Source organism: Ictalurus punctatus, chromosome 8, assembly GCF_001660625.3.
Source record: "Ictalurus punctatus breed USDA103 chromosome 8, Coco_2.0, whole genome shotgun sequence".
NCBI lineage: Eukaryota > Metazoa > Chordata > Actinopteri > Siluriformes > Ictaluridae > Ictalurus > Ictalurus punctatus.
Genome location: NC_030423.2, coordinates 4,630,525 through 4,760,000, shown reverse-complemented (window position 1 = coordinate 4,760,000; position 129,476 = coordinate 4,630,525). Strand labels below are relative to the sequence as shown.

Here is a 129,476-nt window from a genome sequence, read left to right as displayed (position 1 = left end):
ATTTCATGTATTGATACATTTTTTATTTTATTTTTTAAAATCTTTTGTCATTCGCACACGTAGCCTTCTAGCTCCACAGCCTTTGGACTGTGGATAGTTCTATGAGAGATAAAAGTAGTAGACACAGTGTGTTTATTTTTTGTCTATATTGCTCATTTCATTCAGTGCTTTAACGTCTATAAATCCTGCAGAGATGTTACGTATGAGATTTGTAATGTAAATCACGCTGGATTTTACTTACTATTGTTATAAAACTTAAAGGCAGTCATTTTTCCTGGATTAAAAGACTGCATTCTACTGCAGACAATCTAAATGGAGAAACATAATTTTAAAAATGATTGTCAACTTAACAACTTGTGCTCATAATTATGGTAATTTAGTACATAACACTTAAATTCCTTTTAAATAATGTGAAAATAAAGTGCGTTTGTGTGCGTCATATTTTTGTTTAGATGTGTAATACACATGGCCGTACCATGTATAGTAACATTTGTGTCAGGAATGGATGGGACCCCGATTTAACATAACCAGCAACGTTTCTGTCACGAATGGATGTGAACCAGATTTAACATAACTATATATATTTTATGACCTACCACAGAGAGTTTCATATTCTATGTGAAAAGAAGGACCATGTGTGCAACGTGTGTGGGGGCGGAAAAACACATGGTCGTACCAGTTATGAGAACATATGTGTCTGGAATGCATGGGAACCCGTTTTAACATGACTATACATATTTTTATGACCTACCACAGAGAGTTTCATATTCTATGTGAAAAGAAAAAACATGAGTGTGCAACTTGTATGGGGTGGGAAAACATATGGCCGTAGTATGTATGGTCACGATTTGGATGTGAACCAGATTTAACATAACTATATATATTATTATGACCTACCACAGAGTGTTAGAAAGAACATGTGTGCAACGTGTGTGGGGCGGAAAAACACATGGCCGCACCATGTATGGTCACGAATGGATGTGATCCAGATTTAACATAACTATTCATATTTTTATGATCATGACCTTTGATCTAGATATAGAGAGTTAGAATGTGTATCTTTTTGACCTTTGACCTATACCTGTCAAAACTACGGTTACAATATATACAAACTATCTCTCTCTTCCGGTCTTCAGTCTGTAAATTGAAAGTCAATACAACTGGATTATGCAGCAAGACAATGATTCAAAGCATAGGAGTAAGACTTGAGTAAGAAAAACTGCTGGGTTAAATCTAGTCGAATTCATTTCATATCTGTAGCCCATTGCTGACATGTTGGTTTAATTTGACACCACACTGTAATGGTTGGTTTATGTTGTAGATCAAAATTGCTGGCTGGTTGTTGGTTGCTATAACTACCAAAAATTGGTTTATTATGACCCAGCCACTGATCATCTTAATCTGAAATTGTGGAAAACAGTGGATCTGTAGTCTATCCCAGGAACACTGATCAAAAGTGTTCCTGCTGCATTGGATGCCAGTTGATCACAGGAAACTACACACATACACACACTTATTCTACCTACAGTCCCCTATGAAAGTATTAGAATAGCAAGGTCAATTCTTTTGTTTTTGCTATACACTGAAGACATTTGGATTAGAGATAAAAAAAGATGAATATGACATTATAGATCAAGATTTCAGCTTCCCTTTCCTGATATTTACACCTAGATGTATTAAAGAACGTAGAACATGGCACCCTTTCTTTTAACCCACCCACTTTTGAAGAGATGTTCAAAAAATATTGGAACATGTGAATGGCAGGTGAAGGATGTAATGTTATTTAATTGCGAATCTGTTTTTAGAGGATTTAAACCTAACATGGTGAACAAATTATATTATAGAATTCAGGCAATTTTACTGGGGTTATCTCATACAGTGTAGCAAGTAATAATCTGGAAAGACCTTTGTAATATCACCGTCTAAAACTGGATTTAAAGAGAAGCAAATTAGTAAATAAATCACATGTAAATGAATCATATGTAAATGAGTCATATGAAAATGTATCACTTGAATATGAATCACATGAAAATGAATCACATGTAAAGGAATCATACGTAAATGAATCACATGCAAATGTATCACTTGAATATGAATCTCATGAATATGAATCACATGTAAATGAATCATACGTAAATGAATCACATGTAAATGAACCATATGAAAATAAATAAATAAATAAAAGACAAAGGCCAGTAGTAGGTAATTTACTACTTTAACCAGCACTGTCTCTGTGCTATGATGTGGTTTAAATCCTGACCGATACATTTCATGAATGTTATTCCTATGTAAGTACAAGCATAACTGCTGTGCTACAACCTTTTCTAAGATCTTGGAGGTGAAGGGGAGATTTGATATAGGTCTATAGCTGGACAGTTGACAGGGGTCAAGGTCAGGTTTTTTAATCAGGTGTTTGATAACCGCTAGTTTATATGATTTTGGTACATAGCCAGTGCTAAGGGAAGAATTGATTATATTTAGAAGAGGTTCAATTACTCCAGGACAAATCTGTTTAAAGAAGCATGTAGGTAAAGTATCTAGTGTGCAAATTGATGATTTCGCTGAAGAGATTAATGTAGCTAGTTCGGTCTCTCAAAGGAGAGTAAAACATTCTAATCGTTGATCTGATATTGCTATATTATCATCTACAGGGTTATTTATAAAACTGTCTTTATAAAACTGTTTTAATTTAATAGCCTGAATTTCACATCTAATATTTGCAACTTTACCAATGAAAAAATTTATGAAATCTTCGCTGCTATATAATGATTGTGTGCCTGTTTCTGTAGTGGTTTTATTCCTAGTTAATTTTGCTGCCATGTTGAATAAAAAGCTAGAATTGTTTTTGTTTTCTTCTCTTAAGGTGGAGAGATAGACTTTTCTAGCAGCACTAAGAGATTTTCTATAGTTCAGTAGGCTCTCCTTCCATGCTGTTTAAAATACTACCAATTTAGTTTGAAGACATTTCCATCCCAATCGCCGAGTGGTCTGTTTTAAGGTACACGTTTGATCGTTATACCAGGATGCTAGCTTTTTCTCTCTAATTATCTATCTTTTGAGTAGAGCCACTTAATCTAGAGTGTAGTGGAGTGTTGACTCTAAGCATTCAGTCACCTGATCGAGTTCTATCGGATCAGACGGTGATCCAAATCTAATTGATGTCTCTGGGAGGTTATTGATGAAGCTCGGTGCAGTATCTGACGTGAATGTACATTTTACGTGTTAGTGTGGTGAGGTGCAAATACTATGATCAATATGCAAATTAAACGAGATGAGATAATGGTCTGAGACAACTTCAGACTGCGGAAGTGTTACTATATTTTCTATATTTAATCCGTATGTTAGTATCAGGTCAAGAGTGTGATCACCATTATGAGTAGGTCCTATTACACTTTCATGAACCCCTACTGAATCTAAGATGGACACAACCGCTCTTCTCAGAGGGTCTTCCAGGTTATCAAAATGAATATTAAAATCACCTACGATTAAAGCTTTATCTACAGCAACAGCCAGGTTTGAGATAAAATCTGCAAATTCACTTTGAATTCAGTATATGGCCCTGGGGGTCTGTAAATAATAATTAGCAGAATCGACTTATTTTTTATGGCTACATAAGTTATACTGGTATAAAGAACTTCAAAAGAGCTGAATTTATGACTTAGTTTTTGTGTGATGCCTAGATTATGACTATAGATGAGTGCAAAATCTCCTACCAGTTAGAGGAGGCTGATGTATATAACTGACTTCATAAGTGACTGACTTCATTTAGTGCCATGTACTCGTTTGGTTTAATCCAAGTTTCCGTTAAACAGATTATATTAAAGTCTTGATCATTAATGATTTCGTTAACATTAAGAGCCTTAGACATAAGAGATCTAATATTTAATAGTCCTAACTTCAGATCAAAGGTGCTGGCTGTGCATTCAGTATGATCTAATTTTATGTTAGTTAGGTTACTAAAACAAACTTTCTGAAATTTTCGATGTATTTGTTTAGCCCGTGGAACAGACACAGTCTCTATAGAATATACTACAAGTGCTGAATTATTATTTGAACATTGATTATGATAAATGTTGTTGGTGTTGGAAGTTGTACTTATGGCAGGCAGTCACATGCTGTGTAGTGTCTTGGAGATATTGTCTGACAGGAATTCCGCTCCGAGGCTGCTGGAGTGCAGGCCATCAACAGGGAACATCCCAAAACAGATTCCAGTTATTAACAAAGAGCTGTTTGTTGCACCATGATATTAACAACTCACTCAAGGCAAAAAGTCTACTGAAGCTTTCAACTCCACGTCTGTATGTGGGGAGAGGTCCAGAGACGATGATATTCGTCACAGGCGATCTGCTTCGTACAGTCTCGATCAGGCTGCTGAAGTCCCTCTTCAGGATTTCCGTCTGCCACAGCCCGATGTGTTCACTCCTGCGTGCAGCACAACAGCTCCGATGCTCTCGTCTTTCTTCGGGAACGTGGGTACCTGCGCAGCGACATCAAGAACACGAGCACCAGAGAAACAGTGTGTGCGCACTTTACCTTTAGATGAGGCGACGCGGACGTTCCAAACTATGGAGTCTCCGATGATCAAGGCGTTCAGTTTGGTCTCACGGAGAGAGGCGAAGCGGTACCTGGTGGAGCTCTCGAAGATTGGGGGTGGCGGAGGGGGAAAGGTCCTCGCTTGGGATCTGGCTGCTGGTGCACTGGTGTGATGGAGACCTGGGTGCACGGTTCCTTCACAGAGAAACACATGGCATAGAGGGGCTGAGCGTGGTAGTACCACGTTGCGTGCTTACTTTGGATTTGTATGCGATAACATAAGATGATTCCAGTGTGGTTCTTCGCTCATGCAGCTGGGCCTGTTTGTTGAGTAGGTCTTGGATCTGTTTCTCCACGGCCTTCAATTCCAACAGCAGCATGTACAGCTCGAGTGAGTCCTTATCTGCACTCAAAGGTGAAGAAACAACTGACATATTCGCCTTTAAAACAGCGGTAGATGAGAGAGATGTGAAATGTAAAACAAGGCTAGCGCTAAGGTGATGCAGGCGGGCTACAAGCTAGTCATGGATGTTTGTAAGATCTGATGAAAACTTAACAACAGCGCAACATTACGATTGTTTTTTTATCTAAAATAGTATCGGTGATATATGAAACATTATAAAAGTAAAGATTATATTGTTAAAGTATAGAAATTTTGAAAAAATAGCGTCAACTCGAGGGACACTGCTCACTGCAACACTGCTCCATTAGAGATCTCTATCCACCTTTTTCCTGGTGGTGCTGTTGTAAAAATGATTATGGGTATAACTTCCTGTGGAAGTAGTAGCACAGCGTTGATTGGCTTTCTCTAATGGCAGTAGGTCTTGTTTATGTTGTGATTTGTGTGTGGTCAAAACTATTACTTTTCGTTGCTTCAGATGGGAATATCATTACGAAGCTCAGGAACAACATGCTGTTCATGGCTGCACTTACAATCAGGTGAAACTTAATTTGTGGTTTAAAGAAAAGTGCTATATGCACAAAGCTAAAGTTAAGGCAGACTGTTCCTGTGAGTGACTGTACAGCCATGCCTGTCTTGCTTGGCCTGACTGCATTCTCTACCTTTATTAAAAAAAAACAAGAAGTCTTTCTTACTCTTTATTAATTCACCTCCCTAGGGCTGTAGCTATAAAACACTAGTAGAGCTCAGGGGTGTATTCCAGAAAGCAAGGTTAACTTAGCATTATAATAACCATGAACTCTATGTTAATTAACCCAGACAATGATTACTCTGGGTTTTCCAGTGCCAGAACACATGTGAGGAGTAAGTTTAATCATCTCCTAACTCCTACCTCAGAGTTAATGTGCATGCATGGTGAGTGTATAAAGACATCGTCAATGGATCACCGATTTCAGGAGTCACCATGGAAACCCAGGGTGAGAAAAGGTGAGCTGCATACTTTAGCAAAGCAGAAATAGAGGATTTAATGCATGCTTATGAGGAATATAAACCACTTCTAACAAAAAAAAGTAACACTGCTGCATCTGTCAGAGAGTTGGCTTGAAAAAAGTAATGGATCGAGTACATCCATCCATCCATCCATCTTCTATACCGCTATATCCTTCACTTCAGGGTCATGGGGAAACCTGGAGCCTATCCCAGGGAGCAGATCGAGTACATGCGTGAGTTTATAAGTTGGAAATGGAACATTGATCCTATTCGACCTGTGCCGTAACATTTAATAGATATACCTTTACTTGTAGCCCTGGAATGTGAGGGAAGAATGCAAGGATGAGATGTGAGAAGAGAGGAATCGAAGCAAGTCAAATGGAATATCCTCAGTCTCTAAAGCGTCCCTTCAAAGCGATGTCAATTAATTATGACCATGCTCAGCTTTATTACCTCACTGCACTTTAGGGATGCTTATTTTTTTTATGTGCTTTCATGTTGTTGGAGCTTTGGTAATAACATTCTTAATAAAGCAAAATGTACTTAATAGTATGTGAAATTTCTGGGTTATTCCTCAATGAATTAATGAACAACACATATTTAATTCAATACATGAATTAGGACCGAGGAAGCTTCCAAAGGATCTAGGAGCGAGGATACAGAGTTGTATAGAAGTGTTTCTTGTCGAAAAACCTGATGTACAAATAAATTCCATTCCTCCTTTACATCTGCCACAATCTCAAACAAAAAGTCCTTTGATGATGTGATGGAATTTTGTGTGATATATAATTAAATAATAATAATATGCTTACAATGAATATTGTAATTAATTGATCCTTGCATGTTTGGATATGCAAAGCTGCACAAAAGATGCAATCGTTTATGTATTGTTCATTAATTCATTGTTGAATAATCCAGACATTTCACATGCTGTCTAGTGCATTTTGCTCAGATGCAGAGATAAGGCAAGGCAAAAATAAGAAACAAACTACAAACAAGTTTAAAACCAGGCTAGCAAACACAGAAAACAGGCTTGGAAATGTCAAGTGTACAGACACAATACAGAGCGTATACTTTACAAACTATGAGTGAGTGAAAGTCTCTTTTAAAGGGTGAGTGTGAGAGTATGTGATTAGCAACAGGTAAGTCTTGTTAAAAGTCCAGTGACTGAGAATTTTGTGCTACAGTTACATTTATATAAGCGTTTTCTAGACACACAAAGCACTTTACAAAGTATGTGGGGGGGGGGGGGGGGGGGGGGGGGGTGTCTCCTTAACCACCACTATTGTGTAGCATCCACCAGGATGATGCAATGGCAGCCATAGTGCGCCAGAACACCCACCACACACCAGCTATTAGAGGAGAGAAGAGGAGAGTGATGTAGCCAATTCAGAGATGGGGATTATTAGGGGGCCATTACAGAGAAGAGCCAATGGGAGAATTTCACAGGGAAACCCCTACTCTTTTACGATAAGTGTCCTGGGATCTTTAATGACCACAGAGAGTCAGGACTTCGGTTAAACATCTCATCCGAAAGATCTCATGGTTTAGGATGACCTGACACAGTTTCAGGAGACCACTGGTTGTATTTACAAGATTCTCATGACTAAAAGTTACTCCTAACTGGCCGATCTAGGGAAAACTGTTTTAAAAAAATGGGCACATTAGTCAGAAAATTAAGACTCCAGATTTTTGTTTTTCACTCTTAAATGAATGCATTTTATCATTAAAAGCCAGACCTAAGCCTACAAATTTGTAGTCGCTAAGATCTGATCAATCTGAAAAATAAATGGCTGCTTGTTTAATAGCACAATCAAAGTTATGTGATTGATATACGTTAAAAGACAGAAAGCTTTACAAAACGTATTTTATGGGGACTGCATATTTCAATGATTGTGGAATTGAATGGGCAGTCACTTCACCTATTAAATATACAGTACTGGGGCAGCTGGTATAAATGTGCAAGCAGGGCAAAACCTCCTGTGTTTCGAAGATAAAAAGACAGATCTAAATAGCTTTCATTTTTGTCATCCACACCAGTCTTAAAGTGGATTATTTGGCATTATTGGACATTTTTGTGGAACCGAGCACAACAGCACTACAAATACACAGAATGATATGAAGACATGAAGCTGGGGCTGATTACACAGTCCAGATTGTTAGTGACAGTCAATTTAGGTGATCATACAGGGTGACCCACTCCCAAGATTTTCTGTTTGTTGGAGAAATATTTCTATATGAAATGTAAATATATATTTATTTAATACTTTTATTTAATATTTATATTTGGACCGCTTTGCTGATGCATCGTCACGCATCATCAGCAGTGACTGAGAAGGCACATGTGAAATACAGTAGCATGTGTTATGAACATGAACGAGGTGGATTATTTACTCTATCATCATTTTTCCCCAAAAAAATGCCTTTGGCAGAGAAACTAAAAGTAGATGGACTAAGCACACATTGGCCAATGAAAGTATAAATTATACAGATGGACAGATGACAAAATGGTCCTTCATGACACCTTGTGATATAATGCTTTTCTCAGGACTAATAGTTTATTTGTCAAGCTATTGATAGATACTGTAAATAATCTTCCAATCTAATATCATGACCAGCTGCCAGTTTATAGTACTGGCAGATCAGTTTATAGAACTCTATTTGCTTATGCAGCAAAACATTCTTTAAAATATCATCCACAAGTAGTCAATTACATGAAACAATAAATGGCTATGCTCACAAATTTTATATACATGAACAATTAGATGATAGTTTTCATTATTCCTGAAATACTCCATTATACGAAACTATCAAAACTAAATACGCGCTGGTGGAATTAAGCCTTCCTGGGCACCAAATTCCAGGATACCTCCATATTTTAGCTGTGTAATCTGAAGTTCACTGTTCCATATCAGCTCTTTTCATGCAGTGCAAAGCAATCAAATTACATTTAATTGTGAATGTGTAGGTACAGTCATGTAATAATATCTGGATATGATTATTGACTTTGGAAGCTGAGGAGAATTGTACACAGTAAATATTACAATTTGTAGAAACAAAATACAAAAAGCATTTATATAGAAAGTTAGACAAAATCTTAAATAATCTATTTATGTTTATTAATCTTAAAGTAGCTGCAGTTCAGGACCAAGTCTTTATCCCTTTTGCAGGGCTACCCTCATAATCAGGTATTTGCTGTCATTAGGTCTAGTGCAGATTGTCAAGCAAATCCTGAATGACCATCACAAGATCCTGAAATGTGGGCCGTTCATCTGGTTTCTGAAATGAGAAAGAAAGGCTTGTATCAGTCACCAACTCCTTTGATTTTTATAGATCATCAACCAGGATAACTTCATTGTTTCAAGACAGTCCAGTCTGTACCTCATGCCAACATTTGGTCATTATGGAGTAGATTCTGTCATTGGCCATCTGAGGACGATACAGTCTATAGCCAGCAGTCACTTCATGCACTATCTCATTATTATTCAGACGTTCATATGGCATTCTACCTAGAGTGTAGACTTCCCACATTAAAATACCTGTGGAAAGTATTAATGAATTAATTGTTGTTTTTAAATAATAATTATATATATATATATATATATATATATATATATATATATATATATATATATATATATATATATATATATATATATATATATATATATATATAAACCCCTATTTATTCAAATGTATGTTGAAAGTGTGACACATACTAACCAAATGCCCAGATATCTGACTTGCTGCTGAATTTGTGGTAATTGAGTACTTCAGGAGGTGACCAGCGTACAGGGAACTGAGAGCCAAAAGAGCTAGTATATTCATCATTAAGGACATACCTATAGTAAGAGACAGAACAGTCTTATCAGGTGAAGCTGAAAGCACTATGAAAAGTTGATAGTAAAAGGTGAATTATTATTATTATATTTTAAAATCATTATATATATATATATATATATATATATATATATATATATATATATATATATATATATATATATATATATATATATATATATATATATATATATATTTTTTTTTTTTACCGTGACAGTCCAAAATCAGTCACTTTCACAGTTCCATTTCCATCCACTAAACAATTTCTGGCAGCCTAAAAGACAAATCTACAATTAACAATTTCCACACCATAGTTCACATTTAAATATTTTGGTTTTTCTTATGTTGTGGTGTTTTTTGTGGTAAAACGCACAAGGTCTCTGTGAATGTACTGTTGGGATTCTAGGTAGGCCATTCCTTCGCTCACATCTTTGCACATCTCAAGGAGCTGAACAGCAGTGGGCTGTCGCAGGGACTCCCGTAGATAGGTCAGCAGGCATCCATTCGGAAGAAACTCGGTTACTATGTAAATGGGTCTTTGTTTTGTGCATACACCATACAGCTGAACTAGATTTTCATGATGAAGTTTCCTAATTTCATAAAGAACAGGTATTAATTGTTGTGTTTTATGCACACACACACACACACACACACACACACACTCAGCAAGGACTTTATTAAGAACACCTGTACACCTAATCTCAGGCAATCAGGTGACTGCAGTGCAATGCATAAAATCATGCAGATACGGGCCAGCAGGTTCAGGTGATGTTCACATCAGCCTTCAGAATGTGGAAAAATGTGATCTTAATGATTTTGACCATGGCATGATTGCTGGGCTGGTTTGAGTATTTATATATGCAATCATGTTAACATGGACCAGAATATCAAAAGAATGTTTCCAACATCTTGTGGAATCTATGCCACAAAGAATTGAGGCTGTTCTGTGAGCAACGGCAAGCCCTACCCAGTATAGTGTTCCTAATAAAGTGCTCAATGAGTGTTCATTCTACTAATAAAATATGTAACAATTTCAATTCACTCACATCATGACTTTAGCTTCTTCGATGAAATCATCCTCTGACATAGAACCCTCTTTGATCATTTTGATGGCTACATCATGCCGACCCTGCCACTTTCCATACTTAACGACTCCAAATTGTCCATTACCTAATTCTTTAATGAAAGTGAGTTGGCGGGGATCGATCTCCCAGACTCCTAAAGGAGATGAAAGAAACTCTTTCGTAACCTCTTTTTACATTTACAAGAATTTAAACATTTAATAAAAGATTTTTTAAAAATCACACACAAAAAAGAACTGAATGGTTAAGATTTACAGTGCCCTCCACTAATATTGGCACCCACTGTAAATATGAGCAAAGAAGGCTGTGAAAATTGTCTTTATTGTTTAACCTTCTGATCTTTTGTTTTGTGTTTGCAATTGTTTGATATCCATGAGTGCATGGTATTATTGTGAATATTTTTTAACAAAAGATCAAAAGGTTAAACAATAAAGACAAATTTTCACAGCCTTCTTTGCTCATATTTACCAAGGTTGCCAATATTAGTAGAGGGCACTGTATCAGCTGATTTGTGATAGCTGAGAAAAGGCTATTCCAGATAAAATGCAAACTCACCATAACCCAGACCTGCGATGGATGGAGCACTCTGAGCTCGATTTGACACAACGTATTTTAGTCTGCTCACCAGTCCTGAAGCCACAGCAGGAATTAAACAACTGTTCATAAATGAGTCATTTAAGAAACTGCTTTTGTGTATGAGTAGCATGATCAGGGGTTTTACCTGCAGCATTGTGCTGATGGTAATTGATGAGGTCTGGAATATTACTGAAATAATGCTTCTCTGCCAGGTAAAACTGTCCTTGTTGAGTAGTTAATATGTTGTAGTGTCGGCAAGAGCCAACCATTTCTCTGAAGAGAGACCAGAATGACATATGTAATGAGAATATTTTGAGCTGATTTATTTTAACAACCCTTGTTAAAGTTAGTATAAATTCTTTTATTACTATAAATTCCTTCATAAATTCTAATGACAGTTTCCTAGTTCACTAATATTTGGTGTACCTAAATGATCAAACTTGTCTGGTTAAAAAGTGTGTAAAATTATGCGCACTATTCTAGTATAAGCAATAGCAATAAACATAGCAAATGACATGGATAATCACAATTGCATGTTTTTGTGAAAAATTAATTTTATATTAAAACAGGAAATGGGGTTTAGTGTTAAAATGAATTTTTTAAATGTGAATCAGAATGCTCAGACATGGATCTTTATTAGCTCTAGGTAAATTTGCTTCTAAGAAAGGGCTGACATGAAATCAGAGTTTTGGGGAATTTTCTGAGGTTATTCATTCATTTCAACTTTAAAACACGCAACAGGTAACTTTTAATTTGGGTAGTCAGTTTTTTAGTGCTTCATTTCATGAGTATTTGTTTGTTTATTGTATTCAGAATGGAAATTTGGCTATATATAAACCTATATTTACATGTGAAACTTTAAATAAATCTGACCAGTTAAATCTGATGTATTCACGTTCTAAAACGAATAAAAAAACTAACTTTAAATATTTACTTTCCTGGTTATGGCCTTGAGCTCATTATAAAACACAGATTATACTTTAATAACTATCTTTCTATTTGCAGAAATTTTGCACAAAAGGACATTTAACTCAGCTTTCACTGAAATGTATTTTTTCTCCTCTCCATTTTGGACAGCTTTTTTAGGGGCCAAGCCTCGAAGGGGGTGCAGCCCCTATTGGATCTGTTAGTTTTCTTCACCCCTTCGGGGCCTGACCCCTATTGTTTTTGTTAGTTTTCCTATTATTATTATTATTATTAGGGATCAAGCCCCAACCCCTATTGTTTTCGTTATTGTTTCGCTAGTACCACCAACTGTCCAAATTTGTACTCACGTTTATGTTAATAACTTTTGAACCATGAATACTAGAAACGAAATTCTTTTTTCCCACCAATTCCTTGGCTGAAGACAATTCGAATTTTGATAAACCAGACCATTTTCAAATGGCACTTCAGTGAATTTGATAGTCCAAAATGGACATGAGGGTATATCTCCATAATACTTTAGCAAATCTAGTAAAACACTTTAGTGGTCATGAGATATGGAAAAAGCACATTTTTGCTTATAACTTCTAAACAGTTTGTCTTAAAATCATCAAATTGGTCTCATTAGATTCAGTGGGGTATACCGAGTCGAAGGATATGAAAAATTCCTATGTCGGCCATTTTGAATTTAGTTGTAACTGCTGTATTTTATGAACGCCTTGGCGTATTAATATGGAACTTGGGAAGTGTCTTTGGAAGCATGCTCTGAAAGGCCTAAAAAAGTTTTGGGACAAAACTGTGGCCAAAAATTATAATGGTATTTCTAAAAATACTAATAGCTATTGACTCTGTTTGTCATGTCATGAGTCTGGTCTTTAGAGATTCCGTGTTTCATGCCAAGAGCAATGATACCAGATACAGTATCTCACAAAAGTGAGTACACCCCTTACATTTTTGTAAATATTTGATTATATCTTTTCATGTGACAACAGTGAAGAAATGACACTTTGTTACATTGTAAAGTAGTGAGTGTACAGCTTGGGTAACAGTGTAAATTTGCTGTCCCCTCAAAATAACTCAACACACAGCCATTAATGTCTAAACCTCTGGCAACAAAAGTGAGTACACCCCTAAGTGAAAATGTACAAATTGGCCCCAAAGTGACAATATTTTGTGTGGCCACCATTATTTTCAAACACTGCCTTAACCCCCTTGGGCACCATCTGAACCAAATAAGTTTATCTTGGTCTCATAATCCATCTCCTTAGTCTGCTTGTCTTCATCAAACTGTTTGCAGTATTTCTTGTGCATCATCTGTAGAAGAGGCTTCCTTCTGGGACGACAGCCATGCAGACCAATTTGATGCAGTGGGCGGTGTATGGTCTGAGCACTGACAGGATGACCCCCCACCCCTTCAACCTCTGCAGCAATGCTGGCAGCACTCATACGTCTATTCATTGAGGGAACCACAAATGCCATCATGTACTGTGACATACTGAAGCAGAGCATGATAAGTATGCAGTATTCCAGCATGATAATGACCCCAAACACACTTCCAAGACGACCACTGGACTGGCCAAGCATGTCTCCAGACCTAAACCCTATTGAGCATCTGTGGGGCATCCTCAAATAGAAGGTGGAGGAGCACAATGTCTCTAATAACCACCAGCTCCGTGATGTTGTAATGGAGTAGTGGAAGAGGACTCCAGGGGCAACCTGTGAAGATCTGGTGAACTCTATACCCAAGGGGGTTAAGGCAGTGCTTGAAAATAATGGTGGCCACACAAAATATTGTTACTTTGGGCCCAATTTGGACATTTTCACTTAGGGGTGTACTCACTTTTGTTGCCAGCGGTTTAGACATTAATGGCTGTGTGTTGAGTTATTTTGAGGGGATGGCAAATTTACACAGTTACACAAGCTGTACACTCACTACTTTACATTGTAGCAAAGTGTCATTCCTTCAATGTTGTCACATGAAAAGATATAATCAAATATATACAAAAATATGAGGGGTGTACTCACTTTTGTGAGATACTGTATGTCAGGATTGAGCAAACTTCCTGTCTGCCATTTTTAAATGTTTTGAAAAGCTACTTTTTCAAACTCCTCTTAGATTGTTTGTCTGATTTGCACAAAAATTGGCCTGCATCATCTAGACCCATTCCCGACAAAAAAAGTTATTTACAGAATTTTGATAAACCATACCCTTTTTGAATGGTGCTTCAATTAATTTGACAAAGAACGCACAAAATTGAACTTGAGGCTGTATCTCCGCAACACTTTGAGGGATTGTGACAAAACTTGGTATGTGTCTTCAGCATTAGGCCTTGACGTTACCTGCAGTGTTTCGGTGCACTGCTCCTTACTGGTCAGGAGATAGAAAAATGGCTATTTTGGCTCATAACTCTTGAAGGCTTTCCTGCATGATAACCATCATGCTCAGATGCTACCTGAGCTGTTTCAGAACAGTGCCACATACTGGACAAATTGTAAGTAGCAGCTGTTTTTAGATATTTTTAAATTAATTTTTTTTTATGATTGAAAGTTTACATTTTCTAACTTCTCATATACTCTTCATCAGACTCTAATGTCTGATGTCAAAGCTTCTTCTGCTGCTCATAGTGCCGATAATTGACTTGACCCCTGGATGGCTGCTTGCAGCTAGCTATATTTATTATTATTCTGCTTCCACTCTAGGGTCTATGGCAGCCCATTGAACCACTTGCAGGAAAGTTATGAAATTTGGCGCACAGATAGGTGTTAATTTTCTGTAGCATCATGGATCTGAATATTTATGACTAACATAAATGATAGGTTTATATGAATCCACTCATTCTAATAACTTATCCTTTCTATATCAACTTATTCACAGGGACTTGTATGGTAGACACGCCAAATAATCTAAGCCTAATATTAAATTGATTAAAATGTGTTGTTCTTTAACAAAGAAAACTGTATTATCGTTGATATGGATCTAGTTCCTCTTATTACTTATGGCAACTATATAAAGACGTTGCTTCACCAGCCTCTCTGTTTTTCTCGCTTGAAGTTAATGAGACAAAAAAAAATTATCAAAAGCTTGTCATGTTACAAAGAAACTAGAAAGCGCAAATTAATCTGTCACGAAGAAATGAGTCTTGCAGATGTAATATTAAATGCAACTTTAAACCGTTAAAAAGCACAATATTTCATTCATTAATAATTTCAAAATTGTGACTGAAGACCTATAGTCACAATTAATAAATTAGAATAAAAATTATAACTCACACGTTTATCTCTGCTAAGAATAAATATGTTCCTTTAGTCTCCCATCTCTCAAATTTGTGTTAAATGAACATTTCTTTTTTCAACATATTTGTAGGTCTCTATACCAGATTAATATATATATATTTTTTTTTAAATGTGAGATGTGAGCCCACAAATGCTTTTCAGTGGTGTCTATGGAATGCAGGCAAGCAGCACACTATATGTCTGGTATGAATTGTAGATATTGCTGATCTGTTGTGAAAATGGTGATTAGCAGGTTCTATGGACTATTTCAAAATTATTTTCTGCAAGTTTGCACAGGCCGAACAAAATCTGGCCTCTGGTGTAAGGCGACCTGACAGTCTGACACTTCATTCAGTGGCTGCCTTAGAAAAATGACAATCTTTATTCCAAGTTTCTGTACATTTACGTGTATAATTATGTGAATTCCAGTTTTTATATTAACTTTTTCATATTTTGTACATCATGCTCACCCAAGAGTCTTGGTGAAAACGGAGACAGTATATTTTCCAGTGTATTTTCCTGAGTCACGCACCAGAAAGCCACCATCTTTATTCTGTATGTAAAAGAATGTTATAAAACCTTTAGTAAAATGTCTAACAATAGCATAATTGTACAATAAGAGTTCTATTTCACCCCTCCTAAGCACAAGAGAAGTGCTTGACACCGGGATATGCTATCATACACATGAGCACCATGCTAAGACCATTTCCAAAGTCATTAAATGAGGGTGTCATAGTTGTGGAATCAGGGTTGTGGTCAAGCATGAGTGGTAGACTGAGAGGAGGCAGGTTGAACCGACAGGTAATGTGTGATTCTCACCTGTATGCGATTACTGCAAGGTTACTTATACAGTATGTGCTTTGTTTGTCTTGCAGTAACTTATTAAGCTAGAGAGATAGAAAGCTGGAGATAGCGCAGTGCCCACGCCATATGCACCTTCTATGCAATGTAATTTCTTGTTGAGAAATAGGTCTGAGAGTACTCCTGAGATAGGTCTGAGAAAAGTTCTCCCCTTTTGCGGCTAAATTTTTCATGCCTTGCAGACACAAGACCAGCCAGTTAATCTGTGTAGTACAATTCAGTTCAATTTTATTTGTATAGCACTTTTAACAATGTACATTGTCCCAAAGCAGCTTTACAGAAATATATAAACTCAGGATATAAAATGTAGATGTATGAATTTATTCCAAATGAGCAAGCCAGAGGTGATGGTGACAAGGAAAAATTCCAGACTCAAAATGGAACACATCCTCATCTGGGTGACAACAGATGTGCAATTATAAATAAATCCCTTCTATAACTGTGTACTACATGGTCTCTGCAAATGTGTAACCAGGAAATTCATTACAGTTTTCACATGATGTCCGTTTTGTTGAACTTATCCTCTTTCCACTGATGGAGACATGAGTGCAAAACTGTTTGTGGCAATTGCAGTCATAAAGCTATCATTGCAATAGTAGTCCTAAGCCATCATATTGTGAATTGTGGTCCAAAGCCATCTTCATGGTTTTTAGGTACATAACTTCATAGCTATCATTGTCGCAGAGATGTCTATCCAGATGTCACAACACTCGCCAGATACAAATGGCTATATCCCAGCTCCTATTGAAGGCTGTAGGAGGTGAGTCATCAACCTGCTGGTGAACCCCAGGCTCAGTTGACAAAGATGCAATCTCAGTGAATGGAACTCTGACCCAGAGTGATGTTCAGGTGTATAAATCACCGGGGAGGCACAAAGTCAAAGCTTTTGGAAGCTCCTCAAGTGAGCAGACACAGATGTAACTCCTTTGTTAACGCAGAGTCAACTCGTTATCGAATGTGATTCTCACTAGCGGAGTTGAATGGCCCTCTGGTACAAGACGCATGACCAGCGTTATGTCCTACTGCATGTATTTCCAACTCTTTTGCTTATTCTGTCCTACTCATGGACCACACAAAAATGACCAGGGAGACCATGGTTTCCACGGTTACACTTGTAAGTGGGTTAAACGCCCTGGTGATATTCTCCCTGGGTGGACATATTGTCACAGATGAACCGGGAGGTGTGGTATCCCTGTAGCTCTGGCCCCCTAGGCGCAGTGAACAGTTTGATGATGTAGCATTCCTAGAATCCATAGTAAACTAGCTTTATACATCAAGTGGGAAGTTATCCTGCAATGTTTTTTTTTGGTATGGTAATGCAATTTCAAAGGAGCAAGATGCCTCCACCATCTATGTTCCCCCAAAAGCCCTCTGAGGGCTGAGTGTGAGGAAAGACACTCCCACCAACAACCCCCACAGCTTCTACTATCACACACATTTACCGTCTCCAACATCCCCCATACTGGGAGAATGAGGTTAAGAGAGTTGAGGAGGATTCACCAGAGTAAGATGGTGGGACCTGATGGCATCTGTCCCAGAGTCTTAAGAACCTGTGCTAATCAAGTGAGTGCTGTAGGTCAGTATCTTCAGTCTTGGAGAGAGTGCCAGTGTTCTGGAAAATATCATGTCTGGTCCTAGTATCAAAGAAAGGGTGTCCCACCATTCTTAATGACTACAGACTAGTAGCACTGACATCTCACATTACAAAGATCATGGAGAGGTTAGTCTTGTCATTTTTCCAATGGGTGATGAAGAAATGCCTATACCTGCGTCCCATGTATATAATAATGCTGGCTTGGTGTCTTAAGAGATTAATTGTTATGATATATGCTGCTTTAGCACATCCTGGTAGGGAATGAATGAATGAGGAATGAATAGAAAAATGTGGTGTTTTATGCTGTCATGTGAGGTAGTAAAGGGAGAACATAATCGGGAATGCCAAACCAAAATGACGTGTTTTTCACAAGCCTCTGTCTTCAAGTCCAAGTCAAGTCGCAAGTCTTTTTTTTGTGACTTAAGTGTGACTCAAGTCGCAGACTCGAGTTTCCATCTCTGCCTTCAGCTGTAGCTGATTCCACCTTGGTTCAACAGGGAGTGCTACATGAGGTCATTTGTGCCAACTGCCATAAGAGCACTGACTTTTTGCCCATGTCAGCACATCATTATGGGAAAGCATAATGTTACAAACACATAAATATAAACATTTTAACAATATATTTCATAGGCTCCTACATATAATATATAATTATACAATATACATTTAAAAGTAGGCAAAACATGTCTAACAGAACAAAGTGTTTTTTTTTTTTTTATAGCTTAATTTTACAAATAGTAAATCGATCCTCAGTGAGGAAACAAAATATCCATCTTCAACTAATGTTAACTAATATTAACTAACGTATTAACTTACGTAAAGTTTTGATTCACGGGAGCAAGAGACACAGTACTCCCTCTAAGGATGTAGGGCCCTAGCCAAATGCCTACCTTGCCTGCCCTGTAGATATGCCTCTGCATGAAAGGGAGGGAGAATTGCACATTTTAATGATAAGCTTGCCCTGCATGTGGTGGTAGAGGGAAAACTCTGGAGTGACCTTATGACTGAACCCTGGGTTCCTGCTTAAAGTCTAAAGTCATCCAAGCCTGTGTACCAGGCAACTGACATTGCAGCAACCTGTGAAGGGCAAAAGATTCACTTATGTATCTAGTCTTATGGTACTATGTGACCACATGGCAGCTGTTCCTTTGTCAGACAAATTATACATCTGACAAGCTATGAAGTCATTTGCTGCTCCCTTGTCTGAGCAAGTTTGGCCCACTGCGTCACAGAAGTCATCACTATGGCCAATGTACAGCATGGATGCTCAGCTTCAATCACAAAATTAATCACCATGGCCTATGTATATCTTCTACTGTGAAAGGCCTTCTATTAGGAGAGGAGTACCACTCTTCCTAAGACTATGAGGAGTTCCACTCCAGGAGATCTGTAATGAAGCTACCTCAATATCAATGTATATCTTCTCTAGTCTCAGTAAGGTCCAACAATGAGTTCACTATAAAATTGTACTGTTTACATTCAAAGCCATTTAGAATCTGGCTCCCTCCTACCTCTCAGATCTTCTTCATCCTTATACCCCCACTTGTTCTCTATGATCCTCCTCAGCGTCTCTATTTCACTGTTCCAGCTTTTAAGCTCAGCACTATGGGGGCCAGAGCTTTCATTTGCTCTGCACCCAAGCTCTGGAACTCACTCCCACTGCATATTATTCAGCTGGAATATTTTTTGCGTCATCGGTTTTATTTTGTGTATCTATTTTCACTATGCTTTTCTTACTGTATGTTGTCTTTCAAGGTGACCTTGAGTGTATTATTAATAACCGTATAATTAGTGGACAACCTGCTCTACCACCAGAGCCACAGCCACCCCATGATAACACAGTATGATAGGTATTTATAGCAAACTCTATGTCACTGTCATTTCATGACTTTTTTCAGCATGGTGCACGCACAAGAGCAGATCCAGGTAGTATTAAGCACAACCCCAGGTGTTCACAGATCACATTTTGAAACCTCAGGCTTTCAACAGTCGTTAAGGCTAGCCTGGCCCCATACTCACCTCAGTCTTAAGTAAATTTTCTGCTTGACTGCGGTTCACGTTTTTGCAATACCATCTATATACAGACAAAAAAAATATGTATTATACATTCAGTTGTGGCATCGGATAGCATCTATCAAGACTATCATTAAATGAATGAATGAATATCATTAAAACAGTGAACACAAACTGACAGAAGCATGATCTTCTGCACATGCTAGACTGTTGATGTACACTATGAATTTATAATAATGTTTACATAGCAATAGTTTTTAGTAAATATCACAAGAAGCATACTCACTCAAACTTCTCCAATCCATTTAAGGCCTCAACAACATAGTTACTTGGAATATATCCCTCATTGCTGCAAAAGACATTGTAAAAATTCAAACTAATCACAACATCTAAGAGACAGAATTTTTTCAGACACAAAAACTGGGCTATTTGTGCCATGTCTATTTTAACCTATGGACTTCATGCTATTATAGCATATGTTTGACAAGCAATGATATTCATTTGTTGGTCACTGTTCCATTTTGTCATCCCAGCCTTACCCATGTTTATCTCTGGCTCTAAACCAGTTGGCGTCACATATTTCCAAAATTGTGTATTCATCATCCTTTTTCAACTCCAGGTCTTGGGGTGCCATGGGAGTGTACTCATATTCAGCAATGACTGTCATACCCACTGAGAAGCCATGCTGCTTTGGTGGCTCTCGGTGCGAAGCTGTCATTGACTTTTCCGGAGGCAACTAAGGAAGTAGATATCTTTGATCAGGAAATATAATAATAGTATCGGATCCTGTGACATGGTGACAGAATGATAACTAACTGACCTCTTCAGGTGTAGGTGGAAGAGGTTTTCTAGATTTACGCCGAGATCCTGTGGAAAATCCTTCAAAGGAGATGGATATTAACATGGTTATTAGAATAGCATTTTACAGTTATTCCATACAAATTTCTTAATACTTTATCTCAATAAATATGTTTAGAAGGTGGCATTCAATAATGCCATTGAAGGTAAACTTCTTTCTTTTTCCTTTACAGACCTCCATTTCTCATTTCCAGCACCTTACAGCCCATAGCCTGCTTGACTTCCTGCTGGCAACACTTCCACAGGCCATCCTCCCAAAAACAGGGGTGGTATTTTTGCATTAGGTCTTTGTTGAACCGCACCACTTTAACAGATATGTTATAGGATATTAACATAATGTCTTCACATAATGAATTCAGAGATCTGCAAGACTTGAAAAAAACTGTATCCCATATATGAAGAAGAAACTGACCATTCTTAAGTTTATGAATCCACTGCTTTCGTATATCATCTGTTTTGGCAAATATGTAGAGTGGTCCCTCATCATAGACTATCTGAGATTAAAAAAAGAGACAACTTGCTTGATTTATGAGTTGAGAATCAAAAGTTCATATTGTTTGTAGATGAAAGTTTCACAAACATTATTCTATCTTTAGGTCCTTAAACACCTTCTCAAACATTTGACATATTCTATTCTCTACTCTTATCAGTAATAATTATTTAAATAGGAAAGGAAATAGTAGTGCTTTACGTAAATTTTAATATCACTTAAACATCTACATAATCCTTACATGATTTAGGTGCTTAAATTATTAAGTTGATATCCTTCATGCTCATTATAAGATAGTCACGTTATTCTATCCTCTTCTGGGGACTCAACACTGATTGCCCAATTTATTTGCCCCAAATAGCATACAGTCATGGGACAAAGAAAGTTCACCCTCCTTCAATTCTCTGTTTTTATTTATGAAGGTAAAATAACAATTGTGTTGTCCTCAATAACTTCTATAAACAGATAAATAACTTAACGTGACAACAAAAAAAAAAAAATTCAATATGTAGCCCACTCATCCATCCATTTTCTGTACCACTTATCCTACACGGAGTTGTGGGGAGCCTGGAGCCTATCCCAGGGTAAGTTGGGGGATCAAACCATCACAGGGCAAAATCACACACACACACACACACACACACACACAATGGACAATTTGGAAATGCCAATCAGCCTACAACACATGTCTTTGGGGAGGAAACCGGAGTACCCGCAGGAAACCCCTGAGGCACAGGGAGAACATGTAAACTGTTTACACACAGTGTGGTGGTGGGAATCAAACCTCTAAACCTGACAGTGTGAGGCAATCGTGCTAACCACTAAGCCACCGTGCCCCCCTCAATATGTAGTCATTTTCCCCAAAAAGTAAACCAACATTCAGAAACCAGGTGGGAAAAATAGTACATCTTATCATATCTTGTAGAACCACCTTTAGAAACTTGAAGTAATTGTTTTTTTTTTGTAGGTGTTTATCAGTCTCGTACATTGTTTTGGAGAAATTTAGGTCCACTCTTCTTTATAACATTACTTCAGTTCATTGATGTTTGAGGGCATTCATTTATGCACAGTTCTCATGTTCAGTTCTCTCTTGCTACAGCATCTCAGGGGTTGAGGTCTGGATTTTGACTTGGCCATTCCAACACCTTAATTTATTTCCTTCTTTAGCCACTTAGAAGTCAATTTGCTGGCGTGCTTGAGATCATTGTCCTGTTGCATGACCAAATTTTGGGCCAGCTTAAGCTGCTGCCTCACATTTATCTCAAGAATAGTCTTGTGTAAAGTGGAGTTCATTGTTGTCTGACTGAAAAAGTTTGACATTTCAAAGCTTGGACTGAATTTACTGGGATGCCCACTCATGGGAAGATTGAGAACGGTCTTGAAGGCTCTCCATTTGTAAACAATCCTTCTCAGTGTAGAATGCTGAATTTCAAATTGTTTGTTGATGGCCTTATAACCCTTCCCAGATTGATGCGCAGCGACAATTGCTTCTCTGAGGTCCTTTGTTCTTGGCATGATGTAGACACACACCTGAGTGCTCCAAAACCCAAAACTGGCAAAAGTTTTGCTTTTATAGACATAGTCACACTTCTTGATGATTAATTAATCTTGTGCATTTCATTAGTTACACCTGGCTGCTAATTATTTAACACTATTAGGAACACCTGTACACCTACTTATTAATGCAATTATCTAATCAGCAAATCGTGTCGCAGTAGTGCAGTGCATAAAATCATGCTGATACGGGCCAGCAGCTTTGGTTAATGTTCCCATAAAACAAAAATGAGGAAAAGTGTGATTGCCATGATTTTAACAGTGGCATGATTGTTGGTGCCAGAAGGGCTGGTTTGACTATTTTTATAACTGCTGGGATTTTCACACACAACAGCCTCTAGAGTTTATTGTAGATGGAAACACTTAGTTGATGAGTAGGGTCAACAGAGAATGGCCAGACTGGTTTGAGCTGACAGAATGGCTACAGTAACTCAGATAACCACTCCGTACAATTATGCTGAGCAGAAGAACCTCTCAGAATGCACAAGATGCACAAGATAAGGCAGATTGGCTACAATAGCAGAAGACCAGATGGGGTTCCACCTCTGTCAGCCGAGAACAGAAAGCTGAGGCTTTAGTGGCGCACAGGCTCACCAAAAATGGACAGTTGAAGACTGGAAAAACATAGCCTGGTCTGATGATTTTCAGTTTCTGCTGAGGCACACATATGGTACTGTAAGAATTTGGCACAGACAGCATGGATATATGTATCCAATCTGCAATGTGTCCAGGCTGGTTGAGGTGGTGTAATGGTGTGGGGAATGTTTTCTTGGCACCCGTTGGGCCTGTTAATGCCGATCAATCATCATTGAATATCATATCCTATTTGAGTATTGTTGCTGACCATGTTGCTGACCCTTCATGGCTACAATATACCCATCGTCCAATGGCTAATTCCAGCTTGATAATGCACCATGATACAAAGCAAAAGACATCTCAAACTTGACTGATGAGCTTCTATGCTTTGGATCATGAAGAGATCCATTCTTGCTCCAAACTTTGGCCTTTCCATCGCTTTTGGTAGAGGTTAATCTTGGTTCCAGAACATTTGCAAAATCCAATCTGGCCTTCTGTTCCTTACTGCTCATGAGTGGTTTGTATCTTGTGGTATGGACTGTATATTTCTGCACTTGAAGTGTTCTTCAAATGGTGATACCTTCATCCCTGCCCTGTGAAGGTTGTTTGTGATGTAATTATCTGTTGTTTTGGAGTTTTTCCTTCACAGCTCTCAATGCCTGTCATGCTGTTCCATGTCTGGTTGTTAGTACGCCAGTGGTTTCTTTCTTTTCCCGGACATTTCAAATTGTTTTACTGGCTATGTCTAATGCTTGTGCAATAGCTCTGATAAATGTCTGCTCTTTTCTCAGATTCAAAATAGCTTGTTTTTCTCCAATAGACAGCTCTCTGGACTTTAAAGAACGTTTACCCTTTTTAACAACAAATGCAGTCTTCACAGGCAAAACCTAGGTCTCAAAACAACACTAGATTCAGAGCTATTCATTCTTTTAAACACTCATTTTAACAGGGCACACCTGGGAGGCAGGAAACACCTATAAGTCACATTTTCGGATGTTTTTTATCACTGGATAAAAAAACAATTGGGTTCAAACAAAAGGTGCCATGTTCTTAATTGTTTAAAAAATCTAGATATAAATATCAGGAAATGAAAGCTGAAATTCTGATCTATCGTCTCGCATTCATCTTTTGATCTCAAACCCAAATGTCTTTTTTTTGGTAGCCAAAACAATAGAATTGGCCTTGCCGTTACAATACTTTTGGAAGGAGACTGGATAACAATAGTATTTATTACCAAATACTACTTTGTATGGTCACTTTTTTGGTTCTGGAATGTATGAGCATGTGTACAAACCAGGTGATTCTCACCACCCCTGGTCGTGAGGAAGGGTCACAATAAACGGTATTTTCTCTATATTATATTCATCATATCAAGTGGACAGGCTAGTTATAAAGTTTGACTGCTGCTTTTGATTTAGAGAGAAAAGTAAAGCATCATGTCTGTTATGAGAAAGTCCATCACATTAGTTGAAAACCAGTTAGGATAGTTTCAGAGACAGTGGTGCTCTGTGCATCAGTGTAAGAATCTGACAGGCCTGGCTATTTTCTCATTATGCCTTTACAAAGAAGGTGATTGTCCCTTTTCTTTGAAGGGTAGGACTTAGGTTATACAGCTGCCATGCTTACAGTTGTAGTTACTGTTACATGCTGTCCCATTCATATTTCAAGAAATGACCTGTGCTTGGATCTTTTTTTGTATTGGATGTTTGCAAGTTTTTCAGACAGATTATAGTATCTTTGTTATTTTGTCTGAGCAATGTATTTTGTCATGAGATCTTTTAAATATCCATTTAGCTAATGTTTTAACCAAGGCTGACAAATAGCAGCCCCTCTTCCAAATCTTGATTATGTAGCATAAATCTTCAAAGCACCACAAAAATATTCAATTACACAATAAAATCTTATTTATTTTAGTTGATCACTAGACGGTAAGCTGTTCTTTGACTATGATTATAACACTTATGCTTACTCAAATCACATTAACAGACAATGATATATTGCAGTTTCCCCCCAGAACATATCTGGATTTTTACTGAAACTTTCAGGATTGCATATAGTATTGGGGCTTTTCAACAGGTAAAAAGGGTGGCACATGCTTTTTGTGTACAATTTAAAGAAACTATATTATACTGTAGTTCAAGGAGCACCAACTAAGGAATTCACCAACCTAGTTCTCTATCTGACACAATATTAATCATAGGATTATCAAGCATCTGTGAAATGAATTCATTATACTGACAAACATCATTACAATCACAAAACTTATTCCAAGGCACTGTGTCTCCTCACCTGAAATGGGAAAATTCGTTCAGGAGGAGCGTTGTCTTCTGGTATCACAATCTCGACACATTTAATCTTTTCAAGGTCAACAAATCCCTTTAATCCTTTCTTTTTCTGTATTCAGAAGGATTAACTAAAGTTAGTAATAAAGTAATCGCAATAAAGTAATTAGACTGCACTGGGGTTTGATCATTACATAAAAAATATACAGATCTCTCCACTCGAATATAAATTATTCCAGTAAACATTTAAAATATTAAAATACATTTCTTACCCCTTTTTCAAAGTCATAGTCGTAGTATGCAATCTTTTCCTGTGTGAGTACAAACAATCTCTCTTTGAAGTTTAAGGGCGAAGTTTTCTTCTTCTGCTGAGAGCGCTTTATGAAGATCTCCTCCAGTATGTTATCTGACATTGTTCATTCAGATATGACGTTATCCTAAAAACAGATATATGCTATTAAACAAAGGAATTAATTAAATAAACCTATTTTGAGACTGGCTTCAGGAAAACCAACACACACACAGACTTGCATCTCTATACCTACATACTTTCTCACACACTCACATTCTCAGTGACTGAATACTAACTGTGCACATAGCACCATGTAACATGGACCACATGGATGGGTCCTTCAACACTAAAAATTTTCAAGAACAAATCATAATAATGAACTGCATTATTTTATGCATTATGCTCCTACCACATGATTGAATGACTGCAAAATTCAACTTACAATTCAGTTTTATTTGTATAGAGCTTTTAACAATGGACATAGAAGCATATCTAGAAGCAGCTTTATAGAAATATATAAATTCCACACAACTAAATAAATGAGCAGGTGTTCCTATTAAAGTGGACAGTGTGTGTATGTGAACAGTGGTGTATATTTTATTTTTCTTACTCAGTTCAGTTGCGTCAATATTTTGCTGTACTATCACACCTTCAATAAGGAATGATTCAGCACCACTGTTATTGGTTTGTTCTAGTTCAATGTGATGGACTAACTTTCAATGCCTGTGTTTACTTTGAATTTGAATGAAATGGTTCTACTTTTTAAGTTGTTGCATTGCTGGCCATAAGCAGAGCACGTGTCTCTTTTGTATTGATGACTACCTCTACAATTGCTAGTTTGTGATAGTTGCTGAGACTACAAATTCAGGTCAAAATTTTGGCATGTTGTTTTTGTGTCTTTGCACAGATGTATGATGTATGCTATTGATGTTTGTGGCAGGTTTCTGTTGCACAGACAGAGTTTTGGTATTCCCCTCCATAAGCTCATAGATCTGTCATGTGGCTATAGCTTTGGCTAGTTTGGGGTCCCATAACAGAATCTTTCTTTGATATTGTTCATTGTTGATTCCACACACAAGTCTGTCTTGAATAAGTTCCTGTTGGAAAAGACTAAAATTATAGCTTTTAACTTTCATTCGTATATAACTGAAATAAGATTCAATAGGCTCACCTGGTTTCACTGAACTTGTATTAAATTAAATTCTTTCTTAGTTATGTAGCACTTTTAACTACTTTTAACACTGTTAAAAATGGATATTGTCACTGGTCATGACTCAACTATCAGAAATACATTAGGCAAATATGATGTCCATGGAAGAGTGGTGAGGCAAAACCACTGTTAACCCAAAAGAACATTAAGACTCATTTGAATTTTGCCAAAAACACACCTTGATGATCCTCAAACCTTGTGGGAGAATGTTCTGTGGAATGATGAGTTGGTGAACTGTTAGGTATGATGTTCTTTTTGTGGAATTCTATGTTTGGTTTATGCCAGATGTAATGGGACCCCTGTCTTTCTATGGCTTAGCATGGTGGTGGCAGTGTGATGGTGTGGGGATACTGTGCTGCTTCTGGGCCTAGGCAACTTGTAATAATTGAGGGAAACATGAATTCTGCTCTCTACCAGAAAATCCTAAAGGAGAATGTCTGGTCTTTAGTCCATAAGTTAAAACTCAAGCGCAACTGGATTATGCAACAAGACAATGATCCAAAGCATAGGAGTAAATCCTAGATCTAGAAGTAAGTGAAAGACTGACCTCCAGTTAACAGAAGCATTTGGTTGCAGTTGTAGCTGCTAAAGGTTGCACAAACAGATTTTAACTTTTAAGAGACAGTTAGTTTTGTCACATGGGTGATAGGGTTTGGATAACTTTTTTTTTTCTTTAATAAAAAGCTAAATAAATACAAATTGTATTGTGTGTTTACTCAACTTGTCTTTGCTTTATGTTGCATTTCATTTGAAGATCTGTACTGTAGTGAACTGTATATTGTAGTGGTGTTTGAAAGTTTGTGAACCTTTATATATTTCTGTATAAATATGACCTAAAACATCATCAGACTTTCACACAAGACCTCAAAGTAGATAAATTAAACAAATGAGACAAAAATATTATACTTAGTAATTTATTTATTGAGGAAAATGATCCAATATTACATGTCTGTGATATATCCGTCTTGCTGCATGACACACTTACTCTTATATATCATGGCCCAGATACAGCCACCACCATGATACAACCACCACCACGATTTGAAATGGCCTTGTATTTCCTCAATTTGTACACAATCTGTCTGACTGTGGATTGGTGGAGTCCAAACTCTTTAGAGATGGTTTTGTAATCTTTTCCAGTCTGATAAGCATCATCAACTCCTTTGTTCCTGTCATGATACTTCCACAAACTTGTGTTGTGAAGATCAAACTTTGATAGATCGCTGTTTTTTAAATATAGCAGGGTGCTCACTCATACCTATTGATTGAAAATCAGTCCTATTGATTGAAAACACATGACTCTAATTTCACCTTCAAATTAACTCCTAATCCTAGAGGTTAACATAATGTTGCCACTCACAGATATGAAACAGTGTTTAACTGGGTTCTCTTTGTCTACTTTTAGGACTTGACTCTAAATCTGTAAGTAATCAGCCTTTCTTTAATTTTGCCCAAGTTGAAAGTTGGACCTTCACAGTGTTTGGTTATGTTATTAATGGAAATCACAATAAACAAATAATTTGTTTATAGCACAATAAACAGATAGTTTGCTGGTGTAGCATGTTACATACTCATCATCAGTAGTAAACATGATATTGTGATAATTCCTAACCTTGTTTATTTTAAGTATGTAAATTATGTAATGTGTACTTATGTATCTATCCTCTCTCAGACATTAGACAAAGCCAGCCTGTACATCTATATTCATAGAAATTAATGTGTGTCTTTTTATGTTAATATAAATATTTACACATGTTAAGAAATGTGTCATATATATATATATATATATATATATATATATATATATATATATATATATATATATATATATGAATGACTAAGGGAATTTGGCCTATGTGTTGCCTCATATTTATACCCCTCTGAAACAGGAAGTCATGGTTGAACAATTTCCTGTTCCTAGTCAACCTAGGTGTACAAACTAAAATTCTAAATATTAATGGGAATATACTTCAAATATATTTTTCTCATATGAATTCATATGAGAGCCAATAACATTTGCATATCTATATTATTTAAAAAAAAAAAAAACAACAACAAAAAAACAACAACCTTTGTTGTGTTTGCAATTGTTTGATATCCATGAGAGCAGAGTATTTGGGGATTTTTTTAAATCAAAAGATTAAAAAAAAAAAAAAAAAATTCACAGCCTTCTTTGCTTAGGAGAGCACATTCAGCCACAGGCTCATGCCGCTTCAGATGTTCTGTTGTGCAGACAGCCATCAGACTGTACAACACCTAACCACCCCCTCCCTTGACCTTACTGTAATACACTACATATATGCTGCTACATTGCTGTACTATGGGTAACATATTGTATTATTTTCACTGCTTACACATCACTGCTTCATAGTTATTGTTCTATGTCTACACTGATTATACCATACAGCTGCAATATGTATATAGTATTGTGTACACTGTACATTGTTGTGTGTGTGTGTATATATATATATACACATGTGTATATATATATATACACATGTGTATATATATATATATATATATATATATATATATATATATATATATATATATATATATATATATATATATACACACACACATATACATACATATACATATATATATATATATATATATACACACAAATATATATATATATATATACACATATATATATATATATATATATATATACACACACACACACACATTTATTTATTAGTTTGCACTTACGTCTGTACATATTTATACATCTTGTATATATTCATATATTCTTTATATAGCCCTGTATTGTTCTCCTTACTATCTTTTTTTTCTTCACCTGTCTTGCTGCTGCTGTGACATCCTAATTTCTCCATCTGGGGATTAATAAAGTATTAACTTATTTTACCTAATGTTTTCATTGAGAGTAAATGGAGAACTTTCAAGACTGTTACCACAAGGAGTGGACATCTGATAAAGTTGGTGTCTCAATTCTGTAGGTCTCAATTCTGTGTCACGATGTACTGGAACAGAAATGTTTTCTGTTCTTGGAATGTGTTGTTTTGAGCATTCCTAATCACCCCGCTTTTTGCCCTCACTCTCTCGGTTCTTCTTCTATTATTATCTGGTAGACTAGACATCTTTAGTTCTTATATCACTCGGACCTATGTAATAGATGTTTTGATTTTATCTGTGACCTGCTTCAATTGACATTCATCATTCTTTATCAATATTTCTGTGTGTATATATACTATGCTTTCTGTATCATTAAACTAAGCCGCTTTCGCTGAACAATAATGTCGGTGTGACTTTTTCCTGGGCCCAGACGAGAGGAAATCAGCCAGAGCAGGGTTCAAATTTTGGTTATGACTGGTATCGTACAAGAACTTAACAAAATCACAGTAGATTTCCCATCAAGGTCAGATGGCTTGATTATCAGAGAAATTGTAAAGAAGCCAAGAGTTACAGCTAGGCTTCAATTAGGATATTAAATTTTGATTAATTCTTTTCTATAAGAAAAAAAAAAATTAACATGCGTGGCTTTAATGAAAGGGCAGTCAGGAGAAAGCCTCCTCTCTCCAGAAAGAACATTCAAGCACAGCTTAGGTGTACAATGTTACATCAAAAGAAACCTCAACATTTCTTTAACATTGTGCTTTGGACAGATTAGACAAACATGGTTCGTTACAGTATACTACGCAGTATCATATTTGGTGAAAAACTTGTCATATCACCACAAACACCTCTTGCCCAATGTCAAGCATGGTGGTGTTTTGGTGATGGGTTGGGTGTATTTTGCAACCATAGGTCCATGGCACATTAAACTTATTCAGATGACCATGAACTCTTTGTTATACCAAAGCATTCTGGAAGCAAATGTGAGGGCATCTGTCCAGCAGCTAAAGCTTATCTGAAACTGGGTAATGCAATTTACTATCACATTACCCATATTATTATTGGTGTTGTTGTTATTATAAGGCAGTATACCTGAATGAATGATAACAGGAAAAAAAAATTCTGGGATGGTCACGTCTAGTCCTCAGGTTGTGGGCCATTGCATCCTAACCAAGCAGACTGTCCAGAATCTCCAGAAAGAACCATATTAGACAATTAGTTGATTTGGCATTAATAAGAAGATCCACTAAGGCCCTTCCAAACTTTTCCCAGATCTGGAACAACACTTCTAGATGCAGAGGCCACTCTCCTGGTGCACAAATCTGCTGTACCTTTATGTCATCCCAGCATCTGAGTGGCTCCTAAAGAGGCTAACCATGGGTAGACCCACCTGAGGTTTTTTTTTTGTTGAAATGAGAGTGTGCCATCTGACTTTGTGCCTCCCTAATGATTGATGTACAGTATCTGACTTTCAGGACATTGTCTGAACTAATATATGTTACTGCCTCAGAACCAGTATGAAGCATGTGAGGGCTGGATAGGCAACCGTCGTTTGATGTGCCCCACATTGAGCCAAGATGGCAACATGGTAGCATGCAGTGACCACTTTGGGTCCAGAATAGGTGCTGCGTGTATATTACGTGTAGTCCATACTAATTAGGATACTTTAATAGTGAACATGTCTACCATCGCTACCTTTTTAAACTTTTGCTGATCATTAGAAACCAAATCTCAGGAGAAATAAACAATGGACTGCCGGTGGAGCTATGAAAACTCAGGCTGTACTGCAAACCAGGATCCGGAAACGTGGCCTGATGTTACCTGTTGCGAAGGAGGATACCGGAAATGGTATGTCAGGAAGGAGAAGCGTGGTAAGTAAGAGGGCATGCAAGCTAGTCTAAAGACTAACTCTAGCTGCCTGGCTAAACCAGCCATTCTCCTCTCCAATGTTAGTTTCCTTGACAATAACCTGGACTTCCTCAGACAACAGCTGACTACCCAGTATGAACTCGGGGACTACTGTGTTTTTGTTTATACAGAATCGTGGTTCAAAGACAGCATTCCGGATGCAGCCATTCAGCTAGCTGGGATAACCACACATCACGAAAACAGAATAGCAGCACTGTCTGATAAGACTCACAGTGGTGGTCTGTGTGTTTTCATCAACAATGAATGGTGCAGGAATGCTATTGTGGTCTTTAGCTACTGTTTGTTGCTGGTGGATTTTATAACTGTAAAGTGCTGGCCATACTACCTGCCCAGAGTTCACTACTATGCTCATAGTCATGGTATGCATTCCACCTTGCACTAACACAAGGGAAGCGCTAAATGAAGTCTGCAGGGCTGGTCTGCAGATGATGTCTTCTGATTTTTAAAAAAATTTTTTGGAGAATGGTGTAGGAGGAGTTTGAAAAAGTAGGTTTTCACAACATTTCAAAGTATGTTATATATAACAGGAAGTTTGCACGATCATGGCATAATTGGTATCAATGTTCTCGGCATTAACAAAGGAATCCATGTGACCATTCTCAGGACAGTGGTCAAAAGGAATCAATTGCAATTATCATTTTTAAACAATAGCATTATAATATAATTTGTCCTAAAACTTAGTACATTCAGGGCATGGTGCCGATGATACAGACTGATTTTTGTAAATGACATGCCAAGTCATTCATAAAATACAGCATTTTATGACTAAATTCAAAATGGCCAACATCCAAAATGGCGGACATAGGAATTTCATATCGTTCAACTCGGTATACCCCAGAGAATCTAATGAGATCATGATTTTATGATAAAGTTTCAGAAGTTATAAGCAAAAATATGTTTTTTCTATCTCATGAACACTAGGTGGCACTGTTCTGAAACTGAACAGGCACACTCAAGTCATGATGCCTATGACATAATAAATTTGGTACAAACATGTTAAAGCATTACAGAGATATAGCCTCACGCCCATTTTGGCATGCTTGACATCAAGTTCGTTTGTGGGTTATTCAAAAACAGTTGTACTAATCAACTTGAATTCCATAACTTTATGTCTGCATGGTCTGAAGATGGTGTGATTCAGTTTTGGTGAAAATCGGACAAATGGTCTAGGAGGAGTTAGAAAAAGTAGGTTTTTCAGAAAATTCAAAATGGCAGAAAATCAAGACACTGAACACCAAGTTGCTCCCGATGGCAAGTTAGCGCCTTGCATGGCAGCTCTGCTACCATTGACGTGTGTGTGTGTGTGTGTGTGTGTGTGTGTGTGAGTGAATTAGACACAGTGTAAAGCTCTTTGGATAAAAGTGCTATATAAAGTGCACCATTTAACATTTACCAAAATTTCACAACTTTTTTACCATGCGGTTCTATGGGCTGCCATAGACTTCCATGGAGGAATAATAATAATAATAATAGGAAAACTAACAAAAACAATAGGAGCCATCGCCAATTGTGGGCTTGTCGACTAATAATAATTAAATAAAACAAAGTCATCAACTAAAAGCAATCCTAAAGAAATAAGTTTTAAGATGAGATTTAAATACGCTAAAAGTCTGGGCTTCTCTAAGATCAGATGGTAGTGAGTTCCACAGTTTTGGAGCATAACAAGAAAATTCCCTATCACCCATAGTACGTAAATGAGTCTGAGGGACAGTTAAGAGACCAGAATTGGAGGAGTAGAAATGGAGTGTAATGAGTTTTTCAGCCAAATACTGGGGAGGAGCCAAACCATGCAAAGCCTTGTACTGTATGTAAGCATATGTAAGCCAGTGTAAGGATTCCATAATAGGAGTGATGTGTTCACTTGTCCTGGACCTAGTAAGGATTCTAGCTGCTGAATTCTGTACATACAGTAGTTTATTTATTGCAGACTTAGAAACCCCACCACAGAGCACATTGTGATAATCACTGCGAGAAAAGATAAGTGTTGATCAGCTTTTCAGACACAGAGAAAGTTAACATAGGGTGCAATCTTGCACTATTTCTGAGATGAAAGAAAGATGTTTTAACAGTATTCTGGATCAATATTCTGGAACATGTGGATCAAGAGACAAACTTGCATCAAATATAACTCCTAGATTTATTATAATGTTTGAAACTCCAAAGCAGAGGCATCCACAGTAGTGAACCTTCCCAGAAGTGGCCGACCTTCCAAAATTCCTCCAAGAGCACAGCAACTACTCATCCAACAAATCACAAAAGAGCCAAGGACTTCAAAGGACCTACAGGCATCAACAAAAGGTCACTGTTCATGACTGCACTATCAGAAAGACACTGGGCAAAAATGGCATCCATGGAAAAGTGGTGAGGTGAAAACCTAAATCAGAAGAACATTAAGGCTTGTCTGAATTTTGCCAAAACACAACTTGATCATCCTCAAACCTTTTGGGAGAATGTTCTGTGGTTTGATGAGTCAAAATTGGAACTGTTTGGAAGACAGGGTTCCCGTTACATCTGGTGTAAACCAAACACAGAATTCCACAAAAAGAAGATCACACCTACGATCAAGCATGGTGGTGAAAGTGTGATGGTGTGGGGATGCTTTACTGCTTCAGGGCCTGGGCTACTTGAAATAATTTAGGGAAACATGAATTCTGCTTGCTACCAGAAAATACCAGAAAAGGAGGATGTCTTCAGTCTGTAAACTCAAGCACACCTAGATTATGCAGCAAGATAATGATCCAAAGCATAGGATTAAAGGTACATTTACATATACAGTTTTATTGCTGCAAGTCACCAGTCGCTGTACTATGAAGTCACCCGTAGGCATTCCTACTACTGTTTGCCATAGTAACATGAGTGGCACAACTAGCAGTCCACTTTTGAAAACAAAGTTTTCTTGCTTAAACATTCTGGAGTGAGAGTGATCTTATATAAAACTGACCAGTGTATATATGCATCATATCCTACGAGATGAAGGAGAAGCAGCGTGTGCTCTTTGCCATCGCAGCCATCTGTCTGCAGCAAAAGCACAAGGACAAGCTTAGCATAGCTTAGCTTAACTTATGGCCTTAGCGGGTTTAAAGCAAAAAAATAATTAAACCACACTCACTTTTTGTTGCAATCGAGCAAAATCCCAGTGTAGCTCATATCTCAGTAAGTGAGCATCACCATCAGGATGTAATTGACTATATACTCAATGGTGACCAGGAACAGGACCACAGCTCTTCAGCTGCAGTCTCCATGTTTCCTGGGTGAAGTGTCCAGCTTGGTGCTGCTCGATTCATTATTATAATTATTTTTTTATTTTTATATTTGCTTTACACCCAGATGCTAAGCTAAGCTTAGCTAATTGGCTATTGCCACAATGGTGCCGCTTCGGCTAGTGAGCACAGGTGACCACGGATCACGTGCACTCTACTGTCTTCACTCCCATTAGTAGTCCCTGCACCAAGTCGCTCCAAATTTGCCTAAAGTTAATTTTTTTTTTTTTTAACTTGGACATGCCCATATCTAGTTGCCAATGGACGTTGCTGCTCATCTCACCGGAAGTTGCCAGCTCTCATTGAAAATTAATGGTCTCCAGTCGCTTTGTCGCTGTATGTGTGAATGTAACTTTAGTCCTAGTCCTAGTCCTAGAAGTAAGTGAAAGACTGATCTCTAGTTAGCTGAAGCATTTGGTTCCACTTACAGTGGCACAAACAAAAGTTTAAGGGGGTCAATTAGTTTTTCATATTGGTCATAGATGTTGGATAACTTTTTTTTGCTTAAATAATTTTTTATTTTTTAAATGTATTGTGTGTTTACTCAGGTTGCCTTTGTTTTATTTTATATTTTGTTTGAAGATCTAAAACTATTTAGTATGAGATATACACGAAAACAGAAGGAATCAGAAATACTTTTTCACAGCACTGTAACCTACTGGCACTGTGTAATTTTATGTTTTTGGAAACACTGAATGTTGAGAACATATTCTGTCCACCAAGTAATGAATTTGGGTCTCAGATAAAACAGTATACAGTATATAACCCCAATTCCAAAAAACAGTATGGAAACAGTATGGAAAGTACAAAAAAACAAACAAAAAGAGTCATTTGAAAATTCAATTCACCCTGTACTATATTGAAAATGCATTACTGACACATTATTTGATGTTTTACGTTGTGAATTTAATATATTTTTGAAAATATACACTCATTTGAAATCTGATGACTGCAACACACATGTTTGTTTAAACAGATTTGTCCAGGAGTAATTGAACCACTTCTAAATATAATCAATTCTTCCCTAAGCACTGGCTATGTACCTAAATCACTTAAATTAGCAGTTATTAAACCCTTGATTAAAAAACCTGATCTTGACCCGTCTCAATTGTCCAACTATAGACCAATATCAAATCTCCCCTTCATCTCTAAGATTTTAGAAAAGGTTGTAGCAAAGCAGTTATGCTCGTACTTAGATAGGAATAACATTCATGAAATGTATCAGTCAGGATTTAGACCTCATCATAGCACAGAGACAGCGTTAGTTAAAGTACTAAATGACCTTCTACTGACCTACGATCAGGGTTGTGTCTCGCTGCTTGTGTTACTCGACCTTAGTGCAGCTTTTGATACTATAGATCACACTATTCTACTTGATAGTTTAGAAAATGTTGTTATTATTAAGGGAACAGTCCTCTCCTGGCTCAGGTCTTATCTGACCGATCGTTATCAGTTCGTAGATGTAAATGGTGATTTCTCCATGCGTACTGAGGTTACTTTTGGAGTTCCACAGTGTTCTGTTTTAGGCCCACTGCTCTTTACTTTATATATGCTACCCCTAGGTCAAATTATTCGTAAACATGGAATTAGCTTCCACTGTTATGCTGATGATACACAGTTGTATGTTTCAGCGAAGCCAGAGGACAGACAGAAGCTTAGTAAAGTTGAGGATTGTGTAAAGGACATTAGACATTGGATGTTAATTAACTTCCTTCTACTTAATTCTGATAAAACAGAAATACTTTTATTAGGCCCACGTGTAGCTAGAAGTAATCTTTCTTATCACATGGTTACTCTGGATGGTCTTTCTGTTTCATCATGTACAGCAGTTAAATACCTTGGAGTGATTATTGACTCCAGCCTATCATTTGATGCTCATGTAGATAATATTACTAGGATAGCCTTCTTTCATCTCAGAAATATTTCTAAAATAAGAAACATATTGTCACTACATGATGCGGAAATACTAGTTCATGCATTCGTCACCTCTAGATTAGATTACTGTAATGCCTTACTGTCTGGATGTTCCAGAAGGAATATAAATAAGCTCCAGTTAGTCCAGAATGCAGCTGCTAGAGTCCTAACTAGAACTAGAAGATACGACCATATCACACCGATATTATCAATACTGCATTGGCTCCCAGTAAAATCTCGCATTAATTATAAAATACTTTTATTAACCTATAAAGCACTAAATGGTCTCGCGCCACAATATCTAAGCGAACTTTTGGGTTTCTATGATCCGCCACGCCTACTTAGGTCAAAAGATGCAGGCTATTTGACGGTACCTCGAATAGTGAAGGCTACAGCAGGGGGAAGAGCTTTCTCTTATAGAGCCCCACAGTTATGGAACAGTCTTCCTATTAGTGTTCGGGACTCAGACACAGTCTCAGTGTTTAAGTCTAAGCTTAAAACGTATTTGTTTACTCAAGCCTACCCTGACTAGATTCTGTTCTACTACTTCGCAGTCATAATTATCTTTTTTCTCCCTCTCTCCTTTCGCCGAGCCCCACACGAATTTATGGAGATACTAGAGATCCAGATCCTTTCTGCCTCTGGATGGAGCTCAAATCTTCTTTAATTCCAGACTGCTGGGACTACGGCTGCTCCTAACGCCATACAGACTTCATATAAATCCATCCTGAACTTTTTCACACTAACTGTTGTTACCCAGATGAGGATGGGTTCCCTTCTGAGTCGGGTTCCTCTCAAGGTTTCTTCCTCTTAAAACATCTTAGGGAGTTTTTCCTTGCCACCGTCGCCACTCAGTGGCTTGCTCAGTTGGGATAAATTCGCACCTTTAATATCGGTATACCATGTTGATATTTCTGTAAAGCTGCTTTGAGACAATGTCTATTGTAAAAAGCGCTATACAAATAAAATTGAATTGAATTGAATTGAATTGAACACACTCCAAAAATTTTTTGGAAAAGTCGACTGTTACCACCGTGTAACATCACCTTTTCTTTTAATAACACTTATTAAGCGTTTGGGTGCTGAAGACACCAGTTAGCTAAGTTTAGCAAGTGGAATTTCCCCCCATTCATCTGTCAGCTGCAAAACTGTATGGGGCCTTCGTTGCCTTTTTTTTTGGCTTCATAATGGCACACATTCTCAATCAGAGACAGGCCAGGACTGCAGGCAGGCCATGCTAGCACCTGCACTCTCTGCTTACATGAACTGGGCACTGACACACCCCAGACCATGACAGACTCTGGCTTTTGGACCTGACGCTGATAACAGCTTGGATGGATGGTCCTTTTCCTCTTTGGCCCGGAGAACACGACAGTGGTTTTGTCCAAAAACTATTTGAAATGTTGACTCGTCGATTCCATTGTGCTACTGTCCATCTCAGATGAGACTGAGCCCAGAAAAGTCGGCAGCGCTTCTGGACAGTGTTGATGTACGGCTTCTGTTTTGCATAGTAAAGCCTAATCTTGCATCTGTGGATGCAGCGGCGAATGGTGTTGTCTGAAAAAGGTTTACCAAAGTATTCCCGAGCTCATGTCAGGATATCCATTACAGACTCATGAGTGTTTTTTTATACAGACTTCTGAGGGATCACGCTCATTTAGAAGTGGTTTTCAGCCTTGCCCTTTAAGCACAGAGATTTGACCGGATTCCTTGAATCTTTTAATTATATTGTGCAATGTAGAAGGTGAACTGCCCCAAATCCTCCTGATTTGTCTTTGGGGAATGTTGTTCTCAAAGTGTTGGATTATTCACTGACGCATCGGTTGACAGATTGGCAAGCCTCGACCCATCCTTGCTCTTGAAGGACTAGGCCTTTTTTGGAGGCTCCTTATACACTATGATTAGACGATTGTCTCACCTGTTTCACATCACCTTCTTATTTCAACTTGTCACATCACTATTAGTCCTAAATTGCCCATGTACCCACTTTTTTGGAACGTGTTGCATGCATCAATTTCAATACAAACGTTTATATTCAAAAAACGATACAGTTGGTTAGGTTAAACATCAAATACCTTGACTTTATATGTTTTTTGTTTAAATACAAGTTAAAGTACATTTACAAATCACTCCTCTTTGTTTTTATTAACATTTTCCATACTGTCCCAACTTTTTCAGAATTGGGGTTGTACTAATAATCTACAATGTTCCACACATGACCTTAGGGTAATAAACTATAAAAATAAAAAACCTGATAAGTCAAATTTAAATGCATAATCAAATTATCATACATCCATAGCATATTCCATCTTTGGGGGTGGGGGGAGGGGGCATTCTAATCAGCCATTGTTAACACACTAAACCATTTATCTGTTCTGTAAGAGATACAGTACATGAAAATGGTCAAGGAAGTCAGATGGTAGTTATGCACTTACTACATTAAAGTAACTTATTTCCAAGAAACATAAAAGTTTAATTAAATCTTACAAATATTACTTTGTGTCTGGACTATATTTATTGCAGCTATTAAGTCACATTTTTTCTTTTCTTTCTGCTGTGTATAGTATCCTTTTGCAAGGTTTCATGAGCTTAAACATGTAGCTATGTACTTGATGTCCTGATATTAGCAACAACAATCAAGGAAAATATAAAGATATATCATTAAATGAAGTAGTTAATGGTTATTTAGATATAGCGGGAGATTTAGTCAAAAGATATTTGCATACATGCTCTATGGGTATATCTTACTGTTGCCTTAAATAAATCCTCACTACACTTAGCATATTGTGCTGCACATTTAAATTAGCAAGGGACAGTGAATGTAATATAAAAGCTTGTTGTCTGTTTGTATTAAGGCAAGGTATAATGAAAACAAGGCCAAAGAAATACAGAGGAAATCATTCGGCCATTAGTGAAGGCATTAAAAAGCTCTTTTTTGAGTACTATGTCACAGCATATACATGTTTTTAAGATATAAGGAAACAAGCTGATGAAAATCTTACAGTAAATATATTAGACTGGGTATTTTAAAAAAGCAAACGACTTGGTCTAAGAAAACTATAGTTTGAACTTTTTTTTAGATGTCAAACAAAACTAAGTCCCACCTGAATTTTACTTCCTATATCAATAGAACCCCAGAATGCCTACCTTATCTCTCCAATATGATTTTCTCCAATATGTCTTGTGAACAGTTTTTTAGAGACAATCTTGGTGGTGGCACATATGTTTAACTTCTCTATTCCTCCTATACAGAAAGTGTCTATGTGCACAACAGTTGACTAAACCCCACCCTTTCACAGGACTTCTTTACCAGTTCCTCTTTTGCTTCCTGCTAATTTTCATATCACCAGTTGTTTTGCTCTTCAGCAGACATTCTTATAGTCTATCTATAACTGTAGACAACTGTAAAGCAATTGTAAGCTTAAAATCCATATTACACTAGTATTATTGAAATAAATTATGAAAAGGAATGATTTGTATTTAGATACGTGGCATTTTAATGACTACATAAGACTTATTTATATATTTATATAAATATATAAATTTTTAATTTATATATATATATATATATATATATATATAAATTTTTAATTTATATATATATATATATATATATATATATATATATATATATATATATATATATATATATATATATATATATATATATATAAAAAGGTCAGGGGTTCGGAAGGTCGGGAGTTCAAGCCCCAGTGCTGCCACTGTTGGGCCCTTGAGCAAGGCCCTTAACTCTCTCTGCCCCTGGAGCAGAGAGGGTTAAGGGCCTTGCTCAAGGGCCCAACAGTGGCAGTGCTATATATATATATATATATATATATATATATATATATATATATATATATATATATATATATATATATAGAGAGAGAGAGAGAGAGAGAGAGAGAGAGAGAGAGAGAGAGAGAGAGAGAGAGAGAGAGATAGAGGATGTCACGAGAACAAAAGTCGGTACCAGCATTCTTAAAATGTGAAGGTACATGTTTTTCTGCATTTTCGTTGGGACCGATTGCAACGAAGGTACCAAGGTTGCGATTCTTCCGGACCTGAAGGGGGCAGCAAAAACGTGCAAGTGTTTTAGTCGGTCCACAAGTGGTGAAGAAGAAGAAGAACGCCTACAAAAACTACAGAAGATTAGCTTAGCTTAACAAGTTTAGCTCCACCCTGACTCATTGAGAGGAAAAGAGAGGAAAGCTAGTATCGGTTTCCGGTGTGCAACCGATGCTATCGTTCATTTCATACAAAGCGAGGAAACACCTGCAATTTGGTGAAACACCTGAAAGACGGTTCTATATTATGTTTGTTTTAGGCAGCTGCATTATAGCCGTGAAACCAGCTAACATTATGCTCCATGTAATGTTAGCGATAGCCAGCTATTTGTTAACGCCAACACATTGCAGTGTTATAAACTACCTCCTAATGGGCCACCATGCATCGCCATTCAGCCCCGTGTCCTGTCAGCTAAATGTAGCCTAATGTCACTAATAATTATTCAAATGTTCATGCTTTTACTAAATCTTTTTGGTCTGCCACTATATCAGTGAATTTAAACTAATGCTTGCAGTCAGAGTATAATGTGTGTGTGTGTGTGTGTGTGTGTGTTTAGGAGTGCACGTCCACACATTATTAGACAGTGTTTTATAACTAAAATACACCCCCCCCCCCCCTTTTGCCAGTATCCGAACAAGAAAAATGTTTGTATGACATTAAAGAAAGCAGCATATTACATAAGAGACCACTTTTCAGACAAAAAACAAATCACATTGAAGGCTGTTGGGTTTTGCTGCAAAAATAAGAAGCAAGTGCGACAGTCAAAATCTCCAGAAGAACTGTGGCTGGTTCTGCAAGATGCTCAATAAAACATATCAGCTAATTTCCTAATAAAACTGCACAATTTGTACCAGAGACTACTATTCTTATTTTTTTGTCACACCAAATATTGATGTTGTTTCATTTACTAATGTTTACTGCTCTTTACAGTATTTTTTGTTTATATAGAAACATTTAATTTCATTATTTTGAAGGAATATTTGTTCTACAGCATTTCCTTGCATTTGCCTAAGACTTTTGTCATTCATATATTCATTATATATATATATATATATATATATATATATATATATATATATATATATATATATATATACATACACATACATACATACACACACACACACACACACACCTATCAAATTACACAAAATTGACATTTTGTAGTAATTTTCACAATGTAAATTAACAGAAAAACAGATCAGTCACATGGAGAACAGAAGTACACCCCTACATTTATCACACCTTCAAATACATATAATTTGAATTAGGTGTTGAAGATTGGGTGTCAGTGATTAGAACCTGCTTAGGGAGTGCAGGTAGAACCAGTCTTATTTATACCCCTCTCAAATGTAGTGTCTGGTGTTCCCTTTGTTATGGAGGTGTCATCATGCTAAGATTTAAAGGAGTTCTATAAGGCCTTCAGAAAAAGGTTGTGGATGCCTATGGGTCTGGCAAGGGATTTAAAAAGATTTCCAAATTATTTGAAATACATCATTCCACTGTAACTAAAATAAGCTACAAATGGCGCAGATTTCAAACAACTGCCAATTTGTCCAGAACTGGCTGTCCCAGCAAATTCAGCCCGAGAGCAGGCCGTCTGATGCAAAAGAAGGATCACAGGATCTGCTAGTAATTCTTGAAACTGTTGGTGTGAAATTGCATGCTTCTACAATCACAAAGAGATTTGGCACAAATTTGACCTGTATGGGAGGCGTGCCAGGAAAAAGCCTTTGCAAGACTACAGTTTGCCAATGAGCATATAGGCAAAGACCAGGCCTTTTGGAATAATGTGCTCTGGACAGACGAATCAAAGATAGAGTTGTTTGGTCACAGTAACAGCAGACATGTCTGGCATAGACCAAAGACAACTTTTCAGGGGAAGCACCTCATACCAACTGTGAAGCATGGTGGTGGAAATGTTATAGTTTTTGGTTGCTTCGCTGCCTCAGAGACTGGACAGCTTGCATTCATTGACTCAACCATGAATTCTGCATCACATCAAAGAGTGCTTGATGATTTCAAATGTGAGGTCATCTGAAAGTTGACCTTTAACAGGATAATGATCCTAAGCAAACTAGCAAATCCACCAATTAATGGCTCAAAAAAAAGAAATGGAGATTTATGGAATGGTCTAGTCAAAGACCAGATTTGAATCCCATTGAAATATTGTGAGGGATTTGAAACGGGCAGTACATGCAAGAAAACCCTCAAACATCTTGTAACTGAAAGAATATTGCATGGAAGAGTGGTCACAAATTCTAGCAAGCCTGGTGGACAATTATGCAAAATGACTACAAGATGTTAATTTTGGCTAAAGGGTGCCAATACTAGCTTCTGAGACCAAGGGTATACTTAATTTTTCCACAAAATAATATAATATCAATTGATATTTCTTTTGAATAAGTGATTGAAAAGGCTATTTTTCTGTGTGGTTTTGTTCCAGTATATCAACTTCATTAATAGGCACTGTTGCAAAGATGATCAAATGTTTGCTTTCCAAATATGTCAAAAAAGCAAACAATTTCCATGGGGTATACTTATTATTTCACATGACTGTATACACAGTACGATTCCAGTATCAGTAGGGAATTGGTTCCAAGCTCCTCAGCGGATGCCTAAAACCACAGATAATAGAGAACACTATATACCTATGATAAAGTTTAGCAATGGCACAAATGTGATTTTTCAGTTTCAGGGATAGTATATTCACTCTTACCATACATCTTAGCAATCTGGGCATATGATTATTTTACTTTCACTATTAAACTAAGAATTTTCACCTTTTACTTAATGGAAGCGCTTTACAACCTGTCTACAACCTGGCGCATCCGATTTGGCAGTATTACTACTCTTGCACTTTTGGGCCATCATTAAGCAAAATACTTGACTACAATCATTGTGATACCATGAGAATTGATCTGATGACTGAGATGGATACTAATTGACTAATGGCTAGGTAGCATATACAGCACGGACATGCTGGGCAAAGGGATGATTAATGTCCTGGGCAGGACCGCATTCACGTAAACTGTGGTGAAGGACTTATTGCCTGTGTTAACAGTGTCTTTTTCCTTTATTTTACATACATGTAAATGTAATATCTGTGGGACACAAATGGCACCTGAACTGTGTAATCATCCTTCTATCTGTCAGCAAAGCATTTAGCTCTTGACTTTAGGTTTCGTTTGTTCACAATTAAATCTGAACTTAAATCTGAAATAACCTTGAATTTATTGATTTAATTAGAGATACACCGATACTAAATTTCTCAGCCGATATCGATAACCGACTGTTCAGAGTGATACCGATAGTTCTGCCTTTTATGCCTTCTTTCAAATTAATAATAATTAATTCCACAATTCTGAAAGAAATGCAAATAAAAATAAACAGAAAACACATTACTCTAATTAACATTAACACATTAACTAAATTCTGAAGATTAAAGTAAAATTTCTTAACTTCCTGTTAGTCTCACATTCACTCACCACAAACAAAAGCATTTCTACTTCATCACTGAACAAAATGGTAATATATAGGCCTAATACAAGCTTTTTATTATTAGATTAACTCATTAACATTAACTGCATATGAAATATACTACTCTACAAATATTTTTCTGTGCAATACATACACCTTTTTTTCGTCAACTCATCTTCATTTAAATCTTTCAACGGTGTACTGGACCTTTAATGCAGTGTGAGCAGCACAGGGGAAAAAAAAAATTAGACTCGATGCCGAAACTCCCGTTCCACTGCTGCTCACTTCCGGTGTAAAATGTTAGCGGTGCAGAGATTACAGAGCTTACAAACTGCAGTTTCGTCGTCATTCCACACAAGAGACATCATCTTTGCACACAGCATGAAATCGATGTGTTTTCCCGCCCTCTTTTGATTGACAGGATATAATCGGCCCTGATCATGGTCTGTTTTTAAACTATCGGCCAATAGTCGATAGCGTGAAAAATTAACATAATCCAAATCCAGCTCAGTCTAGAGTCTTTATATTTAAATTCATAGGCTTATATGTTTTTTGAGTTACTCAGGTTTACTTAAACCAATTCAAAACATGTGGACAGTCAAATAGGTTAAAACTCAATATAACAGCTTTGATAATGGAGGACTGTGATTTCCACAATTTTAGCAAAGTTATAAAAACCATGGTAACCTTGCTCACTATTTACCTACGGCCCTGTGATTTGATCACAAGTCAATAGCCAAGTAACTGTTCACACTTGGAGTTTGCATGCATTTAGAATGTGTGCACATTGACCAATTGTGAACACATTTTGTGACAAAAAAGCAATCAAATGTCACTCCAAATCCAGTCCCGAAAATATTAATCCAATATCAAACCTTGAAAGAAGTGTATATTTAGCTGTTGGGCATTCAGACTGGTCAATGAACTTTGTCAATGGCAGACAATGCAGCATTTGTACAGCTTCTACTTGGCTAGTCATAGGCCATGAGCTTTCAACAGCCACATAAAAATGTAGCTCTTAAAAGAAAGGGAAGGAAGTAAAGGCTGAAAAAAGTGTGAGTGCTTCACACATACAGCTGTCACAAACTTGATCAGAGTGCATCGTTTTAAGGTATTGAAACTTTATGCTGTATTTTATTTTTGTATGAATCTCTCAAATTTAGGAGATATCGCTCATTGAACTATAAAGAAGGCAACTCATTTTGAATAGTCTGTACCTACAAAGTGAATTTTTAAGACTGGCCCAAATACACTGATAACAGTTGTTTTATTGTAGCTACTTTGTACATTTTTTATCAGATATATTTATTGCAATATTCCTCAAAATTTCAAGTGGTATACTGTTTATACCCTGAGTTCCAATGGTATACTGTTTCCTAAACTGTGCTGAATGATGGCAAACATGTACAATGCCAAACTCAAATATTAAAGTATTTTGTGGACAATTTTCAAAAGCAATAGCAAACTGTATTTTGTGGATGCATAAACTGTGACATAATGCAAATAAAAATGCAAATCATGTATCACCATTTGCATTTTGATTTACATGAACGTACAGTGTCTGCCAAAATTTAAATGGAAATGCAAATTCCATTTGCAATGGCATTTCCCATGTTTTACGAGTTATGACCCGGTCATATTGAAATAGCAATAGCAATTACCCAGTTTGCTATTTCACTTCCCCGGGGTCATGTATGGAGCCTGCCAAAATTCAAATGGAATCCCAAATCCCTTTGCATTTGCAATTCCGATGCCTTGACCTGAAAAGTGCCACAGCACGTTTCAAAAGCAAACAGGGTAATTGCCATTTCAATTTGACAGGGTCATACCTCGTAAGACATGGAAAATGCAATTGCAAATGGACTGTGCATGTTACATTACACTGTATGTTCGTGTAAACGAAAATAAAATTGGTAATACACGATTTAACAAGAACTATAACAAGAAAACGCATAAGAAAGGAAACCACCTTGTGTGCACATTCGCAGCTTTATCTGTTTGGCAGCACATCTGTGGGAAGCTCAGATATATCAGATAAAGAGATTTTGTTGCTCTGCACCAAGGTCAGACAGCAGCAGAGCATATGAGCGAAGCAGAGAGGTGTGACACTCCACCCAAATATTCAATTAAATTCAATTCATTCGTTTTAGTTGTATAGCGCTTTTAACAATGGATATTGTCCCAAAGCAGTTCTACAGAAATATATAAAAAGTCAGGATATTTCTATTTAAATTGATAAATGTATCCCCAATGAGCAAGCTAGAGGCGATGGTGGCAAGGATAGACTCCATGAGATGATATAAAGAAGAAACCTTGAGAGGAACCAGCTACTTTCCCCTAAGGTAAAAATGGATAAAATCGATGCACATCATTTATAGGTCAGTGTACGTTGCGTCATTCGTTCTTGATTTCAAAATTGAAAAACAAAATACAAATGATGACGCGTTCATTGGCGATTTGTTTTGATATTGTAAGTTAAATTAACTATGTTTAAAACCAATTTTTGCCCAAAAATGGAAAATATGTCAAATATGCCTCATATATACACTTTCTTCCCATCTTATTGAGTTGGAGTTACTTTGTTTTGTGCATGTTCGCATAAACCGAGTGTAATTTAACTAACTGGAAAACGTACAGAATCCATCAGTGGTTTTGTCAAACATGTTGCTTTGCTCCAAGAAGTTCCTTGCATGCTTTTCAAAGACAGCAAGAAGGTTACAGTAAGGGAGGATGGACATGTCCACCGGGAAAATTAGCCAGGTTTTTCACCACGATAAAGTTAGTTTTCACTAACTTTCCCCATTCACTTTCCCCTGCCCTTGTTCTATAGAGGATACAATGAGGCACCAAACTGGACAAAAGTGAAGCGAATGGGGAGAGAAAACGACAGGCGAAAGCGCGCGAGAGAGGCCGAGTGAGTCCGAAAGTGCGCGAGAGAGCCCGAGTGTGTCCGCGAGAGAGGCCGTGTGAATCCGAAAGTGCGCGAGAGAGGCCGAGTGAATCCGAAAGTGCGCGAGAGTGGCCGAGTGTGCGCGCGAGAGACCCCGAGCGTATCCGACCGCGAGAGAGCGTGAAAATGCACGAGAAAGTCTGCGTGAGTGCGCGAGAGGAATTGATGACAAGAACACTCATAACCATTCATTACAGCAACTGAAGAGGAAAAAGAACAATGAAACAAAAAGAAAAAGCCAGATAGAAACAAAAAAAAATGAAAAAGGTGGTACATCAATAATAATTGAACCATCTAAATTAAATTGCAGCATATGATGTGTTTTATACACGTATAAACACTAACACAGAGGACCAAAGTACTCGAACCGAAATAATTAAATTATTAATTCATTCAATAAACCAATAATTAAATGTGCCATTTTATTTAGATATGATTAAGTTAAATCAAATACACCAGTGTTTATATTTATGCATTTATTTTGTAATATTCCATGAAAACACAACATTTATTGTTTATAATATTTCACAAAATCCAGTTTCACAACGTACTACTGCAGTTAAATCATAATCAAATCATTTTTCCATAATAAAAAGTATGTTTTCCCCGAAATTCGTTTTTTCATAACAGTAGGCTGAATTTCCGAATGATGCCTATTTGTATTTCCGAAGCACGATTTCCCCAAGGAGTTTTTTCATTATAATAATAAAAATTATAATAATAATAGAGGACATTTAACAAACACCAATCAACAGCTTTTGCAGTGCATCAAAATTATGCAATTTAATATAAAATACCTCTTATATATATTGAAAATGACAGGATAATCCCATTGTAAGGAACACCTCACATATGCAGGGTCAATTGCGGCCATATGTTTAAATTCTCTCGGTCTCTCGCGCGCACTTTCGGACACACTCGGCCTCTGTCTCTCTCGCGCGCGCGCGCGCGCACACACACACGCGCGCACACACACACACACGCGCGCACACACACACACACACACACACTCGGCCTCTCTCGCGTAATCTCGCAATTTCCTCATTCGCTTCACTTTTGTCTATTTTGGCGCCTTACACAGATCTCAATACCACCCGGGGCGGACTTTACCATTAGGCACAGGTCGACAATTGCCTTGGGGACCCGAGCTACCAAAGGACCCCAAAACGCTGCATAAACTTATGGCTAAGAAAGTTTTTTTTTCTTTACTTTTTTATAATTATTTATGTGTTTTCTAAACCCCCGGTACCCAGTACACTGAACTATTCCACAATTTTACTGCGCATCTGCGGAAATGATTCAGGAAGAAAGTAGCCAACTCATGCAAACGTCGGTGACGTCACGTGTAGTGAGTGTACAGACAGAGCAAAAATGTAGTAAAGCAGCGGTGCTGAAAAAAAAGGAGAAAGCGGGAGGAAAGCAAAGTAGTTTTTATTATTATTATTATTATTATTATTAGAGCCTGTGAAGTGTTTTAAATGAACAGATTTTGCCTTTGGCGTGAAGACGTGTGGTAGTTCTGCAGGCTCTAGCATTACAGCCACAGGACAGGTAGCAGGGTTCATTCTTTCTTTCCATCCCTCTCTTACACATACACTTAGACTTGCTCTTTCAAATCCCCCCCAACACACACACACACACACACACACACATATGTATACACCCCTCTTCTCCTCCTCATTCCCTCTGCTGACCTGCTCCCAAATGAAGCAGTAGGTGAGTTTAATGTCACATGGTGATAGTGGGCCATTCAGATGTGGATTCATGTTCAGAGCTACTTCAAATAAATATGTTTAAATATTACCACAATTTAGGAAAAGGAAGAATATTTGAATAATCTGCTTCTTACTGTACCATACAGAGACTTATTGTTTGCGCTTGGTTAGCGGTCATAGTGAGAGACTTATTTATTAATATAGACCTAATACCAAAATTACTTTCATAATATTAGGAAGTAAAATATTATTATTATATTATTACAGTAGGAGTCTATTTGGGGGTTAAAATGACTAGATGTGGATTCACATTAGTGTAATAAAGTTTCAGTCCTGATTGAGATGTACAGCTGAGTGGTGCAGCTCTCCTACACTGCACCCAGATGATGCCCCTGACTAGCTCACATGCTGTCCTGAATGTTTTATATTCTTTGCCACACTGTTCTCCTGCTTTCCTATTTTACAAATATGACTTGATATCTGTTCAGTGCTACTTCAAATAAATATGTTTAAATAGCATTTATGTTTCTGCTATATTTTTATTCTAGTAACTGGTGTTAAAAAAGGGTCTAACCATCAATGAGCCGGTGTGATATGATATGGCGTACTCTGGACCAGGTGTGGTGGTTCAATCTGGGCCAGAAAGTCCAGGGCCACTTTTTAGTCCCAGTCCACCCCTGATTATTGCTATTAATGCTAAATAACATATGCTGAAATTTTAAATATCGATGTTAAAATACTGAAATGAGGGCCCCATTCCTATGTTTTACCTAGGGCCCCCAAATCACTAAATCCACCCCTGATACCACCATTAGTTTTAATATTCAATTATTATTATTATATACAGACATAAAACATTTACTCAAAAATGCCAATGCGTATTAGAGCTGTACATTTACACCTGAGAATGTTCTGATGTGGTATCACAGCACAAGTTGTTTAAGGGACACACTGGCAATTCCACCCACTGAGTTAAAATGTTAAAAGACCCGGTTCTTGCTAGCTAAAGACAGTGAGCAGACTGAATCCGCCTTGTTGGAATGCGCAATTGCTTTCAGCCAATAAAAACGCTTTAAAAAAATACTGCAATTTTCTGTCATTATTTTGTAATTCGTTGGGGAAGTCTACAGTCTACTTCTCAACACACAGCTCAAGTCAGATTGCTTTTAACCAATACACAACTCAAAAATTAAATGATTAATGTTGTCTTTGCACATGTTCTGATTGAGTGGGCAAGACAGACGTTTGGGTGGGCTTAGACCACCCCTGCCTATACCTAGATCCGGCCCGGAATATCGATGTTGTCCACACATTAATTAAAATGACATAACTAATACAGAAGTCAATTAAAAACACACAGAAGTTCATTACATGCTTTTCAAAGGCAGCAAGAGAGTTACAGTATTGGAGAATGACATGTCCACCGGGAAAATTTGCCAGGTTTTTCACGAAATAAAGTTAGTTTCAGGTTCGATATTCGCTGGATTTTCACTTCTATAGAGGTGACAGTCTTATACAGATATCAATAACACCATTAGTTTTTAATAATATTCAATTATTATATACAGACATAAAACATTTACTCAAAATGCCAAAGCATACATTACAGCTGCATATTTACACCTGAGAATGTTCTGACACAGTGTCACAGCACAAGGTGCCTACAGGACCATCGGGCAATTCCATCCACTGAGTTAAAACAGAGATGTTGTCCACGCATTAATTAAAAATGACTAGATACAAAACATACAAAAGTAATTTAAAAAAGCACATTTTTACATTCTAAAAGCTGTAGCAGGCTCACAATGAGATGCCAGGTTGCCTTTGTTTTATGTTTTATTTCGTTTAAAGATCTAAAACTATTTAGTAAAAGATTTAACAGAAGAAATCAGATCAAATAGTTTTTCACAGCATTGTACAACTTCAGATACCTGTCCATGATCACAGGGGTTTTGTGCCACATACCTTTTTACATTCATTCTGCTATCAATTCAGATATTTGTCAATGATTGCAGGGGTTTAATGCTTTAAAAATACTATTCAGTTATGAAATGCTTGTTTTACTTAAGTAAGCTACCTTAAGGCTTACTGACTTTACAGAAATTCTGCATCGTTTCCACTGCTGTTGCCCCATTATAAACAAACAAAAACTCAAATATAGCTGCAAGCAGTGATGACGGGCCCAAGCACCACGGTGCCATTGCCACTCATTGGGTGTATGAAAACCATGCATAGTGAAGCAAGTGCTGTAGAGTAAACATACAAATATACATACATACATACATACATACATACATACATACATACATACACACACACACACACATATATATATATATATATATATATAAATAAAGTATATACCCAAATATACAAAGAAAAAAAAGGATTCAAGTTTGATGCATTACCAAGGCAACACTATTTCAGATATAAAAAAATCCCTTAACAATTTACATCAGCCGTGTCTTGACATTATTCTGACCAAGTCTGAGTCGATTCGGGTAAAATAAGAGGATTATTGCAAAGTCAGCTGTAAGTCACACACTTCCTGCTGCCAGTTGGTGGCGCTATGACTGTGACTCACAGTAGTCACATCCATGTGATCAGCCCCTGTGACCAAACATACAGCTCAAGGTTCATCTAAAATCACTCATTGTGTGCAGAAGATATGACACACTACCTATTTCCCTTTTTCGTCATAAATGTATTGCCTCGTCATTGCGAAACCGTTTGAGATATCAGAAAACCCTTCGCAATTTTGCATCTTTAATGTCTTGGCATAATGTTGACCAAGTTTGGTGACAATCACATTAATCTTTTAGGAGGAGTGTTTAGAAGTTCACCGCATGCACTTTTCACAAAATTCAAAATGGCCGACTTCCCCGGTCCTAATGGCCGACTACTCTGATGTGTGTTCATGAGTTTTTGAGCGTGTTAAGGGCCCCAAAAGCCCAAGAAACCTTGAAAAAACAAATAAATCAATCAAAATAAAAAATAATAATCCTTAGGAAAACAACAGGGCCGTGCACACTTTCATTGCTTACGCCCTAATTATCCACGCTTTCATACGCAACTATATTTGCGCAGAAAGAGCAAAATTGACAGTTTGAAGAACTGGCCATAGTTATACTCTTACTCAAGTTAACTTTTAATCACAGAAATGTACTTTTAATTTGCTACATTCTGTGGTGTTGTTTGGTTATATGACATAAGGTTTGAATGCGTACCACTCACTTTTTTTTTTTTTTTTTTTTTTTTTTTTTTAAGTGTGTTCAGTCCTGGAAGATAATAGCCGAAGAGGGGAAGAAGTGAGTGTGTCGACGGGGGCAGGACGGACGGACACTCACTCTCTCACACACTCTCTCTCTCTCTCTGGTGTGTGAGATTTTGTGTTGAAAATGACAAGTTGTGTGTTATTGTTCCCATCACAGGACTGCGATCTGATGCTTCATCTTGAAACCAGGTTTTATATCATATAAACTGAACAGACACACTTTCAAGGACTGTAATTTACAGTTCTCCATGTAGTCTGAGATTCCGGATTTCTCTTAATTTTAATCAGATCCAAAGTAACTTGCTACTTGAGTGGTCTTCTCATTGAATACCTTATAACGCTTACTCAAGTCATTATTACTTTTACTGTTACTTGAGTAAGTTTTATAAGTAGTTTTACTTGCACTTGAGTAAAATTTTGGCTACTCTACCCACCTTTGCTTATTTCTGATGATGTGGGCAGCCATGTTGATTTGACATCACTCTGTAAACAGGGAAGGAATGCAGATATGAGAAGAATACCCCAAGTTGACTTGTCAGTTGTGGTGGTATTTGATGTCACGAAAGACATGGTCCCTATTTACTCTGTCAAGAAAGAAAGGTTCACCAAGTTATGCAAAAGTAGTAACAGCTATAAAATAGTGCAAATTACGTTTCATTTAATACCCTTTATTTATAAGAACCACTGTTTGCACTATTTGCTATAGATGGTACTGTTACTATTTTTCAAAAGTCCATTCTAAAAAGTAAACTTTATACATAAACTGTGTAATTTTTCAAATGCGTTATGTAAAAAAAAAAAAAAAAAATCATAATCATAATCAACAATCGTTCATAAAGTTGAAAAAAAAATCAAGATTTTTTTTTTTTTTGCAATATCGTCCTAGATGGAACATGACCTGATAACCTAATTGGTTCCAACAATCCCAAAAGAACCACTAACAAGGCCATAGCCAACAATCCCAGTATCCCCAAATGGCCTGCTGGCAAGGGCTGTGATGTCGAACACATACTGTGGCAGAAGGATGTCTGGAAGTTTATGGAAGATTGTGTCTTGTGGCTACATGCAGGTGTTGTTCACTCCATTCATACCTGAACTTGGAGCTGTCAACTTACTATCCAGTCACCTGAGATGACTTAATATCATGTCTGAAGTGTCTTACACAGCTTACAGTTGAAACTAAATAAGGCTATTTAATAATAATAATAATAATAATAATAAAGATGCAAGCATCGATTAACAGGGCCAAGCTCCAAAGGTGCATAAAGTGCAGTGCTGAGTCTGAAGAACACGAAGAGGAACAATAGAATGTACATGAATGAATAAAAGATAGGTTCAGAAGCATAGCCAAGAATAAGATTAAACAGAAATTGAACAGAACAGAGGCAATTATTTGCATGCCAAGAGGTTGAAAGGTTAGTTCAATGCTGAACCACAAAAGAAAGGAATCAAATGACATTACACACACTTTTAAGAAGTTGCACCACACAAAAATTGAACCCAAGCCCTTTAGAATTGGTTCTTGTCATTTTCCACAGTGCATCACACAAAGACTACACATTTGTTTTGATGCTGAGGAGAGCTTCCAAGCTGAGAATGAGCACACAATAAAAAAAACCTTATATCTCTAGAACAATAGGTGGTGCTGAGTTCAAATTTCTCAGATACCTAAAGAACATGCATTGAATGATCACTAATTTTGTGCCGATGTGTCAAACACTTTAAGGGCAGGCGGTTCGTCTGATCCTGGCAAAAATGGTATCCACGGATTCACCATGACCCAATGAATCAGAAGAAATCATAATTTTCAAACCAACTATTCAAAAGGTTCTAATAAAAAATAATAATTTTTCAAATCTCATGATCCGTAGGTTGGCACTGTTCTAAAAAATCAATACAGACCCTAAGACCATGCTGCTGATGAAGGGTACCAAGTTTCACTACGATTGATCAAAGTATGGCTGAGATACAGCCTCTGATCCAATTTTGGGGCAACATTTTAAAATTTCTGACATCATAACTTTTGAACAAAATTCTGTTCAGTTATTTTTGTACAGCTCGGTCCATTGATCATTTGAGTCAATTTTGGTAAGAATGGGACAAAATTTCAACAAGGAGTAGTCAAAAAACTGAATAGTGTACATTTCAATATGGTGACTACTATAATGGGTGGAGTCTTAATGTAAGGTATGGAATGTAACCATAAGAGTTGTCTGATGAACTAAATTTATTTTCTCTAGGACAACGTGTTCAACAATTATAACCATTTGAAGTGAAATTTTGAACTAGGGGTGGCGCTATAGAGTTGGTCATAGAGAGCCCATAATTGGTACAGATACTAGTAATGGTCATATCTATGAGTGTGCCAAATTTCATCATTTTCCTACTTACGGTTCTTAGGGCTGCCATAGACTCCCAGTGGGGAAGAACAGCAGGAAAACTAACGGATACAATAGGTGCTCCTTCGGGGCTCAGCCCCTAATAATAATAATAATAATAATAAGTATAAGTATAAACAGGAGTATATGGGATACATTAGGGTTCTAAATAAAACTCGACTTTAAATACAGAAAACACATGAATAAACATGTAACAATAAATTGATGTAAGCAATTATGTTCTCAATAAACATATTTCCATTATAAAGCATTGTAATGCTTAAATTTGTGCTATATCCAGACTTCTGCCCTGGAGTTGGTTACACATTATAAATTTTAAGGGAGGTTTCATGTTTTCCTTCTTCCCTTACTTGCACCTCTAGCAGTCAAAGAGACAGAAGCCTCCTGTACAATATGTTCATACTTATCTATTTCTAAATCAAGATTCTTCTAAATATTATGTTACACAATAATCAGGCACTTTGAGAGAATGAAAATGTTTTCTTTGACTGTTTAATGACCGTTATTTCACAAGGGGTATGGGAACAGATGAGGTCTGTTCTGGTCACAGGTTCCAGTTAGTCTGTTATGGTGTCTGAGAAGGAGTCTCTTGTCTTCTGAGTGTGTTCAAGTCTATTGAGGATGAATTGGCTTGTGTCAATGAAACGTTCAACACAATTGAGAAAACATACTTCTGTCCTTGAGTCAAGCTTCGGACCAGGCTTATCCATGCATTTCTCCTATACAGAAAAAACACAAGTATAAAACCACAGATTATAAATACTCACATTGAATTGAGACAGGACAAAATTACAGCATGTTCAAAAACTGATGATGTGCGCATGCACAGTGGTCACATCGCAGGACATGCAATGTCAAGTAAGACAAATTAACTCAAACATCTTATGCTACGTTTTGACGCTTGATACAAAAGGAAAACTGGTTCTCAGTATATCTGTCATAATTTACTCCGATTTAAGGGTTCTTGGATAGAAAGTGTTTTTTTTTTTTTTTATACTCGATTTTAAAAAACATGGTGTTTGTTGTTAGGGAGTGACATGCAGGCGCTGCGTGCGCACAGCAAAATAAGCGAGGAACAGGAGAAAAGCACAGAAAAGGAAGATTTGCTTGCAAAAGGAAATGAAATGTGATTTGTATGGAAAAATTTCAGCTACAGAAAGGATGATTTTGACCAAAACAGGTACTTTGTCGGGAATGCCTTGCGATTTTTTTTTTTTTTACAACACGAGGTAACAACTAATTTGTTTGATCACTTAAAACAGCACCACAAAGCTCTGTATGACAAGTGCAAACCAGATCTGAATGCCATCCAAAGCACAAAAAGAAAAATATTTTGGATGCCTTTGCCAGTGTTATGCCATATGAGAGGTTCCAAGCGGCGGAGAGAAATCATTGATGCAATAACTTTTCACCTCGCAAAAGACATTAGTACCTCTTAACACCAAAGAGGGTTTTAAAAACATAATCCGGTCGCTTGACAAGCGGTATGTAAAACGATCATGCAACTATTTTTCTCAAGTTGCCATCCCAGAGTTGGTGTACAGCTGCACTTTTTTTTTTCCTTCATATTTTGGAGAGAAAAAAAAAAAAAGAACAAAAGTTTCCTACTTTGCTATTTTCAAAAGACATTTGTAATTGTTGAATAAAATTTTTAAATGACCTACTCGGTCACTCATGTTAATTCCCTAATGTGATGAAGTGAGCCAAATGAGCCACCTTATTTTAGGATAAACAACATGCATTGTTAATATCATGACATATTAGATCAGCCTGGATTTATAGAAGAGTATTATATGAATTCACTGGTATGATGAGTCAACCAGCATATTAACCTACCCAAAAAAGTCAAAAAGTTAAAAATAAATAAATAAATAAATAAATAAATAAAAAGGCATTTTTCAGCTGTTTAAATTTTTTTTTTTAAATTGTATGTTATATGCAGATCCCTACAAAATCAAACCAATCATTCTAGAGTGATCAATTCTTTCCGAACAGAGCTATTCAAATCATCTGATGAAAATTCCTGTATTTTTTCACATCATATTATATATATCCCAGAAAAATAAGCGATCACAATGTCAGTTTTTTTAATATTGTGCAGCCCTATTAGCTTTCACTGTTATGCTGATGACACACAGACATATGCTCAGCAAAGCAGATGAGAGATACCACCTTAATAATGTTGAGGAACATGTAAAAGACATTAGACACTGGATGACACCATTCTTGACGCTCATGAAAATATTATGGGTTGCAGTGACGAACCCAACTATTTTACGAAACAGGATCTGTAACATTGTGGCGATATTTGACACTGCAAAAACAGCACTTTACACTCTTAAACAATTAGCACTGCAGTTTTATGCTATGATTGAATAATAGAAAAAAAATTATATTTTATTTGGACACAAATAAGCATTTACAAGCTATCAGCAGGAATATTTACTAATGACATTCATTATTAGGGGGCCAAGCACCAAAGGTGTGTAGGCATTGTATGTTTTCGTCTTATTATTATTATTAGCAGGCCAAACACCAAAGGTGCAGATCAATCCTATAGTGAGTATGTTTTCTTGTTGTTGTTATTATACATCCAACTGGATTTTATGGCAGGCAAATTTATGTTTCATATGCATTCTATGAAATCTGGCACAGTGATAAAAGATAGTCTCAGGTACCTTAACAAAAAGCCCTCTAGTGTCACCAACAGGGTAAATTTAGACATGCATTTACAATAGCGCTGCAGACCAGACCAGTTTTAGGACAAGTTTTATACAATCCCCTCCGAAACTATTGGAATGGCAAGGCCAATTAATTTATCTGTGCTTTAAACTAAATACATTCAGATGAATGTGAGACGAGAGTTTAGGATTTCAGATTTTATTCCCTGGTATATACATCTAGATGTGTTAAACAACATAAATTATAGAACCTTTTGTATCGGACCACCCAATTTTTAGCCGAGTGAAAGTATAGGAAGAGAAGTCTTGAAGTAAATAACACTTACCTGTGACTCACTACCATCACCAAATTGTTGGTTTCTTCTAATGTGATGCTTTTCCAGGCTTTTACCGCACCCTCTTTCAGTTGTTGTTTGTTTCGGGGGGGGGGGTTTTCTCCCTTCAGTCTCCTCTTCTGGAAGTGAAACGCTTGCTCAAATGGGTCTGGTGATTGACTTGGCCGCTTCCACTACCACTAAGTCCTTTGTTGAGTTGGCAGTGTGTGTTGGATCATTGTTTTGTTGCATGTTAAAGTTCCTCCAGATTAATTTGGATGCACATCTCTGAACTGCCAGACAAAATATTCCTGTAAACTTCTGAATTCATTCTGCTGCTAGCATCATGAGTTACGTAATCAATAAAGATTAGTAAGCCTGCTCCAGAAGCAGACATGCAAGCACAAGCCATAACATTACCTCCACCATGCTTCACAGATGAGTTGTATTTATTGGGTCATGAACAGATCCTTTCTTTCTCCACATGTTGGCCTTTCCATCACTTTGGTAGAGGTTAATCTTGGTTCTAGAATGTTTGTGGCTCGTCTCTGTATTTCTTTGCGAATTCCAATTCTTACTGATGATGAGTGGTTTGCATATTGTGGTATATGGCCTCTATATTTATGCTCTCAAAGTCTTCTTCGAACGGTGGATTGTGATATGCTCACCGCTACCCTGTGGAGATTGTTGGTGATGTCATATACTGTTGTTTTTGGGCTTTTTATCACAATGCTCACAATTTTTCTGTCCTAAGTTGTTGTTTTCCTTGACTGACCCATTCAGACCAATGTTCAATGCCTCTGATTGATTTTAACTCTCTTTTCAGCTTCACAATGTCTTGCTTTCTCCCATAGACATGATCTTCATGGTGGATTATTCATTTTAACAGCAGATGCAGTCTTCACAGGTGAAACTGAAGGCTAAAACCAAGAGTAGATGTTCAGAGCTATTTATTGTTAAAACAAATCAATCTAATAGGACAAACATGGTTAACAAGAAACACCTGTCAGTCACATGTTCCACTATTTTTGCTTGTCTACAAATTGGGTGGCCTGATACAAAATGTGCTGTGTTCTATATTGTTTAACACATCTACATAGAAGTACCAAGAAATAAAAGTTGAAATTCTAAACTCTTCTCATATTTATTTTTTATTTCAAATCTAAATATCTTCAGTCTACAATGGGGGGAAAAAAACAACAAACAAAAAAACCCCACATTTCGTACAAAGTGCTTGAAGAGCTTGAAGTACTTGATTTTGGCATTTTGAAATTCAAGTACTAGAAAACCTTGAAAACAGCCATTTTTTATCTAGTGGTGCTTATAAAGTGCTTGAATTATAAAAAAAAAAAGCACATAAATACAAAATCGCTAAATACCTTAAAGTGTTTATTTTCGAAAGAACACAAATAGATTCTTTTCACATTCTGTCACTTCTATCTCTCCAAGTGAACATTTTACATGTAAATATAGACAAAAAAATCACAGAACAGCTGTTGTCTTTAATTTATGTGTATGGTGATTTTGTCAGGCAATGTCACAGTTACAAAAAAAAACAAAACCAAAACCCCCCCCAGGATTTCAGCAGCGCAGAGCAGCAGCTTGTAAATGGCTTTAAATGACTACTGGTTAACATGTAGTCTTAATTGGCCGAGTTTCAGTTGCTATTTCATTCTCGTTCCATTGTCTGAGAACAGAAACAGAAAAATATGTAAATGAGAACGGCTTTATTGGGTATTCAGCTGTATGTACTGAACATAAAGTATATTATGTGCCTTTTTACAAGATGAGTAACAGAATGTGTCAGTGAAGTTTCAGCTCAAAATACACCACGGATCATTTATTATACCATGCTGTAAATGCCATTTTTTTGGGCGGAAGCAAAAACACATTATTCCATCACAGTCTTGCGACAGCTTCCCGATCAAGCCATGAGAATTATTTCAAGACATCCTTCTTTTGCCAAACATATTCTTTAAGGCTATACAAGTATGAAAAATTTTGGAAGACATTTTTCTAAAAATGTTTTGATTTCCTCTACATATGGAGACCTTTGGGACATCCTTTATATTAACGTTATGGTGAAGATGAAACAATGGCTGAGAAATGCAAATTTAGTCCAGCATGGAATAAATCTATTAGGCAATCTATGTGAGATGGCAGTGTGTCACTGTGCCCCAAATGACTCCAAATAAGCCACAAAGTAAGTAACGTGACAATTATGGAGTCCACTGTGCTGTGCGAGAGCTCTTTTCTTCAAAACAAAAGAACTGCAATGTAACAACATAAGTGTGCTCAGGACTGGAACATTACATACAATTTGAGTGCAGGCTATTTTGGGGGTGGGGGGACAGCACAGAACAAGACAACCAGGCCTAATGTGAGTGTGCCCTGGGTACACTTATTTGTATCCAGTTCAATATTGCCACCTGCTGGTGAAGCTGTGTAACCTAGAAAATTTCAAGCCCACACTCCTCTGAAAAAGTATACTGTTTTTCCATGAGTGACTACATCAGCATACTAACATACTTGCATACTACCTCCTACCTTCTGCAGCAAGCAGGAACATTTATTTAAGATCTGGTGTAAGGATTTTGGCTTCCCACTAAGCTATGAATTTGATGGTCAATGAGTAGTGGATGAAACATTACAGTGCGCTAAAGCCACCAAAATGTATTTGTGGCAGCAGGGCTGTGGTCGAGCACCTGTTTTGCTAGTGGAGCAGTGCCAACATCAAGCTATTGATGAAAACTATAATGCATTTCTTGGTTACACTGTTGCACATTTTGACCATGTAGTACACAGTTATAGAAGGTCATTTTTTAATGTAAATTGCCTTCTAAAAGAGAATTTATTTATAAAAGCCCTATCCGGTGTCAGCCAGATGAGGAGGGTTCCCTTCCGAGTCTGGTTCCTCTCAAGGTTTATTCCTCATATCATCTCAGGGAGTTTTTCCTTGCCCCACGCCTCATTAGGGATAAGTTTTAAATGTGTGTGTTTCAGTAAAGCATCTTTGTGCCCATTGTTGAAAGCACTATAGAAATCAAATTTCATTGAATTGAAGCCATAATTGAGCTGCATGAAGAGCAACAGCAATGCCTCTTCTCCAGGCACAGACTGAGGATGGACAGGTGCCTCGGAGCTTGGTTCTGGTGGGTGACTCCAGCAGCAGCCACAGCGGCTTCAGCAACATCTCACATCATGCGGTCTAAAATGGGACCTCAGGATGAGCCAAAATCTCTTGTAGTGAGAGGTAGCAACATGGGCCTGGCCAGAGACTCAGTGGGCAGATTGTCTGCTACCCCTACCATCAGAGGAAGACCAGCTCGTGGCCCCACAACTGCCAGTCACGAACCTGGCCAAGGACCACTTGGCAGTGAACCAGGGGACAGGCAGCCCTTCCTTTTCTCTTTCTCGTGCTCTCCCTTCTCCGACTCCCTGCCCCTTCCTGGTCTCTTTTTCCCGAAACCAGTTCCTTAGAGCCGGTTTCCTCCTCACCCCTTCCTTCAAGACCTGTCTACCACTCCCTTTTCCTCAATTTCTCCCACCTCTCTAAGCCCTGGTCACATTTTAGAACCATGGACAGAATCTCCACCCACACATTATCTATGCCGGTGCCTATTTGGATGACATTATTATTTATATTGATGACTGGCAGCAGAACTTTCAACATCTGAAGGCTGTCCTGAGAGCCTTGAGACAGGAAGAACTTTCAGCAAAACCAAAAAGTGCACAATTAGGCAGATGGAAGTACGCTATTGGCCAAATCATACAAGACTACAGAAAATCTTACCACAGTTATACAGACGATACTCATTTATTTGGCTCACTCATCAAATGACCACGGTCAAACTAAGCAATCAACAAGCCTAATGCGCCAAAATAATAGAGCTGTCAAAGTTAACGTGTTCGTAATAATGTGAATCGAGTTACCACCGGAGTACGGAGTCTTAAATATTTACAAGCGATGCACACAGCTAATGCAGCCAGTGTAAACGCTAGCGCTAGCTTTTGGCAGACCATGCTCGATAGTGAGCGAGGGAAATCAATAGACAAAACTACACACATGAAGCTAACAGCTTGCAGGCCAGTTAACACTGTGGACGACAAGGGCCTGCATGACATAATTTGGAATGCATCGAATGACCATACGTTTGAATTGCCTTCGAGAGCAAAGATAGCCGAGGAGCTGGGACACACTACGACGGTTGCACTCACCGGAGACTATTGGACTTCACTCAGCAATTACAACCCCGATTTCAAAAAAGTTGGGACACTATGGAAACCGCAGGGCCTTCGTTGCCTTATTTTTTGCTTCCACATGCACCACACATTCTCAATCAGAGACGGGTCAGGACTGCAGGCAGGACATACTAGCACCCACACTCTCAGTTTATGCAACCATGCGCTTGTAATACAGGCAAAATGTGGTTTGGCGTTGTCCTGCTCTGGATGGCAGCATGTGTTGCTCCAAAATGTGTACATGTCTTTCTGGTGAACTCACAGATGTGCAAGTTACCCATGCCATGGGCACTGCCATTTGCAGCAGAGAATGGTGTTGACTGACAAAGGTTTACCAAAATACTCCCAAGCCTATTTCAGGATATCCATTACAGACTCATGGCTGTTTTTATACAGTGACGTCTGAGGGATTGGAGATCACGCGCATTCAGAAGTGGTTTTCGAGCTTGCCCCTTACGCACCGAGATTTGACCGCATTCCTTGAATCTTTTAATTATATTGCGCACTGTAGAAAGTGAAATCCTTGCTCTTGAAGGACTAGGCCTTTTTTGGAGGCTGCTTAAATACTATGATTAGACGAGTGCCTCAACTGTTTTACATCACGTTCTTATTTCAAGTTGTCACATCACTATTAGTTTACATTTTTTGGAACGTGTTGCATGCATCCATTTCAACACAAACGTTTATCTTCACAAAATCTGACTTTAGTCAGATTAAGGTAATTAAAAATGGCTGTTTACATGCTAGTTTCTTAAGCAGAGTATTGCCTTAATATTGGATTATTGTTGTCCATGTAAATGTACTGATTGTCAATGTCAACAATCAAGAGATGGCTTCACATATATATATATATATATATATATATATATATATATATAAAGAAAGGGAAGGAAGAGCTCATGATCCAAAACATACCAAATCATCTGTCAAAAAAATGAAGTGTTATGGCATGGGCATGTGTGGCTGGCAATGGAGCTGGGTCACTGGTGTTTATTGATGATGTGACTGTTGATAGAAGTAGCAGGATGAATCCTGAAGTGTATATAACTAAATTTTCGGCTCAGATTCAGTCAAATGCTGCAAAACTGATAGGACGGCACCTCACAGTACCGATGACCCAAAACATACAGTGAAAGCAAACCCAAGAGCTTCTTAAGGCAAAGAAATGTGAATGTTCTTAAATGTCAGAGGACCTCAACCCAACTGCGCATGCGTTTCACGTACTGAAGACTAAACTGAAGGCAGAAAAATCCACAAGTAAACGACAATTTCAAAGCATCTCAAGGGAGCCTGTCCAAATACTTATGGACCTGGAAGTATAGTGACACTGCTTTACACGACGTCCGGTTAACCGTGCATCGCTGCACGCGGGCCCGCGTCACTCCACCCCACCGTCGCTTTTTTTCCTATAACAGCACGTGCTGTTTATTTATATATTTTAATTGCTTCATTTCCTGTAACACCAAGTGTTTACCTAGCTAGATACCAGTTCGTTAAACTTAGTTCGACAGAGCAGAGCAACATTACCAAAATAGTGTCGCTATTAGCTCCTTGCTTTGACTTTGCTTACCCAACAGACTTCTGTCATTTGGTGTACCAGCTGCTGAAATCTTTGCTTTTGAGACTCAATTTCAATGAACTGCTGAAGCTGGGGGTCAGTCCTCACGCCTTCACTATCCATTAGTTTAGCGTATGTCAAATTTATCATTTACTGGAAGACAGCACCTTGGTACTCGTGATCCTGCTCTTCACGCGTTAACCGAACCGGACATGCCTTAGTTGGAGAAAAAAAAAAAGTTTTCTTCTTCATCTTTATGGTGCATGGCAAACAACAATATGTGCATTAGCGCCATCTAGTGGTGTGGAGAGTGTACTGAAACATACGAGGGTGAGTTAAATAGAAGCCTTATTTTTATTGTTGCATTGTTTACTGCCAGTAGGTGCCGATATTATTATTATTATTATTATTATTATTATTATTATTATTATTATTTTAATTGTTAAGATTTTTAGCGGTTCAGAAATCTTGCTTATGGAGTGCAGGTGGAACCGGTCTTATTTATATCCCTCTCATATCTAGTGTCTGGTGATCCCTTTGCTATTGAGGTGTGTGGTGTCATCATGCCAAGATCTACAGAGTTCTGTAAGGCCTTCAGACAAAGGTTGTGGATGGCAAGGGGTTTAAAATGATCATTCCACTGTAAGGAAAATAATCTACAAATGGCGAAGATTTCAGATGACTGCCAATTTGTCCAGGACTGACCGTCCCAGCAAATTCAGCCCGAGAGCAGACCGTCTGATGCAAAAAAAAAAGTCTCCAAGTACCCGAAAATTTAATTTAGATCTGCTAGTAAGTCTTGCAACTTGTCAAAGTGCATGCTTCTACAATCAAAAAGGGATGGAGCAAATTTGACCTTATTTGAACTTAATTTTTTGAAAGCAGAGTTAGAGCTCAGTCACAAGAAGAAACAAGAAAGCTAACAAGAACATAAGCAGCTAGGGTAAATAGCTTTTGCTGCTTGGTAACAGGTGCACCCTCAAAAAGGATGTGTTAAGATCCTACACACTTTTTGTGTTATTACTATTTCAACACATGTTGTGTTTAATTATCCAATAAAAGTGTTAAAAAAAAAATTCACAAGTGACCAACACTGCTTTGACCTTGTGATTGTGACAGCAGAGTCAGAGTCCTGAGACGAGGAAACCAAACGACCCCAGGTAAGTTAACACTCATCACTATTTAGCGTTAATGCTGCTGAAAGAGCCTGGATGAGTTTGTCTCTACCTTGGTTAAAAGGAAGGTGCACACAGCTACTGCCAACAGCTCCATTCAAACTAAAAGCCCTGTAACTTAACAGATGTTCCTACTCGTTACACACGCAACTTACAAGAAAGTGTTTGCTTTTGGACAGTGGGAATTGCCATCCATGCGAGGTCACACTGTCATGTCATTATTTATTTTATTTTATTTTATTTGAAGCATTATTTGGACATGCTATATTTTGTTTTATTTGGACAAAAATGATAATGATGGAGGTTGACCAGAAATGGAGCAGTTATTTCATACCAGCAGTCTTCCCCAACAACTGCTTTCATGTCTCACAAGTAGTCTACAAAAGAGAGCAGTCGTCGAATCAAGAGTTCAACCTTTCACCAAATTGGCTTACAACTGTTCATTCAGAACAAAGTACCACGTCTGAGCTACTGCTCAGAAGAATAATAGAAACCATCAGTGCTAACCCTACCAGGCCTCGCACCTGCTACTCTCACCGGGACAGTAAACAAGTCACCCAGTTACACCACAGGGGTTCAATCTTGATGAAACCCTACAAACCATGTTAACAAAGAGGAAAAGGCTTGGTGAATCCTGCCAACTACAAGACCGATTAAACAGATCAAACCGAAAGGAGGCAGGCAACAAACATGACAACTATAGGCATGCGGCCTTGACGAGCCAGTTACAACGAAGCTCAGGAGCATTGACCACACACTAGAACATGGCCAATGAAATTTCTGCTGCCAGTATAGCCAGGACCTCCTTCTACGCAGCATCACGGCCCGGTCTAGGTTTGGGGACAACAACAGAAAAGACGGGACTGGAAAAAATGAATGAACAAAGGACGCTGGAAAGAGTATTTCACTTTTGTCAGATATATTAAATTAAATTCCTGGAGCCAAGCTACTCTTACCCGCTCAGTACTGAGCTCGGGAAGAAGTCACACAAACACAGTGTTCAGTGAAAGCTTCTTAGTTTAATGCTGAAATAGGCAGATTTTATATATACACAGAAAAATAGGAAGGAACAGTGGGGGTCTGACAGTTAGATCATTGTTTGGCTTAACTTACAGCTTATCGTGTTAGAACAGGGACAGAAACTTCTGTGTAATCAGATAAGAAGATGTAGCACTTGGGGATGTTGGGGCTAATAAAAGCACTTGTATGCAAAGCAATAGTAGGAAAGGAAATTGACCACATATGTACAGCCCTTCTCCTGTACAGGCTATCATGGGAAACAAAGACTGCATGAAGAGAAAGAAAGCATGCCTAAGTTATGTCGAACTTATAAGACGGCCTGAATTCTTTGAGGCATGGACGTCACTAATGAAAAACAATATTCTCCATCAAGCTGGTTCCAACTTACTCCAATAGTGGTTGAGAGATCAGCTTTGCAGGATAAAGCACTGTCATGGACAATTTTTTTTTAACTGAAGGAGTTTTATAATCCTTTCCATTGATTCAATTGACAGCTGTCTTTCTGAGGCCATGTTTCCTTTCAAAAAGTCCATGCTTGAGGTCTGTAAGCACTCTCTTTTAACTGCAGACTAATTTGCATTTTTACATTTATGCTGCTATCTGTTTTAGGAATGCAAATTGCAAGGTGATTCCATAATTTTTTCCTCTACTTGATCTGGAATAAAATATTCCATTAATTAACAGAATTTCATTGAACTTGTTTGAGGTATGTTTTAAAGCCGGGATGTTCAGCTATTAAACAAAAAAAAAATTTTTGTGTGTCATATCAAAGAAAGAAAGAAAAGAAAGATTGTTGGTAGGTTGTTAGCTACAAAATATGAACAAATGCCTTTTGGGGCTTTAACTGAGAAATTGCGTTACAGAATCCCAAATTGTGTAATTTTGTAAATGTGTCCTCCACTCTCCTAATGCAGTGGTTCCCAAACTTTTCCAGGGCAAGGCCCCCCCAAATGACATTAATATTTGACCGAGGCCCCCCTTTTTCAAGATGTCTTTAAAACACAAACATACAGACTACTGAATATATCCCCCTTTTATTTATTAATAATTACACCTTGCATTTTTACATTACATTAGATTAGGAATTGATTGTGTGTGTGTGTGTGTGGTTGTTTGAGAGTGAGAAATAGAAAATCATGTATTTATTTATTTTTCAAACCAAATTTTTGAGGCCCCCCGGGCGCCCCCTGGCGGCTCCCACTTTGAAAACCACTGTCCTAATGAACAAAATGGCGCTATAGACTCACCAGGACACTCTAGTTAGCATCTAATCTAACACCTCATCGCCTATTTTTTATTTGCACAAACTAATTAATTAAACCAACATTACAGAGATAGTGGAAAGAATTATAATCTACTGTAACCGCCAACCTCTCTTTTTTGTCATGTTAACCTTGTGACGAACTTTTGGCCTCGACATTACTGAGCTAGCTAAGTTTCGTTAGCCACTAACTGTCTCCACCTGTTACCCAGCATTACCGTTCAAACATGGCCATAACCCATCCGCCTAACGCTAATTACTACAGCTTGCCTTGTCCAAAACACTTCCTAAATGCAGTTAACATTAACCCACTCTGTGTATTACATCCTGATGAACAGATGTAATGCTAGGTTACCGTCAACTTTGAAATAGGTTATGGGAACGTCTAACATTACCACCAGCTGTATGCTAAAGTAATGTTATTAACTCAGGGTTAGCATCCAGCTAGCTAACCCTAACTCAGAGCCTCAGATAAGATGCAGACGCTGAGAATTACAAAATATCCTCAGTCCATATTTCACAGTCGACATAAACACTAGTAGTGTAAGGCCAACACTGACGAAGCAGTACATGATATTCACTTTTGAAGTAGTGATGTGTCGTTCATTACTATGAGTCGGGAACAACGACTTGTTTTAGATAGTGATGGGAAGTTCGGATCATTTTACTGACTCGGATCTTTGAATCTCGTTCAGCAAAATGAACGAATCTTTTTTTCGAGTCATTTTGGCAAGTGAGTTGACCTCTGCCGCCATCTATTGATTTTAGGTGCAATTGCAAGTAATTTTAATTTTAAAAGTGTTTGTTTTTACCACCAGATGGCAGTAATCTGCCACTTAACCATGCTACAGTCTTCATATTATTTGAATGAGTGCACCAGAGAGGCCTGTATCTTCCCTAAAGTGAATGCTACATTAAAATGTTCTAATTTTATACATACATATATAATAAATGTACAAATTCAAGGCCAATAAATTTTTAAAAATTACAAATGTAGAGTTAAAAAATTAATAAAATGTTATAAAGTAGTATTTAAAAAAACACTGTAACAGTCTGGGGTCTCTGGAGACCCCAAAGCATCCTGAGTGTTGGCCTAAACGAACAGCTTAGAAGGGTTCATTTGACCCAAGGAGTTGGGTTGATGCGTCGGGGTGGGCGAGGGGTGCATTGATTAAACTGTCAGTGAAAATGACCCAGCCATTAACCCAATGTTTGGGTTACATAAAACTCCCCAAAAACTAGGTAGAGACTGAGAAACCGGACATTCTCCTTTAGGAATTTCCGGTAGAGAGCAGAATTCATGTTTCCCTCAATTACTGCAAGTTGCCCAGACCCTGAAGCAGCAAAGTATCCCCACATCATCACAGTGATATTTTTGTGGGATTCTGTGTTTGGTTTATGCCAGATGTAACAGGACCCCTGTCTTCAAAGCAGTTCCACTTTCGATTCATAAACCCACAGAACATTCTCCCAAAAAGTTCGAGGATCATCAGGGTGTGTTTTGGTGTTAACATTCTTCTGGGTTAGCAGTGGTTTTCACCTCACCACTCATCCACTCTTCTTTTTGCCCAGTGTCTTTCTGATAGTCGAGTCATGAACAGTGACCTTTATTGATGCAAGAGAGGCCTGTAGGTACTTTGATGGTGTCCTTGGTTCTTTTGTGATTTCCTGGATGAGTCATCGCTGAGCTCTTGGAGGAATTTTTGGAAGGTCGGCCACTTCTAGGAAGGTTCACTACTGTGCCATTTGGAGATAACGGCTCCCAGAACCTTTGAAATAGCTTTGTAACCCTTCCCAGACTGATGTATCTCAATCACCTTCTTCCTCATCATTTCTGGAATTTATTTCAACTTTGGCATAGTGTGTCACTGTTGGAAAAAGTTCTATTTAAGTGTTGATTTGATTGAACAAGGTTTGCAGTAATCAGGCCTGCTTGTGTCTAGTCCAGCTGAACCCCATTATGCTCACTACAAAGCTTACTATTAACAGACGACAATGCATGGCAAAGTAATAGTTGATTGTCAATATTAATAATAACTATTAATTAAATTAGTTATTAAACACTGGAATTAATGTTGTTTTTGTTGTCGCTTACCCTTAATATTAATGCTGTCCATAGTTTGGACAACACTGGTACACTCGTGCAACACTGGTATTCATTCCTAATAAAAGAACCTGTTTAAGTATAATCTTGTAGAGAAGAAATGTAGATACTGGCAATATTTTTGGATATCCACTGGGTGTAGCCAAACACCCCCCCCCCCCCCCCCCCCACACACACACACACATTGTCTGAGTGCCAAATACACTAATCAGCCATAACATTAAAACCACCTGCCTAATATTGTGTAGGTCTCCCTTGTGTTACCAAAACAGTTCTGACTCATCGAGGCATGTACTCCACAAGAACTCTGAAGGTGTGCTGTGGTATCTGGCACCAAGATGTTAGCAGCAGATCCTTTCAGTCCTGTAAGTTCAAGGTCGGGCGTCCATGCACCTGCCATTTTGGAGATGCCCTGATCCAATCTTCTAGCCATCACAATTTGGCCCTTGCCAAAGTCGTTCAGATCCTTACACTTGCCCATTTTTACTGCTTCCAACACATCAACTTTGAGAGCTGCCTAATATATGACACCCCTTGACAGGTGCCATTGTAACGAGATAATCAGTGTTATTCATGTTACCCGTCAGTAGTTTTAATGTTATGCCTAATGTGAACTTTAAAGTCAATTATATGGTCATTGGCACAGAGTCATAACCTTAACATATAAACAATTACATACAGCTAATTCCAGACACCAGACACTAGATATGAGAGGGGTATAAATAAGACAGGTTCCACCTGCACTCCCCAAGCAGGTTCTAATCACTGGCACCCAATCCTGAATACCTGTTTCTAATTTTATGAATTTTAAGGTATCATAAATGTAGGGGTGTACTTACTTTTTCCATGTGACTAATCTGTTCCTTTGTTAATTTAAATTGTAAAAATGACTACAAAATGTCAATTTTATGTCATTTTATAGCGTGTATCACCTTTATTAATAGCTATTGTTTCATATATATATATATATATATATATATATATATATATATATATATATATATATATATATATATATAAATCAGTTGTACTCTTGCATTTGTAAGATGACCCCTCCTTAAACCTTAAATCTTGCCCTTTTCCATAATTAATTATTCCTAGATTTTACATATGCTCTACAGCCATTGCATATGGTTATTTTGATGCCTTTAATTCAATTGCTATTGGTTTCTTGTGCATACTCTAGGGTACACAAATAATGGTGCACAATTACAATTACTAATACAATATATCACTTTACAGGTGTCAAAATCTAGGACATTGCAAAACTATAATAAGGCATTTGTTTTATTTGTCATTATTCTGACATATTGTAATCAGTATGTTGTTCATTGTTGTTTGCTTTTTCTTCACCCCAAGAATCAGCTGTCAGTTCAGAAAACAGTATATAGATACAGATGCAGCTGTTGTTAAGTGAGATTATGGCTGCATTGGTTGTGCTGGACAATGTGTTTTTCTTAGTTTCAGTGCCATAAAAATGCAACATTGCATAAAACACACATGCAGAAAGGGGTTGTTGTGATTTAGGTGAACTGCCAAGCTGAATTACACAGTTGATTTATTTGTGACATGAGAAAATAATTTTTTAATTACTTTCATTTTTGGCTTAACACTATTCAGACACAGTATACACCAGTTTTGCAAACCAGAGATAGAACTGATAGATACTGAATACAAAATATCATCATCAAAAGTAAGTATTTATACAATATACAGCATGCAAACTGTTTACACATTTGAATACTTCTAAAACAATTCCCATATATACAGTATATTATTCACATCAAACTTAATCATTAAAAGTGCTGTCAGTTTGGCTGGGTTCAGACAGCAGTGGCAGGTTGTCCATCATTGTACAAGATCAAACCTCTCAGGGTTCGAGTTCGGAAAGAACCCTCAGGATGGATGGTGTCAGGTTTGTGCTCACAGCGGAAGAACATGATGAAGCCATTCCTGTAATTCTTGTTCATCCATCCATACAGCAAAGGATTGGTGAAAGTTGAGCACATGGCCACTATGTGAAACAGAGTATAAATAAGCTTGTATTCTTTAAACTTGAGGACCAGGTCAAGATCACTTGCCAACTGGAACACATGGAACGGAAGCCAACACACTGCAAAGACTACAACCACCAGGGCCAGCATCTTGGTAGTCTTCTTGCGACGATTGATGCCATCATTGCGGTTGGATGGGCTGACATGGTTTTTCAGTTTGACCCAGATGCACACATAAGCATAGCTGATAATGCCAAGCGGAAGCACATACTGCAGCACAAGCATGGAGAAACTATATATGATGGCATCTCGGTTAGTCCCATGGGGCCATTTCTCAGAGCATACAGCAATCCGTAAGTTAATGTAGGCAATCTCCTCATAGCGGTACTCCCGAAAAATAGCTAAAGGTCCAGCAAGAACGGCCGCAAAAGCCCAAGTTAGACTGATGATGATAAAACTTGTGCACCTAGAGAGACGCTGGCCCATGTGAAACACAATGCATCTATAGCGCTCAAGAGCAATCACTGTGAGTGTCAAAATAGACACGTGGACACTGAGAGCTTGGGCATAAGGCACCATGTGACACATCACTGCCCCGAACTTCCACTCATCCAGTAGAGTGTATGCCAAGGTGAAGGGTAAGCACATGGTGTCTACCATGAGGTCAGCTAATGCAAGGTTGGCAATGAAGTAATTAGTAACGGTACGCATATTTTTGTATATAATGATCATGTAAATAACTAGTGTATTACCAATCAGGCCCAGGATTATTATAAGTGAATAAGCAGTTATAAGGGCTATCTGAACACTTAGATGCTTGGTAATATCATCCACAAAGACAGGCTTATAAGAATCCATGCTGTCATTGCCCAGGCTGTTCTGGTGCCAGTAGATATGTTCTCCTTCTCTATTGGGAATATCACTGGTGATATTAGCTGGGTCTGAAGGGCCCATGCTGTCTTGGGTTTCTCTTCTGATGAGTCCAAGAGCATTCATGCATGTGCCTGTTGCAAAGAAAAGTCACATTGGTTTCAGTTTGATCAGGAAAAGTACGGAGTAAAGAAAAACATTTTTCCTCACATTATATTTATGCCATGTTTGATAGTTATTTTTAATTACACGCTTTTTATGCTTCTTATCCAAACCATAGTGTGACCCAGGATAATAGAGGTGTTTCTTCCACAGTTTACACAATTTACAACATGGACAAATCATGAAGGCCAGTTGGTCATTTGGTGTTCAAAAATGGATCTTTCAAAAGAGGCCAGCTTGTGTGGCCCTCCCTCCTTTAATGTGAAAGCCTAATATTGTACCACAAAGAGAAAGATTTGCACCACAAAAATGAACAGGGTAAGCTCTGAGAGTCTTAAATATGCATCATTATGTAACACCTTTATACGACAATATAATTTCACACAATCTTTAATTATGAATGCATGCCACGGATCCTATTTTCAACATGGTTTGATCAGACTGAATTCAACGGCTCAATGGGTTGGAGAACTATGTACTATAAATAAATGATCAAATTTGTTTTACATACTTTCAGTAACTACTTTATGTTTTTCGGGGCTGCTGTGGATCCGTAGCCAATCCTGGGGACACTGGGTGTTAGGTGGGAATATACCCTGGATGGGATGCCAGTCCATCGAGGAGCACCATTCATACACACAATCATACCTACAGACAATTTATATTGGCCACCTACTGACATGTTTCACCATGAGAGAACATGTGACCAATTATTTTGTTTTTGTTGAAGACATTTTGGTTTAAAACATTTTGCTTTTGCTACACTGAAGACATTTTGGTTTAAAATTAAAAGAAGAATATGAGACAAGATACCAGAATTTCAGCTTACATTTCAGGATATTTACTAGATGTGTTAAAGAACATGACCCTTTTAGTAGCAGACCATTTAGGTGGGAAAAAGTATTGGAACAAAGTCAATAGTTTAAATTGAAAGTAAATAAAATAAAATAGCACTTACTATTTTAATGCAAATCCCCTGCTTGCAATAACTGCATCAAGCCAGTGACCACTTACATAACCAAACTGTTGCCAAGTCAAAGGTGATTGACTTGGCCAGTCTAAAACCTTCCACTTTTTCCCCTAATGAAGTTTTTTGTTGTGATGGCAGTGTGTTTTTGATCGTTGTCTTGCTGCATGATGAAGCTCGTCTCATTAGATTGGATGCGTTTCTCTGTAAATTGGCAGACAGAATGTTTCTTTAAACTTCTGAATTCATTCTTCTGCTACCATCTTGAGTTCCATCATCAATAAAGATTATTGAGCTTGTTCCAGAAGCAGCCTTGCAAGCCCAATTTATGACACTACCTCCACCATGCATGACCAATGAGCTCATATGTTTTGGATCATGAGCAGATCCTTTCTTTCTCCACACTTTGGCATTTCCATAACTTTGGTAGAGGTTAATCGTGGTTCCAGAACTTTTGTGGCTTGTCTCTGTATTTCTTTGCAAATTCCAAGCATCTTGTGGTATGGCACACTGTTCTCAAAGTATTCTTAAAACGTGTGTTGTGATACCTTCACCTCTGCCCTTGGAGGTTGTTGGTGATGACACTAGACTGTAAGAGCTATTTAAAAAAAAAAAACAAAACAACAATGTTTCTGCTGTTGTTTTCATTGGCCAACCTGTTCCATATCTGGTTGTTAGAAAACAAGTTGTTTCTTTCCTTTTCAGGACATTCTAAATTGTTGTATTGGCTATGCCCATTGCTTGTGCAATGATAAATTTTCCCTCTTTTCTCATCTTCAAAATGGCTTGCTTTTCTCTTATAGACAGCTCTCTGGTCTTCATGTTGGTTTATTCTTTTTAACAACAAATGCAGTCTTCACAGGCAAAACACAGCGATCAAAATCAGGAGTATACATCCAGAGCTACTAATTGAAATTCAGAAATATCGATTGTCTCATATCTTTTGATGTCTTTTTGATTTAAAGTCGTAAATGTATAGCAAAAACAAAAGAATTGGCCCTGCCATTCACACTTTTGAAGGGGACTGAGCTGGCAGAAACGCTACAGGGTCATTCCATCTCAAGTGGTCCAATTCAGGTTGTTCGACTGTTTAATTTTTTATTTTATTTTTTTGAGTGATTACCTCTGTGTATTTTCAATGCAAAACCTTGGTTTTTACTTGGTCTAACTACAACACCCATTTTGTGTCATGTCAAATTTTGGTTATACAGCTGTTTTTTTTAATGGAAAACTCAGTATCTTGGCTCAGGATGGTCCTAGTTCCTTGGAACATATACATACACACACACACACACACACACACACACACACACACACACACACATACATATATATATATATATATATATATATATATATATATATATATATATATATATATATATATATATATATATATAAACATTCTGCACATTCATGTTCCTTAGATTTAGAATTTAGGTCCCAATGTAATGCTCAAAACTGCTCACAGTTCCACTTTAGGGTCAGTGTATAATGGGAAGGGTTTGAGTCTCAGTCTTAATTTTTAGGTGGTACCTAGGTAAGTATACTATGCATGCAAAACATTCAGGCTTAAGACTTCTCTTTTTTTATAGGGCGAGAAAGTGCAATTCTTAACAATTTCCCTCATTTTTAGTGGTGGACCAGACACAAACCTGAAATTTTTACAGACATAAGTCCTCTACTGTAGCATTCTGCTGTAAAACTTGTGAGTTTGAGATTGGAGGTAAACTTTGCAGGACAGTTGACCTCAAGGGCCAGATTTGAATAAGCAGCCTGATCTATTATGTTGGTACAGGTGTACAGTTGGTATGTGTTAATAGATTTTTATCCAAATATGGAACTACGGTATTTAGTTTGGTGTTTTACAAATGAACAGTGTCATAAACAGAGTTGTGGTGTCGTTTCTCCAGTTATAAATGCAGTACGTAGCTTCTGAGCTGTAGTGAGTTGCTGCTTTTATCATAGGAGAAACAACACCATAGCTTGGTTTATGACACTGTTCATTCTTAAAACACCCAAATGAACACTCAAAAAAATAAAAAATAGAAAAATTAAAAACAGTCAAGCAACCAACTTGCAATTATTAGACCACTTGAGATGGAATGACCCTACTGTACAGTAACTCAGATAACCACTCTGTACAATTGTGGTGAGCAGAAAAGCACCTCAGAATGCACAACATGTAGAATCTTGAGGTGGATGGGGTACAACAGCAGAAGACTACGTCGGATTCCACTTCTGTCAGCTAAGAACAGAAAGAACCAGGCTCAACAAAACTGGACAGCTGAAGACTGGGAAAACATAGCCTGGTCTGATAAATCTCAATTTCTGCTGAGGCACACAGTTGGTAGAGTCAGAATTTGGCACCAAAAGCATGAATTCATGGACCTAACCTGCCTGGTGTCAATGGGCCAGGCTGGTGGAGGTGGTGATATGGTGTGGGGAATGTATTCTTGGCACAGTTTGAGCCCGTTAATACCAAACACTCATTGTTTGAATGTCACAGCCTATTTGAGTATTCTTACTGACCATGTGCATCCCTTCATGACCACAGTTTGCCCATTTTCTAATGGCTACTTCCAGCCACAAAGCAAAAATCGTCTCAAATGCACTGGCATCCCATTCAGGGTGAATTCTCCTGCCTTGTGCCCAGTGTTATTGGGATACGCTACAGATCCAATGTAACCCTGGTCAGGATAAAGTAGTCACTGAAGATGAATGAATGAATGATGTCCTCAGTTGTAACCTTTTATATCACATTTATTCTTGGAGCATTAAATCTGCAATATTGGAAGACATTTACACTTCAGGGGAGATTAATGAGCCCCTTACTACACATATTCATTAAAATCCAATTCAGAGACAATGGAAAGTCACACTAATATAACACTACATTTACTTGAAAGCTTCAGCTCATGACCTGGACAATCACCTATATTGCCATTTAAGCTTATTGCCAGAGTTGAAATATAATGATGCCCTGCTGTAGGGTCTAGAATATTGGCAATAAGCGGCATAATATTGGGTCTTTGATGATCACAGATGAGACAGCATTTTCAAGCATTTTTCTTGAACATTTAAACACAAAGGAGTGGAAATTATTTGCAGAAGTCTTTGTGAAATACTGGCAGTCTACTGAGGAACAGAAATATAGCATTCTATTTTTTTATGAATAGCATTTTACTTTCTTTTGTGTTAGGCAGCAGGTAATTTCAAAGCAGTTATGTAGTCCCATTTAAAGTCAGTAGAAGTACACTCGGGGTTACATGTGGCACAGCTGGTAGTGTGGTGTTCTGTGCAGAATTCTGCATATTCTCAATATGTCCATATGGGTTTCCTATGGGTTCTCCTCCCTAAAACAAACTTGGCTATACTAAATTGCCCTGAGTGTAAATGATTGGGTGAATACGTGCACAAGGTGCCCTTCCACAGACTGACGTCCCATCCAGGGTGCTGAGTGGAATAAAGCGTTAAACGAAGAGAAATGAATGAATAAGATACCCCTTATATTGTCTTCTACACTGCACCATGAAGCATAATACTTCATTTCACTGTACTGTATACATATGTGTATATGTCATAACAAAATGTACAGAGAATATGTCAAGAGAATCCAAAGATCTCTTAAATGTCCTTTGCTGAGGTATGGCTGTATCCATTTGAGATGAGAATATCATAGGGATGAATGACTTATTTAAATGTCTTTGAACTTTGCACGGTTCATCTCATCATTCCATCATCTGTGGACCTTTCCAAAGGGACCACCTGAGACACAGCATGCAAAAGGAAGGTCTCTATATGCAAAGGTCATCTCTACATTGACATATAGCCTTTGCATTACAAAAAGCGGTGTCCAATCTGTTTGGCAAGTCATTGACAACGCCTGCAGATGAAGGAATAGGCAACATCATCTACTGAATAGCTGGCTTATTCATGTCCTTCATTGAATCACACTGTGATTTGTTATAATAATAATGGTAAAATTCTATTTTATTAGGAAATACATTATGATAATGGCAACATAATTTTTCAGTCCTACACAGATGATCAACTTGGAAAAACGGCATTGCAGCCTAAGGGTGTGAGATAATACTGAAGCAATAAACAGACTGGCTTCCTTTCTTGAATGTGATATACCATAAATGATGAAAAAAAATGGCCAGAGGTCATTTCTGTTTCCATCATCATGTTATTATTACTATTTTTTTTTGCCAAGTTTAATAAACTTCCCTTTTTAAATCTTACGTGCCTGTCTTTTACTCCTGATGGTAACTCTTTATTGTCTTATCAAAGAGGGATAACATGCAATGGAATGCCAAGTTAAAAAAAAAACCTTAAAACACGGGGCATCAATCAATAGGTAACATATTTTTGTGAAAACTAATTCAGGAGATATTGTAATATATTATTTTGTGTTTTCCCTGCTTTACACCTCATCAGCCCTTCATCAGTTAAATCAAACATTCAGAGCAGAAAAAATAGTACTGTGGCCCTCTGCAACAGATTTTCTTTGTTAACAGTATTTTCTCTTCCCCAATCTCATAGGCTCAAAAGACCCTCAAAGTTCCACTGGTTTTAAAATGGGAGCTATGGGTGTGGTTTTTGCAGAGTGAAACTGAATTCTAAGAGTAGTTAAATTGCCATGTATATGGATTTGCCAGGTCTCTCAAATTGCTACAAAGTAAGCAGGAATGTTGTAGTGTGTACAGCAGTTAGATATCCAGGCATGTATCATATATTCAGCAATGTCAAGTTAAAGGCATGGATTAGATCCTCCACTGATATGATGCCATAACTGTTACAAATAAGAGACTCTATACGACTATGCTATTTCCAGCTCATATCATTTATCCTTGCTACGACACTGTACAGATTTTACTGAAATAAATGCTGTGCTGAATTGCAAGCATCAATTCAAGGATTTAAAAAAAAAAAAAAAGATTGCATGATTAAAGAGGTGCATCTCAAATTCCAACAAGTCTTTTATCAAACCAAGCTTTTACCTGCACGAGTGAGAAAGAACTGAAAGATCTAAGAGACCCTCTCTAATTTTCAAGACAATTTCATAATGCACAGATTATTTAATAATTGGCTGTCATAGACTTCTCTCTAACTGAGGAGGTAGACAAGTTGTTGAATTATTGCAAGGATAAGGTGTAAGAAAGACATTTAAAAAAAATCTGATTTATTCACGTTCATTATATACATACACATATGCGTTCCACTATATGCTATGCAAACATATTTAATGCCTTTCAACACAAACACGAATTTAAAACCTAAACAAGACAAATGATTGAAAATGGCACTTACTATTAATTGTCCGTTGCCCGTCTGCAGTTGGAACAAAGTGGGCAGCAGCAGCTCGCGCTATGTGAGACAGTGTGCACCGTGCGCGCGCTCCCTGCTGCAGCGCGAGACCATCGTTGACCCTTCAGAGCCGCCGTACTATTGAACCTGTGCACAAATCCGGCTGGACTGCGCGAGAGCGGAGCTCGGTACAGGAGCGCGTCCGTATTTTACTGTTAGTGTAAAATGTTAGATCAAGATCGAATTCTAAAATAGCATTACGGGTGTTTACGTGCTAATTAAATGACAGTGTCCTTGAATTTCCATTTATTTATCTGTTAACAAGTTATTCGCTTAAATGCACTACTCAAGCGGAGCTCGCACGCGCTCACGAAAGCGAAAAGCCTTGTAAGTTTAACAGAAGTGTTTGCCTAATTCAGCCATGATTCAGAAAACCGACCGACCCCACCCCCACCACCTGTCTGAACGTTCTCTTAATAATCACTGGCAGTGATTTGATTCATTAAATCTGAGCTTTTCAGTGGTGTGCAGAACAGGTGTCAATACATATTGAACATATTGCATGTTTCTCATTCACAGGACAGCCATTTTATAGGAAGTATTGACTATTGATCGTTGATGCTTCCTGTTTAATGTGTCTTTCAAAGGTGAATGTGAATTGTCCAAATTCCTGACAGCTCAAAGGGTAAGGGATTAAAGGTTTTTGATATATAACAAATGAAAATGTGAATGCATAAAAAATGAATGTGACGTTTGGTAAGTGGTTATTCTAACAAAGAGAGAGAAAAAAAGCTCCACAATCTGCTGTGCCTCTGGCCTGACTGCTTTGTGCACCTCCTGGAGAGAATAGATGGCTAATTAAGCCTGAAGCTTGTCTTTGTGTTCCCAAGATTATGATTCAGTCACAGGGATCATATCTTTCCCACCTGAGCCTCTGAGCACTGCAGATAGCCACTACTTTGGTCTTGTAGTACCATTGGTGCCAATGAGGTGCAGGACTGCTGATCTTAACTGACACTGCTTGGAGAGCGAGTAGTTTAGGTAGCCAAGCAATGACTCAGTGGCCAACATCTCCACCATGAGATATTCTTTGCTACTGTTTGCAAAAGCCCAGTTGCAGACTTTAGTACAAAAACATATATTACACGTGTCTGAATAACTACATAACAATGCTTTGTGACCAAGCACAAGTCTCAAACCAGGCCTGTCAAGCTAGTGCTCGAGAACTCTAGCCGTAAGTGTTTTTTTTTTTTTTTTTTTTTAAAAGACAGAAGGTATTTAGTTTTCTTTTAAAGCATTGATCTTGCAAACCAGACTTATAGTTGTTGCTAGAAAGACTGTAATTTTTCATCACTACACATGGCCAAGAACCACCTGCTTTCACAGGAAGAGGGCATTTGAATGACCAACTATCAGCAAATATGCAAGGATATCTCATTTACTTAAAGAGGAAATTTACTTAATAATTGACCGTTCTCCCTGTGCAGTTCTCCATGTGCTTCAGGGGTCTCCTCTGGGTTCTCTGGTTTCCTCCCCGAGTCTAAAGACATGCATTGTAGGCTGATTGCCACCTCTAAATTTACCATAGTGTGTGAATTAGTGTGTAAGTGTGTGGTGTGAATGTACCCTGCAATGGGTTGGCACCCCATCCAGGGGGTTCCCCTGCCTTGTGTTCTCTGGGATAGGCTCCAGGGTCCCCGTGACCCTGTGTAGGATAAGTGATATAGAAAACGTATGGATTGATGGATGTTGCTAAAAGACCATAGAGTCACTGTTTTCCTATCGGAAAGTGTGTATACATGGAAGTGCAATTGTCAGATGGCACCCTTTAATATTCAGACGATTGTAGAACATTTGTGACAAATTAAAGGAACCAACATAAAGTGCCATAATAAGGTGTTGGGCCAGAACAGCTTCAGTGTACCTTGGTGTAGATTCTACAAGTTCTTGCAAAAGATGTTCCATCCCTATATATAGTGACTACACCCCTCACATTTTTGTAAATATTTGATTATATCTTTTCATGTGACAACACTGAAGAAATGACACTTTGCTACAATGTAAAGTAGTGAGTGTACAGCTTCTGTAACGGTTTAAATTTGCCATCCCCTCAAAATAACTCAACACACAGCCATTAATGTCTAAACCACTGGCAACAAAAGTGAGTACACCCCTAAATGAAAATGTCCAAATTGGGCCCAATTAGCCATTTTCCCTCCCTGGTGTCATGTGACTTGTTAGTGTTACAAGGTCTCAGGTGTGAATGGGGAGCAGGTCTGTTAAATTTGGTGTCATCGCTCTCACACTCCCTCATACTGGTCACTGTAAGTTCAACATGGCTTCTCATGGCAAAGAACTCTCTGAGGATCTGGAAAAAGAAATGTTGCTCTACATAAAGATGGCCTAGGCTATACGAAGATTGCCAAGACCCTGACACTGAGCTGCAGCATGTTGGCCAAGACCATATAGCAGTTTAACAGGACAGGTTCCACTCAGAACAGGCCTCGCCATGGTCGACCAAAGAAGTTGAGTGCACGTATTCAGCGTCATATCCAGAGGTTGTCTTTGGGAAATAGACTTATGAGTGCTGCCAGCATTGCTGCAGAGGTTGAAGGGGTGGGGGGTCAGCCTGTCAGTGATCAGACCATACGCCGCACACTGTATCAAATTTGTCTGCATGGCTCTCGTCCCAGAAGGATGCCTCTTCTGAAGATGATGCACAAGAAAGCGTAAACAGTTTGCTGAAGACAAGCAGACTAAGGACATGGATTACTGGAACCATGTCCTGTGGTCTGATGAGACCAAGATAAACTTATTTGGTTCAGATGGTGTCAAGTGTGTGTGGCGGCAACCAGGTGAGGAGTGCAAAGACAAGTGTGTCTTGCCTACAGTCAAGCATGGTGGTGGGAGTTCAATTGAATTCAATTCAATTTTATTTGTATAGCGCTTTTTACAATAGACATTGTCTCAAAGCAGCTTTACAGAAATATCAACATGGTATACAGATATTAAAGGTGCGAATTTATCCCAACTGACCAAGCCACTGAGTGGCAACGGTGGCAAGGAAAAACTCCCTAAGATGTTTTAAGAGGAAGAAACCTTGAGAGGAACCCGACTCAGAAGGGAACCCATCCTCATCTGGGTAACAACAGATAGTGTGAAAAAGTTCATTATGGATTTATATGAAGTCTGTATGGCATTAGGAGCAGCTGTAGTCCCAGCAGTCTGGAATTAAAGAAGATTTGAGCTCCATCCAGAGGCAGAAAGGATCTGGATCTCTAGTATCTCCATAAATTTGTGTGGGGCTCGGCGAAAGGAGAGAGGGAGAAAAAAGATAATTATGACTGCGAAGTAGTAGAACAGAATCTAGTCAGGGTAGGCTTGAGTAAACAAATACGTTTTAAGCTTAGACTTAAACACTGAGACTGTGTCTGAGTCCCGAACACTAATAGGAAGACTGTTCCATAACTGTGGGGCTCTATAAGAGAAAGCTCTTCCCCCTGCTGTAGCCTTCACTATTCGAGGTACCGTCAGATAGCCTGCATCTTTTGATCTAAGTAGGCGTGGCGGATCATATAAAACCAAAAGGTCGCTTAGATATTGTGGCGCGAGACCATTTAGTGCTTTATAGGTTAATAAAAGTATTTTATAATTAATGCGAGATTTTACTGGGAGCCAATGCAGTATTGATAATATCGGTGTGATATGGTCGTATCTTCTAGTTCTAGTTAGGACTCTAGCAGCTGCATTCTGGATTAATTGGAGCTTATTTATATTCCTACTGGAACATCCAGACAGTATGGCATTACAGTAATCTAATCTAGAGGTGACGAATGCATGAACTAGTATTTCCGCATCATGTAGTGACAATATGTTTCTTATTTTAGAAATATTTCTGAGATGAAAGAAGGCTATCCTAGTAATATTATCTACATGAGCATCAAATGATAGGCTGGAGTCAATAATCACTCCAAGGTCTTTAACTGCTGTACATGATGAAACAGAAAGACCATCCAGAGTAACCATGTGATCAGAAAGAATTCTTCTAGCTACACGTGGGCCTAATAAAAGTATTTCTGTTTTATCAGAATTAAGTAGAAGGAAGTTAATTAACATCCAATGTCTAATGTCCTTTACACAATCCTCAACTTTACTAAGCTTCTGTCTGTCCTCTGGCTTCGCTGAAACATACAACTGTGTATCATCAGCTTAACAGTGGAAGCTAATTCCATGTTTACGAATAATTTGACCTAGGGGCAGCATATATAAAGTAAAGAGCAGTGGGCCTAAAACAGAACCCTGTGGAACTCCAAAAGTAACCTCAGTACGCATGGAGAATTCACCATTTACATCTACGAACTGATAACGATCGGTCAGATAAGACCTGAGCCAGGAGAGGACTGTTCCCTTAATACCAACAACATTTTCTAATCTATCAAGTAGAATAGTGTGATCTATAGTATCAAAAGCTGCACTAAGGTCGAGTAACACAAGCAGTGAGACACAACCCTGATCGTAAGTCAGTAGACGGTCATTTAGTACTTTAACTAACGCTGTCTCTGTGCTATGATGAGGTCTAAATCATACATTTCATGAATGTTATTCCTATCCAAGTATGAGCATAACTGCTTTGCTACAACCTTTTCTAAAATCTTAGAGATGAAGGGGAGATTTGATATTGGTCTATAGTTGGACAATTGAGACGGGTCAAGATCAGGTTTTTTAATCAAGGGTTTAATAACTGCTAATTTAAATGATTTAGGTACATAGCCAGTGCTTAGGGAAGAATTGATTATATTTAGAAGTGGTTCAATTACTCCTGGACCAATCTGTTTAAACAAACATGTAGGTACGGGATCTAGTATGCAAGTTGATGAATTGGCTGAAGAGATTAATGTAGCTAGTTCGGTCTCTCTAAGCGGAGCAAAACACTCTAAACATTGATCTGATATTGCTACATTGTCATGTAATGGGTTTGTTACAGTACTGTCCAGTTTTAATTTAATGGCCTGTATTTCACGTCTAATATTTTCAACCTTATCAATGAAAAATTTCATGAAATCTTCACTGCTATGTAATGATTGAGTGTTTCTCTCTGTAGTGGTTTTATTCCTAGTTAATTTTGCTACTGTGTTGAAAATGAATCTAGAATTGTTTTTGTTGTCTCCTATTAAGGTGGAGAAATAGATTTTTCTAGCATCGCCAAGAGATTTCCTATATTTCAGTAGGCTCTGCTTCCATGCTGTTTGAAATATCACCAGTTTGGTTTGACGCCATTTACGTTCTAATTGTCGTGTTGTCTGTTTTAAGGTTCGCGTTTGATCGTTATACCAGGGTGCTAATTTTTTTTCTCTAATTATTTTCCTTTTGAGTGGAGCCACTCTGTCTAGCGTGTAGCGGAGTGTTGACTCCAAGCTTTCAGTCGCCTGATCGAGTTCTGTGTGATCTGACAGTGATCCAAATCTAATTGATGTTTCTGCGAGGTTATTTATGAAGCTCGGTGCAGTAGCTGATGTGTAGGTACTTTTATGCGGTAGCGAGGCGAGGTAGAAATATTATGATCAATACGTATTATGAACGAGATAAGATAATGGTCTGAGACAACTTCAGACTGCGGAAAAATGATAATATTTTCTATACTTAGTCCGTATGTTAGTATGAGGTCAAGAGTGTGACCACCATTATGAGTAGGCCCGATTACGTTCTGATTAATCCCTACTGAATCTAAGATGGACACAACCGCTAATCTTAGAGGGTCTTCCAGGTTATCAAAATGAATATTAAAGTCTCCGACGATTAATGCTTTATCTACAGACACAACCAGGTTTGAGACAAAGTCTGCAAATTCACTAAGAAATTCAGTATATGGCCCTGGGGGTCTGTAAATAATAATTAGAGGAATTTACTTATTTTTTGTATAACTTATACTGGTATAAAGAATTTCAAAAGAATTAAATTTATGCTTAGGTTTTTGTGTGACGACTAGATTTTTACTATGGATGAGTCCAACACCTCCTCCTCTACCAGTTGAACGAGGCTGATGTACATAACTGTATCCAGGAGGACTGGCTTCATTTAATGCTATGTACTCGTTTGGTTTAATCCAAGTTTCTGTTAAACACATTAAATTACATTCCTGATCAGTAATGATGTCGTTAACAATAAGAGCCTTAGACGCAAGACATCTAATGTTTAATAGTCCTAGCCTCAGATCAAAAGTGCTGGCTGTGCATTCAATATGATTTAATTTTATGTTAATTAGGTTACGAAGATAGACTTTCCGAGATTTTCTATATATTTGTATAGCTTGGGGAACAGACACAGTCTCGATAGTATGTATTACCTTTGCCGGATTTTTAATTGAACATTGATTATACTGAATGTTGTTATTATTGGAAGATGTACTTAGGGTAGGCAGTCACTTGGAGTGTAGCGCCTTGGAAATGTTGTCTGAAAGCAGTTCCGCTCCAAGGCTGCTGGGGTGCAGGCCATCAGGATGAAACAACCTAGGACGCTCCCAGAACAGATTCCAGTTATTGACAAACACAGGATTCTGCTCATTACACCAAGAGACTAACCAATCATTTAATGCTAGAAGTCTACTGAACTTTTCTGCTCCACGTCTGTATGTGGGAAGAGGTCCAGAGATGATGATCTTCGCGGTGGGTGATCTGCCTCGTACCGTCTCGATCAGGCTGGAGAAGTCCCTCTTCAGAACCTCCGTCTGCCGCAGCCTGGTGTCGTCCGTCCCCGCGTGCAGCACAACCGCTCCAATGCGCTCGTCCTTCTTCAGGATCCCGGATACCTGCGCAGCGACATCAAGGACACAAGCACCAGAAAAACTGTGTGCGCACCTTACCTTTAGATGAGGCTACACGGACGTTCCGCACAATGGAGTCCCCGACGATCACAGCGTTGGGTCTGGTCTGGCGGAGAGGGGCGAAGTGGTTCCTGGTTGGAATCTCGAACACCGGAGGTGGAGAGGGTCCAGCCCGCGCCTTTCGCCGCTGGTTCACCCAAGGCCCAAGGTATGTTGGCGCCGGCGTGACGGAGATCACGGCTGGGAAAGTCCTAGGTGCACGGTCCCTGCACAGAGAAACACACAGCGTAGAGGGGCTGGAAGTGGAAATACCACGCTGTGTGCTAACCTTGGATATGTGGGCAGAGGCACAAGATGTTTCCAGCGCAGTTTGTCGCTCCAGCAGCTGGGCCTGCTTGTCGAGTAGGCCACGGATCTGCTTCTCCACATCCTCCAGTTCCAGCCGCACCATGTGAAGCTCGAGCGAGTCCTCGTCTGCACTCAAAACCGGAGAGACAGCAGACATATTTGTTTTTTTTAAAAACAGAACAGCGGTAAGTGAGAAATGTGAAACGTAAACAAGGCTAGCGGTAGGTGATGCTAGCGGGCTACGGGCTACAAGCTAGTCGCGGATGTTTTGTAAAAAAAAACAAAAAAAACAAAATACAGGTCAAATTTGCGACAGCGCAACGTTACGATTGTTTTATCTAAAGTAGTGTCAGTTATATTTGTATAACGTAAGGTAAATAAATTTAAAGTATAGAGATTAGAAGAAATTAATGTAATAGCATTATGGAGTGTCATGGTCTGGGGCTGCATGAGTGCTGCCGGCACTGGGGAGCTACAGTTCATTGAGGGAACCATGAATGCCAACATGTACTGTGACATACTGAAGCAGAGCATGATCCCCTCCCTTATTCCAGCATGATAACGACCCCAAACACATCTCCAAGACGACCACTGCCTTGCTAAAGAAGCTGAGGGTGAATTTGACAATTCGTTGACGGCGGGTGGAACAGAGTGATGGAGGCAAGATGAAACAAAAATAAGGATGGAAAAGAAAGAAGGGTGGTTCATCTGGAAGGGGACGTTTTGATTACCCCATACCTAGGGGAGGTGGAACAAGCGTTGGAGGACCGTGTCACACGACTGGAGGACGTGGCAGTATATGATGAAGAGAAAATGGAGGAGTTGGAAAAACTCACAAATCGAGCAATACAAGTAGCTAACTCAGTAAGGAATGTGAAAACAAAACAATTGAAAGAAATAAGAAAGCTGCATGCTGTTGAAAAAGCATTGAATCGTTCCATGGCAAAATAGCTGGAGAACTTGCAAGAAACGGCCTCAGGTGCATGGGCTGTCTCAAGGAAAGAAAACAACGAGACAAAAGGGCCCCGCCCTGAACCTGAAAGATCTGAGGGACGAGGCCCAGGGAGGAACTGAGGAAGAAGAAAGCGAAAGAGAAGAAGACAGGGAAGAGACAAGCGAGGATGAAATACAGAAAGAAGCCACTGCGACAGGCGGAGACGGGGGAGGGGCAAGAAGGAAACTAAGGAACAGAGATACGCTTAGTTGCCCATCCAAGTACCAGGGAAGCCTACCAGAAATCTTCTTAGGGAAAAGGCGATCTGAACCCGACATTGGTGACGGTAACCCGACCAAGTAGCTACCCATGATGGTCAAAGGGAAAGCGTTACATTAGGCTAACGTGTGAAGGATGGATTACTCAGTTCGAGGAGAAAACAGCAGGCCAACATCTGGCAATTGGGGATATAAAAGCAATCCTCTGTCAGACAGTAGGTAAAGGACGGGCAGAGGAAATATTGGATGCAGCAAACCACGGGGACCTGATAGATGAACCCAAGACCGACCCCATCCCACTTGGCCCATACCGACAAGAAATATGGAATGCAGTAAGGGCTATGTATCCACCGAAAATGGATCCGGGGAAACTTGGAACCATAAAATTGCAGGAAGAAGAGAACATAGTAACATTTGTGCAGAGCTTCCAAGACAAGTGGAGAGACGATACAGGGGCTAAATGGGACGAGTCGGTGGCAAGCATAGGCCTATTCAAAATGTTACTGAAAAAAGCCCTCCCGGACGAGGTACAGAAGAAGTTGGAGGAAGTGGTGGGGCTGAGCTCAATGGAATGGAGCTCATTTATGGCCCACGAAACACATCATGTGGAACAGTTCTGAAAACTGAAGAAAGAAGCTAAAGACGCTACAGAAACCCTGTTGACTCAACTCTATAAGGCACAACTTGGTGAGATATCCAGAATTCAATTCAATTCAATTCAATTTTATTTGTATAGCGCTCTTTACAATAGACATTGTCTCAAAGCAGCTTTACAGAAATATCAACATGGTATACCGATATTAAAGGTGCGAATTTATCCCAACTGAGCAAGCCACTGAGTGGCGACGGTGGCAAGGAAAAACTCCCTAAGATGTTTTAAGAGGAAGAAACCTTGAGAGGAACCCGACTCAGAAGGGAACCCATCCTCATCTGGGTAACAACAGTTAGTGTGAAAAAGTTCATTATGGAGAACCAAACAGGAGGAAAAGGAAAAGAAAAAAGAGATCAAACAGGCGGCACTGATGGTAACGCCCCAACCCGTAGGTGCCCCCACAATGACAGCCCCGCCGATGCAACCGCTGGGGACCCAAAACCAAACCACAGGTACAAGCATCGCTTGCGTGCTTTGTCTCGCTCGTGCAGGGGGCCGTGAGATAAGGGCTCTGGGAACGGTGTAATGGTGTTTTGGGGACAGCTAACACTAAACAAATTAGTGTCTGGGTCATCCTGACCCTAAGAAAACCGTATAAATAGGAGAGCTGTTTTTTTAGATCACTTTTTGGGACGTCGCAAACTGTGTGGATCTCGTGTGGTGGAACACCTTTGCTTTTCCTCACTCTCTGGTCCCATGTGGTACTTTCCTCTTCATCCGGGCAATTGGTTGTAAGTACACTTAATTTTGTAACAAATTATAATTGTAACTGTATAGTGGACAGAAAATTGATCCACAATTTTTTGAAAATTGAAGGATTGTAATGTTTACTGTTGGTGTGTTAGCAGAATACCCAATCAGTACCCAGCATGCAATACATACTTAACCGTTTTCTAAATGTTTGCTATTGTTCATACTATCGAGCTGGACACCTGTCCAATCCAACAGAAGATGGTTGTTTTTATAGGCAATTCGGAGGAATAATTCATTGCTTCATCTTTTCAGAACACATTTTCATCTCTGCTAGGTAGCTAACTAGTAAAACTGGCATGCTTACTAGCACACTAGGCTTGCTAGTTAACTAACATGTTAGTTAGCTGTGCTCAGTGTCATTTTGAAAAACCCGTAGTTGCTCTCTGCATGCTTCTTGTTCTACTTGCTGGTGCAGTTCTTCTTCTATACATTCTGGCTTGAACATGTATTGTTGGATATCACCAGGTAACGGTATCTTTAAAAACAAACAAACAAACAAAAAAAAAAAAAAAACAATTCATCTGTTGAGTCATTTCTGTTGCTTGAGTAATTAATTTTCTCCATTGCTTCTGATCCATGTTCATCGCTATTGAACATACCATTACCTAATTTAGCACAGTCCCCATCCACCCCCACCCCACATATCCACCCAATACAGTTATAGTCTTTCAAATGTTGTATTCACCTCCAAGATATGTAATCAGGAGTGGTTTTCCACAGTAAACCAGGAAATCTCCCCACAGAGCCCACTGCATCATCTATGTAAGATATAAGCAAGCATGTTTACAACAAATGTATCAATGGGTACATTTTTTTTATTTTAGCCAGAGTGTCCCTTTAGCAAACATTAATATAAGCCTCTCTGTATAGAATAAATAAAAATAAATTAATATGTGTTATTGTTCATATTTAAAAAAAAAAAAAAAAAAAACATTTGTAATGTAAAGCATGCTCTGTAGCAGGCATCTCAGTAGGAGAGAAATGAACTGGTGTAAAGGCATTATTTTATAATGTATTGGTGGTATTTTGTGTGTGTGTGTATGTTGAGTATGTTGTGTGTGTTGGGTGAAGGGGTATTTAAATTGTGTTGGTGCCAAGGGATTCTGAGATAATATGTGCATGCTTGTGACTAGTGGTTTTAGCTGTTCTGTGTACTGGCACTCGCTCTGCCCGTGTGGGTTTCCACCAGGTTCTCCAGTTTTCCCACACTTCCTAAAACATGATAGAACTTACTAGAATATGATATTCTACAAACGTCTGTGTACAATCTATCATTATACATTCAGGTCCATAAGTATTTTGGCAGTGACACAATTTTCATCATTTTGATTCTGTACACCAAAACAATGGATTTGAAATGAAGCAATCCAGATGTGATTGACTCTTTATGGTCTATGTATGTATGCAGAAATGCTTCGTTTCATTATTCTTGAAGGTATCTGCTTTATAGAATTTTTCTTTCTACTTTCTGTCATTTCTTTACATGTGCTTAAGACTTTTGCACTGTACTATACATACACCTGCTTCTCTGGAAAAATCATGTCTTTAGTACCTTTAACATACACTACATGGCCAAAAGTATGTGGACACCTGACCATCACACCCATATGTGGGCTTTCCCCAAACTGTTGCCACAAATTTGGATGAGCACAGTTGTATAAAATGTCTTTGCAGCCTTACGATTTCCCTTCACTGGAACTCACTCAAACCTGTTCCAGCATGACAATACCCCTGTGCACAAAGTGAGCTCTATGAAGACATGGTTTGCCAAGGTTGCAGTGGAAGATCTTGGGTGGCCTGCACAGAGCCCTGACCTCAAACCTTTCACTGAATGGGTTAATCTAAATCTCAAATCTCAAAAACAAGCAGGCCTACGAATAATAGTTGGACCTAGTGCAAGTTCTCCTGAACTTTGTACCAACAAAACTCAGTAGTAGAAAGCTCTGTAGCTCCAATAAATAGTACACAGTGTTCATGAAGTAAATAAATATATACCAAGGGGGTCCATGGAAATTTATTTTTCAGTTAAAGTGGTCCATGGCTACAAGAAACAATACAGTATGTCTATCTCTTAATGTATTTAAAACATCATGCATATGTATTTTTCCCTGTTTATGTTTTATCTTAGTTAACATAGTATAAATTTTTGATACGTTTTCCATCAAAACTTGATATTATGGTTTCCTGCCAAGTTGGACACATAGGTTGAATAAGTGCACTATATAAGGCAGATAAACTATTCTGTCACACCCTACGTAGTGCACTCATATAGGGAGTAAAGTGTAGTTTGCAATTGCACCCACAAGAGACGTTCAGCAGTTTGGACTCTGAGCTCAGAAATCCCCGAGCAAAACAAACAACAACAAAAAAAAGAAGCTACAGGGGTAGGCGACGTTTTGGTAAATGTTCTTATACTTGTTAAAGACTGTAGCAAAATATATATATATTTTTAAATAATGGCTTTAGCGCCTTAGCATTACAGTGTTTATTGACGTAGACGCTGAATACAGACTGTACTTGGGTAGCGTTAGCAGGCTAGCGAGCTAACAAACTTTTCAAAGATACGTTGGGATAAAATAAATAAACTTTACTTCGTTTTCCGACATTATTGTACACGTAACTAATATTTTACTATATTCTGTTACGTGTAAATAATTTTGTAAACAATTAATTCTATCCATGTAAATATGTAAATAAAAAGCTAGTTTTTCCACTGTGGTTAAAAGTGTATTTCTGAGAGAGAGAGAGAGAGAGAGAGAGAGAGAGAGAGAGAGAGAGAGAAACCCCCAGCAAAGACATTATATATCGATGTAATTATATAAAATATACAGTCTCAAGAATGTTTAGTAAATATGCTGACATTTGCTAATTTTTGTTCGTGCTGCGTGACCAGAGTGTGACTGAAGTGGAAGTGAAAGTAAGACTCCAGGGTTTTCTTCATCCATGGCGTCCAGTATGAGGCAGGACGAGACTCTGAGTCTCAGTGAGGATCTCACGTGTGCCATCTGCTGTGATCTGTTCCAAGAGCCAGTCATGCTTGGCTGCATGCATCACTTCTGCAGGTCATGCATCACTACCTACTGGAGAGATCTTCGAGGTCCAGCGATGTGCCCTCAGTGCCGGAAGGAGTTCCCCAAAAAACAGTTTCAGACCAACTATCTGGTGGCTGGCCTGGTCGAAAAGGTCCGAGCCAGTTCATCAGCTGCGTCTGTGAGGAATTTACAGGTAAGATCAAGGTTTTTCTTAGCCAATAAAACAACAAAATCCTTAGTAACCCTTGTAAGCTCTCATGAGGTTTTATCTTGACATTTAAAAAAAAATAATAATAAAAAGCCTTGCTGTTGTGGGTGATCTGACTATACAACAACGTGACAAAAATGATAAAATATGATTTTTTGTTTTTTTCTTTTCTTTCTCATATCGGCCCACCTGACATATTTTGTTATGATTCTTATTTCAAAACATGACTGATATGTACACTGTTACGTTACATTAGTCACCCAATATTGATTCTAACAATCGTAAGAACATACGACAGTGGCTTTCATGCTCCTTTCCCAGAAGCAGATGAAGGACGGTCTGGACCCACGGAAAGAACAGCTGATCGCCATGATCCGTAAAGACGAAGAAGAGATGAACACGTTAAGAGTAAGGCTCCTCGACAACGGTTTGAATGCAGGACAAAAGCCCGTGCTGTGCTTCAGGTCACTCAGCAGTAGCTAGCCCTACTTGGCTGGACAACTTGGGAAGAATGTTAGGTTAACTCAGCGAGCTTAGCCATTTGCTCAGTGTCTTTTCGTTGATCTTTTTTTTTGTACTACATGCCATAACAAGACAGTTAACATAACATAACATCAGATGCAAGCTACATCCTAGTTTTCTGGATTATTGATGAGAGGACGAATATTTTAATGTGACGTTTGGCTCAAACAAGTATTATTTGGCTTTGCAAGCTGAAAAGGCATGAAAAGTCCTTGCACAGGATTTAAAACATATAACCTCCTCTCTGTTTCTCTCTCTCTCTCTCTCTCTCTCTCTCTCTCTCTCTCTCTCTCTCTGTGTCACTGTGAATCCTCAATTTTGTCTGGATTAGAAAATAGGAGCTGATCTCAAGGAGAGAGTGTGTCATGATTTCCAGGCTCTGCATCACTTCCTGCAAGTGGAGGAGGTGGCCATGCTGGATCAGCTGCGGCGGGATCAGATGGAGCTGGAGCACAGCCTGGAACGACACCTCGAGGCTCTGCATACAGCAATTCGAGAACCGGAGCAGAGAGTGGGCTCACTCCAAATGACTACCAGCACCGTAGGGAACATCGCCGTGTGTTGTGTTGTAGAAGTGCTGGTGTTGCAGACATGACTGCACACACACATTATCATTTTCTTTTTTTCTTAAATTCCCACCCCCCCCCCGATTTTATTTACCCAAAATACTCCTGGACATCATGCATCAAATGTTGTAATGTGTAGTTATTTACTCGCAGCACTCAGTTTACATGTTGCATAAAAGAAGGACTATCAATATGGAGTTTTGTTCAGATCAAAGCATCTGCTCTAATGCTAACATGCTCTACTCTCTTTCTTTGTCCCCCTCTAGCTGCCAGAATTACATTCCAGGTAGGTGGTATTTGAAGACCTCTATTACATGAACTCTAGTGCTATAGCCCGTCTTGTTCTTTCAAGCTATTAAACCATGTCATCATTCCTCAATAAGACGTTCTGTGCTAAGTTATAAAACATTTAGTATGATGTTTTTAATGTTAAAAATGTTCTGACACTTTAAACCTAAAATGATTTTTCCCCTGTCCTTTTCAGACCACATGTTCCAGGACTTTCTGTTGATGGTTTTAAGAGCAAATACATAGCTCCTCTTCAGTATACTTTGTGGCGAAAAATGTTAAAAAATTTAAAACCAGGTAATGTATGTACAAAATCCCAATTAAAATATCGAAATGTGGTAAACTGTCCTCACCACTATAAGCAATCGAAGCTCATCGGTTTTCAGTACCACTTAATCTGAAGAAGGCATCATTAAATCGCACCACCTTGCAATTTTTGGCAAGTTACTTTACACCGTAATTACACCAGTGAACATTAAAGAGAAAAACGTCTACAGGCAACCAACCAGAAATGCATAGCTTTATGGATTTTGTGTAGGCCATGTTAAGGAAATGAAAGTATGTAGCATTTTAAGCAATTGCTTTATGATGCTACCACTTGACTAATCAAAAGCGTAATGGCTTTACTATATAAGCGCATTCATAAACTTATGCAAAACACCGCACTTTTAAGTTTCACTACTGGTTACTCACTGCAGAGGTGGTAGCCCATTGGGGTCTAGACGTTTTGGAGAGCGATTTCTCATCCGACCCTTTTCACATTGCTTTTCCGACCATCCGAAGGCTTCAGAAGGAAGTGCAAACTCCCTATTAATTTACACAAAATAAGTGTAATTTTGTTTTCTGTGCATATGAACCATAATAATCACAGTAACATTTACAACCACTGGCAAAAATGATGGAATGGCCACACTGAAATGATGCTCACCTGGATTTTTTTTTACTTCGTAGCAATTAAACAAATTACAGATATGACATAAAACTATTTTTGCTTAATAGCTGTACGTTCTGGCTTCATGAAACATACCTCAATTAAATTGTTTTAATTAATGGCATAGTTCTTTCCAGATCAAGCAGAGGAAAAAATGAAGGAATCACTCAATGATAAGGAAACAATTATGGAATCAACAACAGCAAAATAAAAAAAAATCACAATTAGTACTTAAGGCTTTTATGACGGCCTGAATTCTCTGAGGCATGGACATCACTAATGAAAAACAAGATTCTCAATCAAGCTGGTTCCAACTTTCTTGAATAGCGGTTGACAGATCAGCTTTGCAGGATAGAGCATAGTCATGGACCAATTTATTTTATTTTTTAATTTCCACCATAAATTTTCAATCGGATTGAGGTCCGGACTGTTTGCTGGCCATGTCATTGAGTTAATATGCCGTTCCTGAAGAAAAGCTTTAACACCATCATCATCCTGAAAATGGCTTCATCGCCAAACCTATTTTGTATTGATGGAATGAGAAAAGTGTCCAAAATTTCAGTGTACACCTGTGCATTGACTGTTGAGGTCTCCCCTGGTCCTTTACCTGACATGAAACCCATATCATCAATGAGTGGGGAAATTTGATTGTTTTCTTCAGGCAGTCGTCTTTATATGTTTCATTAGAACGGCCCCAGTCAAAATTTCCAGCATCATCTCCTTGGCCAGTGCAGATTTGTGATTTGTCACTAATATCACTTTCATCTAATTGTGCACACTTCATGATTCCTTCTCTTTAGCCCACTGTAACCTTGTTTTCTTCTGTTAGTGCTGGTTTTCGTTTGACTTTTCTATACGTAAATCCCATTTCATTCAGCCGATTTCTTACAGTTCTGCAGCAAACATTGACTCCTGTTTTGTTGTGCATTTTCTATTTTCAAGCCGTACTGCTTTGTTTTCTATCCTGACGTTTGCCGTCTTCCTTGGTCTACCCATATGTTTTCCGTTTATAACCTTCCCATTTTGTTTATACTTGCAACAAATTTTAGACACAGCTGACTGGGAACAACTGACATCTTTTGCCACACTCCATGTTGGATTTCCTTCTTGACGGAGTTTTATAATCCTTTATTGATTCAATTGACAGCTGTCTTGCTGAGGCCATGTTTCCTTTCAAAAATTCTATGCTCTTGATGCTTGAGGCCTGCAAGCACTATCTTTTAACTGCAGACTGATTTGCATTTTTAGATTTATGCTGGAATTTTTTTAGAAATGCAAATGACAAGATGATTCCATAATTTTTTCCTCAACATTGAGTGATTGCATAATTTTTTCCTCTGTGTGATCTGGGAAAAATATGCCATTAATTAAAATTATTTCATTTCACTTGTCTGAGGTGTTTCATGAAGACAGAATATTTTTTGTGTCATATATGTGATTTGTTTATTTGCTATGTAATATAAAAGCTGGGTGAACATCCTCCAAGTGTGGTGATTCCATAATTTTTGCCAGAGGTTGTAGGTGTTGGTGTGTCTATGTTTATTGTCATGCTCAGGCCCACTTCCAGTGACCTTCGATGAGGACACAGTTCATCCAAGCCTCCAGCTCTCTCGAGACAGGACCCAAGTGGTTGAGGCTGAAGCCATGCTGCCCTACAAACCGAATCCGAAGCGCTTCGTTCAGTGTGTTAATGTTCTTGGAGCCCAAGGTTTCCATACAGGCAGACATTACTGGGAGGTGGGCGTTGGCACCAAGCCCAAGTGGGACATAGGTGTTGCCCTGGAAACAGTGAATCGAAAGGCACGTGTGAAGCTGTGCCCCAATAATGGGTACTGGACACTGCGTCTGCGCAACCACACGGAGTACTCAGCAGGCACCCAACCCTGGACCCCATTGTGTGTGACCTCTCGACTTCTAAGGATTGGGGTCTTTGTGGACTGTGAGGAGCGTACAGTTTCCTTCTACAATGCTGATGACATGAGCCTGCTCTACTCATTCTCCAATGGGCCCAAAGGGAAGGCTTTTCCATTCTTTAGCACGTGTCTCAGTGAACCTGGACAGCGAGCTCAGCCGATCTATCTCCTGCACTTCCCCAGCATGGCTGTCTGAGAAACTTCAGATCTTTATACATACATACATACCTACATACATGCATACATGTATATGCACACACACACACACACACACACACACACACACACACACACACACACAAAAATACCATTTTCAGTCACTTATTCAACAGAAATATCATTAGATGTGATATTCTTCTGTGGAAAAAGTAAGTACACCGTTGGCCTCAGAAGGTAGTATTGCCCCCTTTAGCAGAAATAACTTCCTGTATGGATTTTGCATAATTGTCCACCAGGCTTGCTGGAATTTTTGACCACTCTTCCATGCAATATTCTTTCAGTTGCAAGATGTTTGAGGGTTTACTTGCATGTACTGCCCGTTTCAAATCCCACACAAAACATTTCAATAGGATTCAAATCCGGGCTTTGGCTAGACCATTCCATAACCCCCCATTTCTTCTTTTTGAGCCATTCCTTGGTGGATTTGCTAGTGTGCTTAGGATCATTATCCTGTTGAAAGGTCCATTTCGGTTCAACTTCAACTTTTAGACAGATGGCCCTCACATTATCTTCATGCACTCTTTGATATGATGCAGAATTCATGTGTTCAGATGTTTTTTTTTGTTTTTTTTTGTTAAGTTGTGAAAATGACTACAATATGTCAATTTTATGTGTCATTTGATAGTGTATCACCTTTATTAGTATCAGCTGTTTCTAAGAGGATCAACTATGTAAAAAATCACCAACATGTATACATTGTCTTTATTGTTGAACTTTTTGATCTTTTCTTTCACAGAAATAGTCTGTGCTCTTGGATATCAAACAATAGAAAACAAAACAGGTTTCTCAAATATATATCTTTGTTAAATATATGTTTGCCACAATTATTGGCACCCTTTTAATCAATACTATGTACTACCTCCATTTGCCATGATAGTTCTGAGTCTTCTAGAACACCTGATGAGGTTAGAGAATACATGGCAAGGGATCTGAGACCATTCCTCCATACAGAATCTCTCCAGATCCATCAAATTTCGAGGTTCACGCTGCTCTTCAGTTCACCCCACAGGTTTTCTATGGGGTTCAGGTCAGGGGACTGGGATGGTCATGGCAGGACCTTGATTTTGTGGTCAGTAAACCATTTTTGTGTTGATTGTGATGTATGTTTTGGATCATTATCCTGCTGGAAGATCCAGCCATGGCACATTTGAAGCTTTCTGGCAGAGGCAGTCAGGTTTTCATTTCATATCTGTTGATATTTGATAGAGGCCATGATGCCATGTATCCTAACAAAATGTCCCGGTCCTCTGGCAGAAGAACAGCCCCAAAACATTAAAGAGCCTCCACCATATTTAACCGTGGGCATGCGGTACTTTTCCATATGGCTACCTCTCTGTGTGTACCAAAACCACCTCTGGTGTTTATTTCCAAAAAGCTCTATTTTGGTTTCATCTGACCATAGAACCCGATCCCATTTGAAGTTCCAGTAGTGTCTGGAAAACTGAAGATGCTTGAGTTTGTTTTTGGATGAGAGTAGAGGCTTTTTTTTCTTGAAACCCTTCCAAACAACTTGTGGTGATGTAGGTGACTTCGGATTGTAGTTTGGAGACTTTCTGACCCCAAGACACAACTAACTTCTGCAGTTCTCCAGCTGTGATTTTTTTTGGCCACTCGAACCATCTTCTTCACAGTGCGTTGAGATGATATAGACACACGTCCAATTCCAGGTTGATTCATAACATTTCCAATTGACTGGAACTTCTTAATTATTGTCCTGATGGTGGAAATGGGCATTTTTAATGCTTGTGCTATTTTCTTATAGTCACTTCCCATTCTGTGAAGCTCAACAACCTTTTGCTGCACATCACAGCTGTATTCCTTGGTCTTACCCATTTGTTATGAATGACTAAAGGATTTTGGCCTATGTGTTACCTCATATTTATACCCCTGTGAAACAGGAAGTCATGGTTGAACAATTTCCTGTTCCTAGGTGTACTAAATGTAAAATATCAATGGGAATATACGTCAAATAAATTTTTATATGAATTCATAGTGGTGCCAATAATTGTGGCGCACACACACATTTAATAAAAAAACTTATTTTGATAAACCTGTGTTGTTTGAAACTATTTGATATCCATGAGAGCAGAGAATTTTTTGTGATTTTTTTTTTCTTCTTCAAAGGAACCCTGACTGTGAAGACATGAAGGCCTTAACATGCAGTAATTGCCATCATACTAAGATATGTTGTTAGAAACCCATGAAATATGTTCATTACTTTAAAAATCCTTAACATTTAAAACATATTTTAACCTATGGAGGCTGCCATTACGTGACCAGCGCAATGCACTCTGAGTCGATGATGTAAATTGTTGCACTTGAGCACTCAAAAGAACTAGCTACTAGCCCCCGCAGCAGGAAATGAATGCCACACTGTGCTGCTTTTGGCTGTACTTTTTCTAGTTCTTGTGTGCTGTGATGCCAGGGCTATCTGTAAATATAATCAAACCCGTAAGCATCTTGTTAGTGCGGTTACTTTCTGTATATTCTCGTAACATAAAGCACCTGTAAAATTGGCCTAAAATGCAAGACGTAAAATTAAAGCAGTTCTTGAACCATTTGGAGTACATGCATGGTTTTGGTTTCTTTTGAAAGGTGGACTAAATATTTTTACATAATTGGATTGTTTGGATCTTTTCCAGTGTAATGACTGTTTGTTTTTGTCAGGATGTTATGGATCAGTGGATTACTATGAGGCTTCATATGAGGTGAGTTGCCTCCGTTTCGTGAGTGTTTGTATATCGGTGGTCTGACAGAGACATGGATTGTAGCTGCTGTTGTGATTGTATCTCAAAATGGTTTATATCAACCAAATCAGAAGAATATTAGCTTTGCAAAGGTATGAGTACCTTCGTACACACAGAAGTGTTTTTTAGATAGCATAGATTTGCTCATAACATGGCGACAGGGCACTGGCGGGCCGTCGGAATATAAACAGGATAAAGCATACAACGGCGAGATGGCTGATAATCTCAAATTATTGATATCAGAATACGTTTCGTCATAAAATGATTGTTTAATCCATACGCTTACCTTGAACAACAAACACTCTCTCTCGGTTGGCATAGGCGTGCAGTTGCTGAACAGATGGATTTTGCCCCAGTCTCGCCTCCTCACCTCTCTGATCATCCTCATTTTGATGTACATTTTGAGTAATGCCTTCTATATTAGCCTCCTCACTTATGTTATGCTCGGCTTCAAATTGAAAAGGCTGAAGACATGTTTATATCGCTGTAGGGTCGCTGGAGAATCAAGACCGTTGCAACCATTTGACGTCACTGCCCAGAATGCATTGCAGCATACAAGTGCAAGGATTTTTATTATTAAAAAAAACAAAAAACCCTGACAGCTAGAGTGTTTTTGTATAGCGGATTCATATAGCAGATGTCAGCGTTAATCTAATAAGCCATACAAGTCTTCATAGTCGGGGTTCCCTTTAACAAAATATCAAAAGGTTAAACAGTAAAGACAGTTTTTCATAGCCTGCTTTGCTCATATTTACCAGGGGTGCCAATATTCATGGAGGGCATTGTATATAGAGATCATGGGACACTATATTCTTTACAAAGCTCAGCATGCATGTTTCAGTGATGATACAGCTGTCATCATTCCCATTATTTTCTTGCTTAGTCAATATTTCATATGTATAATCTACTCTGGCATTAACTGTATGAACTAAGATCAATCACTGTTCTTTAATCTTGTTATTTTGAGAGCAGCTGTTCAAATATGTGATTTTGCTCAAACAATTGACAGTGATGAAGCAAAACCTCATTGCTAAGCTTGCCATTTTACACATGCAATGTATCCGTAAACTGTCTTAGTGAAAATATCACAGACGTCACAGAGCATGTTGTTCTATATAGGAATGCTGGATGAACTGTAAATATTTGTTTCATGGATAACTTTTGTTGATTTCTTCATCATTAAACAATCCTGTAATGTATACAGGAGGACTTCCTATTCAGACACACCATACCATGTTTGTAACTAATCTACAATAATAAATCGAATACATAGTGGCCAAACTGCTTCATGCTGCGTTTTTCTTTTTGTGTCAGGTGTTGTGTTATGTCCCTGTAGGGAATGACCTCCACAAAATTAGAATTTCATGAAACAAATCCCTCGAGTAATCACGCCATGTACCAAACAAGCATGCCTGTCACATTTAGTATTCAGTTAATATGTTTTTCTTCAGATCTGGTCATTTGGATGCAGATCACAGTGTCTTGTTTATCAAAGTCCAAGCTTTGGGTGATGTCAGGTTGATGGTTGGGATGATTTAATCCCTGTTCTCCTTCCTCCCTAAATGATAGATAAACATCCACTACTTTCTCCTCCCACCTGCATAAAGTATTAGAGAAATCCTCAGGAATATTGTGCATATTGCATTTTTTATCCTTGTGATAAATTCTCCTTACTCTAAGAGTTCAAGGTTCTACTGGCATCCAATATTAATCATTACTTTTTAAATGCAACTCATTGCATGTTTCCACTTAGTTGTATGTGCAACCTAGTTTGGAAGGTGTCCACTTTAGCATCCCGGATGCCCAAAAAAGCTTGGATCGAGTACCGTTATCTGTAAGAGCAGACAAGTGCATCAACATCCTCTTTCCTTTTGCTCCCTGTGAAGGGTCACACAAACAGAAAGGCAGTCCTTGTACCCCCAAACTGCTTTACTGTTCTCCTGAGGGGGTTTTCAGACAGGATGTGGCATAACCTTTGCCTTTTTAGCGAATGTTGCTAACTCCGCAGTGTCCCAGTGTCTTTAAACACCAAGAAAGGTCAGGATTTAAACACCCCAGTACTCTGCTTTTGCCAAGTTTATTTGATAAGGAAAGAGGCTGAGGAGCCTCATGACTTGAACTTGTATTCAGTGATGTTCCCTTAAACCTGCAGTGGGTTAGAAATTAAAGTGTGAGTATGCAATATGGAAACGGTGCCACAATTTCTTTCTATAAATCACTAAACAATTTATAGCAGTGAGGGATGAGAATTGGATAGTATATGGCTGAGGCTTGACAAAGGAGCAATTTGGGTGGGTGTGTTAGTGTGGGTGGGTTGGGGGTGATTGAAGATGGGTAACTTTTTCATTTATCTAACACTTGTCTAAAACATGCCCCTGCACCTCTCAGGTCAATCAATAAAGTTTGGTACCTGCTTTAATTTGACCCTCAGCACTTCACTATTGGACATTTTTTTAATCAGCAAGACATAATATGATGACTCTGACAAAAAAAAAGAATACTCTGCAAACAACAGAGTACAGAGAATAAGTCAGACATACCAGATTCTTGGCAGTGCTTTTGGTTGCTGGTGGTGAGAAACATGGGCTGGTTTCCTTCCGATGAGCGGGATGCTGCGGAGTGTGTTTGCTGACCTCAGGATGTAGCAGATGGATCAGTGGCAATTCAAGGCCTAGTCCTTGAGGTAGACCCTTGAGAGCAATATTGCACAGGAAACACTGTCCTTTTCATGTGGCAAGCAGAAAAACTAAATAATAATAATAATAATAATAATAATAATAATAATAATAATACATTTCTAAAATATCAGTAAGCCAAACAGAATCTATCTTAGTACAATATAACGCAAGATCGTTTAAAAGAGAGAAGTCCAAATTAAAGGTAAATTTTGAATTTTCACTGTAGTCCATGGTAATTCTTTTACTTAGGGGATTTTTCCTGCTTAATAAAATGATGTTCTCTAACAGCTACAGCAAGTTATCATGCCTACTGCATCTGAATTTACCATGTTTCAAAATGTGGTAGGATCGTAAAATCAAGGTTCTTCCAAATTCTTTTAAATAAAAAAGTAAACCACCATTAATCTAATAAATTAATTAAGAGGTATCTTTGTTTATATTTTAGATGGAAATGCTTATTCAATGGTTGAATAACATCAAGTGTTATTGCACAGAGTTTCATCATACAAGTACAAGTAACCTTTGCCACCGATAATCTGACATCATATAGTTCATCCAATGAACCCCCCCCCTCCCCACCCCCCATACGAGATGGGGAGTTTGCTGAAAAAAAGAAAGCTTTTGAACCAGAAAGTTGTTCTAGTTGTGGCCAGAGCTTTAAAATATGTTCTTCATTAGAAAAGCACTGAAGAATAACAGTGACGAAAGTCTCAATATTATTGTAGGCGCTGCCTGTTTCTCTACACCTGCAGGTGTAGGTGTTATAGAGAAACAGGCAGAGCCTACAATAATATTAAGACTTTCGTCATTGTTGTTCTTCGCACGGAATCTTTCCTAATCTCCGTTTTGTCCAATATTTTTCATTGGAGTGATGAGAATCAAATCTCTGAGGGCAGATCATATACCCAGTGATTATAGCAAGAATTTACAGGCTGTAATACTGCAAATAATCAATAAATAATAAATAACATAATTGTTCATGGAATAAAACTTGCACTAGAAAAGCATAGGAGATTAATCCTAGAAGATTAAGTGTAATGTATGCATATAGATATACCAAAGGAGCAACCATAAAGGTTGCTAGAGGTAAATAAAAATTGCCTGAGCTTGCAAAACTGAAACCGACATGTTAATGTATACCGACATGTTAGTTGCCAGAATGATGTATATGATGATGTGAATTTTCCTTATCTGTTTATTAGTGAAGTCTACTGAATGGTAGTGAAAGGCTAAATCTTGCATGTATCCACTGCCTCTAATGAGTCTTGTTTTACTGTGAGTCATTACTTTTCCCAAGATGCAGAAGCTGAATTGATTTAAACCAAAAACAAAATTAGTTAATTTTCCATTCTATTGTGTTCATGTACGTGCCCTTGGAAACACGGGGAGTACACACACACACACACACACACACACACACACACAAGCTTTCTCTGTAAAAGAATTATTGTAACTGATGTGGATTATGAGGCCTCTGTGAATGTGCCTCGAGCATGCCTGCTGTTTAAGTGGGATTTTGTTTTATCTGGGGTTTTCGCTTTCAGAATGTTCTGTTATCTCTGAAAATAAAGACGATAAATGAAGTGAATCTGTTCACATCGCGTAATGTGTTCAAATTGCGTAAGTGTTTTATGCATATTGCTAATCAAAGTTCAATTAAATTATATTTTCCCGAAGATATAAACACATACATGTTTAAAGTGCTTTGGCTAGTAATAGATTTATAATACAGTGATTGTATGTTCATATTTATCAATTCAAGCTTGTTAATATTATACCATTTTTGTACTGTACTGTAGTTCCATTTCATGTTGCTTTATTTAAAGTTGTTTACAGTTTTTTACGATTGCTTTGATGATTTTTTCAATCATTTAAAAAAAAATTTCTGAACTCTTAACGCACCAACACACCTACAACACACAATTAGCAAAACGGTTAATTTCATGCTCAAAATCACACATTGTTAAAATAAACTCCAACACTAATTTCACACACAATAAACTATGTCTAACAAAACACTAACACATGTTCTCTTCCAACAGGAACATTTAGTCAATCATATCACAATGTCATAAAAACACTAACATCAGATGGACTTACAGAAACTGCATTATTGTATATGCATCAGGTCTGCCCTTATACGATAGACAGTATATTGTATTGATCATAGACTGATTCTTTAGCTGCAGAAATTCAATACAAAAAAATGAACGACTCATTTCAGAGTAGCTTTATAGAATGTACAGTTTATGGAAAAAAGAAGACAGAGACAGAATTGCTGCAGTAAAGGCTCTATTTGCAACAAGACATTACTGCAACATAACAAAAACATGCAATATAGTTGCCGTTTATTGTGTAAAAATACAAAATATGCAAACAGAAAAAGCCACAGAAGGATAAAAAAAAGAAAAAAGTCATCGTCTAATCTGCGATACAGGCATACAGTGACTGTACATGGTAAAATTACTGTATTTACACTTTGCAGTGAGAGAAGCCCTTATATAATATCCTACCTGTTGGTTTCTTGAAAATCTGGACAATAGATGCTCAGAGTTGGTTGTACTTGTTCACCAGCCACTCTGTATGATAGCCTGTGTTTTATGATGTGGCCTATGATAGTAGCTCTTATTTCATCAGGTACCCTAGCTCTAGCCCTTCTTTGAGCGCCACCACGCATTCTAACTCCTCTCTCTCTACGTTGTTCTTGTACAGGAATTCCTCACCCTTGCCCTTGTCCCACTCATCTCCCTTGTCCTGATACACGTCTTCCTCTCCCTCGTGCAGGCATTTTTTCTTATTTTTTGTTGCACTATATGGTTCCTTTTCCACACAAGATCAGCCCAAAGAGGTCCTCTTTTACTGTATACCATATGGTCATGCAATTGAAAGAACCTCAACACCTGAGTGTGTTTCCTAGATGGGAATCAGCTGTGATTGATCTGTTTGCATAACTTCAATCAGCTGTTTCTCATGTTTTTCAGTTCACAATATGAACAGCTGTTCACTTTGACTTTAGCCTATAAGTTAGGTTTAGAACATGATGCTATCTGTTCTGACGTACAGTGTGAAAGTATTTGTAAATCTGGCAGTAAAAATCCATTCTTTTGGTCTTGATTGAGCTTGTGTGTTCAAGCATTTTAAATTTCTGTTAACTGTATGCATTTTGTGTCAAAGCAACAAGAAATGCGCTAACTGTTTAGGCTACACAGACGGATGTCGTGCTAACTGTGTTAAGAGTTTAGGAAAATTGCTAAAAGTATTGAAAAAAAAATTGACATAGCAATCGTAAAAAAAAAAAAAAACTGTAAATTGAACTGATCATTAGTAATTATTGTATTCTATGATGTTAATATGAATAATGAGCAACTGAGGCAACTGAGGAATTTTACACCACATGGATGTATCGATATTATGTAATAAACTAATGAATCTCAGTTCAGACCATGCATTTAACAAATACGTTCTCCTGCACTTAAAAAGTGGAGAAGAGCACAATCTAAGCATTTGAAAGTCTACACCCTCACTCTTTTAATACAGTTCTGGTTTCTAGCACAGAAACCTAACCAGTGACCCAGAAACAGAGTGTATTTACAGTATATACATTTATTCACTTGACAGATCTTTCATTCAAACTGACCTACAAGTGAAGCAGAACATAACACGTACAGTTTAGCGGGTGAGGGATTAGAGCCTTGCTCAAGCATTTAATCACTGAGTTATCACTGCCCAAGATAGTCCATTGTTATTTAATGTATGTAGTGTATATGCCAAATGCATCAACATAACTTAAATAGAGTACATACTTGCCATGTCTTCACTATCCTCCATGGGAGTTCCTCCTTATGGAATGTTGCCAACAGTATAAATATAATATTTATACAATTATACATATGAAAGGAATTTGCGGAAATGAAGTAGTGTTTGACTGATGTTTTTCTTAGGATGTTATAGCTGTCAAATATGGGCCTGCTTTGTTCTACTATAGGTCCTGCTATGGGTACACAACATTTTTTACAATGTTTTAATGAGACTGTAAGACCATTAAAATGAATAAACCCTGCAAATACCCAATGACTTAAGCATGTACTGTAAATTGCTAATGTCTTTATTATTTAATGTCCGTGATGATTAATTTATGTATCAGGGTTTGCCAATATAACCTTCTTTCAAAACATACTCCATGATCATCCATTCTTTAGTGAATTAAGGTTCTTTTTGTGTGTGTCACGCTTTATCCTCATCAGGATCATGGTGGATCTAAAGCTCATGGGTATATATTCTAACCATACACTCTGTCCCTGTCAGTCCATCACAGAGCACCATACACACCGGACGATATAATGATATAATATCAATATCATCATAAATTATGTCACAATATGCTTGAACATTATATATCAGATGATTGGAAGCAGCTGATATGATGTTAAAATGTTGTACTTAATCTTTCAAATTCTTAACTTAATCTTTATAAATATACATTTTAGTTAGTGGAGTGTTCATTTGGATCCAGCTAGACTTGCATGAATACCACCCATTTTCTGTACCGCCTATCCCACACAGAGTCATGGGGGAACCTGGAGCCAATCCCAGGGGACTTGGGTAAGGGACAAACTGGACAGAGTGCCAGCCCGTTGCAGGGCTGCACACACACTCACACACCCGTTCACACACTACGGACAACTCAGAGATGCCAATCAGCCTATAGCGCATGCCTTTAGAGTGGAAGGGGAAACTGGAGTACCCGGAAGAAACCCAGACGGGGAGAACGTGTAAGCTCTGCACACGCAGGGCGGAGGCGGGAATCGAACCCCCAACCACAGAGGTGCGAGGCAAAGGTTAATTCAACAGTGAATTTTATACCATCTCTAGATATACAATTGAGACACACTGTATATCTAACCTGAACACTAAGGAAAAGAGCTAATACAACGCTGTAAGAGATTCTTGGTATGTTTTATGTCATTTGAACAGTGTAGGTGTTCATTCAGAACTCTTGATAATTCTACTCTTGTTTTTATTTGTCGCTTTTAACTCATTCAAATAGATTTTCTTTCCCATAAATTGTTGCCACTGTTAATTTAATGTAATCTTCTGGAAGTTGTGGACACTTAACTCTATAGGAGTGAGCCAGTTCAAGTCACTTGAATTTTACTACTGAGGAGGAGACGTTCTAGGATCTTAAAAACTCTTACACACTCCCAGTCTCTGTGTGTGTGTGTGTGTTTGTGTGTGTATATGTGTGCGTGTGTGCGCGCGCGCGCGCGTGTGTGTGTGTGCGTGTGGGTGGGTGGGTGGTTGTGTGTGCGTGCGCGCGCGCGCGCGTCCTGAAGGTCCGACCCTCAGCCCTCGGCCCCCCGAGCACTTCATCTGCCAACAGGCTGGACGAGCGGAGGAAAAGGAAACGAGTGTAAATCCACTCATGTCCACATTAATCTCTTTTTTTACACAGGGAGAAAAGGCCGCATGTTGTCTCTCTGTCGTCCACACATCCTTTCCCCGTTTGTGAGGAGAGAGAGAGAGAGAGACGCGTGGTTCACCTGAACGCTCTTTTCTGCGGATTTACCTTCCGGTGAATTAAATGAGTTCAGAATAACGCCGGCTTTGTTGCAACTTTAAAAAAAAAAAAAAACCCAACTCCTAAATTGTGGAAACTTGGAAATGAAGAGAGACTGGACGCTTTTCGGCAGAATTTGGATCGGGATCGCGTCTATCTCAGGTGAGATTGCGCCTTTGGAGAGTTGAGCTCAAGTTGGACTAAAGTTGCACCAGGCTTTGCGACGCAGTTCGTGTACTATTCATATCCAGGAAATGTTTCAATATCCATCGGATCTGATCCTGATCTTCTTTTAAGCCCTGATTTTAAAGCATCACACCTGTCAATTTAGATCCTTTTCAGCTAAAAAATTTTTTTTAACATGCCAAATAAATAGCTGTGTTCCATCCTAAAATAAATGACAAGAAAGGATAGGATTTTGCATTGGTCGTAGTTTCTGACATGTCTCTGGGTGTATTTTCGGAAAACTGATGCTGCTCATGCATGCAGTGTAAATTGAGCATGCTTCATCTGGAATTGAGGGGAAATTGAGCATGCTCCATCGGGATTGATGTAAATTGAGCATGCTCCATGTGCAATTGTCATGCATAATGTAAAAACACATTTTTTAAAAAAATTTTTTTTTCCAAAACATAGTCATTAAGTCTGCTTAATCATCCAGTTTCACTTTGTCAAGTAGTGAAAGATTAATTAGATGATTCACAAGCTTCTAAGCATTTCCCAACTATTCCTGTGTCACTAGAGGGAGCCTTGACTTTAATTTAACTGGAATTACCTATGATCAGTGGTCACTAGGATATTAACATGATTAATGATAGCTACTGAAACACATTTGGTCAGACTAAACAGATTTGGACTAGTAGACGATTGCTCACAGCAGAAATAATTTCATGCACAGTATGTACAGTACCGTAGGACCATCAGGGTTGCTTTCCCATAAAATGCACAATGAGATATCAAGGTAAACGTTTGCCTCACTGATTGGACTTTAAACATAGAGGCACCCAGTGGACCGATCAATGGTCTGATGGTGTGTTAGAATCATTAGGTAAAAATTTGCCTGTTTACTGTCATTATTATTTTTCTTCCTTTGAATCACATTCAACTTTTGGCATATAAAGCAGCATCTTCCGTAAATTACGATAGTCATTGATGTTTGATTTTTTTAATTGTGCTACACAAAACACTCCATTGTTATATAGAACAGGGTCTCCTTTCTGAATTCCAGTAAAGAGTGATTCAAGAGCCTCTTTCATCACTGATATTGGGTGGTGGGACTCAGGAAGGATTCATGTGTTTGCCAGGTTATATATGCCAATTCCTACACTTTGGGAGGAGGCTTCTGCAGAAAGATGGGCTCTTTCAGCGTCAGGAATCCGCAATCATGAGAAACTCAGTTACATGTGTCTGCCTTAAATATCTCCCCAAATGAAAACCACATGGAGATGTTTTGACGCATGGAATTGGGCTATTTTTTGTAGCAAAGACTGGTTCTGGTTATTAGACATGGTCCATAAGTATTTGATGAACCCTTAGGCGTTTCTTAAAACTCTCAATCGCCCACCATTTGTATTTTATTGTATATGCGATTACCATGAGCACTTATTTTGACAGGGAAAAGAAGGAGTTCAAAACTACAACCAGTGACAGTAACGATTTTAGGAGGTGACAGACATAAGAGAAAGTCTCACCATGTATGTAGTTTTTATCCAACTTTCCAACACTGGAGTAACCGGGTGGAAATTGAGTCACTGAGGTCTAGGTTGGTAAAAACATAACCAGAAATTCTTCCCTCTGAAGAAATCTCTAATCAGAACGAATAAAACAGTTCAATTTACCATTATATCATATAATTAACTCAAAAAAAAAAATCCTACAAAATATATACATTTCCCATAAAAGCATATGGACTTCCATTGTAAGTGATGGAATAGAGTTTCAAGTAAATGGATTTTTGTTCTTTTCACCATACAAGGAACTGGAACCAAAATGAGAAATGAAGTGGTTATGAGGAACAAAATGATAAAAAATATCCAAAGCTTGTTCAATAGATAAAAGCCTGAAGCAGCAACAAAAATGGTACATGTTTGCTGATTTAAAGTAGTGCAATTGTACTGAATGGAAAAAGCCGTGGGCTGTGGGCTTAGCTGATTTAACTTTACTATCCCAGCTGTAAGAACATACACAAGTCAGAATGATATGACACTAATGCCATGAGCATGTAACTTTAATAGAACACTAGCTTTTCTTCGTACCACACTAACCACTGGAACAGACATCGATTCAAAAGCCTCATCTGTCTCCTCATCAGCAGCACGTGTACCGCAATGTGTTTCATGTTATCATCGGAGTGATTAGGAACAACTTGAGACTTACTTATTGATGTTTTGCTCTACTTACTGAGGGATGTTTGAAGTTAGAATCATTATCAGGCTGGAATGTTTGAGTTTGAAGTGTAATCTACTGTCTTGTGGTCTGAGTGGTGAGCTAATATCCATGTCTTTTCTAATGTGATCCAAGGGAAAGGAGACTCATATGCTATACACACTGCCAGCCTCCGGCAGTTGTAAAGCCCCACAGAGCCGTTACGGTTTTCCAGACATTATTTGAATTTGGAATGATTTATGTTTAGGTTGTTTCTCAACAATATTGATGCTGTAGGTAGGGTGAGAAAACCACTCCTTGGTGGCGTAAAAGTCAGCAGTATAGACAAACGTTTGCTGTTGCCCCAGGCGTGTGAATGTGTGTGTGTATGGTGCCCTGTAATGGCCTGGCTTCCCATTCAGAGTGCAATACATCATGCACATTGTTTTGTATTGTATTTGTTTGTACGGTATTGGCTTCAGATCCTGACCAGGACAAAGCAGTTACTGAAGATGCATGAATAATTAATAATCAGTAGTTTGAAATTTCTTGAGGACAGCATTTTTTTTCTTTTTCTTGATACAACAATAAAATCTGATAAGCTTAATATCACACCCAGTTGTTATGCATCAGGCACTGCAAAGTAAAAATGCTTACATAGATGCTGTTTTTGTATTTCATATTTTGATGAATACAGCTACTGCATGGCTGAATGCACATCTCCAAGAGAACCCTTTTTCTCAGTCAGTTACGGTATATTGGTCAATCTTACAAATACAATCCAGTTTAACTTCCTCTGACTGAGAGCTCTTGTACGTAGCCATGTTTTGAATTAGCTAGTTGATATCTGCATAATTTTGAATCACCGTCTGTTTTTTTATTCCCTGTGTCAAGTAGTTGTCCTCACAGCTTCAGTAGTATTTTGTACAGTATTTTGAACCTTCTTAAGAACCTTCTTTTTGAGAAATCAAAAGCTGAAACTTATTCATTAGGATCTCTATGGCTGGCTATGTTTTATAAAATCGCAGTGCACTACGAAGCATCATAAGTGTTAGGATTCTATAGTCAAAAATCCCAGCATGACAAGTCTTTGAGGTCAGTGACCGTTCATTGGAAGGAGAATATTTGGTGGGGTTGGAGGAAACTGCAAACTTCCTCCTGGCCTCCCACACCCTTTCTATTATCAATCCTACTTACCTCATTTTGACCCTTCTGTCTGTTTATATGGCTGCATCATCACCACTGCCCAGAGGAAATTTCTTTGCTTAAAGGTTTCTCTTTGATATCTCAGGAGATTTAATGTGGATTCTCACATGTGCTTCATTGATGTATCAACTTTGTCACAAATGCTACTCCTAAAGGAGAAATAGAAAGAAAAGAAAAAAGACAAATGAGTAATCTTCTGAGATTAAAGGAGTCAAAACAGAGAAAAAGGTCACGTGTTTCACCTGCTGGTATTTAACCAACAATCACCAAATCACAAGGCAAACCCTTTAATGCTGCACTGCTAGCTTACTGAGTACAAAGCGTTTTTCAGGTGTCGGCTTTCTTTTTCTACCAAAAACTTTTTATTTATATAAAATAATACTGAAATATAAAATACTTGGCACCTAGTGTACTTCTTTTCAAGTATACTTACAAATGCTTGCATGTAAAAGTACACTGGTGTACATTTCTCCAAGTACTTAAACTACTGTAGCGTATTAGAAATACACTAGTGTACTTCTCTTCAAATATAATTAGACAGTATATCAAAATTAGACTGTACAGTTCTCCAAATTAGTGCACTTATAGTAAACTTGGTAATATTTTTGAATGAATCATGAATTTGGCAGATCTGAGAACAGTGTCAAACGTTGTTGAGATCTCGACTGAAACTCAAGAGGAAATGCGAAGATGGCATGGACTTTTGTTTGGCTCAGGAGACGTCTTATTTTTTTTCTGACTCTTTTATTTCCATTACATTTCACTGCTGTCTAGGAGAAACTATAACGACAATGAGATTTCTTTTTAGATTGTTTTCACCCTATGGATGTGCGTTGTCTAATTTATTTGCTCCATGATGAATTCCTCATTATCTGAAAAGTGAGCTTATGATTTGGAAACATGCTATGATAAATGTTTACTCCATCGAAATATAGAGTATACGTTTCCAAAGACCCCCTTCCTTATAGATACTCGTGTGTGACACTATCATAACAATCCAACTAACCCTCATCATAAAATTATCATTACTCTAGGTCAGGGGAAGGAACTTCGTGCAAATTGTACTTAGGCACATGTATTTAGTTCCGACCTGTGACCCTGTGGTTCATGAGAATCTAAGAATTCTGTGGTTCTTCCGCAGTTGTCAATGGAAAATGCTCTTCCTTCTAACCTTGCGGGGAGAGGGGAGGGGGTGAATCAGTTTTGGTCGGCATGTGATGACAATTGAAATGGCGCAGTGGAAAACCGAGCACGTCCTGTGTGGCCGTCGGCACAGGTACAGGAAATTGTAGTCAGGAGACGAGTGTGGCACGTAGGAAGCAAACCCTGATGTGTCCCCCACTTCCCCTAAAACATCCTCACTTCACATCAGGTCCAGCCAGGAAATAGGAAGGGCACTAGTAAGCAGATAAATGTGCACAAAAGGGACTTACAGCCGTCTTTGGCTCCCATCCTTCATAGACAACAAAAGAATCAAAGTTTGCACTGGCCTTGTATACAGTAGACAAAAAGCTTTACTCTGTCTAATTTTTTTGTGAAGTGTGTGCTGCAGTTTTGACTAAGCTCCTCCACAGGGAGCAGGAGATGCTGACTCCTTCTTTAGATGAGGAGGTCTGTTCTATGGCCTGGCTGCCCCTCTCCTGCCGGCCGGACATGGTGCTATTTCAGTGCGTGGCAGTGCTGGCCCTGAGCCCCACTGTTAGAAATGACAGAAATGTTAGGGTTTGGCCTTGTCAAAGCATGTCCTACATGTTATAAAAAGCACAGTGCTATAGTCCACTTGTGAAGTCCTTCCTGACACTAAGTTCTCTAGAGATTGGGGCCTCATTCATGGCTTTTGTTGTGGCCATTCATATTTAGGCAATTACGATGCTCAGATCCTCCATATTTTGATTAGCAGCTTAAATGTTATGAAAGGCAGAATATGAACTGTGGAAAGAAAACAGGAAATTTACTGCATATGACAAAAAGAACTTCAAAAGCAACTATCAAAGCAGCTATATTTTCATATATGTAACACAAAGAGAAAACCATTCACTTTATGTCTTTGTAAAGGTCTAATACCATGCTGCTGTATCTTTTTTAGAGATTTTTTAGAGATTTCTTTAGGCAGTGTGCTGTCCTTCTGTCTCCTGTGTATAGGGTAAGGAGTCAAACTGTCACAATAGATGACAGCATGACTTCATTTTTGCTTAACTGTGACAAGATGCTGCTGCCAGCTGTTTATTTTAGTCAACTAAAACCATTGGCGATCTGCACATCTGTTGCATGACAGGTTGTAGGCAAGGTTGGTGAAACCTCTGCAGTTGTATTCAATTTAAAGAGACAAAATCCATTCATCACCACCATCGAGAATTTGAAGACTTGGTCTAAATTACAGCAGCTCATGTGACTTGGAAAATCTCAAGTTATTTTCTTCATCTTAATGGAATAAATCCTCACTGTGTCTGTTGTGTTAGTCTCTTAATGAACATTAAATGAAGCATTCACCTCCATAGAGAAGTGCTTAGTTGATGTTTTACTGAATCACCATTGATTAGTTGAGTGAGCATTGTGAACAAGGTTTGGGCCTTGTTGCTGAGAGTACCATTGTGTTTAGCGTGTTTCTAAAGCACATAACATCTTGCTCCAAAAGAACTTTCATACATAGACTACATTTTCTGAATTTTTGGAGATTTTTTTTCCGAACTAAATCCCGGACTGACATCGACTAGCTGATAAAAATCTATTAAAATTACATTTCCATTAACTTTATCTTCATTGGTGGAATTCACACTGATAAAGCACTGGTAGTTTTTCTGAATGTTCTAATGGAGAATCACATCCATTAATGGCATGCCATATAGTACCAAACATACTGTTGGGCACTACTGGTAACTAATCAGCCACAGAAACTGATTTATTTCTGTGTGAGAATACAGTTTTTGTATAATAGATAGATAGATAGGTCGACAGACAGACAGACAGACCGACAGACAGGTGTACTTTATTGATCCCCAAGGAGAAATTTGGGAATTTGTTAAGATGTACTTATATTGGTCATTTCGGTACTGTGAAAGTTCACGATTTTTGACTTGCTTTAAAGTACTTAAAATTATAATTGTTTTGTTTTTATATTTTATTGTTGTTTCTACTGTTTATAAGCCTGAGAAATGATGATTTTCATGATGTTGAAACATAGATAGGGCATGTATGCTGTACAGCATGGATGAGCGTGTCCGTTTACTTTGCTACTGAGCACTACACGAAGTAATAGCTGGTGCAGTGGTAGAGCTCCTGCTTTCAATCTTCAACGCCAAAATAATGTATTCGATCCTGTGACTGAATGGAGTTTCCTTTTATTTCTCCCAGATTTCTACTTGTGGCTAAATAAAGTACATCTATCTATCTGTCTGTCTGTCTGTCTATCTGTCTATCTATTGATCGATCACTTGATCTATATGTCTATATGTCTGTCTGTCTATCTGTTTGTCAGTGCTATACAATTTCCAAATTAGTGTCCATAATCTGAGAAGGCAACTCTGAAAACAGAAATGACTATCTGTTCAGGATCACTATAGTATCCACAACAGTATAGTTGCAGAGTTCTGAGATTCACTCACCGTCCACTTTAGTAGGGACACCTGTACACCTGCTTATTTATGCAGTTATCCAATGAGCCAGTCATGTAGCAGCAGGCAAATGCAAAAATTATGCATATACAGGTCAAGGGTTTCAGGTAATGTTCACATCAAACATCAGAATGAAGAAAACGTGTGATCTCTGTAACTTTGATCGTGGTATTGATGTTGGTGCCAGAAGGGCTGGTTTGAGTATTTAGGATACCTGGGACCTGGGATTTTCTGTGGAAAAAATAAGTACACCCTTCCTACTTCCACAATCATTAAGAGAGTAATTACCAGCTAATGAAATGCACAAGATTAGTTAATCATTAAAAAGTGTGCCTACCTCACAGCAGAACATTTGGTACTTTTGTGTTCTGGAGCTCACAGGTGTGTGTTTATATCATGCAAAGAAGAAGGGACATCAGTCATGACCTCTGAGAAACAATTGTTGCAGCTCATCAATCTGGGAAGGGTTATAAGGCCATCTCCAAACAATTTGAAATTCACCAATCTACAGTGAGGAGGATTGATTACAAATGGAGAGCCTTCGAGTCAGTTGTCAGTCTTCTGAGTGGAGGGCATCGCAGCGAATTCAGTCCTAGTTCAGACCATTAATGCTCAGAGATATAAAGAAAAACCCAAGAGCCACATCATGTGAAAAAGTATGGCTTTCATGAAAGGGTGGCTAGGAAAAAGCCCCTTCTCTCCAAAAAGAATAGGAAGCACGATATAGGTTTGCAAAATTGAATCTGAAGAAAACACAAACGTCTGGAATAATATCCTTTGGCTCCTTTCTTTTTCCATTATTGTATCAGCTACTCAAATAGTATCTAGCAGTAAACCATCCATCCTGAAAACCTTTACTGGAACTTCAAAATACAGCCAAGTCTCTATTAGCAACTAGGAAGGATGCTGCATACCACGTTGCATGTCGCTGCCAAACAGCATGCAGATAATCTGCACACCTGCACGTATAAGCCTCATGACCTGATGTCACACCCGGTTACATAATCACTACTCTTAAAGGGATAGTACTACTACATAAATCTTACATTTAAATATAAATCTTAAATATAAACCTTAAATGTAAGTATCAATGTAGAACTTAAATGGTTAATTCATATAATAATTGACCCTGCCCACACAGAGTGTGCTTCACTGAGGAAACATAGCAGCGATAGGGTTGCCAGATTTGCACCATACTGTGTTAGTTTAGGAACAACATACAGTGCTGTGAAAAAGTATTTTCCCCATCCTGATTTCATCTGTTTTTGTGTATATAACTTTTTTGTTTCAGTAAATATCATTATCATTTAAAAACTGTATTTTGTGTTTACTCAAACACAAAATCAAAATAATATAAACAGTGTTTACTTAAACTCTCTTGCCTTTATTTTATCTTAGATTTTGTTTTAATTTCTGAAAAATTTAGTGTGAGATATTTTCCCCATCCTGATTCCTTCTGTTTTCGTGTATAACTTATAGAAAATTTTTCAGAAATGAAAACAAAATCTAAGATAAAATAAAGGCAAGAGTGCTTAAATGTGGTGTGTGTATATATATGTATATAGAAGAGCTCAGAAGGTAGTATTACCCCCTTTAGCAGAAATAACTTCCTGTAGGGGTTTTGCATAATTGTCCATCAGGCTTGCTGTAATTTTTGACCACTCTTCCATGCGATATTCTTTCAGTTAAAAGATGTTTGAGGGTTTTCTTTCATGTTCTGCCCATTTCAAATCCCCCACAATATTTCAATAGGATTCAAATTCGGGCTTTGACTAGACCATTCTATAACCCTCCATTTCTTCTTTTTGAGCCATTCCTTGGTGGATTTGCTAGTGTGCTTAGTATCATTATCCTGTTGAAAGGTCCACTTTCAGTTCAACTTCAACTTTCGGACAGATGGCCTCACATTATTTATATATTTGATATGATGCAGAATTCATAGTTAAATCAATGAATGCAAGCTGTCCAGTCCCTGAGGCAGCAAAGCAACCCCAAACCATAACATTTCCACCACCATGCTTCACAGTTGGTATGAGGTGCTTCTCCTGAAAAGCTATCTTTGGTCTGTACCAAACATGTCTGCTGTTACTGTGGCCAAACAACTCTATCTTTGATTCATCTGTCCAGAGCACATTATTTCAAAAGGCCTGGTCTTTAAAAAAGTGTAGTCTTGCAAAGGCTTTTTCCTGGCACGCCTCACATGCAGGTCAAATTTGTGCACTCTCTTTCTGATTGTAAAAGCATGCTCTTTGACACCAACAGTTGCAAAACTTAGTAACAGATCCTGTGATGAAATTTTGGGGTGGAGACTTCTTTTTGCATCAGACGGCCTGAATTTTCTGGGACGGCCAGTCCTGGACAAATTGGCAGTCGTTGAAATCTGTACCAATTGTAGATTATTTTCCTTACAGTGGAATGATGTATTTCAAATAATTTGGAGATCTTTTTAAATCCTTTGCCAGACACGTAGGCATCCACAACCTTTTTTTCTGAAGGCCTTGTAAAACTCTTTAGATCACACCTCAGTAGCAAAGCGAACACAAGACACTAGATATGAAAGGAGTAGAAATAAGACTGGCACCCAATCTTGAATACCTGATTCTAATTTTATGGATTTGAAGGTGTCATAAATGTAGGTGTGATGAATGTAGAAAATGTATGTTTCAATGCAACTGATCTGTTTTTTGTTCATTTAAACAGTTTAAGATTATTGCAAAATGCCAATTTTATGTATTACCTTTATTAATAGTCACTGTTTCAAAGAGGATCAAATGTTTGCTTGTCCAAATAGGTTAAAAAAAATTTTCCATGGGGTATGAAAACAGAAATGACCATCTGTTCAGGATCAAAGTAGTATCCACAATAGTATAGTTGCAGAATTTTTAATCACCTTCTCAACTGATTCAGAAATTTTGGAAATTGCAGTTAGAAAATAGAAGTCAATCACTCTTGCCAATCTTTTCCAGTCAGCAATGGCGTATTCATCTGATCCATGTATTTCTGGAGGATATCAGAACTACTTACAACTAACGATGGGGATTTTTTTTTGAGGAAAGGAAGAATATTATAGATGAGATCTGTTACATATGAGATGTGGCAGTTCACTCTGTGCGCTTAATATTATTCTACATAAATCATGCCCAGCCATCATGCTGGACCCAGCAAGAGCTCTTTTCTATCACAGAGTGGGATCAAAGGGAATATAGATCATCCTAAACCACATGGAAGTGTAGTAGTGCTATGCAAGATATGTATATGCCTACTCTTTCTTTATTCTGGGCTGCAGGAATAATATCCTTTTTAGGCAGATGGTTGTGTGAAAGCATAGGTTCAAATTACCTTTAACATGCCTGACTGCATGTGTCAAATAGAGACATGAGGTATGTAATGGCCTACAGCTTGTATAGAGTAGAGGGTGAGGCATGCACACATGCATTTCATTTATATTGCATACACAGGATTTCCAGTGGGCTAACAAAGCTTCTAATAGCATGACAATACAGTCAGGATTTTTTCCAGAGGCAAGAGACATAAGATTTTCTTATGTTGCTTTCTTGACCAGCGTCTAAGATAACCTGCAGTTGTTCTATGGGAGACAGAAAGGCTTGTATGTCAGTAAAGCAGCTGAGATATTTGTGAAATCCATCAGCACTCTTTGGCTGTTGCCTGCTACACTATCAACATTCAGTCAACACTTCATTCATAGCAGATCCAGTACAACCCGCCTGTCCCCCACCCAATCCTGCAGAGCAAAAGCAAAATGACTTTCCTTTTACTTCCTCTCTTATGTTAAATGTCAGTTTGTTTCATCATTGTTTCAAGTCTGCTTCGTGATCCATCTGTACTGTATAACAGTGGCTGTTGTCAGAAGGTCTGAAAGTGTTAATAACCTTTCATGGCATTAAATTTAAAAAAAAAAAATCTTTTCTTTTTTTTTTTTTTTTTTTTTTTTTTTTTTTTTTTTTTTTTTTTTTTCTTTCTTTTTTTTTTTTTTTACAAATTAGCAATGCATAAATATAATGACTATAATATAATATAATAAAATATAATAAGTTATCCAAATACTTGCTAAAAGCTACTCAAGAATCATACTCAGAACAAGCAGGATTGATGATTTTATGTAAATAAATGGTTTCAACTTGTCTTATATGTCTTACACTGTAACTATATAGCTGTTATTACCTACACTATTTACATTTACATTTATGGCATTTTGCAGACACCCTTATCCAGACTTATATTTTCATCTCATTTTATACAACTGAGCAGTTAAGGGTTAAGGGTCTTGCTCAAGGGCCAAACAGTGGCAGATTGGTAGTACGGGGATTTGAACTCACAACCTTCCAATCAGAAGTCACTATACCACTATACCACTGCCACTATAGCATTATAGCATCTAAGAAAGTGGAAAGTAATCTGTCCTGAAGACTTTCCCATGGCAGGAGACTTACTATCCATTACAATTCACTGATACTGGAGACTCCTTCCATAAATGTTAAATAAATGTCTCCTTGCAGATAACTTCACTATAACAATTGATTATACATTATTCCTTGTTAAATAACAACAAATTTTTCTCCATTTATGATTGGTCTTAGACTGTGTGGAGCGTTTGCCACTACACTTCTCATCTGTGAACTGTAGTTAGTTAATTAATTTCTATCCAATTCCTACACTGTGTGTTCGAATGGTGAAAGTTATAAGGCTTTCATAAGCAAGAAAAATCAAAAGGAGTTTGAACCAGTAATCTTAAACTGTCTTCAGGCAAGTAATTTGCTTTTTTTTAGGCCAATCTTAAAGCATATTATGAAGCCAAATCACAAATGGCTTTGTATACATTGTACAATTAAGAAGAGAACAAAGAAATGTATAGCAACAATACATTTACATTTAATTACATTGGTTTTCATTCATTATCAAGTAACAAACATGTTCAAACATGGTCAAATAATGTGCGTTAAAAATAGTAAATGAAATATTTGAAATCATTTCTAATAACTTGATGCCCAAACATGCTCCAGCATTTTGTATCCACTGAACAGTATTTAGATCTTCTTAGTCTTCTTTATATTAGGTCATGAGAAAACTTTGACTTTTTGGAGTATTTTTCTGTTGAGTTTGCCTTATAAACACCCACCTTCCATTTCTCACTACTTTAAATTCCTTTTTTTAAATTTTTTTTTTAGATCAATTGCAAAAGAAACGTTAACCTATGCACACTCCATTGCATATTCTTGCTACATATGGTGTAAGATATTGACATTTTAGAATGTACATGAGTAGATGAACATATGAACATGGTCTAAGATTGTGTCACAGAAAAATGCGACAAGACCACAGCCAATTGCAATGAATTTACTGGAGTGAACGGAGATACATTTTTTTTTATATAACCACCATTAGTGTTTCTCAGAATTCTAAAAAAAAAAAAAAAATACTTTTAAGTAACTAGTAACTGTATTTATATCACATTGTGTAGCAGAGAGTATTCAGACATGGTACCTGGACATTGTATAGAAAGCAGCTGGTCTGAATAAGTACATCATTCTTTTTTTTCTCCTTTTGGGAGAAAAAAAAAATCTTTACTGTGAAGGCAAACATTCCTCCAAACCTGGCACTGCTCCAATAAATGTGCACCCCTAGAGAACAGCTTCCTGCCTATGTGTTTTAAAAATCAATTAGAAAGCTGTAAGGCCATGGCCTTGACTGTGAGTGCTTTGGTCTATGGACAGTTGAACGGAATATGTGAAGCATTCAGGGTCAAGGTGGTGACTTTAGTCTGTAGATCTGTCATTCTTTCTACACTGAATGCTGTTTATAACCTTTGTCAGGGTTTTGTAAATTGTTGTCGAAAATACTGGAGGAAAAGAGCGGGTTTCCTCTGACTTGTCACCCACAGCACACTGCTGTTTATTTAAATAAGGCCTCCGAGACCGAAGGAGACCCTTGGGTCCTATACTTTAGCCCCAGGAATTGGACAGCTTGGCCCTCTATGGTGAGGCAAGTCATTATGTCTTTGAAAAGGCCAGACAGCAGGCTGGGACTCAGCAGGTTTCAGCGCAGTTTGCATGCTTTTGAAAAAGATTGTATTTTGTCATGCAGAGGCGATGATGTGTTTTCAGTCTCCTGACCTCACATGCTTTCGGAGACTTCTCTTTCTTTAAATTTCTTTGAAATAGAAAAATTTAAACAACTATTAAAATGATATTTTGTCCATTTCAATTGTAATTTAATTATATCTAATAGTCTGTACATACCAACATGCTTATACAGCATATCACTGTATATATTTTTCTCTTCTGGAACCATAGCACTCTTGAGTATAATAGAGTCCAGAATGTAGCAGATGAACAAATTTAAATGACAGAATGCCTGTCATTATTATGGGTGGTATTGACAATAAAATAATTACCTTCTTTCATTTCGTTCGAGTGAGACTCAAGCCAGCTGCTATCATCCTTGAATGATACAAGGGACAGCCAAGATCCCAGTGAGAATATTTCTTATTTACTGTGTGCCTTTATTGCTAGAAAATGTATTTATGCAGTGGTTGCCAAAAACCACACAGATTTTAAAAAAAAAATCTCCTTTTAAATGCCTCTTCCGGCTGCATGGCATTTTGGTTGGTATTGTGTTTATCCAGTTGATGTTCTAGAATAAATCTTCAGAGCTTGTGAAAAGTTGCCAGCTGCTGCCAAGAGGCTCAGTACAACACTATAAACAGTTCATAGACTCACATTAAAATATTTACAAAAGTCTGTTGTGGGCTCCAGGGGCAGGATGCATCTGAAGGGCTTAGATCATGTACATGAAATGCAGTGGTGCAGAAATGTTACTTCTGATTGGCATGCAATGAGGATTATCATCAGTTATCCTATAGTCCCTTGGTACTGTCTGTGACTGCGTATTGGCATGGATTCCACAAGATTTTGGAAACATTACTTTGAGATTCCGGCCCATGTTGACATGATTGTAACACACAATTCCTGCAGATTTTCCAGGTGCACGTTCATGCTGCTAATCTTCCGTTCTAAAACATCCCAAAGATGTTCTCCTGGATTCAGATCTGGTGACTGGAAGGCCACTGAAGTACATTGAACTCATTGTCATGTTCATGAAACCAATCTAAGCCAACTGTAATTAGCCATTAGAAGAGGGATAAATTGTGACCAGGAAAGGATGCACATGGTCAGCAACAATACTCAAATAAGTTGTGGCATTCAAGCGATGATTGATTGGTACAGTATTAACGGACCCAGAGTGTGAAAAGAAAACATTCCCAACACCATTACACCACCTCCACCGGCCTGGACTGTTGACACCAGGCAGGTTGGGTCCATGGATTCATGCTTTTAGTGCCAAATTCCAACCCTACCATCCTTGTGCCTCAGGAGAAATCAAGATTCATCAGACCAGGCTATGTTTTTCCAGTCTTCAACGGTCAAGTTTTGTTGAGCCTGTGCCCACTGCAGCCTCAGCAACAATCAGCAGTTATACAAATACTCAAACCAGCCTGTCTGGCACCAACAATCATACCACGGTCAAAGTCACTAAAATCACATTTTTTCGCATTCTGATGGTTGTTGTGAATATTACCTGATGTTGCAGGCCTGTATCTGCTGATTTTATGCATTGCACTGCTGTCACATCTATTAGGTACAGGTGTTCCTAATAAACTGCTCGGTGAGTGTAATTTCAAGAGTGAACAATATAGGCCTGTTCTTACAGATTGGTCCTGGGAGTTTAAGGACTGAAAGGATCTTATGCTGTAGATAAAATGGTTTTTCAGCTTTGAAGTACATTGTACATTTACTCTTCATGTTTACTTTTAGATAGTGACATCAGGCTACAATCCAAAAATATCTCAAGTCAGATATCTTAAGTCATGCACCATTGTACTGTTTTATGCTTTGCTTGCCACAGCTATGATGAGTAGTGTGGTTTTATATGCCAGTTACCAAAGACAGTATTTCTGTGTATAAAAATTCAATGACCAATAAACAATTTTGATTTGATTCTAACTATCACATGTATCGTATTTTGTTCCTTGTGGTTTCCAGATTCTATTCTGTTCCATGTATGTATGACAAGATGCTGTTTTTGTCTAAAATGACCATTATTTGTCTTTTTTTTTAAACATATCTTCTTAAATGGGAGCTCAAAGTCTTCATATGTAGCATAATGTATCTACCCCTTTCATGAACTGCTCTCATCTGTAATTATCTCCAGATGTGCCCGATGTGTCCTGGTGACATTCATCAGCCATCCTTCCTTAGAGTTCATCTGTGAGTGTGCTAATAATGGTCGGAGATCGTTTGACATGTGTGCTTTGACCTTTAGCTTTATGTCTTTTTCACAGCTGACTCTTACCAGTAGAGAAAGTCTTAATACGCTCTTCTAAGATCAACGACTTAAAGAAAGGAATAAATCAGTTATTGGAATTTCCATGGATTAGTGTGGATTATTTGTCAGATTCAAAGTATATCTTCAATAATCCCTAAATCTAATATATCTTTCTGCATAGTTGATTCTGCCCCAACTTTATGTCATCTTAATAATGTCATTTCTTTCCAGCTTTTAAAACATCTGATACTCCCACTCGAAAGCAACCTGACTAAATTTAATTTCTGTTTTACTGAAGAAATATCAATAGCCAGATTTATGTTCATAATCTACTTCATCCTTATTAAAGCCTATATATCAGGTATTCATGACATTGAACTATGGATGAACTTTGATAAACGGATAGCACTGAAGTTTTATTTATTGGTCTCAAATTTTAATTTCTAAATCCTAGATTAACACTGATGGGCTGTACCTTGGTATAACCACTGACCCATTGCTACCCTTGAGCCTTATTAGGACACATACTAAAATGCTTTATAGTATCTACTTCAATGTGTTTGACATTTTCTGAAAACATTTAAAGCACTCTACCCAGTTAATGTGATTCCAATTTTGTTTAGGACATATTTAATTCAGTGACATGACTTATATAAAACAGTCCGCATCGCTCTGGTTTGTTATCAGTTACGCTGCCTACTATCAGCCCATATCTAATACTCCATATATAATATCTAAACTAATAGTCATGCTTAAGCTTTAGTACTTCGTCATCCCTACAACCTCAGTGGGCTTCTAGCTGTCCATAACCTGACATTATTCCCCATGGGGGCGGGTCATTTAGTGTCTTAGCACTTATACTTGGGATCTCCAAGACTGTGAAAAATGTGTCATTTGGCTGTCTGTACCTTTTCTAAATTGACTAAGAGTTAAAAAATATAGTTTAAGATGAAGTTATCAAAGTGGCTCAAAAGAAAAGTGTTTGGCCTAACAAATTTGCAAAACAATGCCACAGCCATTCATGGCAAAAAGTCCAAGAAAGAATAATTGGCCATGCTCTCTGAGTAGGAGGGATGGCATAACACTCTCCCCTGTCAATTAAAGAGACATTAGTCATGCGTTAGCCATCATGGGTATCAGCGAATGCGAAAGAGGACAGTTAGAATTTTCCTCTGAGCCCGTTCAGCTGCTCTGTGATGTAGCATGAGCAGTTTTTGAAAAGAATCACATACTTGCCTTCACCCAGTTGGTTGCTTTTGCCACATACATGGGTGCTAGATAGTGAGAGGGAATTAGCATCATGACAAAATTGGGAGAAAAATACATTTAATATGTGTAGCAATGAAAAACCATCAAGAAATGACATTCGAACATCTATCCTAACTAATTGTGGCACAAATGACATGCATACATTTTGACTTGCTGTTCAAAGCATCTCTTACAACTTAAATCCCCTGTCTTTTTTTCCCCAGGTCTGGTAGCTGGGTTTTCTATGACCCCCCCTACTCTCAACAGCACCAAAGACCAGCTCGTGATTGACGCCAATGACACACTGACTATTACATGCAGGTAATTTCTGAGTATGACTTTACTGAGCTTTGTGCTCAGTATGTATGATAATGTATCCAAGGTATACATGCCTGAATTGGATCATATAGCCTGGAGGTCCTTTACACATACAGGGAATGTTATATTTGGATGAGAATGGAGGGGAAAGATTAAATCCATTTTCAGATAACGCCAGCGGTAATGTATCTTTGAACATATGTGGGGAGGGAAGGTTGTTCAGCTTCATTAATCTCTAGTTTTTCTACAGCTGCCATAGCCAGGAATCTACTGAATAAATTGTTTTTCAGTAGTAGCATACATGAAAATATGTATTTTGGCCATGTACCAGTATGTACCACCATTATGTATTTTATATGGCTGTGGCTCAAGTTCAAAATATTAGTGTATTGCATAATCTTTTAGGGAGGAAATGAAAAGTTATCTTGTTTGTTTTTGAAATATGTAATATAAAAATTGGTATGTGCCAAGAAAGATAGGGGCATAAAGCCATACAGACCATCAGTCTGAATCAAAGTCATTAGGGAATTCTAATTCTGGGTGCTAATATTTACTGAGCATTTACACTGCTATGCATTATGTTTGGAAAACAAGAATATTATTCAAAAGACTGCCATAGTGAAAACTCTAACAAGTTGACAACTCTCAATTGATTGAGAAAACTCGTTCCCTCAATTTAGGGGTCTCCCAAAACTTGTATATTTAAGTTCACTTAACATGGTGTTCATATAGTGTACTATAGTGACTAGTGTAGCCACTAGTCCACAGTTCATAACACTTAAAAATCTTAAGTTTATGAGTTTTGTAGGTAAGTAATTGAAACAAACTTAGATTTTTGATTTATGGGTCCAAAATGCAACGTTTTAAGTAATGTTTAGTCATGTTTACTTGATAAAGACGATATTAGGGTTTACAGTGCATAGAACCCAGTGTATTCTAAAATGATGGAAGAAGTGTGAAGTGTGAACAGAATTTCAATGACTGCTTCCCAACAGTCCCGATAAGTCAGCAGATCAGTACACTCATGCTGAAATCTGAGTCTATTTCATAAGCGTTCAAGGTGCTAGTGACCTTTTCTGATACCTTTGATACCTCTCAGGGGACAGCACATCCTGGACTGGACCTGGCCAGAGCAGTCTCTCAGCAAAGAGGAGCTTGGTGAGCGACATCTGCAGCAGTTGCCCATCCAGGAAAAGAGAGCATTGTGGGTGAAGGAGTGCCAGGGGGAGCCTGGGAAACCCTATTGCAAGACGCTGGTGCTGACCCAAAGCCAGAGCAATGACACAGGCTACTACCGTTGCTTCTACCAGGACATTAAAGCTGTTATTGATGGAACCACAGCTGCCAGTTTATATGTCTTTGTTCGAGGTAACTAGACACAGTGTTTGTTTGAAAATCTTGTAATGACTGTGTGTAACACAATTCTTTTTCCACAATGGTGCATTGTCAATGAATTTTGAACTTGTTTATGTTAGCTGAATGGCCTTAGGCAGTCATCACAGATGTTTTGGTCATGTTTAATGGTTTAGACATATCATTTCCAACTGAAATGAGTCTCCCCAGGTTAAGTCATTGACATCATCATTACAGATGCAATCGAATGCCTATTTTGTATACTTGTATACTAATTTCTTTACTTGCCTAGCACAGCCCATTATATAGTTTCTCTTTTCTTTGTGAGCGTTAAAGGACATTCCATATGGCTGCCCTGTTCAAACATTTAAAGAATACTAAATAGTATTATACAAAAATACACAGGTGTGTTTCTACTTTGTTTCTGGCTTTGCATTTTGGCTTTGGTGTTTTTTTGTGGGAAGGAAGGATGAAATCCAATTTTTCTTTATATCTAAATTCTCCCTTGTCGCATACTTGTGAAATGAACAGATTTCCCTTGATTTGAAAATGAAAATACTTTGTGCAAGGGTTTTGCTTCATAAATGAAGCAAAACAAAGTTTCAGTTGGCAAATACTTGGTACTAAGTGTTGTTTAGGATTCAGTCATACTTACATGGGATTCAGTGTTTATTTGATTTTTTTTTAAAGAGATTTAGTTTCACCATATTTCTGGATTAAATTAAAATATCAACTTTCTCAACAGAATCTCTCCAGAATACAATAAGTCACAGACAAATATATTTTGCTGGGAAAAGACACACAAAAATACTTAGTAATTTCATACAACAGAAATAATTCAGTGTACATGTACAACACAATTGTAGGGATTCTCATGTCATTCTTGGCAAACTAGTTGGTGTAATGTTTATAAGCAGTTGATGCTGTGTGCTAGTTTGTCTGGGTGTTGCTTTGAGCTCAGGTGACGGTGTCAGAGGCCTGTGTGGTGCAGTACTCCTTAGAGCTGAAAAGAAAAATGCATCCAAGGCAGAGACTCATATATACAGGTGCCCCACTAGTTCGTCTGCTTTTGTAAAAATGGAAGTTATTTCTCCTGACAAGGTGTCGAAACAGTTTCCATAGATCTTACCAGGGGGCTAATTAGAAGCAGCTGAAATCACAGCTATAAATTAGGCAGGAGCATGAAGCAGGTCGGATCGGGCCGGCATGTGGATTTGGTTAAGTGCCTATCCCATTCTGCAAACTCATTCCGTGCCTTGTACACGCTGCCTCCGTCGTTCATGATCACTGCCCGTACTCCACCAGAAGAACCCTCAAAAAGGCACTTCTCCTACTTGCACTTATTTATCGTTAAGTACCATTACTCAATGGACTTGTGTATTTTTCCTGTTATGCCTGTGTACGTGGACCACCAACAGACAGACACATAAGCCTCCAGATAGAAGCTTTTGTTTGCACTCTGAAGGACTGGAGTGATTTTACTCTGAACAAAAAATGGTGGTCTTAGAACTAATGGAGACTTTCAGAGTAGCAAACAGCACAGAATGATATTCAAATAGCACCCGCAGTGGAAAACAAAGCTTGGGGAGGTTTGTTGCACCCGCATACGACCTCTGACTAATAGAAAACCACCTTATTTTCCGTATCTCCTCTAAACCTTTGTCTTTGATAATTAATCCCACTAATGGGAAACATCACTTTGTAAAGAGACCTGAAGAGGATGGCATGGTTAAGAATATTAATGCTATAGTTTTGGTCTTGATGTGTTCTGGTGGAAACTATTTCTGACAAAATGAGCCTGATATGAATTGATCTGACATGAATGTATGGGTTTTATATGGGATTACAGAAGACTATAGGTTATTTGAGGTGAAAGTTATATTTTATAATACATAGCTTAAACTCTTTCATATTTTTTTTTTATGATTTCTACCAGATTACAAATTGGCTCCCTTTTTTTTTGTGCCTAATTTCAAAATCTTGAATTTATTCTCCCCTATAGACCCAGATCGTCCGTTTATCAAGAGTAACGACAACATGGAAACCATCTTTATAACAGCATCTGACACACACATTGAAGTGCCATGTCTGGTCACAGATCCTGAACTAAATGTCACACTGTTCTCGGTAGGTATGCCACCATGCTGCACAGATTATAATCACAGATTGTGATTCTTGTAGTGCCATTAATGACTACTGACACGGTTATCAGTCAAGCCTATGAGTGTACAGTAGATGGTACAAAATGGCACATTACGAACAATAATCTGTAAGCGGTAATAATAATTGCCATTAAAATATTGCACGTGTGCATCAAATAGAAAAGTACTTATAGGAATGCTTCAAAAGCGAAACCCCGTGTGGTTGCTAGTCGCTGCGCCACTCACAAACTTGATGAGTGTTATTTATTAATCAGTTCTTTATTAAGGTACTGTATTCTGATAAAAACCTGCATTTGATAAATTTGCTGTAGTGGTTAGCCACATTTATAGCACATTTTCATTATGCTGGCTGAGAGGTCAACGCTAATGAGAACTGCTGAGAGCATGTAATTAACTGTAAATAGTTTTCAACGTGCATTTCACTTCAGGGCTCTCAATACGCTTCATCCATCTCATTAGGCTTAATGTTCTTCTGAAGGAGTCAATGCATGCCAATTTGAGATCAGTTGTGTCTCCTTTAAATCTAACAGTCTGAGTACGTCTGGGGCTCTCTTCACTGTTCTTCCCCTAAGGATATGCAGTCAGATATGAAAAATGTAATAACAACAATGGCAAAAAAAGGAAAAAAGAAAGCATTTGGTCCTGAGGCGGTCTGTCTCCCATCATTCCCTGACAGACTTTTTTAGAAGAAACTTCACAATGCATTGCTATTAACTAATGCATGGTGATTTTTAGTCTATGCAGTATTTTGAAATCATAATGTCACAAAGTTATTTAGTTTGGATTTTTTTTATAGTCTCAGATAGACGCTGCATAAAACCTACATAAGCCTTTCATGATAATCGACATAAATCTGTATAAACATTTATTGGGGCTTATACTAATAGATATCAGTTGTGATTAAGACTGCGTTTTAATTTTTTTTTGTTTTTTTTTTGTCTGGTTGACATAACACCTGAGTCAGATGACATGGATTTTGTTGTGCTGTCTTAAATCTATGTCACTCGACTCAGGTGTTCTGTCAACCTGACATAAAATTAATGAAAGCAATAATTATGATTAAACCATGGCTGTCATACAAACAAAAATATTTATTTGGGTTGTTATGATGGGCTCATGTTGATGCTATGTAGCCTTATGAAATATGAAGTGTTACCATTCAAACAGCATTTGCTTGAACTTTTTGACAATTTCCGCCTTTTGCCTTTCTTCTGTAGATAGAGCAACCCACTGTGCCTTTTGAAATTAAAGATATCACATGGAACAGCAAGACAGGTTGGTCTGTTCCCAGGCATGTAATCTACCGCATGACCATGTTTATTGGCTTCTTCTGTTCCCTGACGCTACATGACCGAGAGTACAGATCCGGGGTCTACTTTGTGATGGAAACAGGTGAATCTCTATTTGTATATATTCAGAAAGATATATACCTCATGAATCATTTACAAAACATTTTAGATTTCACACAGCTCTCTATTTCAGAATGTGAACGGTTTTGGACAAGTTTGGGAATTGGCAGATGGTTAGCTTATTATAGCCCTTTCCGTTGGAGTAGAAGAACATTAGCA

The 129,476-nt window shown here is 38.1% G+C and overlaps 5 protein-coding genes across 12 annotated transcripts in view; 2 read left to right on the top strand and 3 right to left on the bottom strand.

The window, feature by feature from the left end:
• Nucleotides 1–8,448: 8,448 nt before the first annotated feature.
• btk (Bruton agammaglobulinemia tyrosine kinase) lies at nucleotides 8,449–64,138 on the bottom strand. Of its 4 annotated transcripts, none has more exons than XM_047157077.2 (19): nucleotides 55,189–55,527; nucleotides 53,232–53,381; nucleotides 26,119–26,283; nucleotides 25,854–25,958; nucleotides 21,357–21,438; nucleotides 21,120–21,248; nucleotides 20,907–20,965; nucleotides 20,626–20,822; nucleotides 20,373–20,435; nucleotides 20,093–20,147; nucleotides 16,089–16,171; nucleotides 11,567–11,694; nucleotides 11,401–11,475; nucleotides 10,810–10,981; nucleotides 10,137–10,353; nucleotides 9,973–10,037; nucleotides 9,647–9,765; nucleotides 9,305–9,462; nucleotides 8,449–9,202 (listed from the first exon to the last, which is right to left on the bottom strand). In XM_047157077.2, exons 3-19 carry the CDS (start codon nucleotides 26,257–26,259, stop codon nucleotides 9,131–9,133), a joined length of 1,920 nt encoding a protein of 639 aa, XP_047013033.1. In that variant the 5' UTR covers nucleotides 26,260–26,283; nucleotides 53,232–53,381; nucleotides 55,189–55,527; the 3' UTR covers nucleotides 8,449–9,130. The 4 variants fall into 4 exon arrangements, with proteins under 4 accessions (XP_047013033.1, XP_053538076.1, XP_053538075.1 ...); XM_053682101.1 differs by lacking the exons at nucleotides 53,232–53,381; nucleotides 55,189–55,527 and adding exons at nucleotides 35,078–35,151; nucleotides 40,458–40,582; XM_053682100.1 differs by lacking the exons at nucleotides 53,232–53,381; nucleotides 55,189–55,527 and adding an exon at nucleotides 64,004–64,138.
• Nucleotides 55,672–64,141, bottom strand: timm8a (translocase of inner mitochondrial membrane 8 homolog A (yeast)). Its single transcript, XM_017474724.3, has 2 exons — nucleotides 64,004–64,141; nucleotides 55,672–55,915 (listed from the first exon to the last, which is right to left on the bottom strand). Exons 1-2 carry the CDS (start codon nucleotides 64,139–64,141, stop codon nucleotides 55,754–55,756), a joined length of 300 nt encoding a protein of 99 aa, XP_017330213.1. The 3' UTR covers nucleotides 55,672–55,753.
• Nucleotides 64,142–70,732: 6,591 nt separating this feature from the next.
• Nucleotides 70,733–79,245, bottom strand: npy7r (neuropeptide Y receptor Y7). Its single transcript, XM_017473529.3, has 2 exons — nucleotides 78,861–79,245; nucleotides 70,733–72,549 (listed from the first exon to the last, which is right to left on the bottom strand). Exon 2 carries the CDS (start codon nucleotides 72,539–72,541, stop codon nucleotides 71,375–71,377), a length of 1,167 nt encoding a protein of 388 aa, XP_017329018.1. The 5' UTR covers nucleotides 72,542–72,549; nucleotides 78,861–79,245; the 3' UTR covers nucleotides 70,733–71,374.
• An 11,682-nt stretch (nucleotides 79,246–90,927) lies between these two features.
• trim105 (tripartite motif containing 105) lies at nucleotides 90,928–98,879 on the top strand. Of its 4 annotated transcripts, none has more exons than XM_017474707.3 (7): nucleotides 90,928–91,026; nucleotides 91,536–91,867; nucleotides 92,204–92,290; nucleotides 92,736–92,945; nucleotides 93,237–93,256; nucleotides 93,455–93,555; nucleotides 95,745–98,879. In XM_017474707.3, the coding sequence occupies exons 2-7, from the start codon at nucleotides 91,586–91,588 to the stop codon at nucleotides 96,296–96,298; spliced, it is 1,254 nt and encodes a 417-aa protein (XP_017330196.1). In that variant the 5' UTR covers nucleotides 90,928–91,026; nucleotides 91,536–91,585; the 3' UTR covers nucleotides 96,299–98,879. The 4 variants fall into 4 exon arrangements, with proteins under 4 accessions (XP_017330196.1, XP_017330197.1, XP_017330194.1 ...); XM_017474708.3 differs by having other exon boundaries at nucleotides 90,928–91,041; nucleotides 92,207–92,290; XM_017474705.3 differs by having other exon boundaries at nucleotides 90,928–91,041.
• Nucleotides 98,880–107,109: 8,230 nt separating this feature from the next.
• The window catches only part of flt4 (fms related receptor tyrosine kinase 4), a 45,550-nt gene continuing 23,183 nt past the window's right edge, over nucleotides 107,110–129,476 (top strand). For both annotated transcript variants that reach the window (XM_017473754.3, XM_017473753.3), the window contains exons 1-5: nucleotides 107,110–107,465; nucleotides 124,300–124,396; nucleotides 125,493–125,761; nucleotides 127,749–127,873; nucleotides 129,126–129,300. In XM_017473754.3, coding sequence (XP_017329243.1) covers nucleotides 107,408–107,465; nucleotides 124,300–124,396; nucleotides 125,493–125,761; nucleotides 127,749–127,873; nucleotides 129,126–129,300 — 724 coding nt within the window. In that variant the 5' untranslated portion in view covers nucleotides 107,110–107,407. The remainder of the gene's footprint in view (nucleotides 107,466–124,299; nucleotides 124,397–125,492; nucleotides 125,762–127,748; nucleotides 127,874–129,125; nucleotides 129,301–129,476) is intronic.

Excerpts from the sequence above, each read along its gene's own strand:
- timm8a (XM_017474724.3), bottom strand. The coding sequence starts at position 64,141 with ATGATAAATTTGACATACGCTAAACTAATGGATAGTGAAGGCGTGAGG. Across the intron at positions 55,916-64,003 it reads AAATGACAGAAGTCTGTTGG|GAGAAATGCATGGATAAGCC; the intron begins GTAAGCAAAGTC and ends TTTTCTGTATAG.
- trim105 (XM_017474707.3), top strand. The coding sequence starts at position 91,586 with ATGGCGTCCAGTATGAGGCAGGACGAGACTCTGAGTCTCAGTGAGGAT. Across the intron at positions 91,868-92,203 it reads CGTCTGTGAGGAATTTACAG|AAGCAGATGAAGGACGGTCT; the intron begins GTAAGATCAAGG and ends CTCCTTTCCCAG. Across the intron at positions 93,556-95,744 it reads GTTAAAAAATTTAAAACCAG|GCCCACTTCCAGTGACCTTC; the intron begins GTAATGTATGTA and ends TGTCATGCTCAG.
- btk (XM_053682100.1), bottom strand. The coding sequence starts at position 26,259 with ATGTCAGATAACATACTGGAGGAGATCTTCATAAAGCGCTCTCAGCAG. Across the intron at positions 20,823-20,906 it reads TTCCACCTACACCTGAAGAG|TTGCCTCCGGAAAAGTCAAT; the intron begins GTCAGTTAGTTA and ends CTACTTCCTTAG. Across the intron at positions 9,766-9,972 it reads ACTGATTTTGGACTGTCACG|GTATGTCCTTAATGATGAAT; the intron begins GTAAAAAAAAAA and ends CTCTTACTATAG.
- npy7r (XM_017473529.3), bottom strand. The coding sequence starts at position 72,541 with ATGAATGCTCTTGGACTCATCAGAAGAGAAACCCAAGACAGCATGGGC.